The sequence below is a fragment of the Apium graveolens genome, chromosome 10 (assembly GCF_009905375.1).
Source record: "Apium graveolens cultivar Ventura chromosome 10, ASM990537v1, whole genome shotgun sequence".
Lineage (NCBI taxonomy): Eukaryota > Viridiplantae > Streptophyta > Magnoliopsida > Apiales > Apiaceae > Apium > Apium graveolens.
Genome location: NC_133656.1, coordinates 193,896,969 through 194,041,147, shown reverse-complemented (window position 1 = coordinate 194,041,147; position 144,179 = coordinate 193,896,969). Strand labels below are relative to the sequence as shown.

Below are 144,179 nucleotides of genomic sequence, written 5' to 3'. Positions count from 1 at the left end.
TTTGATATCGGACTCAACTTTTGTAAGTAGAGGATTGTTTAGATTGTTAACAGCTGCAAGGTAAATGAACAAAAAATTGAAACGTTGAGCGAAAAGTTAAACTTGTAAACGTACAATTGTGTTGGTATTTAGTAAAATGGTCAAGGGCATGCTTTTCCCTCTCATCTCTTTTAGAAATCACAAATTCACTATCCTCTGGTACTGTAAGAAGTGGCTTGGAAAAGTGAACACAGCTCCAACTATAGATAGTAGATTGTGGAAGGAAGCTTCGATCAAAAGCACCAGCTGTTCCACCAAAACCTAGAAGTGGATCAGCCAACCCCGAGTCTGGGGAAGATATTAGGTGTGGCCTAAATTCTAAAGAATAAACTCTTCTAAAGAATAAACTCTTCTCATGCCTGTTGTCTGTTGGAAAAACTTAGAGAAAAAAGAAGACACCTACATTTTTTTGCAGAACTTGTACTGCTATATTTCTTGTTATTTCTTTTTTTCTTCTTAAAACTCAAGGTAAACTAGTCATTATATAGGCTTTACAAACATATTAAAACTAACTATTACTAAAACTAACCACTACTAATTAATGGGTAAATTACATGTCCATAATTTACTCCACTACCCCACTACTAAACAATTCTAAAATAATATTTTTCTCTAATAATTAATCTATTGCTAAATATCTAATAATTAAATAAACAAATAATTAATAACTAAATTTAAGATTATTACAACATTCACCCCCATAATCTTAAATTTACGAAGCACTTTCTCTTCGCCTGTGATGCACTTCTCACCACCATCAATTTTGATGCACTATCTCATCAAAAACACTTTGGAGCACTTTCTCTCCAAAAACACTTTGGAGCACTTTCTCAAAAAACACTTTGGAACACTTTCTCTCCATAACTCTAAGAAGTGGTTCTCCCTCGATCAATTGTGCCAACCTTTCTTCATCATTCTGAAATCTACAATTCTTTGACAGATGCCCATATTTTTTGCATTTGTAGATGTCATGGAAAATATTAAGGATAATATATATATGTATATGTGTATTTTTATAAGAGTTTTATAAGCCCTGGATCATATGGCTCTGATACCATGTTGGAAAAACTTAGAAAAAAAAAAGACACCTACATTTTTTTTGCAAAAAACTTGTACCGCTATATTTCTTGTTATTTCTTTTTTTCTTCTTAAAACTCAAGATAAACTAGTCATTATCTAGGCTTTACAAACATATTAAAACTAATTATTACTAAAACTAACCACTACTAATTAATGGGTAAATTACATGTCCATAATTTACTCCATAACTCCACTACCCCACTACTAAACAATTCTAAAATAATATTTTTCTCTAATAATTAATCTATTGCTAAATATCTAATAATTAAATAAACAAATAATTAATAACTAAATTTAAGATTATTCCAAAATTGTCAAGTAACTTGGCCTTGGAGGACTTACTGGAGGAGTACTAAAAAGTCGGGGGCCAATGTCCTGCAGTTTAACAATGTATGCCACTTGATGAAATCCATTAATCAGATAACCAGTTGACAATAATAACAACAATACAGTATTGTTGTTTTTACATTAAAGGACTTCAGGATTCTGGAAATTTGCAAATTAATCTATCCTCACACTTCAATATCTTCCTAATTTCTCGCATCTTATTTTATATACTGTATTGCAAATCATGTTTTTTATTTATGACATCAATTTGATAATACAATGAGCTAATATCCGCCTACACATGCCACTATACGGGGACGTTCTCGAGTCCCATACCCTCGCCTAATAAACACTTTATTTTATTAGATTAATTATGTACTGAATTTACAGAATGATAAGCAGTGTGAATTCAGGTAAGGACAACATAAAACCAAGAATAGAATGTGTTTACCTGCATTCACATGAAAACAAGATGATGAATGAGCTAATCCGACAATACTATTGATTGGGGAACTTATTAATTCACCTGGACTTGTACTGCCAGCAGAAGATTTTACGGATTTTGCCACTAATGAAATTAAGGAATGAGCAAAGCAATAGTGATCCTTTCCCTCCATGTTTTTACTTTCAAATAAACAGCCACAATACATTTTATGTATTGGCACCACTGTCTTTGTCTTGTAGTTAGTAGAATGGTTGAATGGTTAGTTAGTAGAATGGTTGAATGGTTATCATTTGTACCTGGGGGTTAAGCATTAATAATGTAGGGGCCTCTATGTTGTCTTACACTAGGGACATAGTGGTATTTTATAAAGGTTGTTAGGATTGCTGTTTTGTATCCAGACTATAAGGATATTAGTTGTAGTCTATTGATCCTTATCATAAATATTGTTGTCTTGGCTAAATAAGAAACAGTTTCATGCTCTCAAGTATTTTACTAAATAGTTATCATTTGCTATTTCAATATCTGTCAATATGGTATCAGAGCTAGCATTGATAGCTACAATAGTAAAGAGTGTTTAAAAATGAGATTTAAAGGTCTTGTTTAGTGGTCAAAACTGAAGGCGTTGTCATCATCAAAGTAGCAGTGGTTTAGTTTTCTAGAGAAGCAAATGGCTACTAATAGACTATCATTTACAAATCTACAAAACCCTTTATTTTTACACCCTTCAGATGGGCCAGAGTCTATTATTGTACCAAAGTTACAAGGTGTTGGGGACTACAGATAATGGAAAAGGTCTTTTGAAATCCAGCTGCAGAGAGAAAATTAGGGTTTGTTGATGGGTCAGTGACAAAAAACTCAACAGATGCAGTGGAGGCTATGCAGTGGACACTTGCAACAATACGGTAATTTTTTGGATTCACAACAATATTTCTAAAAATATTAAATCACCTGTTCTTTTCATTAATATTGCATATGAAATCTGGAAATAACTTGAAAAAGGGTTCTTGTTAACTAATGGGTCCCGAAAGTACAAATTAAATAAATATCTATTTAGTCTTAAATATAAAATGGAATGAAGATAAGTGATTATTTCACAACCATGAGTGGGTTGTGGGAAGAAATAGAATCTATGAATATTCTCCCAACCATAACTACCATGATCCCTGAAATTACCAAGCTGTTGAAGGCCATGGAAAATTTTAGAGAAGAATCAAAACTTTTCCAGTTCTTGAATGGACTGGATGAAACCTATGGAGCACAGAGAAGTCAGCTCTTGATGATGTGTCCTTTACCCTCGGTGGAAACAGCTTGTGCATCAGTACAACAACAAGAATCACAAAAGGAGATCATGTCTCAAACTGGTCTGGGAGAGTCTGATGTTATAGCCATGTATAGTAAATGAGCTGGAGATAAGATTCTGCAATGCAAGACCTGTGGAAGAAAAGGCCATACAAGTGACAGATTTTGGGAAACTACATGGAAGTGTCCAAGGTGGCATTCCAAGTATAAACTAGGGGCTCAAAAACTGGCACCTGGAAAGTGGTCAAGCTCTGGAGCTGCGTTTCCCAAAAAGGCGAATAATGCTCAAGGAAGTGCTTCAGATTAATAAAAAATTGTGATAACTTCTCAACAATCAGACCAACTACTAAAATTGATCACGAGAAATGGAGCCTCGACGCACAAAGAGTCAGAAACTGATGATGAAATCGATTATGGCTTTTCTGGGATGGTGAGCAGTGGAAAGGATAAAATTACAAAGTTGGAATGGATCATTGATTCGGGGGCTTCGGATGACATGACATCTTCTCTCAATAACTTGATCAATGTCAGGATGGCACCCTCAACCTTCAATATCAAATTGCCAACTAGAGCTAGTGCATTCATCACACACATTGGAGATGCTGTTCTGCAAAATGGAATGAAGTTCTGCAATGTATTGCACGTGCCACAGTCTCACAATAACTTGTTGTCCATACACAAATTGGCACAAGATAGCAAATGTGATATGGTGTTCGACCCCAACAGCTATTTCGTAATAGACTCTTCATCGAAAAAGGTGATTGGAAAGGGATAGATGAAGCAAGGTTTGTACTATTTAAGGCATGACATACCAACTGCTGTAGGTGTAGCCATGACAGGACTGAAATCAAAAGAAAAGCAGATCGATAAAGCTGGAAAGACAGGAGTGAAAAGCAAAAATTATTTCACTATTTGGCACCAAAGATTGGGGCGCGCATCGGTATCAAGGATCCAACATATTAGTCACATCAAGTCTTATATGTCAAAAAAGGAGGAGCATGTGTGTGTCACATGTCCTTTGGAAAAGATGATCAGGTTGAGCTTCACTATGAGTGATTCACATGCCTCGAATGCGTTCGAGTTGATTCATACTGATATTTGGGGGCCGTATAAAGTGAGCACTAGAGGAAAATTCAAATATTTTTTGACGCTAGTGGATGATTTCAGCAGAATGATGTTGGTGTATTTGCTGCAAAAGTCTGATTATCTATGCACATTAAAGGGTTTTGAAGAATATGTGTTGAATCAGTTCAATGGGAAGATCAATGTCATACGATCGGACAATGCCTTGTAGTTTGCTGATAAAGAATGCAGTGCACACTTCACAAGAAAGGGAATAGTACACCAAACTTCATGTCCGTATACACCACAACAAAACGATCGTGTAGAAATGAAGCATAGACAAGTGTTGGAGGTGGCTCGGGCACTACGGTTTCAGTCAGGCTTATCCTTATCTTTTTGGGGGGATTGTGTATTGAGAGCAACACACATTATTAATCGCTACTGCCAAATATAGCATTGAATTTCGAAACTCCGTTTAAGAAGTTGTACAATAAGGAGGTGGATTATGAGAATTTAAAGGCTTTTAGTTGCTTGGCAGTGGCTTACAACTCCAATCATGGCGGGGATAAATTTGCCCCTCGAGGAGTGGCATGTGAATTCATTGGAGACCCGAGCAACACAAAAGGTTATAGGCTTCTGAAGTTGACGACAATGCAGCCCATGGTCTCTAGACATGTGGTCTTCTATGAAAGCATTTTTCCACTTAACAAGAATGATGACAAAAGGTATATGGAACTACTGCCAGTTTCATTTCCTTTTGGACAAAGGAATACACATGATTATGAGCTACCAGAAATTATGGGCAGTGAAGAGAACATCGTTACCAACAATGAGCTCGAAAGTGCAACTACAACTGATGTAGAAGACACGATGGAGAGTGAAACTGAAATGGAAAGTATAACTGAATCACCAAGAAATTATATGAGTCGAGAACCTGAACAGCAAGCACAAAGAAGATCCGGCAGAACTTCGAAGCAACCATCGTGGATGAGTGACTTTGTCACCCCAAACTCAAGTAAAGTCATGATTGCATTGATAGTGACATCTCAAGAAGTAAGTCCAACTTTTAACTATTTTTTTGGCTGATATCATTCCACAAACAGATCCTTTATATTTCTCACAGGCAGTAAAACACCCACATTGGGTGGAAGCCATCAATTTGGACCTGGAAGCATTGGAAAAGAATCACATATGGGAGGTTAAAAACATTGCCACCCAATAGAAAAGCCATTGGGTGTAAATGAATTTTCAAAACTAAGTTCAAAGTGGATGGGTCTGTAGACAAATACAAGGCGCGTCTAGTGATTCTGGGATACAAACAATAATATGGGATTGATTATATTGAGATGTTTTCCCCTGTGGCAAAAATGTCGACAGTGAGGGCCTTGTTGGCAGTGGCTCCAATAAAGAACTGGTTTGTACACCAGCTGGATGTCTCAAACGCCTTCTTAAATGGTGAATTGGAGGAAAGAGTGTACATGACAATGCCAAAAGGTTATGGTGGACTGGGAAGTCGAGTTGAAGTGGGAAGACTCGTTGGTCAGAATACAAGCACAACACATTTAGTGTGTAGGCTTAAGAAAGCACTGTATGGGCTGTGACAAGCGTCTCGACAAAGGCATCACAAATTATCTCTGGTGTCAATTAGATTCAGCCACTCCAAAGCGGATTATAATCTGCATTCACAAGTGAACAATGATGCAATAATGCTGGTACTCATCTATATGGACGATATTCTAATATCGGGTAATTGTCAAAACTCCATAAGAAACTTGAAGTCAGTGTTAGGATCGTATTTTAGCATGAAGGATATAAGTCCCATCACAAGTGGAAAATAACAAACTGTCATAATCACAGTGAACCCGTGAGTCAAACTGTGACATCTGTCACAAGTGGTTTTATTGAATCTCTACCCTCCACCTCAAATCCAAATGAACAACCATCCACTTATAACCCTTCTCAACCACAACCTCATCTAATCTCAAAGTGGCTACAGGAAATAGAAGCTCAACCCACAACTATCAATGGTATGTTAGTTGATCAATTGTCTGGACTTGCTCAAATCTAGGGCTGTAAACGAACCGAACTCGGACGAACATTTCACGAACACGAACAAAAAATTAACGAACCGAACATTGTTCGATAACGTTAACGAACAAAATTTTGGTCAAAACTCGAGTTCGGTTATTCTCGAACCGAACACAAGTTGTTCGCGAACCTAACCGAACCGATCTCAAACCCGGACAGCAATGGACAGCTCGTTAGAACTCGATATAAATATGATTTTTTGGGCCTTTGTGTTTGAAGCCCAATCCATATGTTATATAACTCAATCATGTAAAAATAAAACACTGATCTATCTAGGTAAGCCCAATCAAAGAAAGAACAAAATAAAAATAAAATTCAGATCTACGACTAGTCGACTATAATACAGCTACTCGCCTACTCCTACTCTTACCGCACGAGGCACGACTCACGAGACGACGGCGACGACCGACGTCACTCGAGGGGCTGAGAGGCGAGACGAGACTTGAGAGGCAGTGTGTTCTTTGGATTAGGTATGAATCCTAATTATAAAATACTTTGATTTTAAAATTAAGTTTTAGGGTTTTACTTTTTAGGTATAAAAAACACTTTGATTTTAGGGTTCTTTGGATTTTAAAATTAAGTTTGATTGTTGGGTTGTATTGTACATGTACTTGTACATACGGTATCACTACAAGAATAATGTCAATAGACCACACATTAGACATCGGTTAACTTTGCCACTGATGTTTATAAAAGTATTGACATCACCCCGTGTTTTTGTGATGTCTTTGTTCTTTGTAGACATCGGTTATAATTAAACCAATGTCTAAAATTCACCAAAAAAAACAAAATTCGCGCCCACCATTTCTTTCCCTCGTTAGTGAAATTTTCATTCATTTTTTAGTTCTACATTCCCCCCAATCCCAAAATTCTCCCCCCTTAACCAAATTTTGGTCCCCCCAAATCAATTTTCAGACACAACAAAATCAAAACAGAAAACTAAAAACAAAAAAACTAAAAACTAACAGAAAATTTCTCTCTCTCTCTCTCGAAGCCCCCCTCTCTCTCGAACCTCTCTCCCCTCACAATCTCTCTGAACTCCGGTCATCATCTCACCATCACAATCTCTCGAACCTCTCTCTCTCTCTCTCACCTCTCTCTCTCTCGAACCTGTCTGTGGAACCTCTCTCTCTCTCTCCGCTCTCAATCTCTCCGTTAAGCCTCTTTCAGTTAACCTCTCTACTTCAGTAAGTGTTGTATCTACTTGAATCGAACTTGTCTTCTCTGCATGAAGACCAGTTTTAAAAGTTGAGGATTTTTGAATTCAAAGCCCTAATTTTGTAAATTGGGGTTTTATCTAATTCGAAACCCTTATTTTTTTTATTAATTTAATGTCTAAACTTGTTGCTAATACTTTTCTTCTTGTTGTATACAGGACCTAAGTTGAGAAAAAGATTTAAAGCTTTAGGTAATTTGGGTGTTTTTGGTTGTACATTTATATTTTTTTATTATTTTTTTATTTTTTCATTTGTTTGTAATGTTGTGATTTGTTTTTGCAGGACATTAGTGCTGTTTAATTTTTCGATCTTCGGTGAGTTTTCTTTTCCAACTCTGTTTTGTACGCTTATACATTTGATTTGTTTTGTTAGTTTTGATAGTATTTTTTTTGTCTATGTGCTATGTAGTTGGTTCTTATGTTGATCTATGTGTTGTGTATAATATGCATTATGTATTATATGAAATCTCAATTTTGTTTTATTTGCAATTATGTGCAGGAGAATTCATTTTGGTATTAGTATGTTATATTTAAATGTAGTCGTGTTCTGAATTTTGGATGCAAGTGTGTGGTTAATTTAGTGATTGTGTATGCAAGTGTTTAGTTGAAAATAGTACATTTATAATTTGATAATCTGCATCTGTGATCTGACTATTATACTATGGTTAATTATATAGTGATTATACATTAAGTACCGAATGACTAGTTAATATATAGTACTAGTACTATAATTAAATATATAATATAAATTACGTAATGCATTACAAATCGATTCATATCATATTATAATAAAATATATAACATTAAAATGTATAATATGCATTATGTATAATATGAATTCTCAGTTTTCTTATGTCGTTTATAGTCTGCCCTATGTGTGGATGTCATACTTAAAATCAAGTTAGACTTCTAAAATAAATATTAGACTTATAAAATAAATATTAGACTTATAAAATAAATATAAGCCTTATACTGAATTTTTTAGTGACATACCAGGTGGTTTTAAATGGATAAGTCTTGGATAAAAGCCGATAGGGATTCTCTACAGTATTAAATTGGTGTTGAAAACTTCTTGATATTTGCCGAGGAAAATGCTAAAAACCCCAAGAAAATTCCTTGTCCTTGTGCACACTGCTCTAACTTCAAAAAGTTTTCTGTGAATATAATCAGAGGTCATCTTTATGAATCAGGGTTTAGTTTAGGATATTCTGATTGGATTTGGCATGGAGAAAACCATGATAATAGTACTAGGTCATCTGTTGGTAGTACTTGTCCTCCCTCGAAGCCCATACCAATTTCAGAAACATTTAACGTGTGTGAAGCAGCCTATAGTAGGGAAGATTGCGATAAAGAGTCAGATAACTTTGAGAGGTTTGTTGCCGATGCAGAACAACCTCTGTTTGAGGGAAGTGAGTGTACTAAACTAGAGTCGGTCTTAAAATTACATAATTGGAAGGCTAGGTTTGGAGTTTCCAATAAAGCTTTTACTGATCTGCTTCAATCAGTTGGATCAATTCTTCTTAAAGATAATCTGCTTCCGTCTAATATGTATGAAGCCAAGAAAACCTTGATTGATTTAGGCCTCGAGTATATTAAATTCCACGCTTGTCCAAATGACTGCGTATTATACAGGGGTCCAATTCTCGAGTCTTCTTCCGAGTGTCCCAAATGCCATCTCTCTCGCTGGAAAGTTGGGAAAGATGGTCAAGTTAGGGTAAATGTGCCAGCTAAGGTTACGTGGTATTTTCCAATAATCCCCAGATTTAAAAGAATGTTTAAATCTTCATCTACTGCTGAATTAATGAGTTGGTATGCAAATAATCGATCCAAAGATGGAAAGATGCGTCACCCCTCTGATTCTCCTTCTTGGAGAAATGTAGATTGTAGGTGGCCTGAGTTTGGTAGGGAGGCAAGAAATATACGTTTAGGATTAGCGGCCGATGGTATAAATCCACACAACAATGGATTAAATAATCGGTACAGCTGCTGGCCAGTTATGTTAGTAACATATAATCTTCCTCCATGGTTATGCATGAAGAGGAAGTTTATGATGTTAACAACATTAATTTCAGGCCCACAAGAGCCTGGTAATGATATTGACGTATATCTCCACCCACTGATCGACGATTTAAAAAAATTGTGGGAGGAAGGTGAACCAAACGTGTACGATGCCCATATCAAATCCTTTTTCACTCTAAAGGCAATCTTGATGTGGACAATAAATGACTTTCCGGGATATCGAAATTTGTCGGGGTGCGTTAATAAGGGTTATAGGGCCTGTCCAGTATGCGGTGATCAGACCGTGGCTAAATATCTAAGTCGTAGTAGAAAAATGAGCTACCAAGGATATCGTCGGTATTTAGATCTTTATCATCCGTATAGGAGACAAAGGACAGCTTTTAATGGAGAACAAGAATTTGGTTGTGCACCTGAACCACTTAGCGGAGAGGAAGTGTTGGGGCAACAACAGCAACTTAGGTTCAGTTTTGGGAAGGGGGGAAGCCAAGAAAGGTGGAGTCTCCATGGAAAAAATAGTCAGTTTTTTTTGAGTTAGAGTATTGGAAGTTTCACCATGTTTGACATTGTTTAGATGTCATGCACGTCGAAAAGAACGTGTGTGATAATATAATTGGGATAATTCTGCACATGAAATTCAAGAGTAAAGACAGCCTTGCCTCACGTCTTGATTTGGTTGACATGGGAATACGACCTGATTTAGCTCCAGAAGTAGGTGAGAAAAGAACATACCTACCTCTTGCCCCTTATACTCTCTCCCGGAAAGAAAAACAAACAATATTGGCATCATTGTACGACATGAAACTTCCATACGGACATGCTTCAAATATAAGAAATTGTGTATCGATGATTGATATGAAGTTGTATGGTTTAAAGTCCCATGACTGCCATATCCTTCTCCAACAACTACTACCTGTTTGCATTCGTTCAGTGCTTCCGAAAAATGTTAGGGTTAGTATCATAAGATTGTGTTTTTTCTTCAACTCTCTGTGCAACAAAGTTGTAGATGTGTCAAAGTTGAATAAATTACAAGCAGATGTGATATTGACCCTGTGTGAGTTAGAGAAGATATTCCCTCCGTCATTTTTTGATGTTATGATACATCTTATGGTCCACCTAGTAAGGGAACTGCACAATTATGTGGACCGGTTTTTTATAGATGGATGTTTCCATTTGAACGCTTTAATAAAATATTGAAGAGTTATGTAAGAAACCGATTCTATCCAGAAGGTTCTATAGCTGAAGGTTACCTCAAAGAAGAGTCAATAGAATTTTGCAGTGAGTTCTATAGCGGGAGTAGTAGAACAGCCGGTCTTCCGAAAGATGAAGAAAAAATTTCTGGTCCAATCGGTAGTGTGACTATGAAGTCAGTTGCGGAAAAAGAATGAGATGAGGCTCATCTTTCAGTTCTTCGTAATAATTCGGAAGTGGAACCATATGTTATGTAAGTAAATCATAAAAAGTATACATATAATTGTTAAAGTTGTATTTGGTATAGTTTAGTCGAATTTAATGTAAGTAATTTCAGGTTACATAAAAAATATTTGGAAGAGATTTATCGAGGGAAAAAGAAGAGTGTACAGTGGCTATTGGGAGAGCACAATCGACAATTTGCCGATTGGTTTGAACAAAAAGTTGGTTTACATTCTTTTTCCTTCTCTTTTATTTTTATAAGTCGTGTTTTTAAATTTGTAGCCACTTATATGCATCAATAAATTATATGTAGGTCAGTACATAAATGAGGGAGAATGCGGAAGCCGTATCTGAAACTATAAGATGGTTGGCTGGGAAACCTTCATTTTCAGTTTTGACTTACGAAAGTTATGTTGTTGAAGGGGTCTGATACCACACAAAGGATCGAGATAATGCAAGGGTAGTTCAGAATAGTGGTGTGTCATTAGTTGCGAGGACAGTCCAAGTCTCTAGTGCTAAGGACATGAATCCTATAGAGAGTGATTTAAAATTTTATGGGGTGATCAGGGAAATATGGGAATTAGACTACCACGCATTCAAGGCCCCTCTGTTTTTATGTACATGGGCAGCAAGTGACAAAGGTGTCAAGTCCGATGATCTTGGTTTCACCCTTGTCAACTTCAATCGACCAGGTCACAAAAAGGACAAATATGTCTCTGTTGACCAAGTCAACCAAGTATTTTATATTGAGGATCCAGTTGATGCTAATTGGTCTGTTGTGTTATCGGCGATAACTCGAGACTATCATGATGTTTACAATGAAGATGCTTCTGAAGACACCTCCTGGAACCCTCCCCCATTCTGTTCTAATATCCCTACATGTGACCCTGCTAATATTGATGATGCAAGTGTTTGTAATAGAAGAGAAAATGTTGAGGGTATATGGGTCAAAAAGTTATAGGAGTCTAGCTATATATTCTCCTTATTTGTAATTTTTCTTGTTATTTGTAATTTTTCTTGTTATTTGTAATGTATCTTGTGATCTCTGTTTTCTTGTAATTTTTCAATGTAGTTATAGAAGTCTATCTGTAATTTTTCTTGACAATTAAATGAGAATTTTGTTTAATTTTCTGCATATCTGTTAGACATTATACCATGAACTGTGTAGTTGTTCTAATCTGTTAAATATTAGTTAATTTTTCAGATTAGAGGAAGAGGAAAGAATGGCACCAAAAAAGCAAATGCGAAAGCAATCAGAAAAGACTACATCACAGAATCTTAGCGGTGGAAGCCCCAAGCGGCTGGAGGATGTTCCGAACAATGATGAAAACAATGAAGGGCATGCATCGGAATCTCAACCGACTAACTCAGAACAGACAAATACTACAACTAATACTGCTACAAGGAAGTCTGGGGGTAAGCGAGGCGTATGCGCAATGTACAAAGTGATTGTCAAGAAAGCTCGCGGGAAGAAAGTTAAAGTCACTGCCAATGAATGGGGGATTCCTAATGGGGAAACTAGAGCCCGTTTGCAGTCTTACATTGGTATGTTGGCCAGGACTACGATTCCAATCGACATTCCTACGTGGCCAAATGTAGACCCTGAATTAAAATCAAAGCTTTGGTTAGATCTCCAGGTACTAGATCAATTGTAAAAAATTATTATCAAATGTAGATCTTGAATATAAGTTTTTCCTGTTATGATTTTGTGAACTTGTGTTTTTTCAGGCTACCTTCAAAGTTAAACCAGAAATTGAAAACATGGTCCTAAAGTCAGCAGGCTGTAAATGGCGACAGTTTAAGACTGATTTGACGAGAAAGTATTTGCTACCATTTATTGGAGAAAAGAAGAAGCTGAGTAAGCCGCCAAGAGGCTATGGTTATGTTAGTAAGGCAACCTGGAAAAGGTTTGTGAGACAGAGGACTGATTCTAAGTGGAAGGTATGTTTTAATTCTGTAATATATGATTTTGGTGATTTTTTTGCATCGTCTGTTGTAATTTTTGTAATCTTGTGACATGTTTTTAGGAAATTCATGACACACAAAGTGAAAGAGTGTCTAAGAGAAAATATCATCACCGGTTGTCAAGAAAGGGCTACATCGGTTTAAAAGAAGACGAGGTAAGAAAAGTTCATTTAATTGTATAACTGTATTTAATTTATAATAGGTCAGTTCATAATAAATTAGAGTCCTACATTTTTTAGCCCTGGAGTTATTTGTACTACTGTATTTTATTTTATTTGTAACAGATAAAAAAAGGAAGGTTGAATCCGGGAGAAGAACCGGATAGAGCGATTTTTTGGCAAAAGGCTCGTAAGCGGAAAAACGGACAAGAGGTCGAAGAGGTCGATGAAGATTTGGCTGTTGTATGCGATAAAATTGTAAGTTTTAATTTTGGTTAAATTACATTAAAGTAGGCGAATCAGTAAAATTAGGATGACATAAATTAGTAAAGTAGGCGAATCAGTATAAATAGGACCCCTGTCAATGTTTTATTTATTTTCTTGTTAACAGAACGCATTGTTGGAAAAAAAGAAGAAGGGTGAGATTCAGTTTTCTGGTGCTGAAGATGTTCTGACAACGGCTTTGGAGAGTCGTGAGCATTCTGGGAGGGTTCGGGCTGTTGGAGGGTACATCACTCCAAAATAATACTTTAATTTGCCAAGAGAGCCAAAGTTTCGAATCACAAAGGCAGAGTTGATGGCCCGTGATCGACAAAGGGATGAACTGCTTGAAAAAAAACGCAAGCTCTTGAGGCAGAGATTGATCGCTTGAAGTCAGTGATCGAAAGTGGAGGTACTTTTCACTCTCCAATGCCATCTGAAAAGGCAAGTTTCGATCCGGAAAAGGATAAAGAAATGAAGTCAAATCCACCACCTGCAAGAGGAGTTGTGTTGGTATATGAAGATGATGACTGTGTTTTTACAGATGGCCCAACTAGGCCTTCACCTCCTGAAAGTCACGTAAGTTATTTTAATTTTGTGAGCAACCTTGTCATTTATCTTACTAAGGTAAATCATTGTTACCTTAATTTTTTAATTTTGTTTATTTAAATATTATAGGCCCAACGATCTTGTGAGCTATCTGTCGAGAGACTTGAGAATAAGGTTGCATTTGGTATGGTATATCCTCGCGAGCATAATTTAACTGATTTGGTACATGGAGTTGATATACCAATTGGACATCAATGTGTCTCCGTTGATGGCCTCATAAAACCAGATGCCTTGCTTCCAGCTGAGACACGTGGTGATGACATGATGACTGTCCGCGATGCTCTAGGATCTTTTTTGGCATGGCCTGAGGAATTAATTAGCTACACAAATGTTGCGGTATGATGAATAATTAAATTGTTCATTTCAAAATATTAAAAATTAAGTGGTATGTACATTTTATTTTGGTTTTATATTATCATCAGGTGCAGAAAAAAGAAAGGCCCCGAACAAGTGCTGAAAAAATAAAAAAGAATGACGGGTTGCAGGATTTGAAGGCACAATTTCTTCAAGCAAAGCCAGGTGCGAAAGTGCCAAAGGGCTTTAAGCTGTTGTATAAACATGCAACAACTTGGATGAAAACTACCGGGGTCAGTATCCAGGTTCGATGTGAGCCGAATGTGTTTGGACATGAAAAAACAATTTATTTGTTGCATGAGAATGTTGTGTCTTTATTGGAGTTTGAAATGTTGGGCCAAGCAGTAGTTGCAAGTTACATGGCGTAAGTTACCTTTTTTTTCTTTTTAATGATCATTTTTTTAATGTTTGTAATTTTCCAGAACTTGCATTTTAATATCAGCACTCTTTCAATAGGCACTTGCATTCTGAGATTAGTGAAATACCAGAACTGGAGGAGACATTTGCTTTTATTGACCCCGGATCCACATATCACGTGAATGCTGATTTTGAAGCATACATTTTAAACCGGTTGAGAGAGGGTAACCCGGATCGCCTATTCTTTCTTCCGCATAATCAGAAGTAAGTACTTATTGTAATACTGAAAATTAAAAACATGGATAGTACAGTATAAATTTCTATGTGATGTGTCCTATCTGTCTTTATTTTTTTATGAAAATAGTATGCATTGGATTTTGGTCGTTATCTGGGAAGGGGAAATATATATTCTGAATCCACTACCTCACCCGACACAATTTTCAGAACTAGAAAAGGCGTTATCAAGGTAAATTTTTATTAACGTAACAGTTTGGTATAATTGCATGTTCATTTCTGTACATTATATGAGATTTTATGTATTTTATGCAGGGCTTTGAAAAGTTACAACTCTGAAACCGGCAGGGGCAACAAGATGGGCAAGGCAAAGTTTCTTAGTGTAAGTACAATAGATCGAGTACCTAATATTTGTGCTTAATATATATGATTTATTTGACATGCTTGATTTGACTTTTAATTAATGAAATAGGGATCTCCCAAACAACCCGGTGGGATTGAATGTACGTATGTAATAATGCGATACATGAAAGAAATTATTGATGATGACAAGTTGAATTTTACTAAAAAGGTATTACCTTGACGCTTCCAGTTTGCTATATACTGAGATATGGTTACTTTTCGATATGGTTACTTTTCATTCATGTACTGAATTTTGTTTATTTGGAATTTGTAGTGGTTGGCCAAGACTCGATCGTGTTACAGCATTGAACAGCTAGATGAAGTTCGCATTGAGGCTCTGCAGTTCATCCAAGAGCATATCTGATCAATTCTTGTACTCAAGGTCTTTTCTTTTGCGTAGTCGTACATTTGGTAATTTAGACGGTTCTGTGTAGTAAGAATGTAAGTGTATGAATGTTGGGGTTGCTGTATAGGTTTGCAAATGCTGGGGGTTGTACATTTGGTAATGTAGATTCTGTAGTTTTTGAATGATTGATGCAGATGATGGGGTTGGTGTTGGTGATTTTTGGATGATTGATGCAGATGATGGGGTTGGTGGTTTTCAGATGATTGAATGGTTAAATGTATGAATGATTGACTGGTTAGATTTGTATGGATGCGTGTTATTCCAATGTTTTAGTTTTGGTTATGTAGTAAAGGACATCGGTTTTATTTATAACAAATGTCTATTAGTAACGAGTACATCGCTTTTTTAGAAAATTAGTGATGTAAAACTTTACACAATTTGGTCTATAAATTTCTTACACATCACTTTTAATTATGAAAAGCTGATGTCAAAAAAGATAATGTACATCACTTTAAGGTAAAAAAACTTGTGTCAAAGGAATCCAGGTTCAAGTCTAAATTAAACATAGAAATCACTTTGTTTAAGATAAAACCGATGTCAAGTGACGTTATAAATATCACTTTTAACCAAACAAAATTGATGTCAAAAAACGCAATGTACATCAGTTTAAGGCAAATAACTGATGTGAAAGACTAACATGTTCAAGTCAAAATGATACATAGACATCACTTTATTCTAGAAAAAACTGATGTCTATACGCTTAATTAGACATCACCTTTCATTAAAGAAACAGATGTTTAATATGCCATTTTACATCACCTCTGTCAAAATTATCGATGTTTTTGTGACAAAATACATAGCTCAATATATGTTTAATATGTTTTAATAGGTGTAATTTAGTTATTAAATAATTTTGTTATAGCATTTTTTGTAAAAAATCATCACATAGACATTAGTGTTTTTCACTAAAATCGATGTTTTTGTGACAAAAAACATAGCTCATGATATGTTTAACATGTTTAATTAGGTGTAATTTAGTTATTAAATAATTTATTTATAGCATTTTGTTCTAATAATCAACACATAGACATCTGTTTTTTAACTAAAATCGATGTCTAATCGAGTATAGACATCGGGTATTCACCGATGTCTAGAATAGACATCACCGACATCAACATCGGTTGGGAAACAACATAGACATCGGCCAAAAAGCGATGTCTATAGACTTTTTTCTTGTAGTGTATACCTATTGTTTGATTGTTGCCTTTTTGTACATCAGTACATGTACTCTACCAGGTTCTCTTCTTCCCCCTTGTAGTTTTCTCAATTCAATCAACTATGTCTGTTAATATTGTACATAATATCCCTGCTGTTTACTGTTATAGTTGAGTTTCTACTAGTGGTTTATTTGTATTCTAATTTTTGAAATCCTAATTCATATTATTAAGTTCAAGGGTAGTAATACTAATTCCAATATAGGACACACTCGACAGTGACCACATTTTGAGGTTGGATGGATGAATGAATTTCAAGATATCTCCCCAGACACACGATACCTATGTTACATGGATCATCTCTCCCTAACCCTTAAGATGTTAGAATACTATAAACTACTAGCTGGCTTCTTATGCTTTTAACATAGATAAATACTTGGCTTTCTCAACTTCACTAAAATGTGTACATGTTTTTGTTTGAGTTTCAAGTGTCTGTTTAGTTCTTATGTACTTGTGTCTGTTGTCACTGTCTTTATTAATGTACATGTCTTTATTAATGTTAATATTGGCAAGATGATTAATTTTTAGTTTGATAATTAATAATTATGGTATGTTCACTGTTCTTTTAATTACAGGATTGTATCATAAACAACCTATTTATAATAGTTATGTTGCTTGTGCTTAAGCTTTACATAAAATTTACTATGTGAACTTTCTTTTCTGCCACTTTTGTGATCAGAAAATGGGATTCTCGGATTCTCTGCTGCTTTTCTAGTTCAATTCAGTTGCTTTGTTTTCATGTAAATTAGTAATATTTGATTGTTTAAATAATTAAATGCAGATTGCAGCGTGCAGCGTGCTTAAAAATGTCAGGTCTTGTTGGAAAAGGGAAAAAAGGAAAGAATATGAGTCGGGTGAAATCATCCCAGAGAATGCTGAATATGAGGAGCAGGAGCATATGGAAAGAAGTCTCGGAGATGAAACTCCATCGGATGATACTGGTGAACAAGAAGAGATCTCCTCGAGAAAAAGAAAAAAACCTGAGACAATTCAGATTCCAGATGCATCGTCGAAGGAAAAGTCTGAGCAAACTGAGACAGAGACTACTGTCAATCCATATGCTAAAAGGCAAAGAAAGAAAAAATCTGCATCTTGGCAGTACCTAGTTGAGTACGAAGAAAATGGTGAAAAATGGGTGAGGTGCAAACTTTGTCAAACGCCGATAAAGAGGGACAAGACTTCTTTAACTACGCAAATGAACTGACATGTGGACAAGTGCAAGGTGATCCATGGAATTGTTAAACAAACTCAACTTCAATTCCACAAGAGCGGGAATACATCCGAGGTAACACTTGAAACTTTTAAATATGATCATGCCGAGATGACAAAAATAGTAGCTCATTACATATTGATAAATGAGTTGCCTTTTATGCACGTAGATAGCTTTATGTTTAACGAGGTTATGAGGAAAGCTACCCCTTTATGGCAGAAAATAAGTAGGGCAACCGTTAAAGCTGATTGTGTGACTACCTATGAAATTGAGAAGAAAAAATTGAAAGAGGTTTTTAAATCTGTTAAAAAGATTAATATAACAACAGATATGTGGACCTCTTCAAACCAGAAAATAGGGTATATGGTTTTCACATCACATTGGATAGATTCGGAGTGGAAATTAAATATGAGGGTTCTTAATTTCTGCAATGTCCCACCTCCTCATACGGGTTATATAATTGCAGAGGCTCTAAGTAGATGTTTTAATGAATGGGGGATTGATGCAAAAATTGGAACAATTGTTGTTGATAATGCTAAAGCTAATGATGTTGCTTTAAGAAATTTGAAAGACACTTTTAGTATTAGAATCTCACTGCCTGTTGGGGGGAAATTGTTCCACGCGCGATGTTGTGCACATATTTTAAACTTATGCGTTCAAGATGGATTAAAACCAATTGACTTAATTGTTGATAGAATTCGAGATTGAGTGAAGTAGGTGGCTGCTTCAGAAGGTCGTAGAAATAAGTTTGCTGAAATTTCCACGCAATTGCATTTAAAATGTAAAAAGTTAATATTAGATGTTTCAACTCGCTGGAATTCCACATATAACATGTTACAATCTGCCCTTGAGTTTAAAAGGGTCTTTCCACGATATGCTGAATCTGATACGGGTTTTGTAACTTATGTTCCTGAAGATGGTGATTGGGAAAAAGTAGAGTGGGTATGTTCTATTTTGGGAGCATTTAAGAGGTTACAAAAATTGTCTCTGGGACTCAATATCCAACTGCCAATTTGTTCCTGTCAGAAGTGAAAATGGTTAAGCACATCTTAGATAAAAGAGCGTTGGACCCTAACTTGCATATTAGGATGATGACTGAGGCAATGAAAGAAAAATTTGATAAGTATTGGGGGGAAAGTAATTTGGTTATGTCGATTGGTGTTGTATTAGATCCGAGGTTTAAATTGAAACTTCCTACATTCTGTTTTCCAACTCTCTATCCAAAGGAGGGTGAATCTGATAGGAATCTTAGTTATTCATCAAATGTCTTGAATGAGTTATACCAAGAGTATGTTACTGCAGATAAAGCTAACAAAAAAAGAAGTTAGTGAATCAAGTAGTCAGCTATCATCTTCTGATTTTCATTTTACTGTTGATCCAAGTGATACTCCACAAGGTTTAAATGATTACGAAAGCTTTATTCGTGATAGTGGTGCCATTCAGGAGCCTTTGAAATCAGAGCTAGACGATTATTTAGGTGAAAAGATAATTTTTTCTGGCTCAAAGAATTTTGATGTGTTGTCGTGGTGGAAAGGAAATAGCTTGAAATACCCTATTTTATCTGCCATAGCACGTGATATTTTGAGTATTCCAATGAGCACAGTGGCCTCCGAATCAACTTTTAGTGTAGGTGCTAGAGTTATAGAGCCACACCGCTCTTGTTTAAAACCCCAAATTGTGGAAATGTTGTTGTGTGGAGCAGATTGGGCCCGTGAACTCTATGGTCTGAAAAAAGTAAATCAGACAAATCAGGTTTGTTTAATAATTACACTGTTGTTATACTTGATTTCTACTTTGGTCGGCTATTACTGATTATTTATATTTTCAGGAAACTCTGAAGGACATAGAGATTGATTTGTATCCTTCAAGTGTTACGTCGTGACAAGTAAAATCAAATTGGTGGCAGGTAAAAATTCCAGGTGTTTAGTATATTTGTTTTTATATTCCAGGTGTTTAGTTGGGCACAAACTGTTTCATTCCTTTTTAAGAAAGCTTGGACATTGCATATTTCGATTAGTCTACCGCTAATGTTTTTACATTTGCAATGATAACTAAAATTGTAGCAATATACAGTAACAGTACTTGTATCTTTATTTTCAAAGTTGTTAGTTGTATAAAATGAGGACTGATTTAGTTGTTAGTTATCCTGTCTGCTTGATAGTAGATAAATCTATATTTCACTTGTTAGATAAATGCTTTACATACAATACGCGATGATATGTGTTTTTCTTTCACTTAATGTTTGATGCTGGAGTTTTTGTTATAGCTAGTTTGTGGGTTTGTGTAAATTATATTTAACAGCCACATTATTAACCTAATTTTTAATTGCTAGTTTGTTCATTACTTAAAAATTAGACTACTACTATAAATGAATCAATATTACTATATATTAGGCAATCATACAATGTAATTGAATATGGATTTTTTATTTTGTGCAGATTTATACATTTTAAAGAATGTGCATGTTTTGCTCTCTTTTGGTCCTCTGGATATGGGATGCAGGATGCTCGTGAAGACCTGGACAGTGGCTTTAACGGTTTAACTTGAATAACTTCTAACTTCTAGCTCTAAGAATCGAGACATTTAGTTTTAAATTTTCATTTTGGGTTGGTTTTGTAATAACTAATCAGTTATCAGTCTTGACTCCTGATGACGGATTAAATCAATTTATGCTAAATTGTTAAGTATGAGTGTATCTTGTATGACTATTAGTAATATTCAGTATGATCTATAAAAAGTATGCTGAATTTACACTTTTTCTCGAACGAACTCGAGCTTCACGAACTCGAGGCGAGCTCGAGTGGAACTCGAATGAACTCTAGCCGAACATGAGTCGAACAGCAGTTCGTTCGTTAAGATTAACGGACAAAAAAACTGGGCCGAACTCGAGTTCGATAGGCTGTCGAACCGAGCTTATCGAGCTCGAACTCGAACGAAATCGAGTGAGCTTAACGAACTGCTCGGTTCGTTTACAGTCCTACTCAAATCTCACAACAACTTCTCACCTCAAACATGTCTAATCAAGATTACCAAGCTATCATGTTTTCCTATCAGATAGAGGTTCAAGAATAGTAGGCTAAAATTGTAAATGAAGCTAAACAAGATGGGAATTATGATACCTGGCTGGACAAAAACTTCAGTTTAGAGCTGGATGAAGTGTTAGCAAGGTTTAGGGAAGAGTACTTGACCATTCTTGGGAACAATGCTAAATCTCTAACTCCGCAAGAAATCTATGATGCAGTTACTAAGGTCTACAAAGCTCAACTGAAAGCTTTCCATCTATTTGGTAAAGCTCTGAAACTACAACTGACTGATCATCAAGACAGGACAAGAAAACTGGTCAAGGACAAGCTGGATGAGATCATTCCTTCTCAGGTGGAAATCAAACAAATTCTCAAGATTTACTGATCAAATGGTCAAGTTTGATTTATCATCTATAGACAAGAGCATCAAAAATTTAAGGGAGTCATTTCTAGCTCTTCATGAAGTTGTTCAGCAACAAATCACCAATACTAATGACATCAAGGTCAAGCTGGATCAACTTCATCAGGCTAGATATGAGCCATCTGCTCTTTTGATGGAAGGTATCAAGGAAGCTGTGCAAGCCACATTTGGCACTTCTCTATCTTCAACATCTCAACAACCACTATCAACTTCAACCAACTTGCAAATTCAAGCTCTCCAAACTCAAGTCTCCACCTTGCAGTCAGCAAATCAGTCATTGATAACTCAAGTATCACAACTAACAGTTATGATCCAAAGTCAAAAGGTTGATATACAAACCTTGGTGGACTCTCATAAGCATCTTCAAATACAAAATTCAGTCTCATTGGGAGCCATCATGGGTGCACTAAACATTCCTTTGCCTGCACTTCCAGAAGCTGTTAGGCCTGAAATCCCTAGATCTCTCATTTTTCTACTAACAAGACTAAAGGGGAGATAGAGGGTAGGTTATTAAGATCAGCATCGTCATCTATTCAAGTTGTTCACAAAGGCAAGGCCAAAGAAGTTGATGTTGGAATGGAGAGGCTTATAACGGCAGCTGAGGGACCTAGTTTAAGCAGAGAATTTGATGAATTGCTAAAGGCTCTCAGGGCTTCTCTCAACAATAACTTTTTTCACATACAAGAAGGCATTGGACAAAACAATAAACTTTGTAAGAGTGATCTTGGTAACTGTAGATGGATTCTAAGAAAGGAGAATAGTTGTCAACATTAATGATTCTGGGGTAGACAAGTTTATACATGAGTCCCTTAACTATCTCATAACTACAAGGGCATCTGAATTGGACATTCTGATTAATAAAGTTAATAGAGTGATTCAAGAAGACACTCTCTTGCTAAATAAATTGAAGAAGGCTCAAGTAGTTGTTTTTCCAGAAGCATATCTACAACCAAGAAAGGGAGTGGCATACATCTGTTCAACCACCTAATATTGCAAACATTTCTAAATTCCAAAGCAATGTGTCATGGGAAACTAAAAGCTGATAATGACCTTGGAGATAGAATTAAAGATAAAGCAATACAAGACTGTTGAAGATGAAGAAATGATCAAATTGTTGGGGAGATATTTGAAAAATGCTGAAGCCAATTTGCCTAAAACTCAAATCAATACAAATGGTGACTTGGATGATGATGAGCAGAAGAAAGATGATCAAAAACCTTCTGGCTCAAATCCAAGTCAATCCGCCAAGGCAACTGGAAGCAAGTAAGGAGATAAGAAAAAAGATACCAATCATTTTACCACCTATAACCTCTAAGCCTAAGTTCTTGTACAAACACACTACAAACACCAATACTGAAAATACCAATCACTTCCAGCCAAACTTCTCTAAAGAAAATCTCAAACCCACCTTCTTTCAAGCCACCAATTAAAACTCATTACAAATCTGTTGGAAGAAAACCAAAAAAACTACAAGTTACTGAGAGGGCTATCTAGAACTATTTTAATCAAAATGATTTTCTACCTCTATACTGGTGCACCACAGATGATGATTACTTTCAATAATTAGCTGAAGAAATGGTCAAAGTTTGGGTTGTATCATTGAGGAAAGTCAGAATCTATTATCAAGATGGATCCTACACCTTACTTGGCAGAAATTTAATGGATACAATTTCAACCACAGAGATTAAGAGGGTGATTAGCTTACTGAAGGATAAGGATACAAGTACAATGGCATGGCGGTCTGTGTTGGGTGTATGGTTCATAGTAAGGGAAGAAAAAAGAGCAAAAGAAACGGCTGAAAGAGAGGAGAAGGATATAAAATATGCTGAAGAGATAGAAATGTTTGAGCAAAGATCTGAAGAACTCAAGGCAAAGGGGATGAGCAGAATTTTTAAGGATGGACATTTTCTGAACATTAAAGTTGGCAGATTCTCAAGAGTCAGAGTTGATTACTTGAATAGTTATTCATTAGATTATTGACTCAAGCTTGTGGAAGCTTTAAGAGGGACACAAATCATAGAAGAAATGTAAGTACTTATAGACTTAAAGGATCTCACTAGACAAGAAACATGCTATGAGAAATTTGTGTAATGAATGTACTTATCAAACTCATGTAATCACTTAATGTATAAAAGTTATACTTCTGTCAATTTTATGTAATCTTTTATTATTCATTGTAACTTATGGTTAGTCTTTTTACCAGGCATGAGTTTGTGATAAGCAATCTTCTCACAAATTGGGGGGATTGTTGTGCAAGACATGCCTGTATCATAACAAGACTGGGTCAAATTGACATCCCTAAGAATTAGTTGTATGATAATCTAAATTTGTATTCTGTACTGTATTATTTAAGTCTGTAAAATGTCAAAGATTAGACTGCAGTATTTTTCTATAAACAGTCTCAAGCCTAAGAATAAACTTTGGAAGAAGATCAAGAAGATCATGCCTCAGAGAGATTGTGAAGAAGCTTAGAATTGAATAAATCTGTTTCAGGAAAAATGTTCTAAGTCAAGATATCTACAAGTCACAAATCAAGTCATATAAAGAAGTCACTCGAGAACTTCAGAATGGCTTACCGAGAAGTCCAAAATAGCTTATAGAGAAGTCTCAGAGATATCAACAAGTCAAATGAAGACGTGAAGATTGGAGATATTGACAAGTCAAATTATCATTAGAGACCTCAGATATATCGACAAGTCAAAATGCTTATAGAGATCTCAGAGATATCGACAAGTCATTTCTGCATTAGAGAACTCAGAGATATCGACAAGTCAAAATGAAGATATGAAGATTGAAGATATCAACAAGTAAATTTTCTCATTAGAGATCTCAGAGATATCGACAAATCAAAAGACCTATAGAGATCCCAGAGATATTGACAAGTCAAAAGGCGTATAGCTCAGAGATATCGACAAGTCATTTCTACATGCAGAAATTTGAAGACCTCGACAAGCCAAGTTCACTTATAGAGAACTAAGAGACCTAGACAAGTCAAAGACACTTATAAAGAACTAAGAGATCTCGATAAGCCATTATACTTATCGAGATGTCAGTTCTCTATAGAACAAACTGGAGATCTCGATATGAACCTCAAGTACAGAATGCATACAAGTTTAATATTCAAGATTATCAATCAACAAACGATCTAACTAGTTATATTGAAAAGTCTACAAAAACAGTTTGAAGAGTACAAGATCAAAGGCCAAAATTAACTGACAAAAGAAAGTCACAGACCTACACGATTTGCAAAGATACACTAAGCCAAATAATGAAACGCTTTAGAGATAACTTAAAGTAGGGTTTAGTACATTCTATTGCATGTTGTGTAAACCTGTGTTTACCAATCTATAAAGTAAACACTGGTCCTTTGCTTTTAACAGTGGTATCAAACAGATCTAATTTTTCTAGTAACTCTCATAAGGAAGAAGCTGAGTTCTTTACTTACAAAGAACCTAGAATTTGTAGCTAGACACTAGCTTAATTTCAATACAAAATTAAGTGAGTTTTGAAATATTGTGTGCACTGCTTTATTTCAGTTAACATAATATTATTGCATTTCTAATCTGCTTTGTTAACCAACTAACAAATATTCAAAAAGTCTTAAAAATATCTGAAACACATTCACCCCCAGTGTTGTATTCATTTCCTAACATAAATTCATATGTGTGTGTTATTATATTTTCAAGTAAATTATGTTAGCCTTGTTTATTTATAAGCTAAATATCTTTAAATTAATTTATATTTTAATTATTATTAACATCTAGCGAGCCAGTTGATTACTCAAATAACATGCATTTATGATTATTCAGAAATTATTAGTATCTAATAAATAAATTGCAATTATTATATTTAGTCCCAGTAGTGACAAACAATCCATATCTAATTTTACTCGATTGGGAATCAATCATGGTTGCGACATAAAATAATTTATATATTGCAAAGACTAACTACAGATATTCATTGTTTTTTAAGATTTCGAAGAAAAAAAATGTACTAATGTCGGCATTCAAATTGTTTTCAAGTTTTTTTTATTTCTGAATTCTAAATTTCTTCTTATAATAATTTGATAACATCATTTTCTAAAAATTAAACATTTTTTAATTCGATAAAATTTTATAAATGTTTTTTTAAGAGAGTGAAACAAAATAGGACTATTGTTTCACCTTTTTACAAATTCACCATCATTGAATAGTATTAAGAATTAATTTTGATATATTGTACAACCATCATCCATTGTTCCAGGTTCTGGATTCGACTATGACTCGAGGGGTGTTTGTGATGACCGAGAATTTTGCGACGTAATTAAGTCAATAAAGTATTCTTTATGTGATATGATTATAATTATGTGATTAAGTGTTGATTAATTATCTTTTCTGTATATTAGAATATAGGAGCGTAAATAAAAACGTTCCAATTTAAAGAGTCAGCTTAGGAGTTCAGCTGTGTCATCGGGCCGTCAGGTAGAACGGAATACGTCCTAATAAGGAGTTAAAGAATATAAAATGGGAATTATGTATGATAGAATGAAATGAATGTGTAAATAAAGTATTTCATCTCAGTGAGGTGTCGGTCGATAAAGATAATGACAAGCGTAATCGAAACGCTGAGCGTCGGGCCGTCAGGCTGAACGTGACCCGATACGTGTAAAAAGGGATAAAGATTAAAGAAAAATAAATTCTATGATCAGACCTGAGTCGTTATGTGATTGTATATGTGTGATTGCTTGTCTGTGTCCATGACTATGTGCTTTGTGACATATTTATGAATTTAAAGGAATTATGTGATTTAAATAAAGGTTTATTTAACCTTCGCGCATTTTTACAAAATTATCCGAGTAAGATAAAAGCATGGGATTTGTTTTGTTATCTTCATGGTAGTCCTAGAGACTTTTTAAAAAAAATGAGTGGATTTATTTGGTGGTATTTGCATTTTAAATTGATTTTTATGTGAAAAAATGTTATTATTAAGACGAGCTTGCGAAATTCATATAAAATCAACCGTCCGCTCAAAAATCTATTATGAGTAATGGTTGAAAAGCTAATTTTGAGATCTACGTGTTAAAATTGTCATTTGTAATAATTTTCGACTTTTCAAGAGAGATATATTTTATAATTGATTTTTAGTACATTTGAATAAAAAGAAAGGATCAAATGAGCCAAAAAGGGATTTAGTAATGTACTAATTTGCCCTTATCTTTGATGGTGTATAAATTCATTCTCCCCCCCCCCCCATTTTCCTTTCTTTTCCCGTGCTCCCCATTTCTCCCTTCTCTCTTTCTTTCCTACACTTTCTCTCTCGGCTACACACACACTCTCTCTCTCTCTCTCTCTCTCTCCATCTCTCATCTCTCGCTCTCTTGCATGCAACACTCAAACCTCACTCAAACTCAAAGATATTACTCTCTTCGGTCTCTATTTTTGGTATACATCTCATTTTCCAATTGCATGTAAGTATTGTGTAAGTGTTTTGATGTTGATCTCTATGGTTGTGTTCAAGGAAATTAATTTCTTTCTACAAAACTATAAGAGTGAATTCCAGGAGATTTTGGGGTCATAAACTCGAGAGGAGACCCGTTCCGGGCTCTCTTAAGTTCGACCACCATCGGCTATGATCCAAGGAAAGCCGGTGGAGTTTTTACGATATGTTGATTTGAATTTTAAAGCCTTGCATGTTTGGTTTTTGAATAAATCAAAAGAGTTTTTGGTATTTCCTTTAAAACTTGAGTATGTGATTGAAAATGGATTTGTTTTGATTATTGATGTCTGTGTAAGTTGTTTGATGATTAGGAAATCAAAATTTAAGGTTGCATGTTGGGTTTATAATTCGGCTTTGTGCTAATTAAAAAGAGGATTTTGATTTGACGAATTGATCTTAATGTACAACAAGCTTATTTAGCATAAAAAAGTGATTGCATATTAGTTTTAGAGAATAACAAGTAGTGCATGTCATTGTTGGATCCTTGAAATTGTAGATCATGTTTTAGCCGAATGAAAATGAGTTTAGAAGAGATTAATTTGATGATTAAGGGAATGCATGTTGATTGAATGAATTGATTAAAGTTGGAGTCACTGGGAGATGCTTGGTTTTGGTGTTTAATGGATTGAATGACTAAATTAAAGATTAAAACAAGTGGGAAATGTGATATACAACCTTGCATGTCAAAATTCCTTGCATGTATGATTTATTGAAAAACCCGAGTGGGTCTTATGTTTTAAAAGAGAAATTAAGTTAATTTTTGCCAATTATCTTAGTGGCTAGTAAGAACTTGATTGCATGACAAAGAATGGGTGGTGTTTATGTTCGAATCTTGATAATTAAAAGAAGGTGTTGATTTCGATTCTTAATGTGATTATGATTCGGATTTTTTTATTAAAAAGGATGAAGTTTAAGTGCGTAAATGACTCTTGTGATTTGCATTAGTTGTGTTTGATTATATGAGATTGAAATTGTGTATATGAGGGTTATGTTTTATGTGTATGGCCGAATGATATATAAGTAGAAAAGCGACTGATTTGGTTCCAAAACCTTGTTAAGTGATTGCATGTGAAATCCTAGGAGATATGTGATTCATTGTGTGATTGGTTGTTGTGATGGTTCGAATTAAGGAATAAAAGAAAAAGGGAATTAAATAGTTTGTTATTAAAAAGAGCTATAAGTGATAGTTATGGACGTAAAGGTTTGGTTATGAATAAATCATGTACTCGTAAGAGTTATATTAGTGTGATTTGAGAAGTAGCTAAGATTAAGCAAGTACGCTTCGATTGTTAAGTATATAAAGATATAAAGGTTACGAGAAAGGAATGTGTTATGTACTATGTGCTTATGTGTATAAGCTATACTCGTATATTTGAGTCAAGAATATAATTGAGTTATCGTACTGAGTGATCGTTCTGGGAACGAGAGTTGAGAAACTGATTAAGATTCTGGTTTTATTGTAGATTCAGAGCGTGAGGGCATTCAGGCTAGGAAAGGAAAGGATATACTGGGTGGCAGTTGTTCAACCTTCAGGAAAACAAATTCAGGCAAGTAACCCTGATTACTTGTGTAAATGGTTATAAAGAGAATGTTGTTCATACCATATAGAGTATTGAACTGTTTAATTATGAAACCCTGATATTGATTTGAGATACCCTGCCTTTGATCTTGATAAACTGTTATTGATAAGCTTACTGATTCAACCCTTTGATAACCTGTCCTTTTTGTTCAAGTTATTCATTAAGCCATGAATTGTATTGAATCCCTATAATTATCCTTGTGAACCCTATTTAATGATACCTTATTTCCTGATCACCCTATTGATCCCTAAACAGATGTTGATCCCTCTAATTTAAGTACCTTGTTATCCTTGATACAGAATCCTTGAGAATTGTTCCTTCCTTATCTTTGAATCACTCCCTGAACTTTGTTTATCTTAAAATCTGACTTAAGAATGAGTTTCGACTCGAAAGAGTCTGAATGATTTCATGTTCTTGTTAATGATAAAATGGTTTTAGAAAACCTATTTGTTTATTTCTAACTCAAGATTTTCCAAACGAATTCCTGATGGATTGGATTGGGACGTAAGAGGCTAGTGGGACTAGTCCAGTCATGGTAAGAGGCTAGCGGGGCTAGTCCAACTTAAGGCTGAAATTATGCCGATTGGTACCTTAAAGACCGGATGGAGGTCGGTACGGGCTGATCACCCGTATTATAATGAAATGGAAAGATAAAGTGATCCAATCAAGGGTTTTTAATGATTATTTAAAAGGGAACTGAAACTTTCTGTTCAGTAAATTGATTCTTGAAAATGAAAATGGTTTATATTGTTTTGAAAAGAGTTGATTATGTTAATGTGAAGCTTAAAGCTCAAGAACCCTGATTCTTAAATCTGTTAATCATATGATTGATTCCATATAATGAAATACTGTTGCTTTCCTCTTTTTGAAAGATCTATTTTGATCCTTTAATGATTTGTGATAAATTTCGGCTTTCGTCCTACGTTGAGCCTTGTTCCTTAAAAGCTCCATATTGTTCCTTCAAAACCTTTCCATAACCCAAAAGATAGAAATCTGCCACCTAGAACAAATAAAGTATAATGCCCTGAGGTTGGTAAAGTATATTGTGAATTGATATCGTAGAACTGCTATATAGTTACTTGCTGAGTTTTATACTCATATGTTTTGTTTTAATCTAACCATGGCAGTTAAGCAAGAAGTTGGTCAGGCTTAGGCGCACTACTCGTAAGAGCGTACCTGGTGGTCCCTATCGTGTTGAGGGCTTCCGGTTGCCAGAGCAGGTAGTGGTATTTTTGAGTGAGCACGCACCTAGAAGGAAATCTGTAAAGATACAATGGGTTATCTGTCGGTTCCCAGCCGGAATCGATATTGTTTATTTTATAGTATTTCAGGGTTGTAAGTTATATTTTATGACCGGTAGTGGTAATCTTATCTCATACTTTATCCTGTTGATCCTGTTAGTAGTTAATCGGGGTTTATGCTTATTTAATTATTAGAATAAAGGTGTGTGAGTCCTCATTGACTAACCCCGAGATTGAGGGCGTCACAAGTTGGTATCAGAGCTACAGGATCTAGTCCCTGAGACAAGTTAGGAATAAAAAGGGTATTATGGGAACATATGAATATCGCGAGAGAGTTCGACTCATATAGAGTTGAGTTAGACTGTTAGGTATAGTCTAAGGAAAGTGTGTATCAGTTAGAGTGGAAACTAGAGTTAGGGTGTGAGTTAGCTGGAAACTTTATTTAACCCTAACATTATTTCTTGGTTGATGTTTTGTGTTTTCTCTCAGGATCCTAGTAGTGGTAGTGACTCAGAATCAGAGATTAGTTTGACTGGTACCCCAGTGGACCCTATTCCACCCTCTCCAGAGGAGCCTGTGTATGTTAGTTCAGACGCAGAGGAGGACCCTTCTGAGAGTAGTGAGATCCCTATGCAGATTTTAACCTTGAGGCCAGATTCAGAGACCCCTACCCCTGAGCCAGAGTCCGAGATGCCTAAGACTATACCTATTAGTGTTGGTGGCAAGTTAGCCCAGGATCGAGACTTTGTGTACTCCCGCATTCCTGAGTTGGGAGCTTTGGTGGATAGGCTAGCCAGAGAGTCTAGACAGAGTGCTTCAGTTATGGATGATGAGTGGCGAGTTCGGGTGAAGATGGTGAAGCAGGTTGCCAGAAGGAGATTGGATGAGGGACCATCCACTAGTGATACTGATGCTGAGGCTCGGAGGCTACATAAGATCATTCGCTGGATGTCGGTTGTGTTGAGAGAGATTCTAGATGATTAGACGGGACTGTTGGTTGAGCCCCTAGATTGTTGTTTTTCAGCGCTGGTAGGCTTTGGGATACTTGGTCAGATGTCGGGATCCCTTTTTCATTTATCTTGCTGTATTTCAGAACGGTGTTGTAGTAATAGTTGTTAGAAGTTAGGGGTAGATAGGGAGATATTTTCCAGTTTTTCCTCTGTTTAACCCTGCTATATTACTGTACCTTATTTCAGAACTTGTGATAGCCAGACCTATCTTTATGTACCCTTTGTTTAAATGAATCCATTGTCTTGTTCTCCATTGTGCACCTTAAATATCTCATGAACTGTTCTCAACATCATATTTCTATACAACTGTGTTTTTGTATAACCATGTTTATAGATCACAAAACCCTATTCTGTGCCATGATAAAACAACACTGATATGAGAATTACGTAGTAATAGGATTGCATGTGCAAATTGGGTAAAACTTAAAACCCACAAAAGAGATTTTATAGAAACTTTTGTTATGTGCCATGCCATCGTATTGCTAAATAATTGCTCAATCAGGTTTGTAAGAGATGGCCAACTCACCAGATCACCAAGAAGAAGAAATTCCCACCCAAGACCCAGAAGTAAACCCAGAAACCACCATGATGAGCAGACTTGCTCAGCTTTTACAACAACTTGTGGCCCCCAAAGTTGGAAATTTCAAACACTTTCAATCTGTTCATCCCCAAGAGTTCTTAGGTTTTCCAGACCTGATTAAAGCTCAGTCGTGGTTAAGAGAAATGGAAAAAGCTTTTGAGTTAGCAGAAGTTAAGGATGACAAGAAGGCTCAGTATGCAAGTTATTACCTAAAAGATGAAGCAAGTTTCTGGTGGGATTCTTCAAAGGCGTTGTTGGAAGGCAAAGACTTATCATGGGAGAAGTTCACTGAAATATTTCTGGAGAAGTATTTGCCAAGTTATATGCAAGATCAATTGGAAATGAAATTTCTGGACCTTAGACAGAAAGATATGTCAGTAGCGGAGTATGAAGTGAAATTCTCGGAGTTGTCTAGATTCGTACCTGAGTATGTGAATACAGAGGCAAAGAAGGCTAAGAGGTTCCAACAGGGACTTAAGCCGTGGATTAGGAGTCAAGTAGCAATGTTGGAGATCAAGAATTATGCTGCTTTGGTTCAAAAGGCAATGATAGTGGAAGGTGAGCGAGATGCTGCAAGGAGAGAAAATGAAGGAAGAAAGAGGAAATTCGAAGGCTCGGAGCAAGAGCAAGGAAGTTCAAAGTTCAGAGGGAAGTTAGGTGAGAATGGTGGAGGTCAGAACCAAAGATTTCAGAAATTTAAACCCGGTAACGGAGCTCAGAAGAACCGTTTCCAGAAAGCAGGACAACCGGGGAAGGATAACAGGCCCCAGATTCAAGAATGCAAGAATTATGGAAAGCGACACCCGGGAATGTGTAATAAGTTGGATGTGACATGCTTTAAATGCAACTAGAGGGGACATTACTCTTCAGAATGCCCAAGTGGAGCGAGGAAGCCTGATTTGGCTTGTTTCAAGTGTGGTAAAGTGGGCCATGTGGCCAGGAATTGTAAAGAGCCTGTTCAGAAGGCTAATGTTCTTAGAATTGCTGGACCGCCGTCTCTCCCAGCACCACCAGCTCAACCCAGAGCTAGAACCTTTAACATGACAATGAAAGATGCGGTACAAGATGTGGACGTGGTAGCAGGTATGCTTGTTATTAACTCAGTAGAAGTAAAAGTTTTGATGGATTCTGGAGCAACTAGATCTTTTATCTCTGAAAATATTCTTGATAAGGTAAATTCTGTTGCATACCCTCTAGAACCTAATTTGATTATAGAGGTAGCAAATCAAGAGAAAGTTATTGCTAGCAAGATTTGTCCCGATTGTGAGGTGACTATAAAAGGTCGGCACTTTTCTGCTGACTTAATTCCCTTTAAGTTAGGAGAATTTGAGGTTATACTAGGAATGGATTGGTTGTCAAACCATGAAGCACAAATAGAATGTAAAAGTAAGAAGGTGAAATTAAGAACCAAGGATGGTGAAGAGGTGATATTTAAAGGAAAGAGGCAAGAGAAGAAATTCCTAACGGCTATTGAGGCGAAAAGATTAATACGTCAAAGATGTGAAGTATATTTGGCTCATGTCATGGATTTGGAGAAGGAATCTTCGAGGATCGAGGATATTCCGATAGTAAGAGATTTTCTGGATGTGTTTCCTGATGAATTGCCTGGACTACCTCCAAACAGAGAGATCGAGTTTACGATTGATTTGGCTCCTGGAACGGAACCACTATCGAAAGCTCCCTATCGTATGGCGCCAGTTGAAATGAAGGAATTGGCAGCTCAGTTGCAAGAATTGTTGGATAAAGGAGTAATCCGACCGAGTGTATCCCCGTGGGGCGCACCGGTGTTGTTTGTAAAGAAAAAGGATGGAAGTATGAGGTTGTGCATTGATTACCGCGAACTGAATAAATTGACGATTAAGAATAAATACCCTCTACCGCGGATCGATGATTTGTTTGACCAGTTAAAAGGAGCTTCGTGTTTTTCCAAGATTGATTTAAGATCTGGGTATCATCAGTTAAAGATCAAAGCGGAAGATATACCCAAGACAGCATTTCGAACGAGATATGGACACTATGAGTTTTTGGTAATGGCATTTGGTTTGACGAATGCACCAGCCACATTTATGGATCTTATGAACATAGTGTACAAGCAATATTTGGATAAGTTCGTTATTATGTTTATCGACGATATACTTATTTACTCCAAGACGGAAGAAGATCATAAGGAGCATTTGAGGATTTCCTTGGAAATTCTGAGGAAAGAGAAGTTGTACGCTAAGTTTTCAAAGTGTGAATTTTGGTTAAAAGAAGTGCAATTTCTTGGTCATGTAGTTAATAAAGAAGGAATCAAAGTGGACCTAGCCAAGATAGAAGTTGTAATGAATTGGGAAAGACCTAAGACTCCTACGGAAGTCAGAAGTTTTATGGGATTAGCCGGATATTACAGGAGATTTGTGCAAGATTTCTCTAAGATTGACATTCCGTTAACAAAGTTGACAAGAAAGAATGAGAAGTTTGTATGGACAGAAAAGTGCGAGGAAAGTTTTCAAGAGTTAAAGAAGAGATTGGTAACCGCCCCAGTGTTGGTATTACCAGATGAAAAAGGGGAATTTGTGATATTCAGTGATGCTTCATATAAAGGACTTGGATGCGTGTTAACGCAACACCGGAAGGTAATAGCATATGCATCATGGCAACTCAAGCCGCACGAGCAAAAGTATCTAATGCACGATTTGGAATTGGCAGCAATTGTGTTTGCCCTTAAGATTTGGAGGCATTATTTGTACGGGGAAAAGTGTGAGATTTATACGGATCATAAGAGTTTAAAGTATATCTTTACTCAGAAGGAATTGAATATGTGACAAAGAAGGTGGTTAGAATTAATTAAAAATTATGATTGTGCGATAAACTATCATCCTGGAATGGCAAATGTGGTAGAAGACGCTCTAAGTCGCAAGGAAAAGTTGAATATGTTAACATCATCGGAAGAATTGATCAAGGATTTTGAAAAGATGGAAATAGAGGTGCAGACTCCAGAATTTGGAGGTGAAGCTATATATGCAATATCATTTCAACCCGAAATTTTGGAAAAGATTCGATGCTGTCAAGAGCAAGTAATGAATCGCAAAGAGGATAAGTTGACAGGAGAAGAAATTAAAGCTCAAAAAAATTTAAAAGGAATATACCGTGTTAACTCACGTATTTGGATACCTAATGTTATGGAATTAAAGCACGAGATTTTGCAAGAAGCGCATAACTCGAGATTTTCAATTCACCCTGGAAGTACAAAAATGTATCAGTATTTAAAAGAAAGTTATTGGTGGCCAAACATGAAGAAGGAAATTGCAGAATGGATAAGTAAATGTTACACGTGCCAAAGAGTCAAAGCGGAATATCAAAGGCCGAGCGGATTGCTTCAGCCACTGGATATACCCGAATGGAAATGGGAACATATAGCAATGGATTTTGTGGTAGGATTACCTAAAACCAAGTCAAATCATGATGCGATTTGGGTGGTAATCGATCGGTTGACGAAGTCAGCACATTTCTTGCCGATAAATGAAAGGTTTTCATTGGAAAAGTTGGTCAAATTATATTTGGATGAGATTGTGATGCGTCATGGAGTTCCAGTATCTATCGTGCCTGATAGAGATCCAATGTTTAACTCGAGATTTTGGCAACAATTCCATGATCATTTGGGAACAAAGTTGAAAATGAGTACGGCATATCATCCGCAGACAGACGGATAAAGTGAAAGGACAATTCAGACAATTGAAGATATATTGCGAACCTGTGCAATAGATTTTAAAGGAAATTGGGATGATCATTTGCCCTTGATTGAGTTTTCCTACAACAACAGTTATCACGCGAGTATTGGCATGCCGCCTTATGAAGCGTTGTATGGAAGAAAATGTAGATCCCCTACATATTGGGATGAAGTTGGTGAGCGTAAATTAATTGGCCCAGAGCTAGTTCAACAAACAAAGGAAAAAGTCGAAATGGTTCGAAAGAGATTAATTGTAGCTCAAGACCATCAAGCAAAGTACGCAAATCAAGAACGAAAAGATGTGCAATTCGAATCTGGAGACAAAGTCTTATTAAAGATATCTCCCTGGAAAGGTTTAACCCGATTCAGAAAGAAAGGAAAGTTGAGTCCTAGATATATTGGATCATTTGAAGTATTGTGACGAGTTAGGAAGGTGGCATATGAATTGGCGCTACCTCCGCAAATGCAACATCTGCACAATGTATTTCATGTATCTCTTCTGAAGAACTATAGTGCTGATGCGAGCCAGTGATCGAGTTGGAACCAGTGGAAATCAAAACCAGATTTGTCTTACGTGGAACAGCCAGTTCGAATTTTAGACCGAAAAGAGAGGACGCTTAGAAATAAAGTTGTACCTCTAGTTAGAGTATTGTGGAGAAATCCGCTAGTCGAAGAATCGACTTGGGAATTAGAAAGCGAAATGAAAGAAAAGTATCCCCATCTATTTGCTTAGACTAGATTCTGGGGACAGAATCCTTTTAAGGAGGGTAGATTGTGACGACTGAGAATTTTGCGACGTAATTAAGTCAATAAAGTATGTTTTATATGATATGATTATAATTACGTGATTAAGTGTTGATTAATTGTCTTTTCTGTAAATTAGAATATAGGAGCGTAAATAAAAACGTTCCAATTTAAAGAGTCAGCTTAGGAGTTAAGCTGTGTCATCGGGCTGTCAGGTAGAACGGAACCCGTCCTAATAAGGAGTTAAAGAATATAAAATGGGAATTATGTATGATTGAATGAAATGAATGTGTAAATAAAGTATTTCGTCTCAGTGACGTGTCGGTCGATAAAGATAATGAGAAGCCTAATCGAAACGCTGAGCGTCGGGCCGTCAGGCTGAACGTGACCCGATACGCGTAAAAAGGGATAAAGATTAAAGAAGAATAAATTCTATGATAAGATCTGAGTTGTTATGTGATGGTATATGTGTGATTGCTTGTCTGTGTCCATGATTATGTGCTTTGTGACATATTTATGAATTTAAAGGAATTATGTGATTTAAATAAAGGTTTATTTAACCTTCGCGCATTTTTACAAAATTATCCGAGTAAGATAAAAGCATGGGATTTATTTTGTTATCTTCATAGTAGTCCTAGAGACTTTTTAAAAATAATAAGTGGATTTATTTGGTGGTAATTGCATTTTAAATTGATTTTTATGTGGAAAAATGTTATTATTAAGACGAGCTTGCGAAATTCATATAAAATCAACCGGCCGCTCAAAAATCTATTATGAGTAATGGTTGAAAAGCTAATTTTGATATCTACGTGTAAAAATTATCATTTGCAATAATTTTCGACTTTCCGAAAGAGATATATTTTATAATTGATTTTTAGTACATTTGAATAAAAAGAAAGGATCAAATGGGCCAAAAAGGGATTTAGTAATGTACTAATTTGCCCTTGTCTTTGATGGTGTATAAATTCATTCTTCCCCCCCCCCTTTTTGCTTTCTTTTCCTGTGCACCCCATTTCCCCCTCTCTCTTTCTTTTTCTTTCTTTCCTACACTCTCTCTCTCGGCTACACTCTCTCTCTCGGCTCTCTCCAATTCTCATCTCTCTCTCTTGCATGCAACACTCAAACCTCACTCAAACTCAAAGATATTACTCTCTTTAGTCTCTATTTTCGGTATACATCTCAATTTCCAATTGCATGTAAGTATTGCGTAAGTATTTTGATGTTGATCTCTATGGTTGTGTTCAAGGAAATTAATTTCTTGCTACAAAACTATAAGAGTGAATTCAAGGAGATCTTGGGGTCATAAACTCGAGAGGAGGCCCGTTGCGGGCTCTTTTAAGTTCGACCACCACCGGCTATGATCCAAGGAGAGCCGGTGGAGTTTTTACGATATGTTGTTTTGAATTTTAAAGCCTTGCATGTTTAGTTTTTGAATAGATCAAAAGAGTTTTTGGTATTTCCTTTAAAACTTGAGTATGTGATTGAAAATGGATTTGTTTTGATTATTGATGTGTGTGTAAGTTGTTTGATGATTAGGAAATCAAAATTTAAGGTTGCATGTTGGGTTTATAATTCGGCTTTGTGCTAATTAAAAAGAGGAATTTGATTTGATGAATTGATCTTAGTGTACACCAAGCTTATTTAGCATAAAAAAGTGATTGCATGTTAGTTTTAGAGAAAAACAAGTAGTGCATGTCATTGTTGGATCCTTGAAATTGTAGATCATGTTTTAGCCGAATGAAAATGAGTTTAGAAGAGATTAATTTGATGATTAAAGGAATGCATGTTGATTGAATGAATTGATTAAAGTTGGAGTCACTAGGAGATGCTTGGTTTTGGTGTTTAATGGATTGAATGACTAAATTAAAGATTAAAACAAGTGGGAAATGTGATATACAACCTTGAATGTCAAAATTGATCCTTGCATGTATGATTTACTGAAAACCCCGAATGGGTCTTATGTTTTAAAAGAGAAATTAAGTTGATTTTTGCCAATTATCTTAGTGGCTAGTAAGAACTTGATTGCATGACAAAGAATGGGTGGTGTTTATGTTCGAATCTTGATAATTAAAAGAAGGTGTTGATTTCGATTCTTAATGTGATTATGATTCGGATTTTTTTTGATTAAAAAGGATGAAGTTTAAGTGCGTAAATGACTCTTGTGATTTGCATTAGTTGTGTTTGATTATATGAGATTGAAATTGTGTATATGAGGGTTATGTTTTATGTGTATGGCCGAATGATATATAAGTAGAAAAGCGACTGATTTGGTTCCAAAACCTTGTTAAGTGATTGCATGTGAAATCCTAGGAGATATGTGATTCATTTGTGTGATTGGTTGTTGTTATGGTTCGAATTAAGGAATAAAAGAAAAGGGAATTAAATCGTTTGTTATTAAAAAGAGCTATAAGTGATAGTTATGGACGTAAAGGTTTGGTTATGAATAAATCATGTACTCGTAAGAGTTATATTAGTGTGATTTGAGAAGTAGCTAAGATTAAGTAAGTACGCTTCGATTGTTAAGTATATAAAGATATAAAGGTTACGAGAAAGGAATGTGTTATGTGCTTATGTGTATAAGCTATACTCGTATATTTGAGTCAAGAATATAATCGAGCTATCGTATTGAGTGATCGTTCCGGGAACGAGAGTTGAGAAACTGATTAAGATTCTGGTTTTATTGTAGATTCGGAGTGTGAGGGCTTTCAGGCTAGGAAAGGAAAGGATATACTAGGTGGCAGTAGTTTAACCTTCAGGAAATCAAATTCAGGCAAGTAACCCTGATTACTTGTGTAAATGGTTATAAAGAGAATGTTGTTCATGCCATGTAGAGTATTGAACTGTTTAATTGTGAAACCCTGATATTGATTTGAGATACCCTGCCTTTGATCTTGATAAACTGTTATTGATAAGCTTACTGATTCAACCCTTTGATAACCTGTCCTTTTTGTTCAAGTTATTCATTAAGCCATGAATTGTATTGAATCCCTATAATTATCCTTGTGAACCCTATTTAATGATACCTTATTTCCTGATCACCCTATTGATCCCTAAACAGATGTTGATCCCTCTAACTTAAGTACCTTGTTATCCTTGATACAGAATCCTTAAGAATTGTTCCTTCCTTATCTTTGAATCACTCCCTGAACTTTGTTTTTCTTAAAATCGGACTTAAGAATGAGTTTTGACTTGAAAGAGTCTGAATGATTTCATGTTCTTGGTAATGATAAAATGGATTTTAGAAAACCTATTTGTTTATTTCCAACTCAAGGTTTTCCAAACGAATTCCTGATGGATTGGATTGGGATGTAAGAGGCTAGTGGAACTAGTCCAGTCATGGTAAGAGGCTAGCGGGGCTAGTCCAACTTAAGGCTGAAATTATGCCGATTGGTACCTTAAAGACCGGATGGAGGTCGGTACGGGCTGATCACCCGTATTATAATGAAATGGAAAGATAAAGTGATCCAATCAAGGGTTCTAAATGATTATTTAAAAGGGAACTGAAACTTTTTGTTCAGTAAATTGATTCTTGAAAATGAAAATGGTTTATATTGTTTTGAAAAGAGTTGATTATGTTAATGTGAAGATTAAAGCTCGAGAACCCTGATTCTTAAATCTGTTAATCATATGATTGATTGCATATAATGAAATACTTTTGCTTTCCTCTTTTTAAAAGATCTATTCTGATCCTATAATGATTTGTGATGAATGTCGGTTTTCATCCTACGTTGAGCCTTGTTCCTTAAAAGCTCCATATTGTTCCTTCAAAACCTTTCCATAACCCAAAAGCTGGAAACTGCCACCTAGAACAAATAAAGTAGAATGCACTGAGTTTGGTAAAGTATATTGTGAATTGATATCGTAGAACTGCTATATAGTTACTTGCTGAGTTTTATACTCATATATTTTATTTTAATCTAACCATGGCAGTTAAGCAAGAAGATGGCCAGGCTTAGGCGCACTGCTCGTAAAAGCGTAGTTGGTGGTCCCTATCGTGTTGAGGGCTTCCGGTTGCCAGAGCAGTAGTGGTATTTTTGAGTGAGCACGCGCCTAGAAGGAAATCTTTAAAGATACAATGGGTTATCTGTCGGTTCCCAGCCGGAATCGATATTGTTTATTTTATAGTATTTCGGGGTTGTAAGTTATATTTTATGATTGGTAGTTGTAATCTTGTCTCATACTTTATCCTATTGATCCTGTTAGTAGTTAATCGGGATTTATGCTTATTTAATTATTAGAATAAAGGTGTGTGAATCCTCATTTCCTAACCCCGAGATTGAGGGCGTCACAAGTTCGTATCAGAGCTACAGGATCTAGTCCCTGAGACAAGTTAGGAATAAAAAGGGTATTTTGGGAATATATGAATATAGCAAGAGAGTTCGACTCATATAGAGTTGAGTTAGACTGTTAGGTATAGTCTAAGAAAAGTGTGTATCAGTTAGAGTGGAAATTTGAGTTAGGGTGTGAGTTAGCTGGAAGCTTTATTTAACCCTAACATTGTTTCTTGGTTGTTGTTTTGTGTTTTCTCTCAGGATCCTAGTAGTGGTAGTGACTCAGACTCAGAGATTAGTTTGACTGGTACCCCAGTGGACCCCATTCTACCCTCTCCAGAGGAGCCTGTGTATGTTAGTTCAGACCCAGAGGAGGACCCTTCTGAGAGTAGTGAGATCCCTATGCAGATTTCACCCTTGAGGCCAGATTCAGAGACCCCTGCCCCTGAGCCAGAGTCCGAGATGCCTAAGAATGTACCTGTCAGTGTTGGTGGCAAGTTAGCCCAGGATCGAGACTTTGTGTACTCCCGCATTCCTGAGTTTGGAGCTTTGGTGGATAGGCTAGCCAGAGAGTCTAGGCAGAGTGCTTCAGTTATGGATGATGAGTGGCGAGTTCGGGTGAAGATGGTGGAGCAGGTTGCCAGAAGGAGATTGGATGAAGGACCATCCACTAGTGATGCTGATGCTGAGGCCCGGAGGTTGCATAAGATCATTCGCTGGATATTGGTTGTGTTGAGAGAGATTCTAGATGATTAGACGGGACTGTTGGTTGAGCCCGTAGATTGTTATTTTTTAGCGCCAGTAGTCTTTGGGATACTTGGTCAGATGTCGGGATCCCTTTTTCATTTATCTTGTTGTATTTCAGAACGGTGTTGTAGTATTAGTTGTTAGAAGTTAGGGGTAGATAGGGGGATATTTTCCAGTTTTTCCTCTGTTTAACCCTGCTATATTACTGTACCTTATTTCAGAACTTGTGATAGCCAGACCTATCTTTATGTACCATTTGTTTAAATGAATCCATTATCTTGTTCTCCATTGTGCACCTTAAATATCTCATAAACTGTTCTCAACATCATGTTTCTATATAACTGTGTTTTCGTATAACCATGTTTAAAGATCACAAAACCCTATTATGTGCCATGATAAAACAACACTTATATGAAAATTATGTAGTAATAGGATTGCATGTGCAAATTGGGTAAAACTTTAAACCCACAAAAGAGATTTTATAGAAACTGCTGTTATGTGCCATGCCATCGTATTGCTAAATAATTGCTCAATCAGGTTTGTAAGAGATGGCCAACTCACCAGATCACCAAGAAGAAGAAATTCCCACCCAAGACCCAGAAGTAAACCCAGAAACCACCATGATAAGCAGACTTGCTCAGCTTTTGCAACAACCTGTGGCCCCCAAAGTTGGAAATTTCAAACACTTTCTATCTGTTCATCCCCTGAAGTTCTTAGGTTTTCCAGACCCGATTAAAGCTCAGTCGTGGTTAAGAGAAATGGAAAAAGCTTTTGAGTTAGCAGAAGTTAAGGACGACAAGAAGGCTCAGTATGCAAGTTATTACCTAAAAGATGAAGCAAGTTTCTGGTAGGAGTCTTCAAATGCGTTGTTGGAAGGCAAAGACTTATCATGGGAGAAGTTCAATTGGAAGCAAGTTATATGCAAGATCAATTGGAAATGAAATTTCTGGACCTTAGACAGGAGGATATGTCAGTAGCGGAGTATGAAGTAAAATTCTCGGAGTTGTCTAGATTCGTACCTGAGTATGTGAATACAGAGGCAAAGAAGGCTAAGAGGTTTCAACAGGGACTTAAGTCGTGGATTAGGAGTCAAGTAGCAATGTTGGAGATCAAGAATTATGCTGCTTGGGTTCAAAAGGCAATGATAGTGGAAGGTGAGCGAGATGCTGCAAGGAGAGAAAATGAAGGAAGAAAGAGGAAATTCGAAGGCTCAGAGCAAGAGCAAGGAAGTTCAAAGTTCAGAGGGAAGTTTGGTAAGAATGGTGGAGGTCAGAACCAAAGGTTTCAGAAATTTAAACCCGGTAACGGAGCTCAGAAGAACCTTTAAAAATCTAGTTAAAGATTTCAATCTAGTTAATTGAACCATTAAAAATGATTTTGGCGGTTTCGGTTTATCTTGATTCAGATTATCGTGGTCCGGACCGAATTCACGGTTTGAAAGATTTTTTGAACACCCCTGCTAACTCACACTTAACTGGAAACTTTTAAGCTATATTATTACAAAAAACAGGTGCACTATTAAATTTTGAATTTTTTCACTATTATAGTGTACATGTATGAGCATCTTAATATAAACATTTACATTTTGTTGCAAAAAACCAGTTATTATACCAAAAATTTGAATATTTCCACTATTATAAGTAGTATAGGTATCTGAGTATCTTACTAATGATGTTTAAATTTTTTATAAAAAACAGTTACTATATTAAAATTTTGAATATTTTCTCTATTATTATATATTATAAATATCCTAACACTTTATTATAGACATTTAAAATTTAATACCCAAAAATAGTTTTTGCCATTATAATATAGTATAGATATCCGAGTATATAATTATATATATGTTTAAAATTTTATAAAAAACAGTTACCGTATAAAATATTGAATATTCCCGCAATTATAATATAAATTTAGTATAGTATGGATTCTTGAGTATCGTATTATACACGTTTCAAAATTCTCATAGGACGTACATAATGAGTTGATTCAACAATTCAAATTTAATTATTTGAAATTTAAAAAATAAATTCACAATCTTTATGAAATGCATGCTCCTGATTTTAAAATAAATAGGTTGCGCGTTAGCATGTCTTATGTTTAAAATTTTTTGACGAAACAATAATAATAAGTGGAGTTTTTCTCCTCTTGATTTTAGTTTTACATAAATTTTGGAGAGTTGACAAAAAATATTTAAAAACAATATAACACCTAGAAAAAACCATCATTTTATTTAAATATTATGGCCCCGTTTGTAAGTTAACTTTTTGACATAGATAATGTTTTGAATCATATTAGAATTTTGACCAAATGAAATCTCTATATTTGTGTTTGATAATTAGCTTTTTGAATTAGTTTTTATCTTGAAAGGCTAATTTTGATAAAGTTACCTAAAGTATTTTCAAGTAAATAATACAAAAAATAAATTGAAATTTCTTTTTAGCAAACAATTTTATTAAAAATTTAAATTGAATCAGCTAAACTTTTTTTATCCGCCGCTATCCTTGGGCTAAATTTTACGGGTTCACGCAATAGCCTGCAATCACGTGAACCAAATAAACCGCATTAAGCGCATAATCATAAATAATATCTATTTGCATCTAATTGTCAAACACGACAAAATATACAATAAAATCTACTATAAAATCCACCAACATCAACAAATTCTTAAATGCAATGAATATTTATAATATAGGATTTTTGTCATCTACAACAATATTTTGATATCTTATTGTAAAAAGCTAAATTCAATCTTATAGTGAAAATAATATCTATTTCAAAGTGCTACAACTAACATCAACTAATTGTCAAACATGTCCAAAAATACAATAAAATCTTCTACAAAATCCACCAACATCCAACAAATTTTTTAATGCAATGAATATTTTTAAAGATAATATAGGATTTTTGTCATCTATCACCCTATCTTGGTATCTTAGAGGACAGTTTTTAAAATAATCATTCAATGCCCATAGATTTAAAGAATAATTCAATATCCACCAAATTGAATCTTTGAAATTTTACAATATCTTCACAATCTCAATTTATTAACCCCCTCCTACATTTTCAAATAAATAGGCCTTATGTTCAGAGTTCAGACATGTCAATTTGATACCTGTCTTGAGCCCAATGTTCCTACACCATCTATCAATATATCACAAACACATCTCCTTTAAATTATAAACAATGCAGAACCCTTCTCCATTTAAACGATCAAGGGTTGATGATGCTAAAAAAGTCGAACTAAGAATAATTGGATGTGAGGAGATTGATGTAACATTAGAAAATTTTCCTTATTATTTGAGTGAGACCACAAAGAATGTTCTGTTTGCTTCAACGTACGTTCATTTGAAGTGTAACCTGTCGAGTTCTGTGAGCCGGGGAGTCTTATTGTCTGGTCCTCCAGGTACTGAGATATATCGAGAAACATTGGCCAAGGCGCTGGCTAAACACTGTGGAGTGAAGATTATTATCGTCGATTCCCTTCTGTTATCTGGTGCAGAAGCTAGTGAAAGTAATTGGAGGCCTGGGGGATATATCGTGCCACCGACGGTTGGAAATCTCGTACATGCTCAGGCTCCCCAGTCTAACCCAATTGGTGGATATTTCATACCTTTAAAGATTTTTCCAGCAAATCAAGCTTTCTTTTCTGCATTGGGCTCTCAAGCACTAAAAACCACTTTCAGTATTGATGGATATGGATCAATGTCTGAGCAACGCATGCTAGCATATCCGATTGGTATACAGCCGTCTAACATGACCTGTGTCTTACCCCCTCAGGCAAATGCATATCAGGCTGGTGGAGACACTTCCAGAAACAGATCTGCTATTGATGAAATCTTTGAGGTTGCTTTGGAGCAATGTAAAACTGGTCCATTGATCATTTTTTTAAAAGACATAGAGAAGACTTTAACGGACTATCCTGCGGCATATGCATCTCTCGAGACTAAGCTTAAAAATTTTCCGGGATATGCTGTGGTGATTGCTTCACATACTCAAATGGACAATCAGAAGGAGAACTTGCAGCTTGGGGGTGGTTGCAGACCTCAGTACGTTACGAAGAATGGGAGCAATGAAACAATGAGGCAAGGACTGACCCGCCTGTTTCCAGCCGAGGTATCTGTACAGATTCCTCGGGATGAAGCGCAACTTGCAGGCTGGAAGGAAATTCTGGATCGGGATATACGGACTTTTAATTTGGAGTCCAATATTGTTAGCATTCGTAAGGTGTTAAATGGCCTTGGATTTGAATGTCCGCAGATCAGTGGATCAACAACAGAAGAAAAAGTCTTGAGCAGTGAAGACGTAGAGAAAGTTGTTACATTTGCTTTAAGTCATCACTTCGAGCAACTTCCTGCCGGAGATGCCAAACATGTGCTATCTAGTAAAAGTATAAGCTGTGGGCTCGACCTTTTAAGGACTCTAAATTATGAAACCAAGACTTTGGAGAAATCACTCATGGACCTAGCTCCTGAAAATGAATTTGAGCAGAGATTGCTTAGCCAAGTTATTCCTTCCAACGACATTGGTGTAACTTTTGATGAGGTTGGCGCTTTGGAAGATGTTAAGGATGCGTTAAAAGAATTGGTAATGCTACCTCTTCAAAGGCCTGAATTGTTCTCCAAAGGACAGCTGACAAAGCCCTGTAAGGGGATATTGCTTTTTGGACCTCCTGGCACAGGTAAAACTATGCTTGCAAAAGCTGTTGCAACCGAGGCTGGTGCAAACTTCATCAATATATCCATGTCAACCATTACTTCAAAATGGTTGGGTGACGGAGAAAAGTATGTCAAAGCTGTCTTTACCCTTGCCAGTAAATTATCGCCAAGTGTCATTTTTGTTGATGAGGTAGATAGCATGTTAGGAAGGCGCGGAGATAAAGAACATGAAGCAATGCGAAAGATGAAAAATGAGTTCATGGTAAATTGGGATGGCTTGTGTACAAAAGATAAGGAACGCGTACTGGTACTTGCAGCAACCAATAGGCCTTTTGATCTTGATGAGGCTGTTATTCGAAGGCTTCCCCGAAGGTTAATGGTAAACCTCCCCGATGCCACAAACAGGGAGAAAATTCTAAGAGTAATATTGGCCAAGGAAGATTTAGGATATGGGGTTAGTCTCGAAACAGTAGCTAGTATGACTGATGGTTATTCAGGTAGTGATTTAAAGGAACTTTGCATGACAGCTGCTCATTGCCCTAGAAGAGAACTTTTGGAGATAGAAGAGAAGGAACGGGCTTTGGCATTAGCGGCAAAAAAACCTTTACCTGCACTACATAGTGCTTCTGATCTTCGTCCCTTGAGTATGGATGACTTCAAATTTGCACATGAACAGGTCTGTGCAAGTGTGTCATCAGAGTCGAAAAACATGGATGAGCTTGTTCAGTGGAATGAACTATATGGACAAGGTGGATCAAGAAAGAAGGCTTCTCTTAGTTACTTCATGTAGAGGAGGTCTCTAAAATTTCATAGTAAAATTAAGAAGCTCCAGATCTCCTTTTCATTTCTGAGATAGAAGCTCCTTTGTATTATTTGTTTTATGGATAATTTCTTTTGAAACAATTTTTTTTATCTATAATTTCCTGGTTGTTTTTAACTTTTGAAGTATGTACTCCATGTTTTCTTCCCTGATTATTATTGGAATGATTCGAATTGAAAGTTACTAACTAGGAGCATAATGGTAGATTGTTGGCTGATACAACATAGTGGCATATTTATGCAGAGTTGATTTCTCACTTTCATTTTTTATTTTGTTCTGGTGTTTGGATACATGCATCATAAATCACCATTTATGATCATGGATTTATATGATCACCTACAACTGTTGTGTGTCTTTAATATTGTGTTTGAGTTTGGGAGGGAAGAATGGAAATGGAAGTAATTAATGAACTGAAATTTGAATCATGATAGGTATAATTGTTCACAATTTTTATTGATTACTCCATTTCATTCTCATGGTTTAGGTTATAAACTAGAGTATACTCCATTACTTATCATACTCATTTTCTTTACAATTTCTATCCAAACAAATTTCTCATTAAATTTATCAATTCCATTTCATTCTCAGCAACAAAATAGGTCTTAAACAAATAATATATCAGGAGAGAACATTCAAAAATCACTCAAAAGAGAGGTATTATACATCGGCTATTCTTATATTTAAACACTTGAGGGGTTGTTATTTATGGTAAATTTTGCTAGGGCTAAAAATTGAATTTTTAACATTAAGATAAAAAATACTTGATCCCGATAAGTTAGAAAAGGACACGTATGAATAAATTTATGTTTAAACGTTTCATAAATTGCTGTCTATGGTAAACTTTGCTAGGTCTAATAAAATGAACATTCAAGATTAACAAATATTTGTCCTCAATAAGTAAGATAAGTACACTTATTGATTAAATTGAGCGGCCCAAATACTTCAAAATTAAATTCATGATTTTAATAACTAGGCATGTTCTTATAACTAAAATTTGGATTTAATTTGCACAAAAACAATAAAACTACAATTTTAATGAAGATAATTTTTTTTTTTGAAAGAATGATAAAGATATATTTTAAATATACATAAATGCACACAAAGAGTCAAATCTTAAATTAAAAATTAAAACTAAAAATTATATATAACACTTTTTTTACAATTTACAACTATATTATTTACAATTTCATCATGAAATAAAATTTGCAAACAATTAGATTTATTTATTACATTATATTCAACTTTATAGAATTTTGTCATTGAGTGTAAGAACAAGTTAACATCATAATTCTACCATGTTGCTATGCTGAATAAAAAAGAATACTAACCTTTTAATTTACATAACAGAAAAGCTAGTGATGCATTTGGATAATAAAATCAATTTTATATTTTTGTTTCATATAGAATTTAATAAAATCTATTTTAACCTAAAATCATATTTATAATTATTTGTTAAAAAATTATAAAAATATTTAGAATTTTTAAATTTTACTTAATGTACTTATAATTTTGGGTTTCAAGTGTTTAGATATTTTTAATTTCAGTAAGTGTTACTAGTTCCTAGTATACATATAAAGAGAGAGTATTATAAGAGCCGCCTATAAAAAAATGTCACTTGGCAAAATACTAATAAATATTAGAAAAAGGTTAAGAAAAAAATGTTTTATACAGGAAACAACATGAAACAAGAACTCAGTTGACGTCAGATGGAGAAACAATTGTTAGGGCTCATGTGTGTGGTGGTGGTTTACGGTAAATATAAATACTTGTTAGGGCTAACTTTATCAAATTAGCTGATTTAAACAAAAAAATTAACTTATTGGGTATAACAGAGAATAATAAAGTCAGAACACTTATCTCTTAAACTTGACACCGGACAATACTAAAAACCCTAAACTATCACTAATATTACTTTTAATTAGAATATTCATTATGTTTCTAAATTTTAATTAAAATTTTATTTATAAGATAATATTTTCAAAGCAAACAAAGTGCAATCCTAACTTTATATATATTATATAAATTGTGAAATATAACAAGCATTTTTATTTAATTTGCACATAATAATTAAACTAAAGTTTGTAAAAGTTATATTGGGAAATATACATAATCAAATCTTAAAAAAGTAAAAAAAAATTATTAAAATATATGTTTACAATGTAAAATAATATGTTTTTGCAAAAATGGGGTCTTTATATTTTAAGAAGTGTAGTCTTGGTACTAAAACAATATTAAACTCAAAACATTTGTTTATCTTCTTTTCTTTCCTTCCCATTAGCATTATTTCTGCATAGTGTATCATTCTGCTTGATATATTAAATAACTCAAATATTCCTAAAGTCTGAGGTGAAACTGCCTGTGCCCGACTCCATTGGTAACTCCAATAATTCTTTCAATTGCTGACTTTGAACAAATTGATCACTGCAGGTAGTCGTATTGAAGAAAACAAAGACTATGCACGGAACAGAGAATTAACTTGAACATGAACAGAGAATATTTTACACTCACATTCAAAATAAAATTATTAGTTGAAGCCTCCTGAATGAACTTTGTCAACCTTGTGAACCCTTTAAAATGGAGGCTTAACACAAATATGTAGAGTACATATTCAAGCTTCTGATCCTTGCAACTTCACAACTGCAGCGATAACTGGGAGAGCAAAATGCCACCAATTATTTGTTCGATTTTATTAAAACAGCGCTGTCCAATGCTTTGTATATTAACTTTCAAGTCCCAATATTATGGATCCATAGATATACATCTACATGGCAAGATATCATCAGCATATATTGAAACACAAGCATCTATCTGCAGTACCTGCAGCAAGCAGTAACTGATAAGGATGGAAGGTAAGGCAGTCCGCGGATACTATCTTAGGTGCCATGAAGGTTGGGGTATCGAATCGTGCCCAACTGTTCACCCTCCCTGTTAAACAATTTAATGAGTTGTCTGGCTGATCCACTAGCAATTAAGGGTGCATGCCGGTGGACAGCTAAAGATGTGAGTGAGCCCCTACGAGCAGCAATTGTTAAGTACGCATCTCTGTGACGTCTGACATCAAGGAACTGAATATCACCAGTCTGAGATGCACTCACAATCTGAAAAAATAACATTTAACCAATTTAATTACATAACTATACGTACTAAACTTATTAAATTAGTTTAAGGCAATCATATCTTGGCAGTCGCGTCGGGTCTGCCGCTCATTTGATTCCTTGTTAGCTATTATGCTTTGCAGCAAGGGTGAAAGTTAGTTAATAAAGATGCAAGAGTCCCAACTTCACCTTAGCTGGGTCAAGTCAAGGTTGAAAACCAACCTCCACAACTCTCTGGCCGTGTAATTGACTTGCACAAACAAGCCTGATTTAATGGACGGATGGAAATTCAATACATGCAGAACATATACATCTAAATGTTCAATTAAAAGTAACAAGAACCGGGAGATGATTACATTTCAGATGTTCGAATGTCAGAAATTCTGACAGATCCATCGACAAATCCAGCTGCAAATTGTCCGCAATGAATTTGAGAAGCACACTTCAAAAGAAACGACAGGATACATCAAAATGTTAAAAAGTTGCCATTGGGCGAGCCAGGGAGATAAAATAAACAGAAAAAAGCAGACACTATCTGAAGATGGAAATGACCTATATTACTCGGACTCTTCATTCTACCTTCGAGTACCTGTATCGGATACTCGACACTCGGACATGGGTATGGGTGACAAGAATTTTAGGACAAAAAACATGTATGATTTTTTTTCAAAATGTTGTCGAGTCCGACACTTGGATACGTATCCATGTTGGTCACTTCGGCCGAGTTCGGGTAACAAAGCCCTAGACCTTTAATACTTCAACTACGTACTGCCGACTGATTACGGGTTATACCCAATATCGGTTATAATAGTATATTATGGATAGTATTGACATCAATATATTAATTAATAAATATACTTGCACGCTGTTATAACCAATGAAATTCTTTCTTGTGCTATATGCAAAAAATTACACATACCATGAGAACATAAATTTATAGAAAATGAGCAAAAAATACCGCTAAACTAGGCACTTTGGAGGAAGAAGTGTAAACAATACTTCAAAGGAAAAAACACATAGGGTGAAGATCCATTTGAACACAAATGTTTGTTTGTGTCGGTGCGGGTTACCGTTGAGTGAGTTACAGAAGATAGAACTCGCCAATGCTCAGACGCTGCATTCTGCATCCAAAGGGATAGTATTAACAAGCTGCTCCTTGTCCAGATCCCACACCATGGTGAAAGATACTTCACCAGAAGCATACTGGGGAAAAAATTAAACTTGTAATTAAGAGGTACTACACAATATATCAAATTTTTACCAGATTTTACTATAATCCTGATTCTACAACTCTATACCAAGTAAAGATCACTTCATTAAAGGTTGAGCAAACACCAAATTCCATATTAATGTAATTTATAAAAGAAGTACCAGATATCCTGATCGTTGTTGCCAATCCACAACAGCTTTCACACATTGGACACTATGTTTATGACCTTGGATAGAAGAAAAAGCAGTTAAAAGTTTCTGTTTGCTTCTTACAGAGTAATCTTTCCAAATTCGTATGCTTCCATCACCTGCATCGTGCAAGTTAAAATTCAAATAAAGTTGAAACAAAATCTTTGGAAAAAAAAACACAATAGTAAGGACTTTACTTGAAACAGCGAGAAGCAAGCTATTGTCAAGCTCGTTTATCAGGCAGAGCTTTGAGACACCTTTGTCCAGAAACTCATGATTACTGTAAGAATTTAATATAGCAGCGTCTTCATAGTTCCATACCCTAAGATGATGCAAATACAAAGAAAATATTAGTAAAATACTAATTATGGACCAATATACTTGTAAACCTGAGTGCTTCATTAATTATCCACATTTAACTTAGATTTCAAGATGTAAACTTCAAAAATTTATGAGCCATCAGTGTGTGTTAAAAAACATATTAAAATACCGATTCCAAAGATTACTATCTGATCAAGACGTGCAAGTAACAGCATCAACTAATATGGAATGTCCAAGTCAACAAAAAAATTCCACATGCACTTGTTGCATAAAAAATTCAGAACTTTTTATATGTTTTGCGTTATTGTCAACTTTGTCTGCAACTAAAACATGATTTTGGGGGTCAGATACAGAATTTAGAGAGGCTGGTGGATTTACTTATCTTTTTATAATCTTATAATCTCAAAAATCAACACTGAAGCACTCAGTGGAGTATTCCATACATATATGTATAGATGTACCATGCCAAGGCAGTGTTTGACAAAATGAACAAAAGAACAGAATAGTTTAGTCTTCATATTCTGAGCAAACAAAAAGTACCAAAGCTTCTGTCTTTAGATATCCTAAATTTATTTAACTAAAATAAAGTGTACATACTTGATTACTAAATGTAAATTGCAATGCATAAACAAATAAAAATATTGAGTTTCAAAGTTCAAAAGCCTTGATGGAGGCATGGGTGTCTGCATATGACCAATAACAATAAAAATCATAAAAACGTAACCAGAAACTTTCATTCTCATATTTTATGTTATCCTAACAAATTCTCGATAGACAAACAAAAGATCTGTGAATTAATATAAATAACTAAAATGTCAAGAGTGAAGACCATATCACATTAAATATTTTTACAAATAATCAGTTTATTCTGAATAATAACATAATGATTGATAAGCATAATATACTTGTGGAATTCTTTATGCTATTCCAGTTACCAGTAAAATAATATGGAGTACATAGAGAAGCACAGGATATACATGTAATGATGTAAGCAGTTAAGAATACATGTAAAATACTTATCGAGTTTGTCATGTTGGCTTCGACTTCAAGTTACATATTGACAGATATATTCTATATACTGTGAAGCACATATTTTTAAATCTTGATTATATACAACTATGTTAGAATTATGTTTTGATATTTAAATTTAAATATATTTTAATAATTGGTTGATGTTGACCAAATCTTTAGGATAATAGTTTAAGATTAGTTATGGTTTAATTTTGAATATTTTTGGATTATAGTTGAAGTGTTTTTAGGAGATAAGATTTTTCTGTTATTAATTGGCTTATATAAAGGCCACCAGATGATTATAATAATACATATGCAGTTCATGTTATATTTTCTCCTTCCAATAACAGACCTGCTAAACCTAGAATACACACACACCTACATACACATTAAAACCAACAAACTATATTATCAGTTTTCCCTATGCTGAGAAGCTTTAGCAGATCATTCCTCATAGTATGCACAAAATTCCTGTGAGAATGGAATAACCACTGGAGTCTACTTCAAATGGGGTGAGAGTAAGAAACATCATCAGCTTACCTGATATGCTCACTATCATCCGCAGCAACAACTGGGGAAAATGGTTGCATCAAAGCTGTTTTGATACCGGACTCAACTTTTGTAAGTAGCAATAGGATTGTTTAGATTGTTAACAGCTGCAATGTAAATGAACAAAAAATTTGCAAACGTTGAGCGAAAAGTTAAACTTGTGAAAGTCTTAAGCACGGACAGGAAACAAGCAGTAACATAAACGTACAATTGTGCTGGTATTTAGATATATGGTCAAGGGCATGCTTTTCCGTCTCATCTCTTTTAGAAATCACATCTTCACTATCCTCTGGTACTGTAAGAAGTGGCTTGGAAAAGTGAACACAGCTCCAACTATAGATAGTAGATTATGGAAGGAAGCTTCGATCAAAAGCACCAGATGTTCCACCAGAACCTAGAAGTGGATCAGCCAACCCCGAGTCTGGGGAAGACATTAGGTGTGGCCTGAATTCTAAAGAATAAACTCTTCGCATGCCTGTTGCCAAGTAACTTGGCCTTGGAGGACTGACTGTGGGGGGGCCAATGTCCTGCAGTTTAACAATGTATGCCACTTGATGAAATATATTAATCAGATAACCAGTTGACAATAATAACAACAATACTGTTGTTTTTACATTAAAGGGCTTCAGGATTCTGGAAATCTGCAAATTAATCTATCCTCACACTTAAATATCTTTTTAATTTCTTGCATCTTATTTTATATACTGCATTGCAAAGCATGTTTTTTATTTACGACATCAATTTGACGATATAATGAGCTAATATCCATGCGGGCTGGGCTGCACACGCCACTATACGGGTATGTTCTCAAGTCCCATACCCTCGCCTAATAAACACTTTATGTCATTAGATTAATTCTGGACTGAATTTACAGAATGATAAGCAGTGTGAAATTCAGATAAAGACAACATAAAACCACGAATAGAATGAGGTTTACCTGCATTTACATCAAACCAAGATGATGAACGAGCTAATCTGGCAAGACTATTGATTGGGGAAGTTATTGATTCACCTGGACTTGTACTGCCAGCAGAAGATTTTATGGATTTTGCCACAACTTGTTCTATACCAATAATTGATAGTACTCTCCTGCCAAGCCCTGCAATGTGCAGTGACGGATCCTTGGCGAGAGTACACATTGCAGACAGACATTGTGAATACAAGGCATTATCCAAGTGCTTTGATCTCATATTGTTCACAATGCCAATACATTTATTCATTATCCCAGAATCTGAATGTAGAGAAGAATCATCGGAAACTGGGGATCCATGCATTATTCCAGAAATAGCAAGAGGACTACTGGTAGAGGCTCTTTCATCACGACTCACTGACTGGATGTCACCACCAACTCTCATAATAGGACCAATACGGGTATACTAATTAGGAGTAGTTTGGCCACTAACTGTACCCTTGATAGAAAAAGATTACAAGGAGCTCGAGAGAGAATTAGACTGAGGTTTCCACATTGCCGCAGCAACTGATTTCAAGTGCTTTTGGTGGCCGAATGCAAACCGTGCCAAAGCTTTTAGAATAATTAATTAACAAAACGGAAAAATGAGGCTATCCTGATTACATATTAACTGAATTACTATCCCGCAGAAGAAAATATAACAAAATCTTTGCATATTTTGGACATCAAGTCAGCATTACTAGAGTGAAATATGAATGTTAGCTTTACTTGTGAAACCAGCAATGTTAGAGGAAGAGATTATAAAAGGTTTACCAAATGCAAAATCTGGAAAAAACGTTCTTAGCACATGATATATATCAGCTGTTATAAAATATGATGAGTATTACATACCAACAGCAATCCCAGTCCTGACTAATGGACTTCCATCTGAAACAACATTCAAAAGGCTCTTTACAATGCTAATTTCATTCTTAACCCTGTCATCATCATCATCATCATCATCATCATCATCATCATCACACTCTTCATCTCTAGCCGAGTCAAATCCAACATTAAGTAGCGTGCCCAGAGAAAATATAGATGCAGCTCTGACCTGAAATGTTACCCATCCTTACCAAGTTTTAACACATATCCAGACTATCAATTTTTAGAAATCCAATATACACAAAATTTTTGGTGAACCTCGGGTTGTGGCTCAAAGAGTAGATGTGCAAATGTAAAGGGGGCATCTGCTTGCAATCCAATAACTTGTGCCTCAGTAAAATCTTCCCACAACTTTCCGAGACAAATACACACCACTGTAGAAATAGTGGCTCTGCTGGTGCACCAATAGGTTGGGACCCTGAAGGTGATTTAAGCAGACATGTAACAGACCAGCTTCAGTGCAGGCTTCCTGGCCCCGTCTATGTCCATCAACAATGACTGCTAAAACAAATGCAGCCATTGCACGCTGTTCTGGATAAGCTTCCACACTATCAAGAAACCTGATAAAATATGTATGCCCAGTTGCCCACGATCCTTAACCAAATCAACCTGACAAGACTATCAAGACAAAAGATAAATTCAGTAAGTACCAAGTACATATTCAAAATTCGGGTGTGACTAAAAGCCATGGGAGCATTTAGCAAAAAAGAAAACCACAGGAGCATTTTAATTTGGGAAGTCACAGAACAGACCTTATCAAGTGCGAGGATCTTCGTCCAAATTAACAAAAGAATTTGTCGAAGTTCTGGAGCAGTTGTTTGCAACAGCTTTAGAACATATGGAAATATCCTCACAGAACATGTCTATTCTGTGAGGATATTTCCATATATTTTTCAGTATAAAATAACTAAAAAGACAATCGTCAAGAAAAATATAAAGAGCTGAAACTTAAAAGGTTAATACCAGATCTACAGCCCATGGCCCCATATCAAGAAATCTTCCTAAAAGCACTAAAGCATGTACACAATGGCACTGACTTTGCAAAACCTATAAATTGTCAAAGTTATTAATATTCTACTGCCAATAAGAAGCTGGGGAATATGTATTGAAAATTGAAAGCCATCAAAGCAAACATATATCAAGAATTTCAGGAGTCAGGACAATCAGAATGAGCATCTTCAGGCTTCAACTTTTTAAGAATTGTTATGCGAGGTATAAATTTATGCCTCGTTAAGCGAGGTATAAATTTTTGTTTTGTTCCCATCGAATCATTACGATGAATCCAGTAGTACCATTCCATGAGCAAACCACTTTCTATTTGAAATTGCTACGGATAACAAGCAAGATAAAACAAGATAGGGAAGTGAATGTTGGCTCCCTCCTATATGTCGGATACCATATAAAGTCAAGACAGTGTATCATTCCAAGCAAGGTCCTAAAATTCTATGCCTATGCCAATCAATTAGCAGCCCTGTGATTAGGAGAGAAGACGATTTGATTTTAAATCCTGCCTAAATCTTACTCATCCCTAAATATTAAAAATATATATAAAATTTCAAATATAACTAATTATTTTGATTTAGTATAAGTTAATACATAGTTAAGATAAATAAATTAGCAAGTTTAATACAAAATAAAAAATTATATGTAAAAAAATCATCTATTGAATTATATATGAATAAATTATAATCCTTCCTACACGTTGCTAGAAGGTACTTTCATGTCTAGAACCACCTAGTGGTTATGCATAGGTCCCTTGATGTAGAAGATGAAACTTAATTTTGCAGACTTATACTATTTCTAAAGAGTCTAACTGTCTAATCACTAAAATTTATCGACTGCTTGTGGAGTACATCCATGTTATTGACATGACCTCAGAATGCTTTTTATATACGAAGTAAAACACGAAGTGACCTAGTTCGGTGAACTTACGGACTTCATAAAGATAGCAATGCCTGGAGAATAATAGGCAGCTGTTCAGGTGGCTTCTTATGTTCGGATCCATGATCAAGCCACACCTCGAAAGCTGTCAACTGTTCCGTGAAAAAGGGACTCGGCTGGGATCACAAAAGATCCACACAAAAAAAAGCAAAAGCAATAAGCATCGTGTCCCACATAGTTAGATGCATTCTACTTATGTGCGTGATTTGTGCATGTGTGTATTAAAGTATAAAATTTAACAATACATACCTGGAACTCAGCATTTGGATCCTCAACTAATCCTGGAAGCTAGAAAAAGACAGATTTCTGCAGCCCTATCCCATGCATCCCTGCAACTACCTGAAGGTTCGAAAGATAGGAACTCAAAGATTCACAGTTTTTAAGAATGGAAGTCCACCAACCACATATGATGTTGATGCGTAGCAGGCAACATCGGATGCGAAACAGGAGAGCAATTTGCAGAACGCATAATCCTCTCTGCCAGTAAGAAATTTCGTAATAGACTGGCAACCAACAGATCTTGTCGGAATAATCTCTGAAATAGATCTGCATAATGAGAACTCATGTGATTAAGACACTATCCTGGCCGATACATAGGCATAAAAACTCACATTAAACCACAAATTCCCTCATGTACCGTGAGGTAGAATATTCCATGCAATTGTGTTGGTCACTGCTGTGAAAATCCAATTCAGCTCTCCAAGCATTGTTTTTCTATCTGTTTGTCGACCAGGTATTCTATCAATCAGTGAATAGTCAAGAGATTCGCAAAGCAGTGAGCGAGTACAGAACCTGAATAGCATTATGAGAATCAGATATTTTGGAAAGGAGAGTCACGTATGTAAGTTAAAATCATCATCACATTTCAAAACTGATTAAGGTTATATAATCGTACAACTCTTAAGCACAGACCAGGACATTTAGATGAAACCTAGTAATGAAATTCAACAGTTAATTGTAAAAAACCCAATTAAATCTTTTAGAAGTTCTAAATTATAATAAAAACGGTATGCTGCTTAAACAAAGATGGAAACCCAGATAAGCATACTATCATCAATCTACCAAGTAGCATTCGTAGTATTTACCATAACATACGAATTACAGTTTTATAAGGTTATATCTTCCACTCACTGACCCTCTTCCATTTTTTGTGGAGTCGGAACTTAAACAAGTTTTTAGATTTGCAACGTTCCTTTTTATAGTATCACGGATTTTCATATAGGATAGTCACAATGGTAAAATAACCTGATAGCAATATAACATGATTAGTACAAGACCCAATCAAATAAACAGGAAACAGAAGTGTTACCATCTGAGTGCCATCTTGATAGGAGTCGTAAGACAGGATGTAAATACATCAGCGGGGATGTCAACACTCTGAGGAAGTGTCTCGTGGGCTTCACAAGCTGCCAATAAGATGCAATCTCTAGGAGTTCCAGCAGAAGAACTGGTAGGAGTACAATCTTGGAGCTGTTCACAGTCATATATATAAAATTGTGAGAGCTGCAAGAAATATTAAATTGACTCCACATCATTACAACTTCATAAACCTAACAAGTCAAAGCAAGTTGTCTATACCTCAATGAAGGCATTCACAATCATCCCAGCAGTAGAGCAGTCAAAAACATATATAGAAAATGAGAAGTACAGAAAGAAGCCTACGTCAGATTCTATAGTAAATTGTAAGTAAAAACGACTTAACAGCAGCTTTAAAGGACTTGCAAGTCACTTGGACAGGTTTTAAAAAAACAATTATGTATGTAATAGTTACTATATATTCTAAATATATGGGACAATATTATGTGTGTATGTGCATGTGTGACAAAGTCGCGGATGTTTTTAGAGTGTAAATTCAGAAAAGGGTGAAAATGAAATGTCATATCAAATTATCAACTTCAAAAACTTGCAAGATCATCACCTTATATACATTCATATCAATTATCAACTTCGATAGAACTTGTAAGATCATTACCTTATACAAGTTCAAAGAGTTGGGAGCTTTGCGTATAATAGCTTACAAGTATCATTACCGGAAAAAATAAATACAATGTTTGGAATCAACTATATTTCGTTGTGAAATGTTAGGAAAGAACCGCAACACGATGGAACCTCAATGACAGCATGTAAGATATGTATACACATAAGAGTCATATACAGTAGAGAACAAGAGATAAATTAGGCCATATATTGTACCTATCCAGCATTCCATCCTGGCACAAGGTGATATCTTTATTACATCAGGAGGATCAACGGTAATATTTAAACATAAAACAAGCACAACACATCCTGTCTTCATCTGCGAGAAAACTTAACAAAAATATGTAAGGTGGAACTAAATTTGAAGGAAACTACTCTACAAAAACATGAAAATAAGTTAACATAAGGAGAAAAACATATAGGAACTGAATGAAGCATGAAATTCAACCCTACTAAGGAAAGTCAAAGCCACTGAAATAGTTGTGATCAGATTTCCTTTGTTCATTTTTTTAGCAAGTACATTGTACGCAGTTGCTTTTGCAAATCCTCCTAGGCTCCTAGAAAATACATCTGGGATATCCTTCTGATGGACTGAATAGAACTTAACACATCTCTTCAAATGCAGCTAACCCAGTGTTAAGACAAAAGGAATAAATAGCCAATTTATCCAAATTCTTTTGCATCCAACTATAACTTAACGAATGCAGATGGTACAAAATATAAATAAAGTCAAGGCAATTATAAACCACTAAGCTGAGAACAGAATAGAACCAACAAATAAACAAGGTTAATCTACACATCATCTAAGCCTCATAGTTTATACAAAAGGATTCTTTATATACAATTCAAATTACATTAGAGGGGCATCTTTAACCAGTTTTTATTTCAGAACATCTTTAACCTTTTAGTTTAAACATATACAATTACACATCACTTCAATTAAAACCAATCACCCAAAAATATCGAAATTGGCCGTCTAAACAATTGATTCACACTCATCTAGTACATTAATTAACTCAAATTTGTTACATACATTATTACAACAAATCCAAGTCATTTCCAATTCAACTAAACAAAAATTAAACACAACTCAACGAACAATTCACACAAAAATCATCAAACCAACTTACTCTATCCTTGGGCCGCCACTTAGACACCAACCTCGGCCCCGCAGGCACGCTAACTTCAAAATACACCAAACTCGTAACCGTACCCACACTCCTATTACCAAACCCACTTCTCACCGCATCCAAATCCCCTCCATTGCTACACTGATCCAAATCATTTGACACCAAACTAACCGAATACGAAGCCATCAAATCGCCCAATGTCATCCAAGCCAACTATATTCAACCTTTTCCTAATCTTGAACCTTCATCAAAACACAAAATCATAATCCCTAACTCTATCAATCAGAAAAAAAAAAGTTGTTAAAGTAATATACAAGTAAATTCCAAAATGTGTAACTGAACTATCAAATTGCATTAAGATGATAGTTCAGTCACACATTTTGCATTTTACACAGATATATACATATACATATGTAGCTGATATGTAAGCTCTAAAAACCTAAAACAAACTATGATAAGAAACATAGACTCGAAACTATTGAAATGTGTCACGTATGTACATATTTTAGTAGTCGTATAGTGTCCTTTCAGCTCCATAGTTTCATTTTTTTGGTTTAAGCTCAATTTTTTATGGAATATTTATATTTTATAGAAATATAAATTCTATATATCCAAAATACAGATATTGAAATATTTCCAAATCGATCACCCTGTCTTTTCACATGAGCTCTATAGATCTATTACACATTTGTTTATATTTTCATATATTTTTTTTTGAAAATGCAAAGTTACAATAAAAGAGAACCACAACGCCAATAAATTATAAAGGCCCGGCAACAAAACCTCTAATAACCGTTTTCTCTACCAATTCTTTATGCTCCTTTATCTGTCCTGCTTTCCTCAGCTGCAGCAAAACCATTTCGTATACTGCCTCACAAGGCTTGAAGCATCTTTCTTCCATCATCTCTCAGAAAAACTTGTAAGCATTATTCCACTGTCCCATCCCACAATATAAATGATATCAGAATCCGCTAAGTATTCACATTAGGCTCAATCTTACCCTCTTCCATCTCTTGTTTAAGCTTAATAACCATGTCAGCGGACTTTGAATCAGCAGACATCCGCATCAATATATTGCAAGTCACAGTATTAGGCTTACACTTAATCTCTCTCATCCTAGCAAACAAGCATTAACATGGCCCGCCTTCAAAATACAACTAAATATTGGGTTAAATGTAGAAGCATTTAACTCGCACCCTTTCCTAACAATTGCATTAATAACTTTAATAGCTTCTTCACAGTTCCTTCCCATCCCTACAATGAGTCTCTACAAGAAAATTATATGTAATAGTATCAGCACCACAATTAAGGTTCCTCATTTGATTAAACACCTGCAAAACCCTGTCAGTCTGTCCAGCCTTCACATGTACTCGCATCAAATTATTAATAGTAATAGCATTCGGCTGGCATCCAGCATCAATCATCTCCGCAAACACATCATGAGCTCAAGTAATCTGCCCACACTGACACGAAGCATCAATAACAATACCACAAATACACATTTGGCTAAAAAAAAAAACTCCACCGCCATCCTCTTCCCACAGAACCAAACTCCATCATTTTATTAAAAGCATGAATGGCCTCACTAGCCAACCCCGCTCTCACATACCTCCTTAACAAAACAAAAAATTCGACACCTCGATCTCCTAGTCTCAAACAAATACCCTGCCACGTCAAAATTCTGCACTTTTCCGATACCTCAATCATTTCATCATAAACATCACACGAATTTCATTATAAAATTAACCGCCCAATTAAAAAAATTAGGGTTTCAGTATACGAAATACCCTGGCTAATAAACTACTCACTGTATGCCAATTTAAATTTACACAGTCCAGTTTCACTTTTGCTAGCATAACTCAGTCCCAATTTAAATTTACATCGTCTAATTTGATGTTTGCACCTAATTTAAGGTAGCGTATTTATTTTTGATAATATCAACTTTTTATGATTAAAAAATAAAATATATAATTCCTAATAATCTATTATATATATAATAGAACAATTGGGGGTTCATTAAGACAATTTATTCATTTGAAATTACTTAATTACTGCTCATAAATATGTACTAATAAATTTCAAATTTAATAACATATATTAATCACATCTACTTAGTTACCCCTCATAAATATGTAACAATAATTTTTAAATTTAATAACATATATTAATTACATCTAACTCATTAATTACTACTAATTATATATTATTACTATTCCATTATTGTATAATAAGAACTTATACTTATAATTACATATGTATTTTATAAGTATAGACTAAAATTCTAATATTATTATATTTTTATATATCTATTATTATCGCATTAAATGTCTTATGTTATATTTTAATTATTTCATTTACATTAGAAGAAACTTAAATTTGAACGAAAAAACAAATATCGTATTCTTATTTAGATAGGTATAACGCTTATATTATAAGTTCACAATACACATGTACTTGTGCCAAATTAATTATCGTATAACTTATTTTTACACATTTAAAATTCAAATACATACATACACGCATGCATATGCATACATATATACAAGAAATAGCAACAAAAGTACTTCAAGCTTAATGATTATTTACGGTACTGATGATTTATTATCTTACATTTGATCTCCTTCCTTTTCCTGATTTGACAATTTTTGTGATAACAAATATTTTTATTGTACGTTATTTCTAAGTTAAATATGTTGTTATGAATTATATTTTGACGTATTTCCAATATATATGTATCTAAGATGATGAAAATTTATTGCATATGAAATTGAAGATGTTTTAGCCTAATCTCAAATTTCTCATGAAGTGTTAGTATAATATTTTTAATTTTTTGCAATGATGTTTATTTAGGAAATATATGCATATATACTATTTATGTATGAAACATGTAATTTAGAATATGTTATTATGTGTGTAATGTTCGTGTCATACCACATATTATTTTTAGGAGAGAGACTAATGTACCATTATTTTAATCATATTTTCTTATTCATGAATTATTTCAATCTTTTTTTATATACCAATTCAATAATTATATATACTACTCAATGTTGCCCGCTACGCTATGGCATAAAAATGGTATAAAATAATAACATAATTTGTATATACTTCCAATTAGAAGTACACATTAAAAAAAATCTATTAATAAAAAAATCGGAAGTATTTCCATGAGGAAAAAAATGAGTATATTTGTTAGTCCCTTAACAATATAACAAGAATTACAGAAGGGGGGTTGAATTGAATTCTTGAAATTCTTTCTTGAAATAAAATGTTCTAACTCAAATATAAATATAAGTGTATTGATTAGCACAATGCGGAATAAAAACTTAAGTGAATCAAAACATAAGTAATTAAAAACAAGAGTCTTTAAAAATTTTCTGGTGGATTTGAATGATTCCACCAGAGATATATATTATATATCGAGAGAAGCCTGTGTGCGAAAATGCTCACAGCTGCTTACAACAATTGAACTTCTAAGACTACAGAAAAATGCTAAGAATCCTGCTTACAAATGTTTCTCTGCTTTCTTGCTTAGATCGATAGTTTCTTAGTTGCTACTACTTGGTTTATATATCACCAAGATTACAAAGTAATAAGACAAGATAATAAAACAAAAACTATCTAGTCTATTACAATGCTACTTCATTACTCTATTTCAGCATCTTTGAATATCTTCATAATAGCATGAAAATGGCAATGCTTCTTTGTTCTCGAAAACCCAGTTGAATAGGCTACCACATTCCATTTGCATCCACTCGACGCATGTGACTGTGTTGTCACTGTCAACAGATATTTGAATTCTTTATCCGTCAGGTTCGTGATCATCCGTCGAGTTATTGATCATCCGTCGGGTTGTCTATTTGATCATCCGTCGACTTCATTGTAGGTTATCCGTCAGGTAGCAAACTGGAACTTGATTTCATTTCATTTATGCAGAATTACAAGACATTATCTATGTTCAATTAATCAACCTATTCTGCATATCTAGTTAAAGTCAACATGACTTGAATACTACTTACAGAATCTATACAATGGTGAATGCAAAAATGTGCTACATACTTATTGTTACATAAGCTACTCACTCGATGGATAATAAGTCATCATCCGTCGGGACTATAATCAGTCATCCGTCGGGACTATAAATCTTATCCGTCGAGTACTACATTATTTCACTAAGTAAAATCTATTAAGGTGTTTTGTTCATGATGATGTGTACACAACAATATTATAATAATTTAATTACCTTAAATTAACAAATATAATTTAATAAATATATCTATATCATGTTCTATAATTTATAGTTATTGAAAATAACAGAAGTAATATATAACGCTAAATTAAAACTAAAAAACAATTTTAATATTTAAAAAATTGAATCGCTCGCATACCTTTTAGAGAGTTTATATGTAGAGTATTTTATTTGTCGCAGTAATTGATTTAGATGCCTTTTATTATCAAGCATTTGGATGTCTCCTCTTTTCTAATTTACTTGTACTTTATGTGCTCTATTGCTATTGCTATTGTTGTGTTTTTTATACCGAGTGGTTTTATCAATTGTCATGTCTTGTTAAATTAAAGGTACGTCTAATGTTAAGTGGATAAGAATATTTCAAAAAGTCTAAGAAACATCCCACATTTGATTTACATGACATAAATCGTCACTTTGATTTTTATTTAAATAATATATTATAATTTTTATTATAATTAAGATTTAATTTGTGTTCTGGAGATTTCTCCGTCTTTACAACACATCGAATCTTACTTTCTTAAACTCTTACTATGGTAATAATTTTTAATTTAATCAGAATTTAACTAAAAATACATTGATTTCGAAATAATTTCAGGGTTGTGCTTAATAATCTATAGATTTTGTGCAATATATCAACTCGTAGTATTTTTTAACATTATTAAGATTTAAAATTTGATTATTAGGTATTAACGATGATATCTCCATCTTTATTTTAAAAATGTATCAATTTGTAACAAATTTTATTATAATTATTATTAATTTTTATTCTTAAAGTTTCTTGGTGTCGTTGAACTTTTAGTTTAGGAATGTTGTAAAAAAATTCATCTTATATTTTAATTATTAAAAAATATAAATATTATTTTTCGTCAACTTTTTGTTGCTTCGACTTTTAATTAAACGTCTTAATTTGTAGTAATTTTTTCAATTAAAATTTAATTTAGTAAGGTTTATATTGTAAAATATTCATTTGAACAAACTGTTATGAAAATTGTAATAAGATTTTTGTATAAGATGAGAACATGTTCGCTTCAAAGTATGTAATTATGCGACATAAGTTAAACTAAAGTTTTTAATTTGAAATTTTTTAATTAATTTAATTAGATATATTCTGAACTTTTTTTTTGTATTTATTTAATTTTATAGTGACTGATTTCTTTAACCCATTCATTAACAATGGCATACTTTTAACTCTTCATTTTTTAAAGTTTCTACTCCCCTCGTGAGCTCTTTTAGTGACCCATTCTCAGTACTATTCTTTTTTACTTTTCTAGTACTATTATCCCCTGTGCTTTGAACCAACTTATCCCATGTTTTCAATAAAAAAAATATACTAAAGTGTCAAAACCAAATAAAGTGCATAGTTATTTTGGAGGGAGAAATATATCGCATCTTTCATTCATATTTTACTTTAAAAAGTTAATTAAATTGGCAGTTATAAAAAAAATTTGATAATAAGAAATTAATATAATGAGTATCCAACCAACTAACTTAGACTTACGATAAGAAAGGACCAACATATATTTATTTTTTATTAATACAAATTTAACATAATAATTTAATGCACATTATCACCTTGACGGCTTCATATATTTTCTCCAATTCACCAAATCAAAAGAAAATATATGTACACCCAAAATATATATGTACACCCAAAATATATATGTGCACATTCTATATTTATATTGATATCAAAATATTCGTTTATATATATATATATATATTTATTTAATTTAAAATATACTTTTATGTTCAATAAGGATAAGATTGCATGCGTGCGCAAATAGATGAGGGTTCCCAAAACAAAAATGACTAAAAAATTGTAAAAGTAAACATGTTGGAAAGAAAAGAAAATAAGTTGAACCGCCCAATTAAAAAAATCATTTCAATTTAAACATCACACGAGTTTCATTATAAAATTAACAAAATTAACCGTTCAATTAAAAAAATTAGGGTTTCAGTAAACGAAATACCCTGGCTAATAAAGTACTCACTATATGCCAATTTAAATTTACACAGTCCAATTTCACTTGCACGCATAACTCGGTCTCAATTTAAATTTACATCGTCTAATTAGATATTTGAACATAATTTAAGGTAGCGTATTCAATTTTGATAATATCAGCTTTTTACGATTAAAAAATAAAATATGTAATCCCTAATAATTTAATAACTAACGTGGCAAAAAAATAGCAACAAAAGTATTTCAAGCTTAATGATTATTTAGAATGATGATATATTATGTTACATTTGATCTCCTTCTTTTTCCTGATTTGATAATTTTTGTGATAATAAATATTTTTATTGTATGTGATCTCCGAGTTAAATATGTTGTTGTGAATTATAATTTGCGTATTTTCCAATATATATGTATCCAAGATGATGAAAACTTATTGCATATGAAGTAGAAGATGTTTTAACCCAATCTCAAATTTCTCATGAAGTGTTTATATAATCTTTTTAAATTTTTTGCGATGTTGTTTATTTAGCAAATGTATGCATATATACTATTTATGCATGAAATATGTACTTTAGGAACTTAAATTTTAATATTTAATGTTAATATGAAAGAAACCGTACAAAAATTTCGGTGATCAATATAATTATTTTTCATTTTTTAATTATACTAGATCGAATAAAGTGTTGTGCCAGACATTCCTGTACTTTAACAAGACTAAGTCAAATTGACAACTCTAAGTAAGTTGTATTGTAATCTTAGTTTGCATTTTGTATTTGTAACATTAAAATCTGTAAAAATGTCAAAGGGCAGACTGAAGTCTTTTTCTTTTAAAAAGTATCAAGCCTATTTTTATCTAGAAGAAGATCAAGAAGATCATGCCTTAGAAGAATTATAAAGAAGTTTGGAGTTGAATAAATCTGTTTTGAGAAAAATATTCTAAGTCAAGATCTCTACAAGTCACAAATTTAGTGTTATAGAGAAGTCATTCGAGAACTCCAGAATTACTTATTGAGAACTCAGGAAAACTACTAGAGAACTGAGAGATATCGACAAGTCAAATTGAAGACATGAAGATTGGAGATAGCGACAAGTCAATTCTTCACTAGAGAACTCAGAGTAATCGGCAAGTCAATATTCATTAGTGAACTCTGAGTTATCGATAAGTTAAATTCCACTAGAGAACTCAGAGATATCGATAAGCCAAAATTCACTAGAGAACTCTGAGTTATCGACAAGCCAAATTTGACTAAAGAACTCTGAGTTATCGACAAGTCAATAAGCCACTAGAGAACTCAGGGATATCGATAAGTCATAGTGAAGATATGAAGACTAGAGATCTCGACAAGCCAAATTCTCTTATAGAGAACTTAGAGACTTCTACAAGTCAAATTTACAATGAAGTATTAGAGATCTCGATAAGTCAATATACTTATCGAGATGTCAAGTTCTCTATAGACCAAACTGGAGATCTCGAGGTAAAATCTCAAAGTACAAAATTGTAGACCAGTTCAATATCCAAGATTTACAATCAACAAACAATCCAACCAGCTGGATTGACAAGTCTACAAAAAGTAGTTTAAAAAGTGTGCAAGATCAAGGGTAAAGATTAACTGACAGAGGAAGATCAAAGTTAATACAGTATGCAAAGATATGCTAAGCCGGAAATGGAAGATATACTTTTCCTAAAATGGAAATGACAAGTGACAGTTTACTAAAGTTAATAGCATGTATTATCACACACTGTGTAAACCAGCAGCTAACTTTCAAGAACTCTTGTATTCTCTCAAGGCAGAAGCTAAACTCTTTATCAACAAAGAGCTTAGAAATTTTGTAGCAAAATATTCTTAATTTTAATATAAAATTAAGTGAGTTTTGAAAGATTTGTGTTCTTTATTATTGCATATTTTAATTTCTGCATGAACACATTTCACTACAAGATTTGATTTACTTTGTTCAAAACCATAAATAGTTTAAGAAAAGCATAATAACACAAAAACACATTCACCTCCCCCCCTCCGTGTGTAATTCATTACCTAATAAGTGGTATTAGAGCAAAATCTGAAAGTAAACAGATTCAAGATCTTGGAAGAATGAATACACAGAAAATCAGTAGCATCAAAATTCCTACATTTGACAAAACTAACTACATTCTTTGGAAAAAAAATGATGTTGTTTATCAGGATGGCCAATCCACTCTATATTCAGATTCTCAAAAATGGGCCATTCACTTCTATGGTTAGAGTTGAAGAATCAACATATGGTGATATGGTCATTCCAGCTCATTATGCTCCAAAATACTCTTCTGAGTACACTGAGCCTGAAAAAGAGAAAGTTTCCCTGGATAGTGGCTTGCAACTGATATTGATAGAGTCACTTGACAATGTAATGTACAACAATATTGTCAACTGTGACACAGCCAAGCAAATATGAGAAAAGATTGAAATACTCTGTGAGGGAACTGAGGAAGTTAGATCTAATCAAAGAAGGATACTGATTTCACAATATAAGGGTTTCATGGCCAAGCCAAAAGAAAGTATCACTGATGTGTTTGAAAGATTCAATAAGCTGATAAAAGACTTGCAGCTCCAAGACAAATACTATGAAGCTGAAGAGGTGAATTTGAAGTTTCTGCTCACACTCATTGATCATTTGGAACGGAAAATCTCAGCAATCAGAGAAGGGAGAGATCTAAGCAGGATAACGCTGGAAGTTTTTTTATGGAATGTTAAAAACTTATAAATTAGAAACGATTTAAAGAAAATCATTAAGAACTGGTCAAGGGCATGTTGTAGATGGTTCAAGTGCTCTAATTATCAATGAAAGCCAGACCTCTAATGATGAGCCAATATCTCAAACTCCAGTTGCCTCAACAAGTGAGCAAAGAATAAATGTTCACAAGAACAGGTCATTCTGGAACTGGAAGAAGATGAGTTCTACACCTTGGATGAACTTGATGAGCTTGATCAATCAATGGCCTATCTGGAAAGAAAGTTCTCTAACATTAGAGTAAAGAAGGCAAGATTCTTCAAGGGTAAAGGGCAGCCTTTCAACAAATACAACAGCTGGAAAGGAAAAGGGAAGTACACATCTGACAACAAAAATGGTTACAAAACTGGATCTGTTGACAGATCAAAGATAAGGCGCTTCAACTGTGATGAACTAGGCCATTTTGCTACAGAATGCAGGAAACTCAAGAAAGCAAAGTAAGATAAAGCTTATCTTGAACTGGAAGTAAAGTATGAAGCTCTTCTGAAGAAAAAACAAAATAAAGCTTATATTGCAGAGGAGAAAAGTTGGGATGATTCTAATAATGATGAAGATAAGGAAGTTGGAAATTATGCACTAATGGCCTTCTAGCAAGGAGAGTCATCATCATCAAAATCACAGCTACCAACTCTCACTATCATTGATTTAAATGTGAGTCAATATAAGGAAACTGTAGAGAAGATGAGCACAAAAATGTTTCACATACATACAAGTATGGTTGCTGCTAATGAAGAAGTTAGCAGACTGACAAAGATAAATGAGAAGCTTGAAAGTGAGAAACAAGAAGCTGAATTGTTGTTGGTGGAGCTTAAAACTGTAAGACAAGAAAATGCATATCTGAAGAACAAGCTCAAGTGTGCAAGTGAAATGAAAGCAGTGCTATGGGAGAAGCTGGAAAAAAATGAAGTTAAATTGAAGTCCTTCAAGAATGCATCTGAGTTAATTGGACAGTACAATGAGAAAAACAAGCCATATGCAAACATTGCTATTGGTCTTGACTATGATGCCTTGAATAGCAAGAAGAAAGATATAGGTGACAAAGGAAAAGCAACAGAAAATGAAAATGTTCCAGCAATGCTGAAAAATGTAGTCTCACCTATGTTCAAGGCATGTGAAGTTAACTTCAGTGAAGAAGAGTTGATTATCAAGCAAGAAATTGTTGATGAAGATAAAGAGAAGAAAAATGCAGAAGCATCAATCTTTCAAAACTTAAGAGAAGCTCATGGACAAACAAAGTTTCAAGACACCTGTCAAAGAGACCAAGGCTGGAGATGCAAGAAAGAAGAAGAAAAATAGAAATGGGAAAATTGGGATAAATAAAAGCAATAATTTTGCTTATTTTGCAGATGCTCCAAGAAAGAAGTGTGAAGAATGTGGATCTGTGAATCACCTAACTTGTAATAACCGGGAAAATTATGTGAATATTATATGTTAAATAAATAAATATTATATGTTTTATAAATTTAAAGTGATTAATGCCATGATATGAGATGTTATAACTGTTATGTGTGTTTCTGTGTGGGCCAGAGAATTTTTTTCAATTGATTAAAATATGCTTAAACTGCAATTATATGAATCCATCTGCAATCAGGACGCGTATTTATCAGCGTCTTTATTAAGATATCTGTTTTATTTGATTTTATGCGCGTTTGAATGCATTTTACGTATTTTCGGGATTTTCTGGTAATTTTTGGACCGGTGTATGATTTTATAATGCTATATGGATTTATTAATTATTTTCCCAGTAATTACAAAATAAACTATGTGTATGGGTTCTGTCAGTTGGATATTACTTTTGTTAATATCTTTATTAATTAGGTGAGATTATTGGTGTTCGAGTATCATTTGTGTAATTAGTTGTGTTATTTTGTTTTTATAATTAAAAGTGATTTTGTTAAAGAATTACTTTCATAAATATTTGATTATCTCTAAAATCATTTTTATTACTTCATAATTTTATTTATTATTTTTAGAAGTTTATAAAATTTGGAAATCAATATTTCAGTGATTATTTAATTTTAAATGATTTTTATGATTTCATTTATTTGTAAAATTCGTATTTAATTCCAGAATTCTTTAAAAATTATGAAACTCATATTTATTTAAGTTTGAAATATTCTGAGAATTTTAAAATTATTTTGGGAATTTTCAGGATTAATTTCACCCGCGCCTTGTTTCGTTAATTGTTAAAAAGCGAGTATAAATTGTGTTTCAAAAATTATTTTAAAATTACGAAATTTATGTTTTTAATTACTTCGGGATATTTTTAACATTTTAAGACTATTTTTGTAATTTTCTGAGATTGTTTTATGTGCAACTCGGTTCGTTAATTGATAAATGCGAGTACAAGTTGCGTTTCAAAAATACTTTAAAAATTATGATTAATTTATTTTTAATACCTTTGAATTATTTATGATATTTTAAAAATTAATTGGGTAAATTTTCGATTTATTTTAACCGCGCGCTTATACGCTAAATTGATAATCCGGGACAGAATCGTAATGTAGGGGCTTATGTTTATCCAGTTTGATACGTGGCGGAGTATAATCAATATTATTGCCACGTGTTGCTTGTTTGCTGGTTTAACTGAAAAAAAAAGAAACACAGAAGGGTAACAACACAAACTCGCGCACAGGGGGAATTGTCTCTCATTTTTTTCGCAGGAATCTCTCTACTTCGGTGCTCTCACTTCTCTCTATTTGATTTCTTGTTCTCTCCTCTCTCAATCTTCTTTCTCCCCTCTCGCAAGTCTATCCCCCACTGCCGCCCTATTCCGCCGCCGCCTGAACTTCTTTCCGGTTCGTTCTTTTCTGGTTAATCGCCGGTCTTGTTTCTGATTATCCAATATATAAACACATGTATATATATATGTGTGTTGTATACATGGCTATTTGTGGGTCTGTGGTGGGTGGATGGATGGGGCTTCGGTAGTCGGTTGTTCTCCGGCCGTTGTTTCCTGTTCGGTTACTCGATTCCGAGTTTCATTTGGGTTGTGCCTGTATTGACTGAAATTTTTTTTATATATTTTCTGCAGATTGTTTGTGATGATGTCCGGTGATAATTGTTTTAAAATTATTTGAATTAATTTATGGGAATTCGAATAAATTTCTTGCGGTTAATTCAGATTATAAGATTATTTTATCGGTGAAATTTGCGTTGGAAACCCGAATTTAATCGGGTAACCGTGAATTTTGCCGCCGTCGGCAATGAGCCTCGGCGAGCCGACGGTGGACTATGATGACATTGTTCTGAGTCCTACGTTTTAAAAATACAAAATACGGGTTAAATTATAAATTATGATTTAAAACATAAAAATACGGATGATAACGATTATTAATTGTATTTAATTGGGATTAGTGAATTTGCGAATTGACGTTATGGATTGAAGTTGGTGGTTGGATTTTGGGATTTTGATTGATTGTGTTGTGATTGATTTGAAGTCGGGATGTTCGACGGGTAGGTCGATAAACAAAGGAGACGCTGCCCGGTTTTCGGGAAATTAATTCCGAAAATACGGGAACGTAACCTATAATTATCGGAGACGTCGAACGAGGATATGTAATTTTTACAAAACCTAATTACGTGTTATTGGGACAAGATATTTTATAAACAAACCGTTCGTTCGTTTAATATGAAACGAACGCGTACAGACTCAGAAAAATGTTGCGCTTCCAATAAAAATACTTTTGAGACCTAATTTCTTTTGTATTGCAATATCATTTAATTTGTGTATCAGTTTGAGTCGGTATTTGATCGATAAATGTTAATATTGAACTGATTTTCATTCTGAACGCACTGAGGCGTGTCTTTTAATGATCTGACGTATGTGTTACATGAAATATGGGATTACGTGTTATACGAATGCCCTGATTATGTGTTACGTGATATGTATGCTATCTGTTTACAGTTTAAAATGCCATGCTTAGTTATAAACGATCGGGTAGATGTCAAGACGTATAATTACGTCGATTGAGTTTAGTTCTGTCAATTAAGATAGTCCTTTTGTTTATAGAATCGAGTAGCAAGGAGTGCAGTCAAGTGTTAGACGGAGATAGTAGCCAGCAGTTATAAGCAGAGTTATAGTAAGAGGTTATCGAGCATACCAGGCAAGTACCCCTAACTTCACTTATTGTTCAAGTGACGTTTAGTTTGAATCATATTATGCAAATATTATATCTTCATTTATCATTCAATTGATATTGTCTCTGAATTATATTCTTTCAATTTCTAAACTATTCTAAGTTCAGAATAGTTAAACGTTTTATATATTTCGCTATAAATCACTCTATACAGTGGAACATTGAATTGGGATTAGCGAATAACTAATTGTTCGGGTTATTTCGCCACCGATTGTTGAGATAACTCTGGACCATGAGAAATGGAGAGTTATATGGTTAAGGATGTCCTATGATTCGGCTCCTTTGATCAAAATGTTTTATGGATTGGATGAATGCGTAAGTGACCGGGACGGACGGTCCAGCCGAGGGCTATTTCTATGTGTTATATGAAATATTATGACACCATTTTTTTTGCCACAGGCAGGTATATTGCCTTTTTATTTGAGTACTCGTATTTTGGGGACATGTTTCTATGAATCATGACCTTGTGCTATCACACGGGCTGATCATCATGTGATAGTACGTCCGTCGGAGTTAGATTCCAATCTAAAAATTATCGTTTATTGTTCATAGCTTATGAAGCTTTTATTATTAATCAAATATTACTGATTTTATTCTATTGTTCACTTATTATCAGAATGTGGTTTATCATTTCAAGTACATTTTATATTGCTTGCTGAGCATTTCTTTCGCTCATACTTGTTTATCAATCTAATCTTTCAGCTAAGCCAGAGCAGGCTTGAGATCCAGGTTTGGTCAGAAATCAAGTGCTTGTAAATAGTGGTGTGTATTCCAGGTAGACTGTTTTGGGACGCTTGGATAGTCTAGAGGGTTGTAATAAAATTTGAATAATCTGTAAAACTAATTAGACTTATGGTTTGTAATAACACTTGATTTGTATTAGTGCCTGTTCCATACTATAACCTGTGATCGATCCAGTACAGGTAAAGTGGTCGTATTTATTATATTATTCCGCTGTGATTATTTTATTATAATTTAGTGGCAAGTGACCCCCAAATCTAGACCCCGGGTTTGGAGGGCGTCACATAACTCACCTGTGTAAAAAGGTTGTTAGTAAGCCAGTTGAAGGAGTCTGCAAATACAATGAAGCAGATGCAAATAATCCCTACTCATTCTGTGACAAGTTTGATTGTATCCCTTGCAACTTGAAAGTGATGAAAAGTTGTCACAAACTGAGAGTAGACCTCAAGGAAACAAAAATTGGGTCCATAACAAATAGGAAAAATGCACAACAGTCATTGAATTCTATTTTATATGAAACAACTCATTCTACTTCTGCTAAATCAGTTAACAAGAAGAAAGTACCCAACACTGCTTGGGTTGCTAAACACACTTAAAACTCATTGTGTGTAGGGCAAAGTGAAGAAGGTCATATGGGTCATTGATAGTGGTTGTTCTAGACATATGACAGGTGATAAGACCTTGCTATCACAGTTTGAGGAGAAGGTTGGCCCTTTGGTGACCTTTGGAGACAACATCAAAAGATTCACAATGAGATATGACAAGATTGTTTCTGAAAATGTTGTCATTGATGATGTAGCACTGGTAGCTGGTCTTAAAGTGAATCTTCTCAGTGTTAGCCAATTTGCAGAAAAAGGTTTTGAAGTTTTATTCAACAAAGAAGAATGCACTTTTATCAGCAAGAAAACTGATGAAGTTGCTCTGAAAGGAGCAAGAAAAGAAAGCTCATTTGTAACAGACTTGGACTCAACAAATAAGGATGGAATTTGTTGCTTCTACACCAAGGCATCAGAAGAACAAAGCAACCTATGGCATAATAAGTTGTCTCACTTGAATTTCAAGGCAATTAACACCTTGGAAAAAAAGGAGTTAGTAAGAGACATGCCTAAACTGGAGTTTGCACAAGTTGAAGTTTGTGAAGCTTGTCAGAAAGGAAAAATAAAAAGATCAAGTCACAAGTTAAAAACTGTGAATTCTATAAGTGCACCATTGTAACTTATTCACATGGACTTATTTGGACCAGTAAATGTCTTATCTATTTCAAGAAATAAATATGCACTTGTAATGGTGGATGATTTCTCAAGATACACTTGGGTAGAGTTCATGCACTCTAAAGATGAAACTCCATGTTAGTCGCTAAACACACGCTAAAATTCATGCAAGTATACGCGTTCGCAAGTAGTATAAGATATACATCAGATTCGTTCCCACAGAGACTGGTTTAGGTTAACTTTGTGATTTATGCACTTATGCAACAATTATATGGCTATTATTCAATTCTAAGATGAATAACAAATTGAGTTTTTGATTATACTAAGATTAACTATTGAGGATTATACTAGAGAACATTAACTTAAGAGAGTAAAGAGAGTTGAATAATATATAACGCAAACATGGGATTCTAACTTCATTAAGGACTTCATTCAATAGCCTTTTCGTTCTTAACCTTAGCATGTAATGGTGATGACACTAATCAGATAACATGAAACTGATAAACGCCAACTTTTGTTGCACGAATACCATACTACCAGACATCCACAAAAGAGATAGAAGCTGAATAGACAAAATTATATTGAGACCCTATATGTCTATAGAATTTGACAACATAATGGTTTAATGCACAAGTTATCTATCATGATTACACATGGCAAGTAAGATGGTTAAAATTACCTACGAATCATGCATAAGAATAACACATGAACCTATGCTAGCATGGCAAGTTCTAAATCCCTAAATTTACTGTCACTTCATTAAGAATTAACACGCTATCTTATAAGTTCACGACACTCATAAAACGATTATGCACAACCAATACTAGGATATCATACAATCACCACACACTAAGGCATCGAAACAAATCAACTAAAAAAATCCATAAATAAATCCGCTAGAACCCCATGATAACGATTAGCCCATAATTGGACTCATCATCAACGTGGGTTCCGATGAAAGCATGGTATAATAAATGTAGTCTTTATAAACAAATATTAAACCAAGTACGAAATCCAGAGTATTAGGTTCAACAAAATAAGAAAAGAGCATCCAAGATTACAACTTAGAACAAAGATTCACAAGAATAAACTAGATCTTCTTCGCCTTCGTTGAATTGTGCTACAGGTCTTCTTGTCGTCTTCTCCTTAAGCTCCGTTACATCTCTCTCTTGAAAAGCGCCTTTAGCAGCCCATGTAAAGTAGAAATCCTCCAAACAGAAGCCAAGTAGAATCAGGATTTTAACATCCTGAACCGGCGCGGCCACGCGCTTGATCAACGCGAGCACGTTGTGTCTCTGAAGTTTGGGCGCGGGCGCGCTATGACAGCGCAGGCGCGCTAGCCTCCTGGATAAAATTCTACTTTCTTTCTTTCCTTGCTGCAATGAGTTTGCTTCCCGAGCTTTATTCCTTGGATACCATCCTAACACCATATTAGCACCAAAACAATGTTAATTCACCTGAATCCCGGATTAATGTCTGAAATGCAAAAACACTAAAAAATACATTAAAATACCAACAACTTGAGTACAAATACACCAATTCAAAGCTTAATGGAGCGTTATAAAGTGTAATAAATATCACTCCACATACCCCCAAAATTTGAATCGATGTTTGTCCTCAAGCATAAACAGACTCAAAAAAAATGAAATAAAAATGCATGAATGCAACTAAATGAATGCAACGATCCCCAATAGAACAACTAAACCAATCAAGAAGCAACATCTCAACAAATGCAGTTATTCACATAAAGATCAATCAAACCTTATAAATCAACCTACAAACCAGAGACGTGCGTGTGTGCAAATGCTTACAGATATACTATCGCAACTAGATCAATAATCATGACTCGCTACTCATCAAAGCAATCGCAAGGTTATAGATAAAATAAAATCTAGACTCAAAATAACTTATAACACTTCAATTCTTATAATGGATTTTTATATGGATTCATGATTTTATTCACAACAAACCAACACAAGTATGCTTATTTGACTGTGCAACGAGTGAGGTCCCCAAAAGACTTATACAATAGTACCCATGTAACGAGCGTTAGGTTAGCGGATCCCAAACTATAAAAGCCTTAGGTCACTAGGCACAAAGTCCCCTAAGAACTTAATAACTTGAGTACTAAAGAGCCCACTCGTGATCAATTATACATAACACTTATTTTTTTCCTTTTTTTTCCTTTTTTTCCTTTTTTTTCCTTTTTTCACAAATTTTTGAATGAGTGTGTTTCGCTCTATCTCGTTCAACCCTAGACTACTCATATAAATATGAGCCGTCTACTAGCCAATTGACACCTAGCCACAACAACTAGCAATGAAATTCAATTTCTCTAATTTTTTTAAAAATCCATGTTATTTTATCATTAAGAGAATATCCTAAATTCTAAATATAAACAAGCGATTAAACATCGACAAATAAACAAACCATGATCATGATCTAGCACTCAAGCAACCTATAAGACTTAGTGAAATACAATTATCTTTAGCATGCAAATCAATTTGATAAGTCTTAACATCACTAAATACGACATCAATACACTAGCATCAATATCACAAATCAATCGAAAAAATCATCTAAGGGATCATATTATTATGCAAATGCATGAACTATATGAACAAACTATCATAAAAACTATAAAAAATAATAAAAAAAACTACATGGCAAAATATGCAACTATATACTCTAAACTATCATAAATATGCAAACTATATGCGACTCACACAAAACATATTCCTTCAACTACTACCCCCAAACTTAAAATTTTCACTATCCTCAGAGAAGGTAATAGTAAGGAATCAGGCATACCTACTCGGAATCAGGATCCTCACCCCCAATGGGTGGAGTGTCAGGCATGTCTGGAGGTGGATACACAGAGTCCTCACCAAATACTGGCCACTGGATGTTAACACTTGTGACTCTGAATGCAACCCATACTGCCTGGGTGAGATCACGTGCAAATCGACTATGGATGTCATGCATCGCATCCATCCTCCTCGCTAGATGTCTGTACTGTGTCGCGCTCAAACCAACTCCAATATCCACTCCTGCTTCCTCCTGCTCATGCCGCGATGGACCAACCTCTTCACCTAGCTGAGATCTCCAAGAAGTCCTGCCTCACGGGCATACTTTAACCCCCCATCGAACATCTGATCAGCTGGCCGCTTTCCCGGAAGAAGAGCATATAAATAACCAAGCCCCTTAGGATCGGGCTTACCACCGTATCACTCCACCATATTCAATATAGTCGAACTATCGATAGCAGAACTAGAAAGCTGAAGCTGCTCATGTGTGGCCCAACGAACACCAACTTTCGCACACAACTTCATCACAATGGATGCATAGGGTATAGAACCCGTAGTATTCCCTCGCAAAAACCTCATAATACCTTGTTAAATCACCATACCAAGATCCACATGGTCGCCCTGCAGAATTCCCCACAACAAACACACACGCTCCACAGTAACCTCATGCATATGAGATGATGGCATGATATTAACACAAATAAATGCATTCCAGGCATGAGCAAACCTATTCATACACGAAGCAGGAAATGTGGCATAATCAGCCGATCCCCTCTTGAACTTTCAATGAGTCTCAGGCACACACAAAGTAGCAACTATCAAATCCAGATCAAAGTCCTCTGAAGTCTTATCGTTCCAGGTGTCCTGAACGGGCTTCCTCCCGGGATGCTCAATCGCCCTCCTTATCGCATCAGCACTGTACCCCACCGTTATCTCCCTAACCACAGTGAAACCATTCTTCTCCTCCTTTGCATTAGCATAGAACTCACAAACAACACTCATGGACACAGCAGCGGGTGCCTCGCAAAAAGCAACCCAGTCCATCTCCAAGATCATCTGCAATAACTTACCATCATTCCCCGATGGCAGAAAACCTCGCTCCTTTGCTATAGGCTTCGAGAGAAGCCTCGTATACTCCGCTTCAGCCTTAGAAGTCAAAAAACTCGGCCTCACACCACCTGCATTTGAAGAATCAGTGGTGTTGCTGCTTACTTGAGTTTTTATCTCTTGGGTGTCATTGGGATTGAATACGAGAGAATAAAAGATAAGTGTTTGAGAGAGAATTGTGTTTGAGAGTTTGAGAAGTGATGGAGAAGTTTGTGTATAAATGTATGTATATATAGGAGGTGAGAAGAGAATTAGATATGGAATAGAAGTGGGAATTGATTATGGGGATAGTGGGAATAATGGGTTTGATTTGGAGAGGGAAATTTGGGATGTGGAAGAGTAAAATTTGGGTAGAAATTAATTTTTAAAAGAAGTCCCCGATTTTCTCTTCACAACTGCCTTTTATATTTTTTTCTGAATCGGGACCCAGCGCGGCCGCGCTCACCTTCTGCCAAATCGGTGCGGGCGCGCGCTAGATCAATGCGGGCGCGCTTGGTTTCTGGAATTCCAGCGCGGTCGTGCGCTAGTTAGCGCGGGCGCGCTCAGCTTCTGAAGTTGGCCCTGGAATTTTTTTATTTTCCTGATTTTTTTGTGTTTTTCTTTTTTCTTCTTGCTTTCTCTACCTACTAATGTACAACATACTTGGGTTACCTCCCAAGAAGCGCTTATTTTACGTCGTTAGCTTGATGTAGAAATACGAGATCAAACGGATAACAAAACGACACTAACCACCTCGCGGTTTGCCATGTCACCATAGTAATGCTTCAACCTCTGACCATTTACCTTGAATGCTTGGCCTGGATCATTCTCAAAAATCTCCAACGCTCCATGTGGAAACACACTTTTGACAACAAACGGCCCTGATAACCTTGACTTCAAATTTCCAGGAAAAAGACGGAGACGAGAGTTGAACAAGAGAACTTGTTACCCCGGCACAAATGATTTGAGCACTAGACCCCAATCGTGCCACCTCTTGACTTTCTCCTTATACATTTTGTTGTCTTCATATACTTGAAGTCGAAACTCGTCGAGTTCATTCAATTGAAGCATCCTCTTCTTTCCAGTTGCATCCAAATTAAGATTCAACTTCTTCAAAGCCCAATACGCTTTATGCTCTAGCTCCACCGGTAAATGACACCCCTTACCATAAACTAGCTGAAACAGAGACATTCCCAATGGAGTCTTGTATGTTGTTCTATAAGCCCAAACAACTTTGTCAAGTTTCAAAGACCAATCTTTTCTCGATGGACACACAACCTTCTCTAAAATGCGTTTGATCTCTCTGTTAGATACCTCGGCTTGACCATTCGTCTGAGGATGATAAGCTGTAGCAATGCGATGATTCACATTATATCTTTACATCATAGCAGTGAACTTGAGATTGGAAAAATGCGACCCCTCATCACAGATTATGACTCTTGGAGTTCCAAATCTTGTGAATATCTGCTTGTGAAGAAAATTAAGCACTACTTTCGCATTTTTCATTAGCAACGCCTTAACTTTAACACATTTCGACACATAATCAACCGCCAACAATATATACTGATTGTTACAAGATGAGACAAATGGCCTCATGAAGTTAATTACCCAAACATCAAAGACTTCAACCTCGAGAAGCACATTAAGAGGCATCTCATCCCTCTTGGACATATTACCCACACGTTGACATCGATCATATTTCAAAACAAATTGATGAGCATCTTTAAACAAAGTCGGCCAAAAGAAACCTGCTTGAAGAATACGGGCTGCCGACTTTTCTCCACCATAATGCCCTCCATAAGTCGTTGAGTGGAAATCTCGCAAGATCCCCCATGTTTCACTGTAAGAAATACATCTCTTGATGATTTGGTCAACTCTTTGTCGAAAAAGAAATGGCTCATCCCACATATACCACTTCACTTCATGCAGAAACTTCTTCCTTTGAGCGTATATCAAGTCGGGAGGCATGATATTACTCACAAGGTAGTTCACAATGTATGCAAATCACGGTTCTTCCTCTTGCACTCCAAACAGCTGCTCATTGGGAAAAGACTCATTGATCAACGACTTATCTTGTGAAGTAGCAATTGGATCCTCTAAACGCGAGAGATGATCCGTGACTTGATTTTTAGTCCCTTTTCTGTCCTTGATCTCTAACTCAAATTCTTGAAGCAAAAAGAACCCATCTGATCAATCTAGGCTTCGAGTCCTTTTTTAAGATGAGATATCGAATTGTAGCGTGATCAGTGAAAACTGTCACCTTCGTCCAAAAAAGATAAGATCGAAATTTCTCAAAACCATAGACAATAGCCAAAATTTCTTTCTCCATAGTAGTATAATTCAGTTGAGCACTATTTAGGGTCTTACTAATATAGTAGACCATATTAAATATATTGTTCTTTATCTACCCAAGAACTGCTCCAACTGCATAGTCACTTGCATCGCACATCATCTCAAAAGGTTCACTCCAATCAGGTGCAGTTATGACAGGTGTCGTGATTAAACTCTTCTTTAAGAACTCGAAAGCAGCCACACACTCGTCGTCAAACTTAAACGGGACATCCTTCTCCAGAAGATTGCACAAAGGTTTAGAAATTTTTCAGAAGTCCTTGATGAACCGCCTGTAGAAGCCCGCATGACCAAAAAAACTGCAAACTCCCTTAACAGAAATTGGTGGGGAAAGATTTTTGATGACCCCCACTTTGGATTTGTCCATCTCAAGACCCTTGCTAGAGACCTTGTGCCCAAGAATAATGCCCTATCGCACTATAAAATGACATTTCTCCCAATTGACAACCAGATTGGTCTCAACACACCTCTTGAGAACGTCGCCTAGATTTTGCAAGAACTCATCAAATGAATCACCAAACACAGAGAAATCGTCCATGAACACCTCCACATTATGACCAATCATATCAGAGAAGATAGGCATCATGCATCTCTGAAATGTGGTCGGTGCTCCACATAACCCAAAAGAAACCCTTCGAAAGGTGAAAGTACCAAATGGACAAGTAAAAATAGTCTTCTCCTGATCTTCTGGAGCAATGCATATTTGATTATAGCCAGAATAACCATCCAGAAGACAGTAGTACTCTTGCCCAGCCAATCTGTCAAACATATGATCAATAAAAGGCCGAGGGAAGTGATATTTTCTTGTGGCCTTGTTCAGCTTCCTGTAATCCTTGCAAACTCTCCACCTCGTGACTGTTCGTGTAGGAATAAGCTCGTTCTTCTCATTAGTGACCACAGTGATACCTCATTTATTTGGCACACACTGCACTGGGCTTACCCATGAACTGTCAAAAATAGGATAGATAATCCCTGCATCCAGCCACTGAAGGATTTCCTTCTTCACAACTTCCTTCATTATAGGGTTTAACCTTCTTTTTTGCTCAACAGTAGTCTTGCTACCTTCCTCTAGCAGAATTTTATGCATACAATAAGAAGGGTTGATTCCCTTGATATCTGTTATAGTCCAACCAATTGCCGATTTGAATTCTCTAAGAATTCTCAAAAGCTTCTCCTCGTCGCTACCTGAAAGGTCAGATGCAATAATAACAGGCAAAGTAGATGCATCACCTAAAAACGCATACCTCAAATATTCAGGTAAAGGCTTAAGCTCAAGAGTAAGGGCTTCCTCAATAGATGGCTTGAGGTGCTTGGGGGCTTTGTTCAACTCCTCCATTCCCAGAGATTTAAAAGGCCTATCAATCTTTCTCTTCCAGGGAGAAGCATTCAAAAATTGCAACTGACATCCCCTTCATCATCTTCACTATCGGAATTCCCCAACAAGGCCTTCTCTAAGGCATCAGACCTTAGCAATTGAACAAGTTCTGAAGTAACCACAGAAACAACCAACTCCACTTTTAAGCACTCCTCATTTTCCGTAGGGAATTTCATGGAATTGAACACATTAAAAATTACATCCTGATCCATCACTCGCATGGTGAGCTCACCTTTCTTCACATCTATCAAGGTTCGGCCAGTAGCCAAGAAAGGTCTACCCAAGATTATGAAATTTTTTTTATCCTCCTGGAAATAAAGAATTATGAGATCAGCAGGGAAGATGAATTTATCCACCTTGACCAAGACATCCTCCATAATACCTCGCGGATATGTAATAGAATGATCGTCCAACTGCAAAGTCATATAAGTAGGCTTTAGATCAGGTAAGTTCAACTTCTTAAAGATTGACAAGGGCATCAGATTGATGCTAGCTCCCAAGTCACATAAACACTTGTCAAATGACACTTTTCCAATGGTGCATGGAATAGTGAAGCTTCCAGGATCTTTAAGCTTCGGAGGCAACTTCTGTTGCAGCACAACACTGCATTCCTCCGTGAGAGCAACGGTTTCTAAGTCATCAAGCTTCACCTTCCTGGAGAGAATACCTTTCATGAACTTCGCGTAACTAGGTATTTGTTCAAGAGCTTCAGCGAAAGGTATATTAATGTGAAGTTTCTTGAACACCTCCAGAAACTTCTCAAACTGCTTATCCAGCTTTTTCTCCTGCAGCCTCTTAGGAAAAGGAGGTGGAGGATAGATCTGTTTCTCCCCTGTATTACCCTCAGGAGGAGTGTGCTCAACAGTAATCTTCCTTGGTTCCACTCTTGCTTCATTCTACACTTCTTATCTTCAACCTCAACTTCAGATTCTGGAGTCTTAGCTTTTTCAGGATTTGCAACCTTACTAGACCTCAATGTAATTGCCTTTACATGCTCCTTAGATTCCTTCTTGCCTGGCACTTCAGTATCACTCAGAAGCGTGCCAGGTTGATGATTCAGTAATACATTAGCAATTTGCCCAATATGATTCTCTAAGGTCTTGATAGACATAGCTTGGCACTTGCACATGAGCCTCAACTCCTCCAGTTCAGATTTTTCATTAGCTTGCAGTAACTGCTGAAGTTGAAGTTATTTCCTCGGGGCATATTACGGTTGCTGAAAACCAGGAGGGTTATATTGCTTTGTTGTGTATAGATGATAAGATTGTTGCACCGCATTCTGATTGTTACTCCAGCTGAAGTTAGAATGATTGCGGTTATTTGGATGATAAGTGGTTGGAGCTTGCTACTGTGATCTCTGAAAGTTGCTCACAAGTTAAGCTGATTCGCTAGAAATAGCACAATACTCAATTTCATGCGCCCCCGCAGAAACCTCACAAACACTAGTGATTTGATTAAATCCATAATTCCCCAAAGAGTCCACTTTCATCATCAAATCTTGAAGTTGAGCAGCTATAGCAGTAGTTGTATCCACTTCCAGAATTCCTGCTACCTTGGCTTGCAACATTTTTTGTGTAGGATTCAGGTATTCATTAGCTGCCATGAGCTCAATCAACTCATACGCTTCATTATAGCTTTTGGCCCATAAGGCTCGACCAGACGCTGTATCAAGCATAGGTCTAGACTGAGCGCCTAAACCATTGTAGAAACAGTTTATAATCATCCAATCAGGCATGACATGGTGTGGGCACTTCCTTAGCATCTCCTTATATCGATCCCAAGCCTCACACATAGATTCTCCAGATTGCTGAGCAAACTGAGTAAGAGCATTCCTGATTGTAGCAGTCTTTGTTGTGTATATGTTGTGTACTTGATGATTTCATGAACAAAAACACCTTAGTAGATTTTACCTAGTGAAATATTATAGCACTCGACTGATAAGATTTATAGTCCCTATGGATGACTCATTACAGTCCCGACGGATGATAACTTATTATCTAAGGAGTGAGTAGCTTTTGTAACAATAAGTCTGTAGCACATTTCTGCATTCACCATTGTATAGATTCTGTAAGTAGTATTCAAGTCATGTTGACTTTAACTAGATATGCAGAATAGGTTGATTAATTGTACATAGATGATGTCTTGTAATTCTGCATAAATAAAATGAAGTCAAGTGTCAGTTTTCTACCCGACGGATAACCTACAATGAAGTCGATGGATGATCAAATAGACAACCCGACGGATGATCAATAACTCGACGGATGATCATGAACCCGACGGATAAAGAATTCAAATATTTTCTTGACAGTGACAACACAGTCACATGCGTCGAGTGGATGCAAATGGAATGTGGTAGCCTATTCAACTGGGTTTTCGAAAACAAAGAATTATTGCCATTTCCATGCTATTATGAAGTTATTCAAAGATGCTGGAATAGAGTAATGAAGTAGCACTGTAATAGACTAGATATTTTTTGTTTTATTATATTTTCTTATTACTTTGTAATCTTGGTGATATATAAACCAAGTAGTAGCAACTAAGACACTATCGATCTAAGCAAGAAAGCAGAGAAACATTTATAAGAAGGATTCTTAGCATTTCTCTGTAGTCTTAGAAGTTCAATTGTTGTAAGCAGCTGTGAGCATTTCTGCACACAGAGTTCTCTCGATATATAATATATATCTCTGGTGGAATCATTCAAATCCACCAGAAAGTTTTTAAAGACTTTTGTTATTAATTACTTGTATTTTGATTCACTTAAGTTTTTATTCCGCATTGTGCTAATCAATACACTTATATTTATATTTGAGTTAGAACATTTTATTTCAAGAAAAAGTTTCAAGAATTCCATTCAACCCCCCTTCTGTAATTCTTGTCATATTGTTAAGGGACTAACAATTGGTATCAGGGCAAGCTCTTAACTTACAAAGAGTTTAAAGATCAAAACAATACAGCAAGATGAACAAGAAGGATGTTGGAGTCAAGATCCATTTTCTGGATAAAGATAATTACCATCATTGAAAGGTAAAGATGCATCTTCATTTGCTTTCTCAAGATGAGGCCTATGTTGACTGCATAGAAAGAGGCCCTCATGTTCCAATGAGAGCAGCGATAGGAAACGAGCCATCAGTCCCCAAGCCAAGGCATGAATGGTGATCCTGACATTGAACAAGTCAGGAAGGATAAAAAGGCCATGAACATCCTGTTTAATGGAGTTGATGGAGATATGTTTGACAACATTATCAACTGTAAAACTACCAAGGATGTTTGGGATACAATACAGATAATATGTGATGGCACTAAGCAAGTTAGAGAAAACAAGATGGAGCTCTTGATCCAGCAATATGAGCATTTTTACAATGAAGAAAGTGAGTCTCTCACTGACATTTTTAGTAGGTTTCAAAAACTACTAAAAGCTCTAAAATTGCATGGAAGGGTCTATCAAACAAAAGACTCCAATCTGAAATTCCTTAGATCTCTTCCAAAGGAATGGAAACCAATGACAGTCCCATTAAGAAACTCACAGGATTATAAGGAGTTTACTTTGGAGAGGCTGTATGGCATCCTGAAAACCTATGAGCTTAAAATTGAGCAGGATGAAAGGATGGAGAGAGGAAAGAAGAAAGGAGGATCCATTGCACTAGTTGCTGAGTTGGAAAAGGAGAAGGAAGTGAAGATGGAAGCTGTTGAATCAACTTTAAGGGTCTGTGGGAATAAGGGCAAGGGGCTTGCAGTAGAAAGTGAAGATTCTTTGAGCCAAGATGACATGAAAGACATTGATGAACACCTAGCATTTCTTTCCAGGAGATTTTCCAAGCTCAAGTTCAAGAAGAAATTTGGAGCAGCCAAGCCAAATAGAAACATGATGGATACATCAAAATTCAAATGTTTCAAATGTGGCTTGGCAGGGCACTTTGTCAGTGAGTGTAGGAAGTCAGATTCCAGTAAGAAAAAGTTTGAGCCAGTGGATTATAAGCAAAAATACTTTGAGCTGCTCAAATAAAAGGAAAGGGCTTTCATAACACAAGAAAATGACTGGGCAGCAGATGGTCTGGATGAAGATGAAGATATCAGCTATGTCAATCTAGCCCTAATGGCCAAGTCTGATGAGACAGAAACAAGTTCTTCAAGTAATCAGGTAATTACTACAAACCTTGCACATTTATCTAAAGCTGAGTGTAATGATGCCATAAATGACATGTCTACAGAGTTATATCATTTGCGTGTTACACTTAAGTCTCTTACTAAGGAAAATGCTAAAATCAAATAAAATAACCTATTTTTGAGTGAGAGAAATAATGTGCTTGAGTCTCAATTTATTGATTTTAAAAAATTAAGAATTGAGTGTAAAATTGCCAAGGAGGAATTAACTGAGTCCTTGAAGAAAGAGGAAATTTTAAAGAAGCAGCTCGAGCGTGAACAAGAGATGATTAAAGCATGGAAAACATCCAGGGATGTCCATGCTCAAATCACCAAAGTTCAAGGAATTGAGTCTTTCTGTCATGAAGCCTGGAAAAAGAACAAAGAGAAACTATAACCTAATTTGGTAGATGGAGTGCTCACAGATGTAGACTCGACGGATGATGAGGATCATCCGTCGTATAACAAAAAGTGTTATCTGTCGAATGATGAATATCATCATCCGTCGGTTGTGAGCAAGCCTATCAATAAAGCCAAACTTGTTAAGCTGAATGAGAAGTATGGGTTTGTTTCCAAGAACTTTGTTTTAGGAGAATCGAGTCAAGTTAAGAAAGGGAAAAAGGCTAATGTTGGTCACATGACTGTCAAACAGTTAAGTGACAGACTTGAAAAAATTGAGGTAAAAACAGAGACTAAAAGGAAAAATAGTAGGAATGGTAAAGTAGGGATTAACAAACACAACAACTACACACCTGATAGATATGCTCCTATAAAAATCTGTATCAAGTGTGGTAGTGTAAATCATTTGTCTGTTAATTACAAATCTGCCATGCCTACTTCCATGTCTGTGTAACCTCAATTTCCTAACATGAATGACATGCCTCCCATGCCTATTAATGTTATGTCTACACAGAACATGAATGCACAATTTGCTAATATGCCATTTGCACCTAATCCTTATTATGCTGCATATAGTATGCCACAAATGCTATTTAGCATGCCTTACTGGAATAACAAGTTTACATATAGCATGCCATTTCCTGTTAGTCATAATATGCATGATAATTTTGCTGCAATGAATGGTTTCAAAGGCCCAACTCAAATGACTAAGGATGAATCTGAGATTCCTAAGTCAAATGAGATAAAGCCTAAGAAACAGAAAAACAAAGCTAACAAGACAGGACCCATGGAAACTTGGGTACCAAAATTAACTTGATTTGATTTTGATGTGTGCAGGGAAACATAAAGAATCTTTGGTACTTGGATAGTGGTTGTTCAAGACACATGACTGGTGATTCTACCCTGCTCACAGAGTTTAAGGAGAGAGTTGGCCCAAGTATTACTTTTGGAGATGACAGTAAGGGTTATACTGTGGCATATGGCTTGATTTCAAAGGACAATGTCATCATTGAGGAGGTTGCCTTAGTGGATGGTCTCAAACACAACTTGTTGAGTATCAGCCAGCTTTGTGATAAAGGCAACTCAGTAACCTTCAACTCAGAAGCCTGTGTTGTGACTAATAAAATAAGCAACAAAGTGGTTCTCACTGGTGTGAGAAAAGGAAATGTGTACCTAGCTGACTTCAACTCATCTAATACAAAATCTGTTACTTGGCTTCTCAGCAAAGCAAGTCAAGATGAAAGTTTGTTATTGCACAAGAAGCTATCTCATCTAAACTTCAAGACCATGAATGAGCTAGTAAAGAAAGAACTGGTTAGAGGCATTCCTCTAGTGGAGTTTTCTAAAGATGGACTGTGTGATGCCTGCCAAAAAGGGGAAGCGGATTAAAGCATCATTCAGGAAGAAACTTGATTTAATAATTGAAGAGCCTTTGCAACTGCTTCACATGGATTTGTTTAGACCAATCAATGTATTGTCCATCTCAAGGAAAAGATTTTGCCTAGTAATTATAGATGATTTCTCAAAGTTCTCTTGGACATATTTCCTAAAGTCTAAAAATGAGGCTAGTGAAATCATCATCAATCACATAAAGCAAGTCAATAATCATCTTGATTTCAAGGTTAGATTAATCAAGAGTGACAATGGAACTGAGTCAAGAATTCTGTCATGAGAGCATTTTGTGAGGAAAATGGGATTCTGCATGAGTTTTCAGCAGCAAGGACTCCACAACAGAATGGAGTAGTGGAAAGGAAGAACAGATCACTTATTGAAGCTGCAAGGATAATGCTTGAAGAATCAAAACTGCCAACATATTTCTGGGCTGAAGCTGTAAATACTGCATGCTACACTCAGAATATTTTTCTGGTTAATCATGCAAGATGCATGACTCCCTATCAATTGTTCAAGAACAAAAAGACAACTCTAAATTTTCTTCATGTCTTTGGCTGCAAGTGCTATATTCTGAGAAATCAAACTAATCAAAACGGAAAGTTTGATGCTAAAGCAGATGAAGGAATTTTTGTTGGATATGCTGTTGGTAAAGCATATAGAGTCTACAATCTAAGAACCAATATTGTTGTGGAATCAATACATGTTGTGTTTGATGATAAAAAGATTGAAGGACTGAAAGATGGAGATTACCATGAGAGCCTAAAATTCGACAATATGGAGATGGTTAGTGATGACAGTGATGATGAGAGTGATCAAGAAACAGTATCTAAGGATAATGCAGATTAATTTACTACCAATGAAGCACAAACCTCAACATCTGTCGAGTTGCATAATGCTTCATCCGTTGGAAGGCAATCTGCGTTATCCGTCGGGAGACAACCAGCTTCATCCGTCGGTACTCAAAATTCACCATCCGTCGGGTTATCAAAAGGAGCAGGAAGTCAAGATAGATCACCTATAGAAAGTTCCCCTTTCTCAAACTCAGGGGGAGTTTCTAACAATCAAAACTCAATCACACATCAAAACAACAATGAGGTTTCTTCATCTAGAGCTAATCTAAATTAACAAAGGAAATGGACAAAAGATCACCTTTTTGAGCTTATCATTGGTGATGTTTCTTCTAGAGTTCAAACAAGAAGAGCAACTCAGGAAGAATGTCTATACAGCAGCTTTCTTTTCAAGGAAGAACCAAAGAAGGTAGAAGAAGCTTTGTTGGATCCTGATTGGATTTTAGCTATGCAGGAGGAGCTAAACCAATTTGAAAGGAATAATGTATGGAAGCTGGTGCCCAAGCCTAAAGGAAAGAATCCAATTGATACCAAATGGGTATTCAGAAACAAGATGGATGAAAATGGCATAGTAGTCAAGAACAAAGCTAGATTGGTTGCTAAGGGCTATTGTCAGCAAGAAGGAATAGATTTTGATGAAACATTTGCTCCTGTTACAAGACTTGAAGCCATCAGAATCTTCTTAGCCTATGCATCCCATGCCAATTTCAAGGTCTATCAAATGGATGTCAAAAGTGCCTTTCTGAATGGAGATTTGGAGGAAGAAGTCTATGTCAGTCAACCTCCTGGCTTTGAAGATCCAAATTTTCCAGAACATGTCTATTATCTTTTGAAAGCACTTTATGGAATGAAGCAAGCACCCAGAGCCTGGTATGACACTTAATAAAAGTTCCTTTTGGAAAATCACTTCACAAGAGATACTGTAGATAAAACTTTATTTTTCAGAAATGTTAGTGGCTCTAGTATACTTGTTCAAATTTATGTGGATGATATTATTTTTGGCTCTACAGATGAGAAACTTGGCAAAAAGTTTGCCAAATTGATGCAAAGTAATTATGAAATGAGTATGATGGGAGAACTAACTTACTTTCTTGGCTTACAAGTTAAGCAAGTTAGTGATGGAATATTCATTAGTCAAACTAAACATATTTTTGATCTCTTAAAGAAATTTGATGTAATGGATTGCACATCTGTAAAAACTCCCATGACCACTGCAACTAAGCTTGAATTAAACACTACTGAAAAGTCTGTGGATATTTCAAGTTATAGGGGCATGGTTGGCTCACTTCAGTACTTAACAGCTAGTAGGCCAGACATAATGTTTGCTACATGTTTATGTGCTAGATTTCAGGCTGATCCTAGAGAATCTCACTTAATAGCTATTAAGAGAATTTTCAGATATCTCAAGGGTACACCAAATCTTGGCATTTGGTACCCTAGAGATTCTGGTTTTGATCTAACTAGTTATTCAGATGCAGATTATGCAGGTTGTAGAATTGATAGAAAAAGTACAAGAGGAACCTGTCAATTTCTAGGAAACAAGCTTGTGTCCTGGTTCAGTAAAAAGCAAAATTCAGTTTCTACTTCTACAGCTGAAGCTGAATATATTGCTACTGGTAGTTGCTGTGCACAGATCTTATGGATGAAAAATCAATTGCTAGACTATGGTTTGCAAGTTGAAAGAATTCCTATTTTCTGTGATAACACAAGTGCAATTGCCATCACTGAAAATCCAGTGCAACATTCAAGGACAAAGCACATAGATATCAAGTACCATTTCATAAGGGAACATGTAATGAATGGTACTGTGTAACTACATTTTGTTCCAAGTGAGAAGCAGCTTGCAGATATCTTTACCAAGCCACTGGATGAAACCACCTTTTCAAGGTTGGTAAGTGAGTTAGGTATGCTTAATTACTCTTAAATCTATCTGAGTTAATTTGCAAGTTGAAATGAAGCAAGAAACTTAATTGATTTTTCAGTCTTGGATGAAATTTTGGCTAAGTCAAAATTTACATCTCGACGGATGATCGTTATCCATCGAGTTTGATCATCCGTCGATATATTATTTGCTAACAAAAAATCAATTATATTTCTGGAATATTTTATGTCTCGACGGATAACAGCTTTTCCTCATCCGTCGAATTGTCTTAATCTCAGCCGTTAGTTCCCTATACATTATCCATCGAGTATACTTACAGTTTGTAAGCATAACACGACGGATAATGGGTGGAATTTTTACAGTTTATTTTTAAACGGCTATTTTAGGCAATTTCTATTGGTTACTTTATTTTACTTTATTATTTTTATCAGTTATTTTTGAGATAGTACAAAAGCTTATTTCATTGCTATTGCTTTTCTTTTATCATTCTCAATTCAACTGCTCTAATTTCATTCTCTCTCAAAGCACTTACTCTCTTTCTCTTCAAGCTTTTATTCTCTAACAATGGCACATGTTGTAAAGATTATGTCTCAAACTGGGTTCATTTATGAGAAGAATAATTTCACCGCACTAGTGAATAAGGGTATTCAGCAATCTGGAGACTATCACAAGATGATGGACTTTGTGAAGAATTGCAAGCTCAACTATGCCATGCTGGAATCACCCACAATCTTCTGTAAAGTTGTTGAAGAGATGTGGACCACTGCTACCTACAACTCTACAGATAAGACCATCACTCTAACCATTAAAGGTAAAGAATTTTGTATCAATAGTGATGTGATAAAAGCATGTTTCAAATTCCAGATAACAATGTGACTTCACCACACACTGACACTGATATAATCAATATGCTTAATTCCATGCACTATGCACTTCCTACTTCTAAACTGAGTGATATTAGAAGAATGGGTCTTAGGAAAGAGTGGAGTTACTTGTGCGATGTAGTTACAAAAGTTTTCTCAGGAAAGGTCAGTAATTTTGATTCAGTGAATATTTCCATGCTTAACATGCTCTACATGCTAGTTACAGATAAATTCTATAATTTCAGTGACCTTGTCTTGTTTGAGTTAGGTTTTAAACTAGGAGAGTTAAATAAAAGAGGTAAGAATGTGTATTATGCTAGATTTCTTATGTTATTAGCTAACCACCTCTGTGAAGAGATTGTGCTTGAGAACCCTAACAACAAACTAGATTGTTGGGTTCAAGAGAGAAGGCTCATTGCAGATTTGAACAGGGCCAATCATCACAAGGATGTGCCAGTGTTCTATTTTCCTGTAATGCAAGCACCTCAGGTAAGTGAGGTAAGTTCACCTACCCCTACAACTATTCCAACCTCCACAATTTCTTTGAGTTCAAGTGTGGCTATGGAAAATGTGACAATGACCAAACAGTTGCTTACCAAAGCTGCCAAACCTACAATTATTTCAAAATCCAAATCAAAGAAAGCCCCCCCTGGTATCTCCCAAAAGATGCCAGTTGAAAAATCCACTAAAGTCAAAGAGGGGAGTGTGAAGGAGGGTAAGTTAGGTGAGGGAAGGGGTGAACATAAAAGAAACCCCAAGAATAAGGTTGAAGAGTTGAGTGAATCCCAGCCTAGCCACATTGCAGTTTCCTCTCAAAAGGATGTAGCTATTGAACAAATCTCTCAACCAAGAGCAAAGGCCAAGAGGGTTAGGGACACAAGCTCACCCCAAACTTATACCAGAAAGAAGAAATCAAAAACCTTTGGGGATGCACAGGGTATACACACTGTGCAAACTGGTGCTAAAAACACAGTCACTGCACCTTCACACATTCAGTTTGATGTGGCTCCAATAAATATGGAGTCACAGCCAAAATCTCTAGTTATAGAAGCACCTCAAACACCAAACTCACCAACAAATTCTCTGGATGTGGATATGATAAACACATCGATTCCTGATTCCCCTTCTTTAACTCTGTTAGGGAAGCCAAAATCTAGTGCTAGTGAGCATCATCTTTTAGATGATTTGTTGGCTCACTTGCCAATTCTTTCAGGAACTGTTGTGTCATCTGTGCCTAAAATATCTTCAATCAGCACAGAGTCAACAATAGTTTCTATTCCCAGCTCATTCATTTCTACTCTCTCAACGGATATTGCTCATCCGTCGAGTAGTGATTGTATCCCGACGGATAAGCCTAACAGCAGTTATCCGTCGGATAGCAAAACCACTCACTCGATGGATATCACTTATCCGTCGAGTATCTGTGCACAATTTCAAACTTCAATTATTTCAAGTGCAAAAGATTTAGTGGTTGTATAGTCACTCTTAGGATTGAGAGAGAAGAGTGTTTTGAGTGAGAGTCTGGGTTGCTCCCAGGAAAAAGGAGAGAAAATGAGTGAAAATATGCAATCCATTTCTTCAGGATTGGCAAAAGGGAGTGAGAGGAGTCCCACCTTAGTAGGTGAAGGTGAGGGTGTGAGGGTGGGGAGCCAGGGTGAGACCCTGATGCAATAAAAGAGAGAAAATGAGAGAAATGCAGGTACTGGAGCAATAAGGATGGATGTCATTGCTAGTGAGTCAATGAATATCCAGGATGCAGACAGGGAAGGACTATCTCAGCATCCTAAAGCTGTTATAGATTCCACTTCCCTTGATGCTGAGGCATTTACTCACTCTGTTCCAGCTTATCAACTTCTAGCTGAACAGGGCAATGACAATGCAGAAAGGATGCTGAATTTGGTGCATACCACACAGTCTCTAATGAGAGCTAAGGATGTCATCACAACTTTGCCTTCTACAGCTGGTGATGTGGACTATGAGACTGGTGGTTCAGCTGATTTCTTTGGAGATGGGAGTGGGGATAGTGAAGATGAAGCAATGGACATAGGGGAGAAGTAGGCTCAAGTTCAAGGTCAGGTATGCCATCATGGGCATTCTCAAAGCACTGTGATGAGCATTACTTCAAGACAACTCTGATCCAATTAATCAATCAGACCAATACTGCTCTTCTAACCACTACCAATTCCAGCACCAAGAAGCTCCTTCAGGCACATCTAGCCTCTCTGCAACTTCAACAAATCCAGGGCTTCCAGCATGCTAGGGATGTGAATAATATAAAGAATGATATTGAGGAGATGAAAAAGGCTATTTCAGACAGGATAGACTCTAAACTTCCAGAAGCTACAATGCTTGCATCAAGAGGCAATTAAGGAGAAATTTTGATCTGTCAACCAAGATAAATGCCTTGGACACAAGAATGTCAACCATGGAAGCATCTTTAACTGCCATTCATCTCCATCAAGCTCAACAGACTGATCTACTTCAAAAACTGGTGGCTGCTCAAACCCCCTCCTCCCCTCAACTTGATGATAATAAAAAGGGGGAGAAAGGATCAATTGAGGGGGAGAAAGGATCAAGTGAGGGGGAGAGGCTTCAGATTCAAATCCGTAAAGTAATTGTACCTTCAATTACTATCTCCAAGCCATCAGTTACAGATAGTATAGATCTGATCAATGCAGCAGCAGCCGACTTAAGAGCAACTGATAAGGAAAAGTTGAGTTTAATCAACTGGGAGAAGATTGATGAGGAGATACAGAAAAAGTTTGAACTTGTCAAGGAGCCAGTTAAGTCAGCCATCCATCACTCTCAAGTCAAGCAAATCAGTACGAATGAGATGAGCATGAATTATCTGGAAAGAGGACAACCTTCCTGCATCAAATCTCCAAAGGCTGAAATAATTCTGAAACCAAGGGTAAACTACTCAAAATCATCATTGAAGAACCCTTTGGACACTGTGTATGAGACACCTAAGCCTGATGAGAAGAAGCTTCTGTCAAGATCAATTGCTTTATACAAAGATCCAGCTGATTCAGCTTCAAAAAGGAGAATTGCGAAGATTTTCAAAAATGGGAAAGAAATTTGTGTGGTAGCTGGACATCCTCAATTTACTCAAGCAAAGAGAGAAGAAAAGGCTAGATTGAAGCAAGAAAAGAAGCAAGCTGCTCTGGATGCTAAAAAGACTAAACAAAAAAAAGAGCAGATTGCTATCTTGGCCAAGCTACATGCTGTAAACTCATCACAACAAATTCCCTCTCAACCATCTGAAGCTATTAAATCAAAGAAGCAAGTTGAACAACAGAAGAAATCTCCAAGAAAGAATGAATTGGCTAAAAGAACTAAAAGGAAACTGGACATTATTGACAAGGAATTGGAAGATCAATTTCCTAAGGGATCCACACTATCTACAACTCAAGCATCAAGGCCCTCTGTGGTATTTGAAGATATCAGGGTGGTGGATCCCTACAGGAATATTCATGGTGAACCTCTTGTGCCCAAGGATGAGCCAATAAAATGGGAGAACATACCAATTCCTGACTTCAGTCTACCAATCCTTAGCAAGCCAAAAAGAACAAAGTCAAGAGCAGTCAAGAAAGTGAAGCTGTCACCTCTCAAGTCAAAGCTCAATCTAAAGTCAGTAAGGGAGACTATCTGTACTTGTGTGACATCAAAGAATTTTCTGATCTAAACCTCCATCTGGATGAACTAGATGAAGTGAGAGGAATTGATACATACAGAAACCTACCTGAAAGGTTAGTGTTCAAGTACAAAGGAGGAAAGGAGATTCAGTGGCCTCTTCACAGGATCCTTCAAGAAAGCCAAGCTATACTGATTAAAGTTTATTCATCCTTCAAGAAGAACTTTGGGTTCAACATTACTGCAAGAAGATTGGTATTGAAGAAGATTGAAGAACTAAGGAGTGTTAGAGCTAAAGATGCACTCCCAAAGACTCTAATCATCCCTTACACAGGGAGAAGAGTGCATCTAAGGCCCTACTGGATGATGGAGTTCATGGATGACAAAGGTTTGAGAAGATTCTTCAGATTGGAAGATCATTTGAGTATCTCTAGCAATGAGACTCTTTTGGAAATGCAAGGAAATCTAAATCTCTCTGAATCTGATGAACAGGAATTCCACAGGCAGCTTCAAAATCAGATTGTGAGCAAAACTTTGTACATTTTTGTTAATTGAAGCACTTTTCAGTAATATCTACTTTCCCTTAAAGTTATATTTTTAGGGTGTTTTGTTATCATCAAGTATCTCTTAATTTATGACTACAATTCCAGTAGACATAAATTGGGGGAGATTGTTGTGTATATGTTGTGTACATGATGATTTCATGAACAAAAACACCTTAGTAGATTTTACCTAGTGAAATATTGTAGCACTCGACGAATAAGATTTATAGTCCCGACGGATGACTCATTACAGTCCCGACGGATGATGACTTATTATCCATCGAGTGAGTAGCTTATGTAACAATAAGTCTATAGCACATTTCTGCATTCACCATTGTAAAGATTCTGTAAGTAGTATTTAAGTCATGTTGACTTTAACTAGATATGCAGAATTGGTTGATTAATTATACATAGGTGATGTCTTGTAATTCTGCATAAATAAAATGAAGTCAAGTGCCAGTTTGCTACCCGACGGATAACCTACAATGAAGTCGACGGATGATCAAATAGACAACCCGACGGATGATCAATAACTCGACGGATGATCATGAACCCGACGGATAAAGAATTCAAATATCTATTGACAGTGACAACACAGTCACATACGTCGAGTGGATACAAATGGAATGTGGTAGCCTATTCAACTGGGTTTTCGAGAACAAAGAAGCATTGCCATTTCCATATTATTATAAAGTTATTCAAAGATGCTGGAATAGAGTAATGAAGTAGCACTGTAATAGACTAGATAGTTTTGTTTTATTATCTTGTCTTATTACTTTGTAATCTTGGTGATATATAAACCAAGTAGTAGCAACTAAGACACTATCGATCTAAGAAAGAAAGCAGAGAAACATTTGTAAGCAGGATTCTTAGCATTTCTCTATAGTTTTAGAAGTTTAATTATTGTAAGCAGATGTGAGCATTTCTGCACACAGAGTTCTCTCGATATATAATATATATCTCTGGTGGAATCATTCAAATCCACCAGAAAGTTTTTAAAGACTTTTGTTTTTAATTACTTGTGTTTTGATTCACTTAAGTTTTTATTCCGCATTGTACTAATCAATACACTTATATTTATATTTGAGTTAGAACATTTTATTTCAAGAAAAAGTTTCAAGAATTCCATTCAACCCCCCTTCTGTAATTCTTGTCATATTGTTAAGAGACTAACAGTCTTCGCCGTGGGAAAGAATTTAGTGAGAAACTCTTGAGCAAGATCCTCCCATTTGGTGATAGACCCTGGTGGTAGAGAATATAACCAGCACATTGCTTTATCCCTCAGAGAGAATGGGAAGAGTTGTAGCTTGATAACATCTTCAGTCACCCCATTAAACTTGAAAGTGTCGCAAATCTTGATGAAATCCATGATGTGCATGTTGGGGTCTTCTGTAGGAGAACCCCCAAACTGAACTGAGTTCTGTATCATCTGAATCATGCTCGACTTGATCCCAAAAGTGTTAGCCGAGATGGCTGGTATGATGATGCTTGACTGAATATCATTGATCTTAGGCTGAGAATAGTCCATCAGAGCCTTAGGATATTCTGTTTGATCTCCCATCACTACTAAAGCTGGTTCCTCGACTTTCTCTTCTTCTTCTTCTACTTTCTCTTCGTCCTCAAAAACTTCCCTTCGAATCACTATAGCTTCTTCCTCGGCTTGATCCAGAGTTCTCTTACGAGCCCGCGAAGGCGTATGCATACACGCTCGCTAGATTACCTGAAACACGACAAGGAAAAGAGTAAGTAACAATGTCCGAGACAATGAACTTTAACGATCACTGATGACAAACACATAAACTAAAAGTTAACACCGTGTCCATGACAGCGGCGCCAAAAAACTTGTTAGTCGCTAAACACGCGCTAAAATTCACGCAAGTATACGCGTTCGCAAGTAGTATAAGATATACATCAGATTCGTTCCCACGGAAACTAGTTTAGGTTAACTTTGTGATTTATGCACTTATGCAACAATTATATGGCTATTATTCAATGCTAAGACGAATAAAAAATTGAGTTTTTGATTATACTAAGATTAACTATTGAGAATGATGTTGGGAACCACGGACTTAGGGTGGTACTACGTTTTACGATAAAGATTACGAAAAGAGGATTACCTTGTTAATGGTTGATTCCACGCTCTTCTATTATATTCCCGAATTCCCCTAAGCGAAGTGTGGCCTCCTTCTTCTCAAGTTATCCTCTCTTCTTGCTCCTTGGTGGCTACAATATGTTTTCACACAATTCCAAGCAAGAAGAGAATAAGAATATATATAGGCTACAATAGGGACCATGGATAATTAGGTTGGGCCTTCTAATTACATCTTGAGCCTAGCCCAATGTAATTAAATATTAATTCAATCCACTAAAGAATTAATATTTGCACTACCTTTCCTAATACCGTAATTTAATTAATTCGGTTCCAATATTATTTGCTTATTCAATTCCCCATGTTTAAAATATCATATGTCCATTAATTAAATAAATTACTGATAATTTATTTAATTAATATCTTTTATCCTTGATCATCCACTCAACCTTTATTTAATTATGCCAGAATAAATTCCACCTGCAGGGTTTCACATAATTAAATCTTTTTGAGCTTTCAAGGGGACATCATTAACCCGAATATTATCAGGACATGGATTCCTTCAATAAATAATATCCACCATGTATATAATTCCATCACCCAAAATATAATGATATAATTCAAAAGAATTATTTCATATATAAATTAAAGCATGTAAATAATATACAGGTGTCAATTACTATTTCCGGATTAAGAACCTAAGCATTAATAATAACATAGAATCTTAGTTCTCCTTCTTAATCAGTATTAAGGGAACACTTCTAAATTTGATTCTGTTCAATATACACAAAGTATACTAGTATTATTTATTAGTCAATATAAACTAATCTAAATAATACTACAGCCATATCAGTGGATTGTCCAACACCACTTGTGCTGTGAACCTTATTATATTATATAACCGTATTTAACAATCTAATATTCTGTATCCCATTTGATACTAGATTGTTCACAATATATAATATTAGACAACATGTAAACATTCAAATGATTCTCAAATAAACTGGCCAGAAATAAATGTACATACTTCAAATAAATATTTTCAGTATACACTAACAGGTGGTCACCTGCACAATTAGAGGCCAACAAATAGAGTTCAATGAACAAGATGTGAATAGAGCTTTGGGGCTGCCAACTGCAAATCTTGTGGAGGTGCCAACTCCTGATGAACTGACTGAGTCTCTGGACTTCATCAATTATGGTGGAAGAATCAACTTGTCAAGCTTGAACATGACCAATCTAAGGAATGAGTGGTCCTTTGTCTTTGATTCTGTGGTGAGGGCCTTCACATGCAGGAAGACAATGTATGACAACATTTTAAGTATGGTGCAAAAGTTGGTGCACTCAATAGCCCACAACAGACACTTGAATGCTGGTCTATTGATCCTGGAAGAACTTGCAGCCAGGCTGACAATGCCCCTATCCGCTAGAGGTAAGGAAATTTTCTTTTCTAGATTTATTATGTCCACTTTAAATCATAAAGTAGCAGACATACATTTGTTGCATGGTATAGATAGCATTAAAATAGGCAATTGTAAGCAAGTGTCCAAAATAATATTTGGTTCACTTACTACAAAGAACAAGGTAAATATAAGTCTGAAACTCACTCCATTCATGTTGGAGAGGTTTAAGACTTACCCTAACCCAATGCCTGACATGAGATCAAATGTACAATCTAGCATAGCTATGATTCCTGAACCTGTGGAAGTACAAATACAGGAACACCCACAGGGATCTTCCCAAGCTGAAACCATTTCTTCAAAACCCTTAGTATCTAGGAAACCAACCACCTCATCTTCTCAAAAGGATGAGGTGAGTAAAAGGAAGAGAAAGGAGGTAACCTTAACAGTTATAACTGAGAGTGGTGAGGATCAAACTGAAGCTGAGTCACCCTTGGTCAAGGGATCAAAGAAGAGTAAGAAATCTGAGCTGACCACTCAAGCCACCTCTGTATCCTCCCAACAGGATGCAGTTGTAAAAATAGGGACTAAACGGACTCTAGATATATCCTCTCAACAGGGTGTGTCTATTGAAAAGAGCATTCACCCCAATACACCTTGTACAGAGTCTGCACAACCTGCACCTTAAGCAATTCAAGTGTATGGTAGGAGAAATAAGGATGCCACACACAGTGAGAGCACATCTTTTGAAGCTCCCTCATCCATTCAGGGGGAGCTGCCAACACTCACATCTGAGAAACAATCTCTAATATCTCTAATTTTTTCTCTACCAACAGCACTTGAATCCAATTTTCAAGTGCAAGCTAAATCAAGTGACTTGGTTCAAGAAACCTTGTTCACCACCCAAACACTTCATTTAGATGGTGAGAGGATACTAGATGGGGTAGACCTTGATGACACCATCAAAAACATGGGAGATTCATCAGTTTTTACTGAAGACCCCATGGAGATACTAAATGCACCTTCATGTGCAAATCAGTCTTCACAGGCTGTAAGGTTTGAGGGTAGTACTCCTGAGGGGGAGCTATCTAAATCCTCTCCAATTCAATTGGAGGTTCCTCGTGTAGGAACAACTCCCCTCACAACCCTAACAGAAATTGCATTAGCAGTTGATGCTAGGAGTACAATTTCCAATGATTCTGCTATGGGGGAGGCAAGTTTATCATATTCAAGTGACAGTGCTGTGCAAGAAGCACAAGGGTTTGAGACTGGTGCACATGACAGTAACCCAGGTAAATCCCCTCCAATTCAATTGGAGGTTCCCACTTTAGCTGAGGAATAACAACTTGTCAAAACTACAGAGCAATCTGTGAGTAAACTATGACTTCAGTCACAGGTCATTCTGATTCACACCCCTCTAACTCTCAATCACACCTCGTCTCCCAATGTATCCAAGACACTGTAAATCAACCATCTAAAATTGAAGATCTTAGAGTTGATCAACTTGGAGGCCTGGCTCAAATCTCATAACAGCTACTCACATTCAACATGTCCAATCAAGACTACCAAGCTATCATGCTCTCCTACCAGGCTGATATGGAAGATAATCAAGCAAAGATTGTTGATGAAGTTGGTCAGGAAGCTAACTGTGATGCTTGGTTGGACAAGGAATTCACAATTGAGATGGATGTCGTGTTAGAAAAATTCAGGGAGGAATACTTTATAATTTTGGGAAGCAATGCTAGATCCCTCACTCCACAAGAGGTATATGATGCCATCAATGAGGTCTACAAGGCTCAAATCAAGGTTTTCCACAACTTTGGAAAAGCTCTACAAATAACATTAAATGGACATCAAGAAAAAGTCATGAAGATGGTCAGGGAAAAGAAGGACCAAATCATCCCCTCTCAAACTGAGATAAAAAACAAATTCAAAATCTTCTCAGAATTATGTCAAGATATGATCTCAGTGGGATTGATAAAAGTGTAAATCAGCTAAGAGAATCCTTTGTAGCCTTGCACAAAGTAGTTCAAGATCACATTTCTAAATCCAATGACACAAGGTTAAAATTGGATCAAATGCACACTGATATAACAAGAATTACAGAAGGGGGGTTGAATGGAATTTTTGAAACTTTTTCTTCAATAAAAATTGTTCTAACTCAAATATATATCAGTGTGACTTGATTAGTAGAATACGGAATAATCACTTGAAATAAATCAGAACACAAGTAATTAAAAACAAGAGTTTTTAAAAACTTTCTGGTGGATTTGAATGATTCCACCAGAGATATAATATATGTATCGAGAGAACTCTGTGTACAAAAAGCTCACAGCTGCTTACAAAAATGACAATAACTATGAATGAGAGAAATGCTAAGAATACAGCTTAAAAATGTTTCTCTCTGGGTTCTTCAGTTTCTTAGTTCCTTTGTTACTATTCTATTTACTGCTACTTGGTTTATATAACACCAAGATTACAAAGTAATAAGACAGGATAATAAAACAAAACTATCAAGTCTATTACAATGCTACTTCAATACTTTATTCCAACATCTTTGGATATCTTCATAATAGCATGGAAATAGCAATGCTTCTTTGTTCTCGAAAACCCAGTTGAATAGGCTACCACATTCCATTTGCATACACTCGACGTATATGACGGTGTTGTCACTGTCAACGGATGTTTGAATTCTTTATCCGTTGAGTACATGATCATCCGTCGATGGCTTTGTTGATCATCCGTCAACAACTTTGTTGATCATCCGTCGACAACTTTGTTGATCATCCGTTGATAGCTTTATGATCATCCGTCGAAGCTCTGTTAATCATTCGTCGGTAGCTGTTTGGCACTTAACTTCATTTCATTTATGCAGAATTACAAGACATCATATATGTACAATTAATCAACCTGTTCTGTATATCTAGTTAAAGTCAACATGACTTATATGCTACTATAGAATCTATACAAAGGTGTATGCGGAAATGTGCTACAGACTTATTGTTACATAAGCTACTCACTCGATGGATAATAAATCATCATCCATCGGGACTATATTGAGTCATCCGTCGGGACTATAATCCTTATCCGTCGAGTGCTACATTTTCACTAGGAAAAATCTACCAAGGTGTTTTATTAATGAAATCATCAAGTACACAACATATACACAACAATCTCCCCCAATTTATGTCTACTGGAATTGTAGCCATAAATTAAGAGAAACTTGATGATAACAAAACACCCTAAAAATACAACTTTAAAAGAGAGTAGATAATACTGAAAAGTGCTTCAATTAACAAGATGTACAAAGTTTAGCTCACAGTCATTTTCAAGATGCTCCTCACCAAAGAAATCAGCTGAACCACCAGTCTCATAATCCACATCACCAGCTGTAGAGGGCAAAGATGTGATGGCATCCTTAGCTCTTAGTATAGACTGTGTGGTATGCACCAGATTGAACATCCTTTCTGCATTGTCATTGCCCTGTTTAGCTAGAAGTTGATAAGCTGGAACAGGGTCAGTAAATGCATCAGCATCAAGGGAGGTGGAATCTATAACAGTTTGAGGTTGCTGAGATAGTCCCTCCCTGTCTGCATCCTGGACATTCATTAACTCACTAGCAATGACATCCATCCTTATAGCTTCTGTACCTGCATTTCTCTCGTGTTCTCTCTTTTGTTGCATCAGGGTCTCACCCTGGCTTCCCACCCTCACACCCTCACCTTCATCATCTAAGGTGGGACTCCTCTCACTCTCTTTTGCCAGTCCTGAAGGAATGGACTGCATATTTTCACTCATTTCCTCTCCTTTTTCCTGGGAGCAACCCAGACTCTCACTCAAAACACTCTTCTTTCTCAATCCTAATAGTGACTGTACAACCACTAATTCTTCTGCACTTGAAATAAATGAAGTTTGAGGTGGTGCAGAGACACTCGACAGATAAGGAATATCCATCGGGTTAGTGATTTTGCTTACCGACGGATAACTGTTGTTAAGCTTATCCGTCGGGATATAGTCACTACTCGACAGATGACAATATCCATCGAGAGAGTAGAAATGAATGAACTTGGAATAGAAACTATTGTGGACTCTGTGCTGATTGATGATATTTTGGGCATAGATGATTCAACAGTTCCTGAAAGAATTGGCAAGTGAGCCAACAAATCATCTAAAAGATGATGCTCACTTGCACTAGATTTTGGCTTCCCCAACAAAGTTAAAGAAGGGGAATCAGGAATTGATGTGTTTATCATATCCACATCCAAAGAGTTTGTGGGTGAGTTTGGTGTTTGAGGTGCTTCTATTACTAGAGATTTTGGCCGTGACTCCACATTTATTTGAGCCACATCAAACTGAATTTGTGAATGTGCAGTGACTGTGTTTTTAGCACCAGTTTGCACAGTGTGTGTACCCTATGCATCCCCAAGGGTTTTAGATTTCTTCTTTCTGGCATAAGTTTTGGGTGAGCTTGTGTCCCTAACCCTCTTGGCCTGTGCTCTTGGTTGAGAGCTTTGTTCAATAGTTACATCCTTTTGGGAGGATGCAGCTAGAAATGAGCTTTTATCCTTTTTAAGCACTGCAGTTTGTTGGGAAACTGCAGTGTGGCTAGGCTGGGAACCACTCAACTCTCCATCTTTATCCTTAGGGTTTCTTTTATTTTCACCCTTTCCCTCACCTACCTTGCCCACCTTCACACTCCCCTCTTTGGTTTTGGTGGATTTTGCAACTGGCATCTTTTGAGAGATACCAGAGGGGGCTTTCTTTGATTTGGATTTTGAAATTTTTGTTGGTTTGGTAGCTTGGGTAGGCAACTGTTGGGTCATTGACTCAGTTTCCATAGCTACACTAGAACTCAAAAAAACTAGTGAGGTTGGAATAGTAGTAGGGATAGATGAACTTACCTCAATTACCTGAGGTGCTTCCATTATAGGGAAATAGAAACGTGGCACTTCTCTGTGATGATTTTCCCTGTTCAAATCTGCAATGATTCTTCTCTCTTGAACCCAACAATCTAATTTGTTGTTAGGGTTCTCAAGCACAATTCTCTCAGAGAGGTGATTAGCTAACATCATAAAGAATCTAACATAATACACATTCTTACCTCTCTTATTTAACTCTCCTAGTTTGAATCCCAACTCAAATAAAATAAGATCACTAAAATTATAGAACCTATTTGTAACTAGCATGTAGAGCATGATAAGCATGGAGATATTGACTGAATCAAAATTACTGATTTTACCTGAAAAGACCTTTGTCACTACATCACACAAAAAACTCCATTCTTTCCTAAGGCCCAATCTCCTAATGTCACTTAACTTAGAAGTAGAAAGAGCATAGTTCATGGAATTAAGCATATTGATTATGTCAGTGTCAGTGTGTGGTGAGGTTACAGTGTTATCAAGAATCTTGAAACATGTTTTTATAACATCACTATTGATACAGAATTCCTTACCTTTAATGGAGAGTGTGATTGTATTATCTGTTGAGTTGTATATAGCAGTAGTCCACATCTCTTCAACAACCTCATAGAAAATGGTGGGTGATTCCAGCATGGCATAGCTAAGCTTACAGTTCTGCACAAAATCCATCATTTTGTGGTAGTCACCTGATTGCTGAATCCCCTTATTTACTAGTGCAGTGAAATTGTCCTTCTCATAAATAAACCCAGTTTAAGACATAATCTTGATAACGGGCGCCATTGTTATAGAATAAGAGCTTGCAAAGAGAGAGTAAGTGCTTTGAAAGAGAAAGAAATTGGAGCAGATAATTTGAGAATGATAAAAGAAAAGCAATGGAAATGAAATGAGCTTTTATACTATCTCAAAAATAACTACCAAAAATAATAAAGTAAAATAAAGTAGCCAATCAAAATTGCCTAAAATAGCCGTTTAAAAATAAACTGTAAAAATTCCACCCATTATCCGTCGTGTTATGCTTACAAACTATAAGTATACTCGATGGATAATGTTCAGAAAATCAACGGCTAAGATTAGGACAATTCGACGGATGAGGATAAACTGTTATCCGTCGAGTCATAAAGTATTCCTGAAAAATAATTGATTTTTATTAGCAAATTGTATTCCGACGGATGATCAAACTCGATGGATAAAGATCATCCGTCGAGATGTAAATTTTGACTTAGCCAAAATTTCATCCAAGACTAAAGAATCAATTAAGTTTCTGGCTGCTTTACAACTTGCAAATTATCTCATAAAGATTTAAGAATAATTAAGCATACCTAACTCACTTACCAACCTTGAAAAGGTGGATTCATCCAGTGGTTTGGTAAAAATATCTGCAAGCTGCTTCTCACTTGGAACAAAATGTAGTTCCACAGTATCATTCATTACATGTTCCCTTATGAAGAGGTACTTGATATCTATGTGCTTTGTCCTTCAATATTGTATTGGATTTTCAGTGATGGCAATTGCACTTGTGTTATCACAGAAAATAAGAATCCTTTCAACTTGCAAACCATAGTCTAGCAATTGATTTTTCATCCACAAGATCTGTGCACAGCAACTACCAGCAGCAATATATTCTGCTTCAGCTGTAGAAGTAGAAACTGAATTTTGCTTTTTACTGAACTAGGACACAAGCTTGTTTCCTAGAAATTGATAGGTTCCTGTTGTACTTTTTCTATCAATTCTACAAACCTGCATAATCTGCATCTGAATAACCAGTTAGATCAAAACTAGAGTCTCTAGGGTACCAAATGCCAAGTTTTGGTGTTTCCTTGAGATATCTGAAAATTCTCTTAATAGCTATTAAGTGAGATTCTCTAGGATCAGCCTGAAATCTAGCACATCAACATGTAGCAAACATTATATCTGGCCTACTAGCTGTTAAGTACAGAAGTGAGCCAACCATGCCCCTATAATTTGAAATATCCACAGACTTTTCAGTAGTATTTAATTCAAGCTTATCTGCAGTAGCCATGGGAGTTTTTGCAGATGTGCAATCCATTAGATCAAACTTCTTTAAAAGATCAAAAATATATTTAGTTTGACTAATGAATATTCCATCACTAACTTGCTTAACTTGCAAACCAAGAAAATAAGTTAGTTCTCCCATCATACTCATTTCATACTTACTCTGCATCAGTTTGGCAAACTTTTTGCAAAGTTTCTCATCTGTAGAGCCAAAAATAATATCATCTACATAAATATGAACAAGTATGCTAGAGCCATTAATATTTCTAAAGAATAAAGTTTTATCTATAGTACCTCTTATGAAGTAGTTTTCCAAAAGAAACTTTGATAAAGTGTCATACCAGGCTCTAGGTGCTTGCTTTAGTGCATAAAGTGCTTTCAAAAGATAATAGACATGTTTTGGAAAATTTGGATCTTCAAAACCAGGAGGTTGACTGATATATACTTCCTCCTCCAAATCTCCATTCAAAAAGGCGCTTTTGACATCCATTTGATAGACCTTGAAATTGGCATGGGCTGCATAGGCTAAGAAGATTCTGATGGCTTCAAGTTTTGTAATAGGAGCAAACGTTTCATCAAAATCTATTCCTTCTTGTTGACAATAGCCCTTAGTAACCAATCTAGCTTTATTCCTGACTACTATGCCATTTTCATCCATCTTGTTTCTGAATACCCATTTGGTGTCTATTGGATTCTTTCCTTTAGGCTTGGGCACCAGCTTCCATATATTATTCCTATCAAATTGGTTTAGCTCCTCCTGCATAGCTAAAATCCAATCAGGGTCCAACAAAGTTTCTTCTACCTTCTTTGGTTCTTCCTTAGAGAGAAAGTTGCTGTACAGACATTCTTCTTCAGTTGCTCTCCTTATTTGAACTCTAGAAGATACATCACCAATTATGAGCTCAAAGGGGTGATCTTTTGTCCATTTTTTTTGTTGAGGTAGATTAGCTCTAGATGAAGAGGACTCATTGTTGTCATGATGTGTGATTAAGTTTTGATTGTTAGAAACTCCCCCTGAGTTTGTGGATCTTTGATTTCAGAAAGGGGAACTTTCTATAGGTGATCTATCCTGACTTCCTGCTCCTTTTGATAACCCGACGGATGGTGAATTTTGAGTACCGATGGATGAAGCGGGTTGCCTTCCGACGGATAAGGCAGATTGTCTCCCGACGGATGAAGCATTTTGCAATTCGATAGATGTTGAATTTTGTGCTTCATTGGTAGTAGATTTTTCTACATTATCCTTTGATACTGTTTCTTGATTACTTTCATCATCACTGTCATCACTAACCATCTCCACATTGTCAAATTTGAGGCTCTCATGGTAATCTCCATCTTGCAGTCCTACAATTTTTTTATCATCAAACACAACATGTATTGATTTCACAACAATGTTGGTTCTTAGATTATAGACTCTATATGCTTTACTAACAGCAAATCCAACAAAAATTCCTTCATCTGCTTTAGCATCAAACTTCCCATTCTGGTCAGTTTGATTCCTCAAGATATAACATTTGCAGCCAAAGACATGAAGAAAATTTAGAGTTGGCTTCTTGTTCTTGAACAATTGATAGGGAGTCATGCATTTTGCTTGATTGATCAGAGAAATATTCTGAGTGTAGCATGCAGTATTTACAGCTTCAGCCCAGAAATATGTTGGCAATTTAGATTCTTCAAGCATTATCCTGGCAGCTTCAATAAGTGATCTGTTCTTCCTTTCCACTATTTCATTCTGTTGTGGAGTTCTTGTTGCTGAAAATTCATGCAAAATTCCATTTTCTTCACAAAATGCTCTCATGACAGAATTCTTGAACTCAGTTCCATTGTCACTACTGATTCTTCTCACTTTGAAGTCAGGATAATTATTGACTTGCCTTATATGATTGATGATGATTTCACTAGCCTCATCTTTAGACTGTAGGAAATATGTCCAAGAGAACTTTGAAAAATCATCTATAATTACTAGGCAATATCTTTTCCTTGAAATGGACAACACATTGACTGGTCCAAACAAATCCATGTGTAGCAATTGCAGAGATTCTTCAATTGTTGAATCAAGTTTCTTTCTGAATGATGCTTTAATCTGCTTTCCCTTTTGGCAGGCATCACACAATCCATCCTTAGAAAACTCCACTAGAGGAATGCCTCTAACCAGTTCTTTCTTTACTAGCTCATTCATGGTCTTGAAGTTTAGATGAGATAGCTTCTTGTGTAATAACCAACTTTCATCCTGACTTGCTTTGCTGAGAAGACAAGTAACAGATTCTGTATTAGATGAGTTAAAGTCAGCTAGGTACACATTTCCTTTTCTCACACCAGTGAGAACCACTTTGTTGCTCCTCTTGTCAGTCACAACACAGGCTTCTGAGTTGAAGGTTACTGAATTGCCTTTATCACAAAGCTGGCTGATACTCAACAAGTTGTGATTGAGACCATCCACTAAGGCAACCTCCTCAATGATGACATTATCTTTTGAAATCAAGCCATATTCCACAATATAACCCTTGCTGTCATCTCCAAAAGTAATACTTGGGCCAACTCTCTTCTTGAACTCTGTGAGCAGGGTAGAATCACCAGTCATGTGACTTGAACAACCACTATCCAAGTACCATAGATTCTTTATGTTTCCCTGTACACATCAAAATCAAATCAAGTTGATTTTGGTACCCAAGTTTCCTTGGATCCTGCCTTGTTAGCTTTTTTTCTGTTTCTTAGGCTTTATCTCATTTGACTTGGGAATATCAGATTCATCCTTAGTCATTTAAGTTGGGCCTTTGAAACCATTCATCATAACAGAATTATCATGCATACTTTGATTGACAGGGAATGGTATGCTACTAGTGAACATGTTATTCCAGTAAGACATGTTAAATGGCATTTGTGGCATACTAAATGCAGCATAGTAAGGATTAGGTGCAAATGGCATATTAGCAAACTGTGCATTCATATTCAGTGTAGGCATAGCATTCATAGGCATATGAGGCATGGCATTTATATTGGGAAAGTGAGGTGGCACAGATATGGAAGTAGGCAGGGCAGATTTGCAATTAACAGATAAATGATTTACACTACCACACTTGACACGGATTTTTCTAGGAGCATATTTATCAGGTGTGTAGTTATTGTGTTTGTTAATCCCTACTTTACCATTTCTATTCTTTTTCCTTTTAGCCTCTGTTTTAACCTCAATCTTTTCAAGTCTGTCATTCAATTGCCTGACAGTCATATGACCAACATTAGCCTTTTTCCCTTTCTTAACTTGACTTGATTCTCCTGAAACAAAGTTCTTGGAAACAGATCCATACTTTTCATTTAACTTAACAAGTTTGGCTTTACTGATAGGCTTGCTCATAGTCGACGGATGAGGATTTATGTCACTCGACGGATATCCCTATTTGTTATCCGACGGATGACCCTCATCATCCGTCGAGTCAACATCTGTTAGCACTCCTTCCACCAAATTTGGATCTAGCTTCTTCTTGTTCTTTTTCCAGGATGCATCACAGAAGGACTCGATTCCTTGAACTTTGGTGATTTGAGCATGGACATCTCTAGATGTTTTTAATGCCTTATCACCTCCTGTTCACGCTCGAGCTGCTTCTTCAAAATTTCTTCTTTCTTCAAGGACTCAATTAATTCCTCCTTGGCAATCTTACACTTAATTCTTAATTTTCCAAAATCAACGAACTGAGACTCTAGCACATTATTTCTCTCACTCAAAAACAAATTGTTTTCTTTAATTTTAGCATTTTCCTTAGTAAGAGACTTAAGTGTAACACACAAATGATATAACTCTGTAGACATGTCATTTATAGCATCATTACACTCAGCTTTAGATAAATGTGCAAGGTTTGTAGTTATTACCTGATTACTTGAAGAACTTGTTTATGTTTCATCAGAATTGGCCATTAGGGCTAGATTGACATAGCTGAAATCTTCATCTTCATCTAGACCATCTGCTGCCCAGTCGTTTTCTTGTGTAATGAAAGCCCTTTCATTTTGTTTGAGCAGCTCAAAGTATTTTTTTTCTTATAATCCACAGGCTCAAACTTTTTCTTGCCGGAATCTGACTTTCTACACTCACTGGCAAAGTGCCCTGCCAAGCCACATTTGAAATATTTGAATTTTGATTTATCCACCATGTTTCTATTTGGCTTGGCTGCTCCAAAGTTCTTCTTGAACTTGAGCTTGGTAAATATTCTGGAAAGAAATGCTAGATGTTCATCAATATCTTCCATGTCATCTTGGATCAAAGAATCTTCATTTTCTGCCACCATCCCCTTGCCCTTGTTTTCACAGACCCTTGAAGTTGACTCAACAACTTCCAGCTTCATCTCCTTCTCATTTTCTCACTCAGCAACTAGTGCAATGGATCCTCCTTTCTTCTTTCCTCTCTCCATCCTCTCATCTTACTCTATTTCAAGCTCATAAGTCTTTAGGATGCCATACAGTCTCTCCAAAGTAAACTCCTTATAATCTTGACAGTTTCTTAATGAGACTGTCATTGGTGTCCATTCTTTTGGAAGAGATCTAAGGAATTTCAGATTGGATTCTTTTGTCTGATAGACTCTTCCATGCAGCTTCAGAGCATTTAGTAGCTTTTAAAACATACTAAAAATGTCAGTGAAAGACTCACTTTCTTCACTATGAAAATGCTCATATTGCTGAATCAGTAGTTGCATCTTGTTTTCTCTAACTTGCTCAGTGCCATCACAGATAACCTGTATAGTATCCCAAACATCCTTGGCAGTTTTACAATTGATGATGTTGTCAAACATGTCACCATCAACTCCATTGAACAGGATATTCATGGCCTTCTTATCTTTCTTGACTTTTTTAATATCAGGATCAGACCATTTATGCCTTGGCTTGGGGACAGATGGCTCATTTCCAGTTGCAGCTCTCATAGGTACATGGGGACCTCTTTCTATGCAGTCTACATAGGCCTAATCTTGAGAAAGTAAATGAAGATGCATCTTTACCTTCCAATGATGGTAATTATCTTTATCCGGAAAAGGAATATTGACTCCAACATCCTTCTTGCTCATCTTGCTGTATTGTTTTGATCTTTAAACTCTTTGTTCTTCAAGAGCTTGCTCTGATACCAATTGTTAGTCCCTTAACAATATAACAAGAATTACAGAAGGGGGTTTGAATAGAATTCTTGAAACTTTTTCTTGAATAAAAATTGTTCTAACTCAAATATATATCAGTGTGACTTGATTAGCAGAATGCGGAATAATCACTTGAAATAAATCAAAACACAAGTAATTAAAAACAAGAGTCTTTAAAAACTTTTTGGCGGATTTGAATGATTCCACCAGAGATATAATATATATATATATATATCGAGAGAACTCTGTGTGCAAAAAGCTCACAGCTGCTTACAAAAATGACAATAACTAAGAATGAGAGAAATGCTAAGAATACAGCTTACAAATGTTTCTCTCTGGGTTCTTCAGTTTCTTAGTTCCTTAGTTACTATTCTATTTGATGCTACTTGGTTTATATAACACCAAGATTACAAAGTAATAAGACAGGATAATAAAACAAAACTATCAAGTCTATAACAATGCTACTTCATTACTCTATTCCAGCATCTTTGAATATCTTCATAATAGCATGGAAATGGCAATGCTTCTTTGTTCTCGAAAACCCAGTTGAATAGCTACCACATTCCATTTGCATACACTCGACGCATGTGACTGTGTTGTCACTATCAACGAATGTTTGAATTCTTTATCCGTTGAGTACATGATCATCCGTCGATGGCTTTGTTGACCATCCATCGACAACTTTGTTGATCATCCGTCGACAGCTTTGTTGATCATCCGTTGATAGCTTTATGATCATCCGTCGAAGCTCTGTTAATCATTCATCGGTAGCTGTTTGGCACTTGACTTCATTTCATTTATGCAGAATTACAAGACATCATCTACGTACAATTAATCAACCTATTCTGCATATCTAGTTAAAGTCAACATGACTTATATGCTACTATAGAATCTATACAAAGGTGTATGCAGAAATGTGCTACAGACTTATTGATACATAAGCTACTCACTCGATGGATAATAAATCATCATCCGTCGGGACTATATTGAGTCATCCGTCGTGACTATAATCCTTATCCGTCGAGTGCTACATTTTCACTAAGAAAAATCTACCAAGGTGTTTTGTTAATGAAATCATCAAGTACATAACATATACACAACACTGCAAGATACACTCCTTCACCTCTAGTCATGGATAAAATTTAGAAAGTTGTGCAAGCTACTTTTGGACAATCTACTGCTATCTCTACTGCAAGCTCCTCTTCACAAGACATTCAAGACCTCAAGACTCAAGTAGCTTCTCTGGAAACATCCAATACATCTCTCAATGCTCAGGTTCAGGCCTTGACTTCTCTAGTCAAGAGTCAACAAACAGACATCAACACCCTGGTGGACTCTCACAAGCATCTCCAAATACAAAACTCAGTTGATTTGGGAGCCATCATGGGAAAGCTCAACATCCTTCTTCCATCACTTCCTGAACAACTTAGGCCTGAAATTCCTACTCCCCTTCTCATGCCTGCCAACAAGACTAAGGGGGAGATAGAGGCAAGGCTAGCAAAATCAAGATCATCTACTCAACATGTCCAAGGTGCTGAACAGAACTTAAGTCAAGAAGTAGATATTGGTATGGAGAGGTTCATTAGGGTTGCTGAAGGACCAAGTTTGAGCAGGGAATTTGATGAATTGCTCAAGGCTCTAAGGGCTTCTCTCAACAATAATCACTTCACCTACAAAAAGGCCTTGGACATGACAATAAATTCATTAAGGGTGATTTTGGTAACTAAAGACAGCTTTTAGGAGAATAGGATAGTGTTCAATCTAAATGATTCCGGGGTAGATAGGTGTATACAGGTGTTCCTTAATTATCTTATCTCAAGGAGGGCATCTGAGTTGGATATTTTGATAAACAAAGTCAGAATTATGATCCATGAAGACACCCAACTGCTAGCTGATTTCAAAAATGCTCAAATGGCTGCTTTTCCAGAAGCATACCTTCAGCCAAGCAAGGGAATAGCATAAATATGTCCTACCGCCAAGCACTTTATACACTTCAAAATCCCTAAACAGTGTGTCATGGCCAACAAGAAGCTAATCATGACTCTGGAAACTTCCTTAAAGGTAAAAAAAATAAGACTTTTGATGATGTAGAGATGATAAAGCTATTGGGGAGATACCTGAGTGATGTTGAAGCCAACTTGCCCAAGACTCAAATCAACAAGGATAATTTAGATGATGATGAGCAGAAGAAAGATGATAAAAATCCTTCTGGCTCAAATCCAAGTCAATCCACCAAGCCATCTGGAAGCAAGAGTGGAGAGAAGAAGAAGGAGGATGATAAAAAAAATGATGAGAAGAAGAGAGCAAGTGAGAGAAGGAGTAAGATGAGACATGATGGCTCAGAATCACAGCAAACCCTAAAAATCCAAACACAACTAGATCAACCTTTAGCTCAACCTTCAAAATCAACTATCCCAAACATAAAACCTTCTCTAACCTCTAAGCCAAAGTTTCTGTACAAACAAACTTCAAACACCTTTCTTAAAACACCAATCACCTCAAACCAAACCTATCTCCAGAAAATCATTACCTTACCTTTAGACAAGCCTTCACTCAAAATCAATTTCAAGTCTGTTAGGAAGAAACCTAGAAAAGTCAAGCCTACAGATAAATTAGAAGTCAATGAAAGGGTTTTCTAGGATTGTTTCAGGCAAAATGAATTTCTACCCTTGAATTGGTGCATCTCAGATGAAAATTACTTTCAAAAATTAGCTAAAGAAATAGTTAGAGTCTGGGTTGTATCCTTAAAGGAAGTCATAATTTATTATGAAGATGGTTCCTTCACTATCCTCGGTTGTACTTTGATGGATTCTCTCTCTCCCACAGAAATCAAAAGAGTGATAAGCTTGCTAAAAGACAAGGATACTGCTACAAGAGCATGGAGATCAGTTTTGGATGAGTGGTTGATTGAAAGGGAAGAAAGAAGAAAAAAAATGAGGCTGAATATAAGGAAAGAAAAAGAAAATATGATTAAGATATTGAAATGTTTATAAAAAGATCAGAAGAGCTCAAGGCTAAAGGAATAAGCAAAATTTTAAAAGATGGGAAGTTTCTGAACATCAGAGTTGGCCAATTCTCAAGATTTAGAATTGATTTACTAGACAGTGGTTATCCAAAGGAACCCAGGATCAAACTAGTAGAAGCTCTAAGTGGGACACCTATTGTAGAAGAACTTGAAATTCATATTCAGTTAAGGGATATCCTTAGAGAAGAAACAGAAGCAAAAACAGTTTTTACCTGATGCTTGTAACCACTTAGACTCTGTAAATTTTCTAATTGATAAAATTTGAAATTTTATCAATTTGTATATTTTAATCTTAGCTTCCATCAAAACTTGGGGTTAGTCTTGTTAACAGGCATGAATTTGTGTGAAGCAATATTCTCACAAATTGGGGGAGATTGTTGTGCAAGATATGCTTGTACTTTAACAAGACTAAGTCAAATTAACAACCCTAGGTAAGTTGTATTGTAATCTTAGTTTACATTTTGTATTTGTAACATTAAAGTCTGTAAAAATGTCAAAGAGCAGACAAGAGTCTTTTTCTTTTAAACAGTATCAAGCCTAAGAATTCTATCTGGAAGAAGATCAAGAAGATCATGCCTCAGAAGAATTATGAAGAAACTTGAAGTTGAATAAATCCGTTTTGAGAAAAATGTTCTAAGTCAAGATCTCTACAAGTCACAGATTTAGTGTTATAGAGAAGTCATTCGAGAACTCCAGAATGACTTATAGAGAACTCAGGAAAGCTACTAGAGAACTAAGAGATATCGACAAGCCAAATTGAAGACATAAAGATTGGAGATATCGAAAAGTCATTTCTTCACTAGAGAACTCAGAGTTATCGACAAGTCAACATTCATTAGAGAACTCTGAGTTATCGATAAGTCAAATTTCACTAAAGAACTCAGAGATATCGATAAGCCAAAATTCACTAGAGAACTCTGAGTTATTGGCAAGCCAAATTTTACTAGAGAAATCTGAGTTATCGACAAGTCAATAAGCCACTAGAGAACTCAGAGATATCGATAAGTAATAGTGAAGATATGAAGACTAGAGATCTCGACAACCCAAATTCTCTTATATAGAACTCAGAGACCTCTACAAGTCAAATTTACAATGGAGTATTAGAGATCTCGATAAGTCAATATACTTATCGAGATGTCAAGTTCTCTATAGACCAAACTGAAGATCTCGAGGTAAAATCTCAAAGTACAAAATTGCAGACCAGTTCAATATCCAAGATTTACAATCAACAAACAATCCAACCAGCTGGATTGACAAGTCTACAAAAAGCAGCTTGAAGAGTGTGCAAGATCAAGGGTGAAGATTAACTGACAAAGGAAGATCAAAGTTAACAAAGTATGCAAAGATATGCTAAGCCAGAAATGGAAGATATACTTTTCACCATCTCTGCAGAATTAAAGGCTTCCTTCCACCATACAAACTCCCTCCTCCAAAACAGCCAGCAAATCATGTTCATTCGAGAACTTAAAAAAGAAAAAGCCCTCATTCATAATAACATCCATAAGACCTCGTTTTTCCCAGCGTCGTTTAGCATTATACTGTATTACGTGAAAAGCCACCCGTTTCTCAAAAAAGTACCCAGCAAAAAAAATTTCCGAAGCTTTCCGCCCTTGGATGTCAACTTGAATCGGAGGTTTGATAACCACTCTCCCATCAACATAATCAGGAGAATGGTATTCAAAACTCAGCCTCTTGTATTCATCCTTCTTCTTCACCATATCAGACCACAACCTTTCAACTTTGACACGTCCCTAATCAACTCCTGAATTCTCAGTTAACTTTTCACCACCAAATTTCTGATCCTCCATTTTATGACCAATCTCATTCTCATCCTTAACACCAGTAAGCTTCAAATTACTCCCTTCACCAACAGGGGTCTGCTTCGATTTACTCCCTTCACCAACAGGGGTCTGCTTCGAAATCAAAACATCCTCCATATTCTGAACACTCTTCTTACCTTCATCCATAATACCAGTCAATGTCTCCAATACCACAACATCCGACTCCAGACTCCTATTACCATAGTTACTCACCGACCCATCTAAATCAACAGCATTATCGACCACCATCTCATCCTGGAAATTCAAATACCCGTCCTCCGTAACAGCAGAACCTCTCCCAACACGAACAGACAACGGATTAGCAATCCCTGCGTTTTCACTTAATCTTTCAATTCGTTTATTATCCATTCCAATAAATCTAGGGTTCGATTTTTTCTTCAAGGAGGTCGAAGCAACATGGGGTGGAAGCCCATCCTTAGTTAGAATTTGAACATTACTACCATTAAAACTTGAAGTTTTACTATCTAATCGATTAGGAGGTTGAGGAGGTGACAAAAATATTACATATAAACACGACATTTTGTATCTGAAATTTTGCTGCATAACCTTAACTAATACTACTAATAGAATAAAATTATATGCTTAAACTCCAGATAAATAGCATATTAATACTGCAGAATAAAGGGAATCCAACTATATAGTATTATATTTTACACATTGTAAGATCCTGTAAGAGGGCTATATTAAGCTAAAAGGGGGGTTGAATATATTAATTACCAATTTAAAAATTAGTATGGCGTTTTAAAATAATTTATCACTTTTTTAAAACTTTACCGAATGGTTATGCAGTTTATATGTGCGGAAAATAAAGTGCAAGGAAATAAAATATCACACGATGATTTTATCCTGGTTCGCGATGGCGCAACCTCTAATGGATTCGCTCACCTCTACGTCCAGTCCTCGAGCTCCTCTCCCAGACTCGGGATTTTCCCTTAAAATATACTCGCTCCGTTAGTAGGCGGAGAAGCCTTTACACCATTATAAGTATTTTTCTTGGTGCGTAACACAAGGGTCACCACCTCAAAATAAATATAATACCTACACAACTTATCTTAGACAATAACTCCCCGCTATTTCTTCAAAGTTGTTGTAGAACCTTTATGTGGACTTGGCTTCCTTAGCTTTTGTCGGTCTTGGATCTTAGTGATCCGGTCTTGGGTCTTTCCTCTTCTTCACGGTGCAAAGACTACTAACTCCCCGTTAGTACGTCTCTGACTTGGGTCACAGAATGAGAATCACCTCACATCACTTCACCTCACTATAAAACTAATAAGACAAACCACGAAACAAAACAAGTAGAGAAAGATTTGTTTTGAACTAGTATGTTACGGTACTAGCCCACAAGATAGTATAATATTCAAATAAGAATATTAAAATTAAATAAGAATTTTTAACTTGAGATAATAAATAATAGTCCAGGTATTTTTATAATTACTCATTTTATAGATTAAATGAATTTGTGGAGTAATATGAGAAGTCTTTTATATAAAGCACTTATGGCTTATGACTTCCTTAGTATTAGTATTCTTCTTATTCCGATTAAGTATTTATAGATAGAAGAATACTTTAGTTACAATCTCGGAATTGTAACTATCCTTTAAGTTCTTCGGCTTAAGGATTTTCGTATACTTATGTTTTGACAATTATGTAGTCAAAGTATACTTTTAACTTCAAGCACTTGTATAAGATTTATGAGTCTTAGCCAAGATCCAAATAAGAATAGTGCAAGTATTTAGCGTAAGATCGTGCTTTTGAAGTTTAGACGAATAATTATGAGTAGTTTATATATATCGAATAAGAACCCCACAGAACACTAAAGATGTTATAAGGGGCTTATACGACATGTCTCGTAATTATTTATATACACGATATGTGTTAGCCAATATCCAATTAAAGAGCGTGAAATTAATTGGCTAACTCGTGGTATTGATTCGTCGTTAAATAACAAATGATTACGAAATGTTTATAGATCGAATTATAATCCCCCGAAACACTAAAGATGTTAGAAGGGATTAAACTATGCTTCGTAATATTTTATGTGCACGATATTTGTTAGTCAAAATCCAATTAAATAACGTGAAAGTAATTGGCTAACTCGTGAAATTAATCCATTTTGATATTTGACAAATTACGAAGTATTTATAGATCGAGTTATAATCCCCCGGAACACTAAAGATGTTAGAATGGATTAAACTATTCTTCGTAATTATTTTACATGCACGAATATTTGTTAGCCAAGATCCAGTTAAAGAGCGTGAAAATAATTGGCTAACTCGTGAACTTGTGTCAAATAAAATCTCACCCTTGGAGATTTAGTACTTTTCTTTATAGATCTTCTTGTTGAAATGAGTTTTACGAAGATCAAGTACTTCTTCGAATTTCGAGTTCGAATCTGAGTTCTCTTTTCGCCTGAGAACTTTATTTATAAGATATCTTGTGTTAGAGATTAAGATGAAGTAGAGAAGTTAAGTACAAAGCTCAAATAAAAAAAAACTCAAATAAGAAGTTAAAAGTTACCACTTTTGAGAAATGGTCAGAAAAGTTCACCGAAAAAATTCGCCGGAGGTTCGGCCGAATTTTGTCACTTTGATCGAACTTGGGCAGCCCTTCGGGAGGCCGGGAAGTGGTAGTGGATGAGCTCACTTGGCGGGATGAAGCTTGGACGGGTGAAGCTATGTAAGTATATAGAAGAGAGAGAAGATTTTTTAGAAGAAGTATGTGTTTAGAATTTGAAAGAGATGAAGAGAGATAATTCTTGAAAAAATCCCAGCAACTTTGTAGCTCTTTAGCTTGAAGAAAATGGGTTGGGGTTTATTTATAGGAAAAGTTGGGTAGATTGAATGGTGGAGATTTGAGAAAAATGGATGGTGGATGTTGTATGTCACGTGGATTGATGACATGGCAAGTAGGTTGTGTTTCTTTGACGTAGCCATATAATAAAAACAACTTTATGGAACAAAAAACTCAGCTGATTTTATTTTATGTATAATGTATTTTTCTTTTCTTTTAATCATTGTTTAATCACTTAATTAAGGATTAAACACCATTAATTATGAGCACCTTAAAACTACTAAATAAATATCATAAAAAATATGACAATTATTTAAATCATATAAAATGAAGTCCTGCAAATTTTGGTCAACTTTGGTCAATGGTAACTAGGTCAAATATGGTCAACTGTGGGACCAACTACCTCCAATATTGTGCCCGGACTAAAATTCTCGAAATATTACAAAATTTTTACCACACTTATAAAATACCATTTGAATGATCCATACCAAATTTCAAGTCATTTTAGCACGTGGAAGTATTTTATCCAAAATAAAACTGTTTTGTCAGCCTTTTCTTTCGAGTAAAAATATCATTGGTCTTGAAGTGAAGGAGATGGATCTTTTGACCAAGGTTTTGATTTGTATACATACTAGAAATGTATTTCGTAATATATAAGATATATTTGGATGATATGAATTGTTTCCGAGTATTTTTGAATAATTTTTTTCGATAAATGCTGATTTTACGAGACGGGAGAAAATTAATATAAGTATACATGAAATGGGTTGAAAACCTGGATATTAATATTCCAACCATGAATATTAATAATATTTGAATAAAACTCTTTTTATAGATATATAAATATATTTTGGAGCGAAGAGTAAAATATTTTGTTATAACACGAGATTTCTAAAGAATATTTCTGTAATATTCCTTTTTCGAGCTTGTTGTCATATTGATGTTACAACACAGATCTAAGAAATGTCATATCTTGATATTTCTTCTTTAATCATATTGTCTTAGAGATATATTCCATAATAGATATAATTTTGATATTTTGCAAAACTAGAATATCTCTTTTATATATGTTTGAAAATTAATGATTTTGTTGGTTCGACTTTTTGACTTTGATTTGGATCAATTAAATTCATATCCTAATGGAGAGGATATATGTGTACTCAATTTTATGTTTAATCGTACAAATACCAAAATAATATATCGAACATATCCTTTCACACATAAATTTTACGTAAATAGTATATTAATACAAAACAAAAAGTGAATTATGCTATTGAACCGTAATTAATATTATAAATAAGGAAAAATCTGCTGTAAAATTCTAAATTTTAAATAGATTTTCACGAGCATTTTGCTGCATAATTTTGAATAAACTTTCAAAACTTAATTATTAAAATAGCTCATAATTTAATACAAAATAAATAAGTAAGCTAAATAATACACAATTATGAAATAAAACGAATTATGTTTATATAACTTGAATAAGATCTATTAGCTATGAGTAAGACTTTTCATAGTTATTAGATTTTTCTTCATCGTCAAGTCCAAGGGTAAAAAAACCGACCCAACTCGCCCCTTACATCCGTGGAAGGAGCCGAACTATCCAAAACCTGAAATTTAATTGATTTAATTTTTTGTCACCCGAATATAATGAGTTGAGTCAAGTTTTAAAAAAGTTAAACCCTAGCCAACCCAATATATAATTATAGTATTATTATTTGAAATTTTAATTTTTATATGTATTATATTAATTAATATATTCAAAATAATAATATTATATTACGAATAATACACCATAAGTTATTGATTTTAAATTAGAAGAATACACGGTATATATAGTATTCAATAATAATTATGTTAAATTATGGGGTATTACTAGTTACTTCAAACTTCTACTGAAATTTATTTGAAGTTTTGACTCCTTATAAATATTTAAATAATTTTATTCAAATTTTATTCCAAACCAATCCGACCCAACTCGATTCAATGTATAAAGAGTATGGTTAGGTTGAAAATGATTAGTTAACGGGTTAATCTTTTAAAAAACTGAACTAATTGGGGGGTTCGATTTTACCCCTAATCCGGCCAATCGGACCCGCGCGTTCTATCCCGAGTCAGGCCACAGTTAAAATTGGCGGTCTACTAAATGGGCTGCTTTTGGGCCCAAACATTAATCTGATCTTTTTTTTGTCAGAAATCATCAATCTGATCTCTTTTTTCCTTTCTGGGATGGAAGCTCTTTTTGTATCATTTAATTTATGGATGTTTTTTTCTAACTAAAATAAATCTGTTTTGCATAATCTCATAATTTTAAAGATGCAAATTACTAACGAGGAGTAATATTCTAAAAATCCCCGATTCAGCCGATTAATCCCCTACAAAGTATCCGACCGATTCGATCTTTGAAATCCGATTAATTCTTACGGATTTTTCTTTATTGTAGTGTATATAATTATTTATTAAAATTTAAATATTATATTAATTTAAATATGAATAAGTATAGAAATCATGATATAATAAATATATATTTGTCAATAAATAACTAATATAATGATAATAATATATTAAATATAATTTAATATTATAATACATCCGATTTTTACTCCGATTAATCCCCGATTTTTAATTAATCCTAAATCGGTAGCTCGACCGATCTTCCCCGATTCCTGATTTTTACAATACTGACGACGAGTATAATGGTAGATTGGTAGTTGAAACAAAATAATGTCAATTTCTGAGTTCCATTCTTTATTTTGCTCCGAGTGTTTAGATACATGCATCATAAATCATGGATTTCATTCATTTTATTACCTGCAATTGTTTTTTAATCCTTTAACCTCTCGTGTCTCTACATGGTTATCATAGGTCAATTTAGTAAGAGCAAACTTACACATGTATAAATATGCACAAAAATATAATAAAACTATACACATTAGGGACACATGTATCAGTTAGTGAAACAAGTTTATATTAGTGGAATCTTGATTTGGCATGGTTTTAAAGGTTTAGGTGGTGAAAGGGAATATATATGCTGCCTACCAGCTACCAATCAGAAAACAGATAAAAATAATACAACACTAATCCATCTCTAATATCTGGATTAGTTTATCAAGTATTTTACTCCTGACTTTTTTGCAATGGGCTTATACTAACAAATGTATTATTGGTTTTAAGTGTATAAACAACTAAACCAATATTAAAGTCAATACATTAGTTTATCTTCTTTTGTTTCTTCTGTTTATCATTATTTCTATTTAGTATTCTTGGTCAAAAGAGCTAGTTACTTGTCTATCTATACAAGATCAATCAAAACTAGGACATGGAAATTATATAGTAATAGTACATTTCATTGAACTAACTAACAAGCTGAAATGAACTTTGAATGTGTTCCTTTCTTAGCTTTAGGCAGTGAAAAAGTTGTTGAAGTACAATCAAATTCCAAGAAAACTACCATGAATTTGTTCCTCCTCATCTGTCTTGATTCCCTTTTAATATTTAATATCTACTACACTTTAGTAATATCTGTAGCATGTTGAAGTTGAAGAAACAGTACAAAAGGTCCAACTACAAGACAAAGGCAGTTAGGAGAGAAAAGATGGAAGGCGGAGTTGGAGCCAAAGTCCAAAGCCCCTACATATAGGGTGCATGTCACAGCGGCACATGTATGCCAAGATGGGCATGTCATGACGTCATTTAGCCAAACATGCATTTTCATGATTTGACATGTCTTTTTACTATTTTTTTTTTTTAATAATTTTTTTAATATTAGAAATATCCGGAAATGTAAATGAGTATTATGATAGTGTCTTTATCCAACCCAGGGTGTAAGGGTTTGGATGCTTCTCAACCTTTTGACTGTGTCTATGCCTATAATATTCTCCATGCTACCACTATCAATCACAACTGCAAAAATATGCCTATTAATAGTGCACATGGTAAGAAATAATTGGTGTCGTTGAGATTTCCCTTCATATTTTTGGGCAAACATCATCCTTCGAACAAAGAAAGTTGTTTCATCTTACACATAATCCTCAAATTCACCATCTTCACCATCCGACCATACTGATACCCTTTTTCATCTTCCTATGCTTCTCGTGCAATCATATTTACTGCCTCTTTGAGGACATTTATTCGACCTATGATCAGGAAGATTACACCTATAGCACTTCCTAGTCATGGGTTTAGCATAAGAAGTTACTAATATAAATGAGTATTATGATGATATTCGGTTATTACTATCAACTAACTTTAATTTTACATTCAAGTTCACTATATATTAGTATAATAAATATGTTTTAAATTTTATTATATTTAATTGATAAATGGCATGCCATTTGGACATGACTTCTAACAAAAAACATGTTTATAGGCATGCCTTCGCGGAGTCTCAGTTACCCTACCTACATATAATTTACATAACAAAAACTCTAGCATACAAACATGAACATCTTATGTTTGCGGTGACGGAACCCGAATTTCAAAAAATGGGGACTAAAATAATAGTAAACTGAAAAATTTATAATCATTTTCTGCATCATACTTGTATTACAATTAAAAATTTTATTGATTTTTAGAGATTAGTCGAAGTTACGATCCAAGTGGCTCTCCTAGTTGCATGTATATATTAATCTATGTGCATTTACTAATATAAATTTTAGTCTTCAAATATTAAACCCCACAAAGCCATAAAGAGGTTCTGAGTAAAGTTGTGGCAGGACAAGATCTTCTGACCATGGGATGAATCTCAAACTCTGATACAAAACAATTATTACTACAACAGAAGAGGATAAAACAAAGCTACTCCAACAGAATCCTCAAGTGCAATTAGGTTTCTTTCAACAGAAAAAGAGAAAAGGTTGAGAAAGAAAAAAACAAGACAGAGGGGCCCTTTTGTGGTGGCAACTTAGATATATAAAGCTTTGATCTTTTTATGGTTCTTGTGTCTTTCACTTATTAGGCCTCTTTCTAAAACAAGGCTTAGCCTCTAAGTAAATTTTGGTGAGTTATATTTATTTCATCTTCACAACTTCTTTACTAAGGCAATTGTGCTCCTTTGGAGACTCTTTGATGTTAGTCATTGTTTGCAAAAAATTTCTTGCATGGTAAGTCATAATTTTCAAGTTCTTGTTTTTGAAACACGATCTATTTGAATTAGCAAAAAGGAAAAGAGTAGTCTTCATGATATTTGCTGTAATTTGTTACATTCTGTTGTATGATTGTAGTTCATTACTATTAAGTGAAATCTTGTCTTAGATATCAAGAGAAAGGTTATGTTCATGTTCAAGCTAAATTGTGTAGGCTTCCATGCATCATGTTTACCATTTCGAAAAAATGGAAATTACTGCAACCAAAATGTAAGATCAAGATGTTACCCTGTATGAGTTCTTTATGGTCTACTTGTAGATTTAAATGTTTTCCGATTTTAAAGAATTTGCCTCATGGATTTGTGCAACACCTGTTAGACCTGCAGCTCCTCTAGGCTATTACAAAATTCTAGTGTTTGGGGCTTCTCTTGTAGCTTTACTCATCTTTTCTGTCATATGTTTTCTCTTATGAACTAAAAAACTTGAACAAGAATTTAGTTTCATATATGTTCAAAGCACTCATTCAAGGGGTGCTTTGGTATACTCCAGTTTCTACTTTTCGAGTTTCGGGTCAACTGTTTGATATATGTTTTTGGTGTTTTTGATTTGCAGAACAGGGGAGTTCAAGATCAAGAAGAGAGAGTCCTGATTCAGGAGCATCATTAAACACATTCTAAATAATATTTAGGGTTGGTTAAAACCAGAATCTGTGATAATTAAAAAGCATCTCCAGATCATAAACAGTTCTTTTGACCAGAAGCATCTGCAAGTACTACAGCACCAGACAAAATTCATGGCAAGTGATAGTCTAAGACCAAGACCATCAGATGTTCAACAAACTGAAAAGGTTCTCTAGTTCTCCCACTTTCCTTATAATTTTCCAAGAAATAAAGATGGCATCTTTTATTACTGTCTTCTTTCTTTCTTTTCATAAGAAAATTTCTCTTGAAAAAATCAACAGAAAGATTCTAATGATTTTTGTGAGATTTTCTGATGTGACCTTTTCTAATAAGTCATGAGCACAGGAGAATAAGTTGTACATGTTATAACATACAGTATTTGAAATGGCTTCATTTACTAAATATCATTACTGTAGTTTAGCTAATATTTTAGTTAAGACTCTAATCTGCTTGAAATGAGATTACTTCAGAAATAGAAGAGTTGTATACAATTAGCCCATGTAATAGTCATTTAAGTCATCGTTGTTTTCTCTTATCATGTTTCAGATATGCTTATCACTAGTTATTTGGGAAAAATATTTACACCTCTATTTTCATTTAATGTTGCAGAGAAGGGGACCAGGTGCAGCATCTGAGAGAACACCTGATGCAAAGGTAAGAACATATATTTATAACTTGTGATTTTTTTAGTAACCTGTATCTGTAGCTAGTACTAGTTTACTTGAGGGTTCGAGCCTGAGTGGAGACGATGGTTATAATTATCGAATTTGTTTTTTTTTTTAATTATACGAACTAAAATTTTTTGTTTAAACTATTTAACTTTTCTGGAAAAGAAAGTTTGAATGTTAAGCAAGAAATCTTCTATTGAATGTAATTCAGACATTAAGACGTTTGGCTCAAAATCGAGAAGCAGCAAAGAAGAGTAGGCTTAGAAAAAAGGTAAATCTATCTACCAAAACAAGTAGCAGATTTTCTGTGCCTACAGCGTGAATTGGCATTACAGAATTGATCTTTCTCTTCATATCTGCAGGCATACGTGCAACAGCTGGAATCTAGCAGAATGAGGCTTTCTCAAATTGAGCAGGACCTTCAACAATCCCAAGCTCAGGTCCTTCACATATATTTAAGTCTTTTATCACAATAGTAGTAGTTTGTTATTAGTGTTTTTTAACTAATCATGTTCTTACAAAGTAGGGTATGGTGTTGGGAGGTAGCAGTGGTTTCGGGAACATCAGCCAAGGTGAGCTTATTTTCTGCGTCTTATGTGATCCCTCTGACTCATTCGATATGTTGGTTTCTTAAAAAACAAAAAAATGTCTGATGTAAATGTCGCCTTCACATTATTAAAAGATTATTTACATTCCTTCAAGCTAGAATTTTTCCGAATTGTTACAATTATAGGTGCTGCAATATTTGACATGGAATATGCAAGATGGTTGGATGATGACAACAGGCACATGGCGGAGCTTCGGACAGGATTGCAGGCTCATTTATCAGACAGTGATTTAAGGATGATAGTTGACCGACACATTGCACATTATGATGAAATTTTCCACCTGAAAGGAGTAGCAGCCAAATCAGATGTCTTTCACTTAATCACAGGGATGTGGGCTAGTCCAGCTGAACATTGCTTTCTGTGGCTAGGTGGTTTCCGGCCCTCGGATCTAATCAAGGTTCGATTTTTCAGCACTGATGTATATAGTTCATGTAACTAGATAACATAATACTGATGCTTTGAACTTTCACTAACCATTTATTAATACTGATCAGATGTTAATATCTCAACTGGATTTGCTAACTGAGCAGCAACTCATGGATATATACAGCCTTCAGCATTCGACACAGCTGGCAGAGGATGCCCTATCTCAGGGACGAGAACAATTACAACAGTCTTTAATTGACACAATCGCCATTGGATCTAGTAGCGATGGAATGCATCAAATGGCTGTTGCTCTGGGAAAGCTTTCTAATCTCGAAGGTTTTGTTCATCAGGTAGCAAGAGCTATAAGATACTCTGAAATAATATAACTGTCTTCAAGATTTGAATTTCAAATTAACAAATTTTAGCGTCTGTCACTCTGTTGTGATATCTCAGTCTATAAACATGGCTGCTAACGGTGAATTGATTAATAGAGAAAAGCTCTAAGCATTATAAGGACCAACTCTCAGAATCATGTACTCGAATTCTTGAATTTAATTTCTGTTTAATCTTTGAGCACGCGTTTTGCATGATATTGCTAGCTTAGGTTAATGATTACTTGGCAATCAATCATACTTTAGTCACTATTCCATTTACTATAACATAGTTCAATCTGTGCATAATTAGTTTTAATTATAAATTGCAGGCTGATAACTTAAGGCAACAAACTCTTCACCAACTACATCGGATATTTACAGTTCGACAAGCTGCAAAATGTTTTCTGGTGATAGGGGAATATCATGGCCGCCTTAGAGCACTAAGTTCACTTTGGGCATCACGTCCCCGCCAGTAAGAACCCAATCATTTTCTGTTTTCTTATAGGGATATAACTTGCAATTAGATCTTGTAAAAAACTTTCTTCTGCTTTCTATTATTTTGCCTAGGCTACAAAAATAACCTTTAGGCGTTCCTCAGTTATGTAAAATAGTTGGTCCATGTCTATGTTGGAATATGTTTTAATACAACAAAATTATACTTTCATTGAGAATATTGGATTGAATATATAAATGTATACTTAAAGCTATCTTGATTGTGGATTCCATTCTAACATGTAGTGTATATTTTCCAGAAACTTGATCGGGGATGATGGTTCATGCCAAACAACCAGCACAGGCTTGCAAATGCTGCAATATTCAGGGCATAACCACTTGAACAACTTTTGACCAAGCTGTCTGCTTATAATTATTTGCTAGTCAGGACTCACACATGCATGCATTCCATAAGATTTGAATCCTCGACGGAGATACCATTATGCCAAAGGCCATTCGGTCATGTTTATATTCTATAACCTTCTACTGTATATTTAGAACAGGAAAGCCAGTTGCTATTAACTCTTCTTCAACCATTTAACTTATCTTAATTCTATGTTGACCTTTTCCGCTTTTCCTGCATATCTTGTGTTCCCACTTCTGGTTCCGATTACTAAACAACAAGACATTTCATTCTGCATTCTAGCTTCAAGAAAACTCGAGGGTGGGTGGGTGTTATCTGTATCAACTGCTACTCAGTCCTTATAATCCACCAGATATGAGTATTCAAGTCAATGTTTTATAAAATTGCTGATCTAAATGGGGACAATGGTCAAAAAAACAACAGAAAAAAAATTGCATGCATTTACAGGCTTATCAAATAAATGTGAAATAAACAAAGCTAGTCTTTACATTATATCTTCTTCATTTAAATTCCAAGAAAACATGTCCTAAAAGCCTCTGTTGAAAGTGTAAAGACAGAAGAAACAGCCGAAACAATTTGGCTCTTAATCGTTCCAGAACTTGATCTGATCAGTGATCCTACATAGTGTAGATTTCTTTTCACTAGGTTCCCAAGTGAAGTAAAAAAAGCCCCATTACAACTTGTTGAAGGTGGATCATCACACGTTTCTGCCTTGTACTGGTATGTCAAAGGCAGTTCCTTCACTTTTAGATTACCAGGTCCGATTTTCTGTCTAATCAATTCAATTATCTTTGTATCAGCTGCATTCCCTACCGTGTCAGTTACATAGAAAATGTTACGACCTATATCACATGTTGTCGAAATCTCAGCCCTTGTCACATTTAGACCGTATTCTCTGAAGGTTTTCATTACTTGGGCTAATAATCCCGGCTTGTCTTCTGCACGTAGCTCTAACCGCACACCCTGATAACACAACATATCAACAGTTGGTAAAAATTGGAAATATGACAAGAACCCATATCATATAAAGAATATATAATAGACAAAAAATAGTACCTCCGATGCTCTTCTTTCAATGGCAGCGCGTAAGCAAAGCATCACAAATTGCTTTTCAGCTTCTGAATTAATTGGCACGCCATTTATATTTTTAACAAAGAATTCCTAAAACAAAGTTAACAAAATTTTCATCAGATCAAATCACATTGCATAGAACCTATTATTGTAAATGGTGATGATAAATATATACCATATGAGCTGTGTCCCCTGTTGTGTTGAGAGCGGCATGGGAGACGACATAATTCATATCAGTTAGAGTGCAAACCACATCAAAGAGGAGCCTAGCTCGATCCTTACAATAAACATTTATGCCAGAATAACCTCGTTCCAAACAATTTTGAATCAAGACAATTGATGAATCCCAGTTAGTCCTTATTATTGGTTTTTGTTCATAATCACGATCACCAAACATCATCTGATGAAGTCTTCTTTCTGTGGGAGTAACTTTTATAGAAACCAAAGTTTTAACACTGCTAATATCATTACCCCCCTTAAGCACATCCCTCAACTGCGTTTCAATCATCGCAGTCTTGGATTCGTCCTGAATCCGTAACCCTGAATCACAATCTTTAACATAAATTAAAGAGGCAATTCTTCCATTGTGTGTCCACGCCTTAGACTCAACCACATTAACTTGCAAATCGGATAATACTGTAAAAATTTCCCAGAGTAGACCAACTCTGTCCGATCCTGTCAACTCTAATGTTGTTAAACCTTCAATGCTTTTGGAACTAACAAACTCGATTTTACTTAGAGACTGTAAAAACAAAACAAGTACCACAAATCAAATACCAGTTATATTATAGTTTCGATTATTACGATACACAAAATAAACTCGGAAATTGATGCAAACCTCTTCAATGTAGTTGATGACACTATTATCACTTAACTTGTTTCCGTCCAAATCAGTCACATGAAAAACTGCACATACAAAACATGATCAGTAAAGCTATAAACTTATCAAATATATCACCTAAAAAATTTCTTGGACAACAAGAATTGCTTATTATATGATTAGACTTACCATGTATAAACCATCTTCCATCAAAAGAAACATAAGCTTTCTTGATTAACAAGTCCAAATATGCGAGAATCTGAATGGCTTCTAGAAGAGTTCCATGTTTCCTTGCACCGTCAATCTATAAAAATACGAACAAAATTAATCAAAAAACCTTGACATTGCGATTCAAAAAAATTATTTAATACAAACAATTTATATCTGTGTTAAAAAAATAATGCTTACAATAACACGCGTAGCATTAGCACAACCAGCATTGTCAACCCTTGCACTGCAACAACATTATATGTGTTAAAATTCAACTTCAACAACTAAAATGGATCGAAAACTAAAAAATCAAAGATGAAACCGGATTTTATTTTAAGATAATATTTAAGATCGAATATAGCTAAAATTGATGAGGAATTTGTAAAAGAACCTGGGAGGTGACAGTCGCGCAACAAGTTTTTCGTATTCATCTAAATAATCAGCAGGCCATTCCATCTTCTTCGACAACCGGTGATCAAACACTTAAATTTACAAGAACTTAGAGTAGACCACCAACAACTTCAGATGAACTGTGTTATTATTACACAAGCAAGCTGCTTATCTCTCTTTTTTAACTCTCTGTTTCTATGTGATTCACTGGAAAGCAGGGTGATAAGCGGGTAGAAAAGTACTTAAATACTTGGAAATTTAACATAATCTCATCTGCAATGTGAAAAGTAAAAACTGGAAAAACGAAATCTTTATTTAAAAAGGATTAGTGAGATTACCTTAATTACAATAATTTCATAATAAAATTGTACAAAATTATAACCAGGATGGATTTGAAAGTGCTTAAAATAAAAGAAAATTAATCTACATTATAGTATTCGGTTTACATCAGTTTTATTGATGAAGCTTACCAACTTACAACTACAATGTGAAATTGCTCACTCATTCCAGTACTAATTCTCTCAGAATCACATCAGAATAGTTGCCTTTATATGCTAAAAGGTGCCCTATACCAGCAATCTCGTGGTATCGAATCCATGGAAGCTTATCGGAAATATACCGATTAAGTTTACATGGAATTATTATATCTTCCAAGCCTTGCCAAATGTGGACTGAGCCTTCATTGTTAGGGAATGGATTTGCAACTTCAGTAGGATCAAACTCCCAGTTTCCGAACCCGATAATCATGTCCCGGACCAAAGACTCGTAATCACCTTGCTGTCGTGTCTTCAGATTCGTCACCTGAATAATACACAGTGATGTAATCAGCTAAAGAGTGAGCAGTATCATGTGAATAATCGAAAAAGTGCTTAGCCTACAGAATTAGTACAAAATTAGTATCAATATTTTGAAGATTATTTACCTGTAACGAACTTACGATCTTCATCAGTTTCTTAAATATCTCAACATCCGAGTTGCTGAAAAGGGGGCTGTTAGGTTCCAGGATGGAAAAAGAAGGGAACCATTTTTGAGTTAGCCACCAGTTAAAAAGCCAAGGGGTGTAATGTGCAACTCGAAGCGCCCACCGGTCTCCCATGGGTATAGAACTCAAGGTTTCCTTAGACAAGCTAGTAGGAACACTAGGCCACCAGAAGTTGGCAACTGGAACAACTAGTGCAGCTCCTGACAATCTGAAAACGAGAAGAAGCAAATATTTAAAGGTAAGTAAATTGCATATGAAACTAATAAGTACTGTACAAGATAAAAGTAAGTTTATGCCTGTGTGGTATGTATTTTAGGCAACTCCAAGCAGGGTATCCTCCCATTGATATTCCAATCACATAAAACTTGTCGCCAATCTGCAAAATGTCTGCCAGTTCTTGTATATCAAATGCCTCGCTCTTCACTGAGCGCTTTGGATGTGGATCACTCTCTCCATAACCAGCTCTATCGAATGACAGAAGATACACCTTGAGGTTGTCTATAGCTTCCTAAATATCAAAACACAGCTACTACATTAAAATTGCAAGAATTGGACTCCAGATAACGCTAATTACACCGGTTCTTAGGAGGCAAATACATGTAAGCACAAAATTCATAAAAGTCGGTGTAACTTAATTACTTGAGAAAAAAATATATTGAAGTCTTTGGAATTGGCATAGCCATGCATAATTATGACTTTGTACTTGGCGTTTTCTTTGGGAACGCCAGCCTCTTTGTAAGCCAAATGTCTGCCATCTGAGAGTCTTACTCTCGGTGAAGTAACAGGAGGACCACCTGGTGTTCCACAAATTTTGGTAGGTGGCGGCTTAAGTATTGCTACATATGCCCAGCCTATCAGACATACAACTACTGCGATTGCTACCTTTATTGTCATAACTGTAAATAGGAAATATATCAGTTGTAGTTCTGTCAATAAAAATTATCTGAAATCGACCTAAGAGCACTAGAGCAACGGTAAAAATTTAACAGCAAAAGTCATAAGCCTCACAGCAGGGATTCAACTTCAGGCATCAAAGAAAATGTGCTCAAACTGGAGTGGAATTGTCTAAGATGACATGAATGACTAACATGACTCGAGCTCGATTATCAACACAAATTACGGAGACAAAACACAAAAATGACACCATGCGTATGGATTAACTCAAAAATGACCCGAAATGACCTGTAAAATTTAAATCTTTTAAACTTATGCTCCCTCCATTCCTAAGTGTTGTTTTGACTTTCAACACACATATTTAGCTGTGAAATATTGAGAGTCATATTTAATAAAGATCATAAATCCAACACCAACTTCCTACAAGAAAGTAAAGAAACACTGAACAATTAAAATATAGATATATGCAAGTGATTGATTATGAAAGTCCTGAAGAGCTATGAGCCAAATATCAATAAAAATAGAAATAACATCTGCAACAGTTTTAACACAAGCAAGCAATAGTTCATCAGGAGCCGAGTAAACTTCTTTAAGTAGTAGCAAGTATCAAAAGTTAACTACTTAATTCACTATCCATATATGTAAATGTACAGGATTCATAAGATAACTAACTAATAAAGAATAGAAACAGACATACTACCTCTGACCTCTAATTCTACAACTATTACCCTCCCTAACCTTACGGGATATCGTAATCTTATAAAAACAAGATGTGTTCGTGAGTGTTTAAATTATCGAAAAACAAATATACGTACTAGCTTGAAGAAAACTCGAGAGGATGGTTGTTATCTGTATCAACTGCTGATAGTCCTTGCCAAAGCAGCTGATGAAATCTTGTAAATCTTATAGTCCACCATATATGAGTATTCAAGTCTATGTTATAAATCAAATTGCTGATCTAATTATGGGCAATGGCCAAAATACGACAAAAATTTCTACCCGTTCAAATTTGCAGGCTTATCAAAAGAATATGAAATTAGAAAAATGTGTGTACTTGCCTAATGGAGTGTTTTCTATTACGTGTTTGTAATGTACGTCACACATTTATTTCCATTTGTAGGTGATGATAAGTTCTATATCATTTTGTCATTTTATGTTATCATTTTTCTATTTTCGATATAAACAGAATAATCAAAATAAATTAATTTTTGATCAATTTAAGTCAAATTTAAAATGAATAATCTGCTTAAATTTTTTGGATACAATCAGTCTAAATACTTGATATTTAGATATTTAACAATTTTAATATATGAATACCAATGGGTTTACTTCAAACTTTTGCATGACACAGTTGGGGTCAGGCCATAATACAGGAAAAGCTTTTCACCGAACACATACAGTGCGAGTTTTTTGTCAAATTTTAAATATTCATTGTTAAGAATTTTTTTTAACAAGAATAAATTTACTCATACTTAACTAGGTCAGTGTGACCGGTGAGTTTTTATAATGGAATTTGATGCCAGTCCAAGGACAGATGCATGAATCCATTAATGGTCGTTTGAAAAACTTAATTTTTTATTTGAAATTTTGGATTTGATCAAATAAATTGTTTGAGAATTTGGATTTAAATTTAATTTCAAATTCAAAATATTCAAATATTAGTATAAACATGAGAATTTGAAATGATAACTCAAATACTTTAATTTAAAATTACTCATTTGAAATAAAATGTAAATTTTCAAACGTCATCCGAAGGAGAATGAAAAATGAATATTCATCATGCGTTATGCGTCTCTAAGAAAAATAAAGTGTATATAAAAAAAATTAACAAATGGAATGAGTCAGAATCGAATGAAACTTTTGAAATATTTGTATCCGATATATTCTTAATATTTGTCAAAAGATTTAGAACCACTATGTAAGCTTGCATCAGTCCTTGTTTGGTTCCGTTATGGGTGATGGCCCTTTAGTTTGCGAGGAAGCCCAGTATTTTAACATAGTTAATGGGCCAGCCCCTCTAATAGGGAAGTTTTAAGACCGTTTGTTTTGGTCTGGATCTTTCAAGGCCTTCAAACTTTAATCCAATGCTTTCATTTGTTTTTAAAAAAATGACAATTTATTAAATTATGAATGTATATTTCAAATTTTGCGTTATATTATATTAAATTAAATATCATATTATTAGTCTTAAAATTTAAATTTAGGAAAAAATTGATACAACGAAAGGTACAAGTTTTGAATTGTATCCATCGTGTATTATCATATTTGACTTATTAATCATAAAAAAGAAAAATTAGAAATGATATACAGTAGGTTGTACGTACTTCGATAAAACTAACGTTTACAAGTGATTATCAGGTAATTTTGGGGACACGCCGTGTCTTTGAAATAGAGTATGTATTATCTCGGAAATTGTATCTGTTTCAAAATCTCTTTATTTATAAAAAAAATTATAAATATTATGGACACCAAAATAAAAAATTTGTCTCATATAAAAGTTTGAATTCATAAATGAGCTTTAATATGACATAAATTGAGTTCAAGTGCCCAACATGTTATAATTACAGTAGAACAAGTCTTTGAAAAGGAAATTTAAAATTATATTAAGTGCCTCAAACATGAATATTTTCTCAAATTATATATAATATTATTATTTTTTGTGTTTATGAAAAAATATTATAAATAATATTTACCCGCGTAAATGTTTAAATTTATGTAAAACTACAGCATTCGATTCTTGTTATCAAATTTTACTATCTTGAAGAATGAAAGACGACCGACAGAATATCTTTAATTACTTGATAGGACCATTGACAGCCGCTAGAAGTTTAAATAAATAATAATATATCACTACAAACAAGTAATAATATTTGATTATACATAATTATTCGAATAAGAAAGAGGGAAAGAAAGAATTTTCCATAATTGGTAAGGTGATTTAATTAGGAATAATGCTTGATTTGGCAAAAGCTTATGCTTATAGTAACACGTAGCTTTGGTTCTTTGTTTTTGGTTCTTTTCCCTTTTACCTTTACGACCGAAGGATAATGTTTTACGTATCTAGCTAGGTGCCTCAAAACAATGATTTCGGGTGAAAACCGTGAAATGAAATACTTTCACAATGGAGAGAGAAATTTGAATTATGATCCTTATTCTCACATGACCTTTTCTATCAGTAAAAAATGTTAATAAATTTTACGTTTATAATTGTTTATATATAATAATGCTAGTGTAGTGGTTGTGTGGTATATATGAGTGCTATGTACCCTAGGTCACTAGGGTTTGATTTCCAAGTGCACCATATTATTTTTTTGAATTAGCACAAACGCAAATAACTGATATGTGGCCTTTAAATAAACGCATCAAAATCTTGTGTTGAATCATTAACGCAATTTTAAACAGCGTTTTCTGAATTATTTCACAAGCAAATAAAATCAATTATCACTCTTAAACGCAAGTAATAGATGCGTTTTTTGTTTGAATTGAAAACGCAAAAAATATTGCGTTTTTAAATGCTAGAAAAGGCCATATTTTAGCGCGCGTGAGATTCGGGACCTTTTCTCCCCAAATTGTGATACTAAGGGCCGTTACCCAAGCAATTTCAGGGTTCATAATAATAATATTAACCAACCTAGTAAGGTTCTTGATGGGATCAAGATTCAAGGTTAACGTAAAATTCAGGGAATAAATACTTAATAGACGATATTTATGTTTGAATTGCTTCATTTTTTGTTTCTTTTTAGCTTTCTAACTGCTTTGTTGGTTAAATGATTTGTTTTTAGAGTTACTTTCTTTTAGTAATTTTATATCGTTAGATTAGTTTTAGACAGTAGGTTCGTTATTTGTAAAGAAAATGTATTGTTTCTCAATATATGATTAATTTAGCTAATGTTCATGGTCCACATTCTGAACGTGAAAAAATTAAATTCTGGGATTAGCTTGAAAAGTTGTCCCAGAATTTTGTTAATGAAGCTATATGTATCATGGGAGACTTCAACGGTATTCGGAAAAAGGAAGACAAGGAGGGCTACATTTACCAGGAGAGGGATTCTAATAGATTTAATTTATTTGTAGAGGATAATTTGTTTGTGGAAGTGTGTGGGGGTGGTATTGATTTTACATGGTATGGTCCCAACAACAAAAAGAGTAAATTGGATAGAATTTTGATTAATGATGCTTGGAGAGTAAACCCAGAGTGGTGTTGCAAAAGGTGGTTCAAGAGGCACTCTGATCACACCCCAATGTCTATCTATATTTCTGAGATGGATTGGGGGCCTAAACCGTTCAGAGCTTTTGATGTCTGGCTCGAAGATGTTAGTTTCCAGTAGTTCGTTATCAACAACCTGGAAAAATTCAATGGTCACAATTGTTTCAGTTCTATAAAAAAGGTGAAAATAGCTATTAAGGAATGGAAGGCCAGGGAGGATATTAATCCGGATAAGGAGATTGCAAATGTGAAAAGAGATATAAATATGGTTGGAAGTAATAATATAGAGGTTAATCTGCGGTTGCAAGGATCTTTATCTGTTGCAGGATCTTTATAGATAAAGATCCTTGCAAATGAAGCAAAGAGCATATCTTAAATGAAAAATTGAGGGTGACTCTAACTCTAAGTTTTTTCATAAACTGGTCCAAAGAAGAAAATACTGCAACAGAATCCAAAGTATCAAGGTAAATAACAACATTCTTATTGATGTAGATAGCATCAGACAAGCCTTTTTATAGTCATTTTCATGAGTTTTTTAAGGAGCTAGATAATGTCATTCTTTGTTCATTGAAGGGTTGCTTCTTGGGTGAAGGTCTTAAAGATGATGTGGAGTGGTTAGAAAGACCGTTTGTTATAAAAGAAATAAAATCAGCCCTGAACGACATGGATTCTTCAAAAGCTCCAGGCCTTGATGATTTTAATGTTTGTTGGCTAAAAGTCTTGTGGCCATGATTAAAAAAACAAATTTTAGATTTCTTCTTAAATTTCCATTCCTCTGCTTTTATCCCGATAGGAGCAAATTCCTCATTTATCACCTTGATCCCCAAGGTCCCAGACCCCTCCTATCTCAATGATTACCACACAATTAGCCTTATTAACTTCCAATTTAAGTTACTCCTTAAGGTCCTTGCAAATCGTTTTAAACCCCTTCTCACTAAGATCATTGTTGAAGATCAGTTTGCCTTCATTCAAAGGAGGAATATTGCAGAATGCATTCTGTTTGTCAATGCGGTAATCCATAGTATCAAATTGCTGGAAAAGGATATGGTCATAGTTAAGATTGATTTTTCTAAAGCTTTTGATTTTATAAACTGGGGTTGTCTTCTTCATGTGATGAGATGTCTTAATATGGGAGATAGATGGTGCACGTGGATAGAACAGATTCTCTCATATGCGAGAATTTCTATTAATATCAATGATAATCCCACATAAGAGTTTTCTCCACAAAAGGGTGTACGCCAAGGCGATCCTGTAGCTTCATACTTATTTCTGATTATTGGAGAAGTGCTAAATAGATTTATAAAAAAAGCGCAGCAACTAGATATTATTCAAGGTTTTACTTCTGATGAGCTAAATAGGCCTGTGAATATTGTTCAATATGCAGAAGATGTTTTCTTTTCTCACAACTTTGAGAAATATTTATGGGGATTGAAGAAGATTTTGCTTCTCTTCTAGGTAGTTACAAGGCTTCGTGTAAACTTTAGCAAAAGCAGCATCTATCATGCAGGTAATAGGATGCATGAACTTTCTCGTGGTCTTGGAATTCTTCAATGTAAGCAAGGAAAATTATCATTTCAATATCTAGGAGCCTGGATTGGAGCAAGTATCAAAGCTAAAAATTACTGGACCCCCTTGATGAACAAGTTCGATGATAAGCTCAAAATTTGGAAAAGTCCGTCTCTAAATTTGGCTGGTCGAATGATTCTGACCCAAGCAACCTTAAATAGAATTCCAATATATTGGTTAAGTCTGTGTCAAATCCCTAAAGGTATTTTAAAGTATCTAGACAAGACCCGTAGGAATTTTATCTGGGGTGATCATGAGGATAATGCTAAAGGAAAAAGAATATGCATCTTATCAAATGGTCAACTGTCTGTGCGAGTAAAGGAAATGGGGGATTGGGTTTAAAGTATCTGGACAATGGAAACTTAGCCCATCTTGCTAAATGGTGGTGTATTATACATCTTAAACGATCAAACTTTTGGGTAGAGTTCATACTGCAAAAATATGGTAGTGGTTTTGTCTATGGCTTTTCACAATCAAAGTGTCGGCCAAGTGAAACTTTTAAGGACATTTGGAGCTTGTCAAAGAATGATAAGGTAAAGCAATGGATCTCCATCCAGAAATTTTCATGGATAATTGGGGATGGTACCACTATTAAATTTTGGTTTTGACGGATGGATAGGTGAATCTCCATTATGTTTAGCTTTCAAGCACTTATTTGAAATTTGTCTACTAAAAGAGGATAGTCTATCACAGGTAGTGAATATATGGGGTATGGAAAGTACAAGGTCCTCCTTATAGAGTCATGACCCTCAAAGATGGGAGCTAGTTGAGTTAGCCAGATTAAATTTGATGGTTTCCTCAGTCCGCCTCACTAAAAGAAAAGATAAGCTGGGGTGGTGTAATAACTAGGGGTGTACATGGGTCGCCCAACCCGTTTAACCCAACCTAAACCAGCCCTGTTTTCGGCCAACCCAACCCGAAAATTTTAAACGGTAATTCAAATGGGTTAAATTGACATCAAACTGGCTATATCAGGTTGGGTATGGTTTTAAATCTTATTGGGCCAACCCAACCCGGTGTAATCTATTAAGTATCATTACAGTTTTATATGTTATACAAAGTTATAAACACTGGTGGATCTGGGCCATACTGAACTTCAAGTCCAACCCAATTATTTCTCCAAGACTCCAACCCAATTATTTCTCCACTGCATTCTCTAATCCTAAATTAAATTTTCGCGATTCTTTTCTCCTTAGTCCTTACAAGCCGCAGCCCCAAGCCCCCAACCCCAACTCTAAACTCCACCACCAGACACCAGCTCCACCTCCAAGATTCACTAGACACAAGTAAGTACAAATCTTTTATTTCTTTGTTTATCCTTCACAGTAAGTACATACGCATACACAAACACAAGTACACAAATATATCGATTTTCTTTAGTGTTTACTTTTTTATTAGATTTTTTATAGACGTATATGTATGCAAGTTTACGTTTATATATGATTAATTTTCTATGTATGTGTTTATATTTGTCGATGTGTTGGTTCTTTAAATTATACACTGAAGTTGTTTGATAAATTATTTGATAGAGTGTTTGATATCTTCTGGTCATACCTCATAGCATTTACTTTTTGTGGTTATTTTAGTTTTATTTTATGTATGTGTTTCTTTTTGTCGCTATGTTGACTGTTATGCAGCAGCATGATGTATTTTACTTTTATGTGTTCATGCAAGTGACATTGTAGACTAACTCGTTTGAATACGATTCCGGTGTCTACAGTTGCTTCCGAATCAACCTTCATTACCAGCGGGCGTATTTTGGACCCTTTTAGGAGCTCTTTGAGTCCGAAAATGGTAGAGGCATTGGTGTGCACGCAGAGTTGGCTAAAGGATGATCAAGGGGGACTGAAACTTGACGCTTATCTGGATGAAACACATTCTTATGAGTTTCTTGAGAAAGGTAAATTATCTAAATTCATTTTATTTTAAGATTGAACCCATTTTTCTGTACGAGCTTACTTCCCAATTCTCATGAATTTATATTATACATTTATCAATTCTGTAGAGAAAGTTAACAAGGTGAAAGATAAGGACCATGCCAAAACAAGTGCTAAGATCGCCACCAACAACATCGATATCATCGACGTGTGATTTTAACATGGATTCTTCGGCAGTCAGCACATGTTTATGTTATGCACTTTGATTAGTTTGAAGTTTAAAGACATTCTTTATTTGGCTAAAACGGTTATGACTTATTTGAATTAATGATTGTAATATTTTGATTGGAATTTAAGATACTGGACAGTGGACTTATCACTGAAATTATGAATTATGATGGAATATGTCTAAATTTGTTCTAGTACTATTTTTTTGTTTCATTTTGTACAGGACAACAAACTTTTTATATTTTCAGAATTTTTTAATAACCCATATAAACCAACTCAAACCAACCCAACCCGATGTACAATGGTTTGGGTTGGTTTACGAATAAATTTTGATGGGTTGGGTTCGAAAATTATCAAACCATTTTTCATGGGTTGGTTTGTGTTAATGCTATAAATCGGGCCAACCCGGCCCGTGTACACCCCTAGTAATAACTCTGAATTTTATGTTGGTGAATGCTACAAGTTGATCTCCAATGAAGGGGAAAGTCAAGAGTTAGCTATTCGGATTTGGAAGATTAAAGTTCCCAACAAAATTAAGGTTTTTCTATAGAAACTGTTTCACATGATTCTTCCCTCAAAATGTTTTGTTGCACGTCGAATTTTAGTTCAAGACACCACGTGCATGCTTTGCATGCATGGAGAGGAAGACTGGAAGCATATTCTTTGGGAGTGCAAGGCAGCAAAGCAAGTGTGGCAAAGGGTTTTTAATTGGTGGAGTTTGAATTCTTCTCAAATAAAAATATCGAATTTCTTGTCTTCTCTTTTAGGTGCAATCAAGACACCGATTTGTTTCAAAGCATGGCATATAGTGGAGTCATTCTCTCTTTGAAATTATGGAAAGCTAGGAGTCTGTTTGTTCATCAGCATAGGACAGTTGAAGAAGAGCTCATTTTCCAGCAAATCACGGTGGAATCTAGATTCTGGTGTAACCACTTTGGACTAATTCCATTGAAATTTCTAAATCTCTGGTTGTGTGATCCCATTTCTTTAATGAAGAATGCTGCTAGGGATGGTAAAAAGGAGTTGTTTGAAAGGTTATTCTCGTCCTACGAATTGGTGGCATTTTATGATGGTGCATGGTATAATCATAAAGGTGGTATAGGAGGGTTCACCATCCATATAAATAAGAAATGTTGTTATGTTTTTTATGGACCCTGTTTAGCCTCATACCCGGTTCATTTGGAGTTTGAAGTTGTCAAGCATCTTATCTTCAACATGCATTATTACAACAGTAATGCAAGTGGTGTTATCTCTACTGATTCAAAGATCCTTGAAACAATTTTCCTCAAAGTTAAAGCTGATAGATTTGACCATCATATTTTGAGAGATAGAGTAGAGGATCTAGTAAAAATCTTCCCTAATATGCAGCTCATGTATATATCTAGGGAATGGAATAATGTTGTCGATGAACTTGCAAAGAGGGGAGTAATCAAGCATACTTTCTCGATAAATGGACCTAAGTTTGGATTTTTTCTTAGGTAATAGATTCCTCTTCATGCATGCAGTGGTTTTCTCACTGTGCTTCTGTCATTGGACAGTTGCTTCTCCCAGGAAACAGGTGGAGACTGTGCTCTGTATTATGGAACAAAACTCTAATTTCTAGTGTAACCAAACAGTTGTGTAATTATGAGGAGGCGGATGAACGTCTAGGGTATAATTATGACTCACAATTTGAAATCAAAGTTTGCTTGCATGGGAAGTAGTTGTGCTCTTCTCTATTGGTTCAGCCTTGCATATGTAGTTTCTCATTCTAGCTATATAAGTATTCTCTCTGTGGATCATCTAGTCATTCAAACACAGCTCATCTCTTGTTTTATTTTAATCTCCATGGATCTCCATTGGGTAACCCCTCCTCCTGGTGTGCTTAAGGTCAATGTGCATGGAGCTAGATTCGATAACCCATGGCCCAATGGTAACATGAATGACATTGGGGCTGTCCTTCGCTCTTCAAGTGGTAGCATGTTCAACTACATCGCAGGTGTTATCCCTCACCTCACCTTTCTAGCATGTCAGCTCTGGGCTATCTTCATTGGTCTGAGGCGTGCATATATTGAGGGGGTTTCTAAGGTCATTTTGGAGACGGACAACCTTGAAGCTTTTGGAGCTATTCAATTTGCAAATAAAAACAATCATCCTATGTATAGGAATCTGATTCAACATATCCTAATTAGAATCTGTGATCCGTCTTGGAGTTGTTCCTTCAGGTTTGTCTTCCTAGAAAGGAACCGTGCCCCAACATACCTGGCTCTCATTGATGGTTAACTCTTTACTAAGATCTATCTAGTTTACGAACCTATTAGTGCACTTGGACAGGTTCTTGATCTTCACATGGGTCTTGACCCTCATGGTGAGCAATTTTTTGAAGCACCCATGGTTCAGGATGTAGACTAATCTCAGAATGACTTAAAGTATCACTCTAGAATGTATAAGTTTAAAACTATGAAAAACAAAGGTGAGTAAAAGCTATTTTATTATCTGCAGAAAGTACAAACTATATATCTGAACTAAACAAGAAGGTTGCTAGGAAATAGGACTACTCTAACTGAAACTCCTACTACAAAACAAAGACTACGAATTATTCTCTGGAGACTCCTACAAGCACTCCACGTTCACCAAGACCAGGTCCAAGAGTCTGATCACACGACTTGGAATAAAAACAAAATGCAATAAAATAAATACCCAAAAGAAAACTCAAAGAAACAAGTTTAGAATAATTCCCAACAAACTCTCCCTTAGTCTAAACTTGTTTCTGAACTTCTTTAACTCCCAGAAGCTGCCTCATTCTCTCAAATTTCACTGTAGTTAGAGCTTTTGTCAGAATATCTGCTCTTTGCTTATCAGTCCTTACGTGCTGGATGATGACCTCTCCCTTCTCGACGCATTCTCGGATAAAATGGAATCGAATGTATATATGCTTGCTACGACCATGGAACACAGGATTTTTTGCCAAGTCAATCGCCGATTTGTTGTCAATGTAGAGTAGCACTGGACCAATTTCCTTACCCGTTACTAAAGATAGAAGTTTTCGCAGCCATATTGCCTGACACGCAGCCGCCGTGGCTGCCATATATTCAGCCTCACAGGAGGACAAAGCGACGCATCTCTGTTTTTGTGAGACCCAAGTGATAAGACTTTCGTTTAAGTAGAATGCCATAGCACCAGTACTCTTTCTGTCCTCTACATGCCCAGCCAAATCACTATCAGAAAATCCAATTAAAATATTGTTTTCACTGTTCTTTGTATACACTAAACCGAAACCCAGCGTCCCTTTTACATAACGAAGTATGCGCTTTGCTGCGTTTTGATGTACCAGAGTTGGCTTCTCCATAAATCTACTCACGATTCCTACCGAGTAGGCTATGTCTGGCCTAGTATGCACGAGATAGCGAAGACCTCCTATCAAGCTCTTATATTGTGTAGGATCAACAACAATACCCCCATCATCCTTACTTATGTGATCACTAGGATCCATTGGATATTTCGTAGAGTTACAATCAGCCATACCAGCCTTCTCCAGTATTTTTTTAGCATAACCTGTTTGCCTTAACTCAATATACCCATTTCCCTGGTTCACTTCGATGCCCAAGTAGTAGGATAGTTTTCCCAAGTCTGTCATGTCGAATTTGCTACTCATCTGCTCCTTGAAGCTCGTTATCACAGCTGAGTTCGAGCCAGTTATCAGAATGTCGTCTACATAAATTGCAATGATCAGGACTTCTTCTCTTACCTTTTTAACATAGACCGCGTGCTCATACGGGCATCTCGAAAAACCAATCTCAACAAGACACTGATTTAATTTTGCATACCAGGCACGAGGCGCTTGTCGTAACCCGTATAAAGCTTTCAAAAGTCTATAAACCAAGTGCTCGTTTCCTCGCTTAACAAAACCTTCTGGTTGGCTAACATAAATTTCCTCTTGGACTTCACCATTCAAGAAAGCTGTTTTTACATCGAGGTGATGCACCTCCCAACTATTTTTTGCAGCAAGAGCAAGAAGTAATCGTACAGTTTCAATTCGAGTAACCGGGGCGAAAATTT

The 144,179-nt window shown here is 35.4% G+C and overlaps 5 protein-coding genes, 1 long non-coding RNA gene, 1 other non-coding gene and 2 pseudogenes across 9 annotated transcripts; 5 read left to right on the top strand and 4 right to left on the bottom strand.

Annotated features, from left to right (window-relative positions):
- Window positions 1-5,619: 5,619 nt before the first annotated feature.
- LOC141691530 (uncharacterized) lies at window positions 5,620-10,960 on the top strand. Its single transcript, XM_074496261.1, has 6 exons — window positions 5,620-5,840; window positions 7,840-7,871; window positions 8,882-9,499; window positions 9,629-10,039; window positions 10,147-10,523; window positions 10,772-10,960. Exons 1-6 carry the CDS (start codon window positions 5,620-5,622, stop codon window positions 10,958-10,960), a joined length of 1,848 nt encoding a protein of 615 aa, XP_074352362.1.
- Window positions 10,961-44,142: 33,182 nt separating this feature from the next.
- On the top strand, window positions 44,143-46,404 carry LOC141691529 (uncharacterized). The gene has a single exon (XM_074496260.1). The coding sequence runs from the start codon at window positions 44,143-44,145 to the stop codon at window positions 46,402-46,404; it is 2,262 nt and encodes a 753-aa protein (XP_074352361.1).
- A 2,343-nt stretch (window positions 46,405-48,747) lies between these two features.
- Window positions 48,748-59,876, bottom strand: LOC141691528 (regulatory-associated protein of TOR 1-like; annotated as a pseudogene).
- A 471-nt stretch (window positions 59,877-60,347) lies between these two features.
- On the bottom strand, window positions 60,348-116,347 carry LOC141691527 (small ribosomal subunit protein mL103 (rPPR7)-like; annotated as a pseudogene).
- On the top strand, window positions 84,104-84,210 carry LOC141694458 (small nucleolar RNA R71). Its single transcript, XR_012563763.1, has one exon. It is a non-coding gene; the product is annotated as a small nucleolar RNA R71 (small nucleolar RNA).
- Window positions 116,348-123,948: 7,601 nt separating the features above from the next.
- LOC141689228 (transcription factor TGA9-like) lies at window positions 123,949-128,181 on the top strand. 3 transcript variants are annotated; one of them, XM_074493449.1, is made up of 10 exons: window positions 123,949-124,258; window positions 124,957-125,191; window positions 125,634-125,678; window positions 125,904-125,963; window positions 126,055-126,132; window positions 126,219-126,264; window positions 126,426-126,697; window positions 126,795-127,016; window positions 127,370-127,512; window positions 127,793-128,180. In XM_074493449.1, exons 2-10 carry the CDS (start codon window positions 125,138-125,140, stop codon window positions 127,884-127,886), a joined length of 1,014 nt encoding a protein of 337 aa, XP_074349550.1. In that variant the 5' UTR covers window positions 123,949-124,258; window positions 124,957-125,137; the 3' UTR covers window positions 127,887-128,180. The 3 variants fall into 3 exon arrangements, with proteins under 3 accessions (XP_074349550.1, XP_074349549.1, XP_074349551.1); XM_074493448.1 differs by having other exon boundaries at window positions 123,949-124,362; XM_074493450.1 differs by lacking the exon at window positions 125,904-125,963 and having other exon boundaries at window positions 123,949-124,362; window positions 127,793-128,181.
- Window positions 128,182-128,359: 178 nt separating this feature from the next.
- On the bottom strand, window positions 128,360-130,453 carry LOC141691526 (ACT domain-containing protein ACR8-like). The gene is made up of 7 exons (XM_074496259.1): window positions 130,389-130,453; window positions 130,196-130,241; window positions 129,977-130,091; window positions 129,806-129,873; window positions 129,143-129,709; window positions 128,953-129,057; window positions 128,360-128,859 (listed from the first exon to the last, which is right to left on the bottom strand). Exons 1-7 carry the CDS (start codon window positions 130,451-130,453, stop codon window positions 128,401-128,403), a joined length of 1,425 nt encoding a protein of 474 aa, XP_074352360.1. The 3' UTR covers window positions 128,360-128,400.
- A 229-nt stretch (window positions 130,454-130,682) lies between these two features.
- On the bottom strand, window positions 130,683-133,339 carry LOC141692292 (uncharacterized). The gene is made up of 5 exons (XM_074497055.1): window positions 133,079-133,339; window positions 132,009-132,265; window positions 131,666-131,877; window positions 131,310-131,577; window positions 130,683-131,188 (listed from the first exon to the last, which is right to left on the bottom strand). Exons 2-5 carry the CDS (start codon window positions 132,261-132,263, stop codon window positions 130,889-130,891), a joined length of 1,035 nt encoding a protein of 344 aa, XP_074353156.1. The 5' UTR covers window positions 132,264-132,265; window positions 133,079-133,339; the 3' UTR covers window positions 130,683-130,888.
- A 3,239-nt stretch (window positions 133,340-136,578) lies between these two features.
- Window positions 136,579-140,292, top strand: LOC141693569 (uncharacterized). The gene is made up of 3 exons (XR_012563147.1): window positions 136,579-139,322; window positions 139,757-139,936; window positions 140,042-140,292. It is a non-coding gene; the product is annotated as an uncharacterized LOC141693569 (long non-coding RNA).
- Window positions 140,293-144,179: the final 3,887 nt, after the last annotated feature.

Coding starts and splice junctions, on each gene's coding strand:
- LOC141691529 (XM_074496260.1), top strand. CDS start 44,143: ATGCAGAACCCTTCTCCATTTAAACGATCAAGGGTTGATGATGCTAAA.
- LOC141689228 (XM_074493449.1), top strand. CDS start 125,138: ATGGCAAGTGATAGTCTAAGACCAAGACCATCAGATGTTCAACAAACT. Junction 125,679..125,903: donor AGAGAACACCTGATGCAAAG/GTAAGAACATAT, acceptor AATGTAATTCAG/ACATTAAGACGTTTGGCTCA. Junction 126,698..126,794: donor GGCCCTCGGATCTAATCAAG/GTTCGATTTTTC, acceptor AATACTGATCAG/ATGTTAATATCTCAACTGGA.
- LOC141691530 (XM_074496261.1), top strand. CDS start 5,620: ATGTCGACAGTGAGGGCCTTGTTGGCAGTGGCTCCAATAAAGAACTGG. Junction 9,500..9,628: donor TTTAGGATTAGCGGCCGATG/GTATAAATCCAC, acceptor CATTAATTTCAG/GCCCACAAGAGCCTGGTAAT. Junction 10,040..10,146: donor ACAACAGCAACTTAGGTTCA/GTTTTGGGAAGG, acceptor GACATTGTTTAG/ATGTCATGCACGTCGAAAAG.
- LOC141692292 (XM_074497055.1), bottom strand. CDS start 132,263: ATGACAATAAAGGTAGCAATCGCAGTAGTTGTATGTCTGATAGGCTGG. Junction 131,878..132,008: donor TCAATATATTTTTTTCTCAA/GTAATTAAGTTA, acceptor TTTGATATTTAG/GAAGCTATAGACAACCTCAA. Junction 131,189..131,309: donor AGATCGTAAGTTCGTTACAG/GTAAATAATCTT, acceptor TGTATTATTCAG/GTGACGAATCTGAAGACACG.
- LOC141691526 (XM_074496259.1), bottom strand. CDS start 130,453: ATGGAATGGCCTGCTGATTATTTAGATGAATACGAAAAACTTGTTGCG. Junction 130,242..130,388: donor GCGCGACTGTCACCTCCCAG/GTTCTTTTACAA, acceptor ATGTTGTTGCAG/TGCAAGGGTTGACAATGCTG. Junction 129,874..129,976: donor TGGAAGATGGTTTATACATG/GTAAGTCTAATC, acceptor TTGTATGTGCAG/TTTTTCATGTGACTGATTTG.